The sequence below is a fragment of the Eschrichtius robustus genome, chromosome 3 (genome assembly GCF_028021215.1).
Source record: "Eschrichtius robustus isolate mEscRob2 chromosome 3, mEscRob2.pri, whole genome shotgun sequence".
Classification (NCBI taxonomy): domain Eukaryota; kingdom Metazoa; phylum Chordata; class Mammalia; order Artiodactyla; family Eschrichtiidae; genus Eschrichtius; species Eschrichtius robustus.
This window is the reverse complement of record NC_090826.1, coordinates 148,782,325-148,926,503: the sequence shown is the minus strand read 5'-3', so window position 1 is coordinate 148,926,503 and position 144,179 is coordinate 148,782,325. Positions and strand designations below refer to the sequence as shown.

The 144,179-nt window shown below is 39.2% G+C and overlaps 1 protein-coding gene and 1 pseudogene across 1 annotated transcript; both read left to right on the top strand.

Moving 5' to 3' along the window:
• The first annotated feature begins 54,466 nt into the window (after positions 1-54,466).
• Positions 54,467-143,238, top strand: PPP2R5A (protein phosphatase 2 regulatory subunit B'alpha). The gene is made up of 13 exons (XM_068541471.1): positions 54,467-55,362; positions 101,596-101,792; positions 104,763-104,864; positions 126,210-126,302; positions 129,742-129,872; positions 131,373-131,432; positions 132,361-132,469; positions 133,281-133,334; positions 138,464-138,514; positions 138,808-138,927; positions 139,016-139,143; positions 140,068-140,169; positions 142,016-143,238. The coding sequence occupies exons 1-13, from the start codon at positions 55,179-55,181 to the stop codon at positions 142,146-142,148; spliced, it is 1,464 nt and encodes a 487-aa protein (XP_068397572.1). The 5' UTR covers positions 54,467-55,178; the 3' UTR covers positions 142,149-143,238.
• On the top strand, positions 61,074-61,172 carry LOC137763137 (U6 spliceosomal RNA; annotated as a pseudogene).
• Positions 143,239-144,179: the final 941 nt, after the last annotated feature.

The window sequence follows — 144,179 nt, the reverse complement described above, 5'->3', positions numbered from 1 at the left end:
GGCTGACCCCCTTGGAGAGGCTCCTACGATCTTGGACTTGGTTCAGCCCACACTTGGTTAACAATAATTATGTCACACTGGCCTTTCCAGGCGGGCCTGAACGCATGTGTGTCTATCTCTCCAGTAATTAGTCCCCAACCTTGCCCTGACCTTAACTCCTGGCCATCCCTTGATTCGGAGCAGCTATGTGGATTTGCATCTTCATCTCACCAAGACTCAAGCCCAGCGTCTGAAGGATACAGGCAGGGGAGGCTGTGGGAGCCCACTGAAGGGAAGACTCCTTCCCGTCAACTAACAAATTCTTGGTCCCCTGCCTTTGAGGGGTAGTTTGTGGCAGGGTGACATGGGAGGGTAAGGCCGGGTCATACGGGTGGAGGGAGGATGGTGGGTAGAGACGCCAGCTGCTTTCCCATTGGCCCCTCCAGTCCTGAGGCCTTTTTTTTTTTTTTTTTCTGAGGCCTTTTTGATGCTATTCTACGGCAGCTCAGCGACACTGTCTAGTTTACCACCATCCTGGCTAAAGGCCTCCAGGCAATTGGACTCTTCTGTAGCTGGTGATAAAAAGTGGCAGGTGGGAGACAAGGGAGAGTTTTTCTGCATATCTTTCTGCTTCCCTAGATCTGCATTTTAGAATTTCTGAAATGGTGAGACTGAAAAACAATTCTCTGAAGTCACTTTGAAAGAAGCAATGTAAATGAACTTCCTCCCTAGGGCCACAGAGCCAAGGTAAGTTAGAAAGCTGCACGTCCTGTCTGTGAAGTATTATCAGGACAGCAGAGGACCAGACCCTGCAACGGTTACCCTAAGAAAGTTGGAGAGGGACTTCAGTGTGTAAATCTAGGGTTGCCTCGGAATCCTGTGGCCCTGGGAAGAGAGAACAGAGCCCAGCCTTGGGGGAGGCCAAGCAGCAGGACAGACAACAGGGAGGGTGCCAGGGCACAGAGCCAGGACCTTTTCTCCTATTAGCCATTTGCTTTCCTGCAACTTCCAAACGTTCAGCATTCATCCTCCAGAAACCCTAGGCTTCTGAATGGAGAACAAATGGAGCCAGTCTTTAGGCTAAATTTTTTCTACAATCTAAAAGATGTTAAAACAATTGATGTTGATGTCTTAGAGGACCGGTCGACAAATTAGTCAACAATATCTCCTAAACAAAACCAAAGGCTGGTGGGGGGAGGGAGGGAGTAAAAGATGTGACTTCCCGAAAGCATATTAGGGAGTGTGTGTGTGAGTGTGTGTGTGTGAGCGTGTGTGAATATGTGCGTGTGAGTGTGAGAGTGTCTGCGTGAGTGTGAGTGCATGTGAGTGTATGTGTGTGAGTGTGCATGTGGTTTCTGGTATGTAGAGGGAGAGAGAGTGTTCTGGATGGGCTCCATTGAGGATGTGACATTTGAGCCGAGTCTTGAAGCCTCAGTTTAGTCTGTGGACTCAGAGGAAGGAGGAATAGCATCCTAGGTGGGGGAACAGCTAGTGAGAAGGTGTTGTCAGGAGGCACAGATTAAAGACAGGGCGAGAATTCAGAGAAATCTGTGTGACTGGAACAAAGGTTACATGTTGGGTGTGGCAGCAATCAAGTCTGGGGAAAGGGGGCTGGAGAAGTCACAAAGGACTGTGCCAAATAGTGTGCATTTTTATCATGTAAGAATCAGGAGCCGACCACAACTTTTAAGCAGGAGAGGGGTGGCTTCATGCTGACCTTTACAAAGATCACTGGGAAAAGGGAGTCCCGGGTCTCAGAGAAGCCAGAGGAAGGGGACCGGTTCTGGGGGTGGGTGGGTGAGGCTTTTAAATGAGGAAATAGCAGCAGCTCATAAGATGCTCAGAGCTGTCTGGCGTGCAGGACGGATTAGAGGCAGGAGCATTCTCTGGGTCTAGGGAAACCTTTAGGGGGACATGCCCTGTGAAAGCTCTTTAACAAATACTTTCCCATTGCTCCATTTCTCCTCCCCCAGGAGCACCTTTCATTTGGGGATTGTTAAAATAGCTGTCATTTCTGTAGCTTTCTGAAGTTCAGGTGATGATTTCCCTTTTCTCTCAGTTGAAATGGATTCTGCTTCTCAGGAATCACCAGAGTTGACTTCAACTTTTTGTCTCCCGAGCGCTGCTTCAGGGTGTGTTGCCCCTGGCCTTTGGCAGAGGGAGGGTCTGTAACTGTCACAATGGTGTGAATTTTCTAGAAATATGTACTGAGATCAGCTGGCACAATTGCACTGCTTTAAGAAAATGAAACAAAACAAAAACCTTCCCAGGGCAGTCCCCAAATTCTGCACAAGGGAACCCTTTGCCTCACGGCATAAATGGTTAATCCTGAGTTACTCAGCACACCCTACTAGATGGAGGTTTTATGAGGTAGCTCTACCCTCACAGGAAAAGCTGGACCGTAAGAAAAGGGCACTGAAGGAAGTGACTTTTGTTCTAATGCCAAACCCCTGGGAGACTGGTGTTTGGAATGTTTACATCCTCCTGACTTTTTACATGATTTCTCCAACTCTTACATTTCGTACACCAAGAGCAAAATAGAACGTGACCCTGGTTTATTACACGGTGGGTCTGCCAGGCTGGCTCTGGAACTGTGGCTTTGCCATGTGCATGGGCTGGTTAGTCAGGAGATGGGAGCAGAGGGCAAGTAAGGTTGAGGTCATGGTTGAAATTCCTATAGAGGCCATTGGCTGGGCACGCCCCGCCCTTCGCTCTCTCTGGCCCAGGTCATAAGGGGGAAAGAGGGTAGGGATGGCAGCCCAGCCCCACTTTCTTAACCCTCATTGCGTGTCCTGAATGGTGGGTTCGTTAACAGGAACTTCAGACATAGTGAGACCTTGATTAAGAAACCCTGTGGGAAGAAAACACCATTTTATGTTTCAGCTGTGATTTTTTTCTTCCCCCCAGACTTCATTAGTGACGTGGAGCAGTGTTGACTCGAGCAACTTGTCTACTAAACAGAAAATACTTTGCTGCTCTGGACAGAAATACCTGCCTTACAGCTTCAGTTTGCCCCCAAAGTGTTGCAGGCATACAAGGTAAGGCCGTGCTTCCTCCCCACTTCCTGCTTCTCAGCCCTTTCTCCCACAGCGGTGGCCTCGCCTACCCTGGCAGCCCCTGGAGGCCTTTCTTCTCCCTATCAAAGCAGGAATGCTCAGAGTTGACTTCAACATTTTGTCTCCTGAGGGCTGCTTCAGAGCGTGCTGCCCCTGGTCTTTGGCCAAGGGAGGGTCTGTAGCTGTCACAGTGAATTTTCCGGACATATGTACTGAGATCAGCTGGCACAATTGTGACTCTTGTTTGTACTCATAGGTTGACAGATTGGCCTTCTTGGAAACGATTCAAGAGATGTCACCATCTCTTCAACTGAACGTTGTATTTCAACGTGTTTCCTGGGACGATAGTGGTTAAGACCCAGTGGCCTAGAAGCAGATCAAAGCCAGGTTGGGATCTGGCCCTGACAGTTACCAGCTCTGTGATGTGGGTTAAGTGCTTTCCCTCGCCAAACCTCAGTTTCCCCTCTCTGTGAAGGAAAACCCATAATGCAGTGTTGCTGTGAGGGCGCATGCTAACTCTCAGAATTTCCCGGCACCTGGTAAATGTTAGTTGTGATTACTGGTTGGCGAACTGACACACAAACAGCTTTATTCTACTAAGTCCTTAGTGTAACAGCTAGCAAGTGGAGAGAATTTTTTCAGTTGATTGTATTAGCAAAAGTTTCAAATGTATGGAAAAGCTGAAAGGATAGTACAATTGACCCTCGAATCCCTCTCCTTGATTCTACAGTTGCTTACATTTTGCTGTGTATATACATATATATGTATGTATTTTTTTTTCTGAAAGCTTTCAAAGTAAGATATAGACGTGACCCCTAAATACTCAAACATACCTCTCTTGAAAAATAAGGTTATTTTCCTACATATTCACAATAATCTTTATTATACTCAAGAAAATTAATAATAATTACCTGAATTAACTAATTCCTAATCCATACAAAAATTTTCAAAATGTCCCCCAATAAATCTTCTAATAGATTTTTTTCAAACAAGATCCAGTCAAAATTCTGACATTGAATTTAGTTGTCATGTCTCTTTGTTCTTTTCTTTTTTAATTTTTATTGGAATATAGTTAGTTGATTTACAATGTTGTGTTAGTTTCAGGTGTACAGAAAAATGAATCAATTATACATTTACATATATCCACTCTTTTTTTTTTTTTTTAAGATTATTTTCCCATATAGGCCATTACAGAGTATTGAGTAGAGTTCCCTGTGCTATATAGCAGATTCTTATTCATTCTTTTAAATCTAGAGCAGTAGAGAAATTTTGAGATCCACCTTGTTACTGAAAGGCTGCCAGGTGGAAATGGCCACGGCTTCCACTGAGGCCCCCTGGGTCTGGCACGTTGACTAACATGGGTCCTGAGATGTAATTGCATTGTTTGCTTTGTTGAACTTGTTGATTACTAGTTTTACTACTTGATAACTTGAGGTTAGGAACTCTTTTATCATCTTCATATTCCCACCACCCACACAGTACCTGACGCACAGATGGTCAATAAAAGTGGATGGAAGGAAAGGAGGCTGGGAGGGAAGGAGGAAGAAGAGGAGGGGAGTGGGAAGGAAGCAGGCCCCGGCGGGCCCCTACTTCCATGTCTGGTAGGCGCCTTGAGGGGGTGGGGGGGAAATTCTGCTCTCCTGGAGGCACCGGCCCTCCTTGGACTTGGGGAGGACGAATGTCTGCTGTGGCCTGTGCCTTCCTCCCTCTCACACTCTTTTTCCCCACTTCCGCCTCCCTTGCCTGAGCACTAGCTGGGCTCCCCTCAGACCCTTTGTTAACTTTAAGCTCTTCCTCTCCAGTGACACGATTAACACTTGACAGTATTTTTAAAAAGTAGTCTATAGTAGATTATCTTTTCCTACAACCACATTCATTTTTCCAACACCCTGGAAGGTAACTGCCACATGATTTCCACCTTCAGGAACAAAATTCCTGACACAAAGTGAATCCTGGGGAATATGCACTCTTTGTCAGGAAAGATGTCATGGTACCTACAAGGGGGCCTGATCTGCTGAAGGGAGAGGACACGTGGGTTGATTAGCCCCCAAGGCCAAGAGGAGCTGTCCTCCAAACACAACCAACACCGCTGGGCTCAGGCTTCAGGGTCAAACTATTACTTCCATTCAGTGTAGAGAGAATCGTGACTGAATTGGCTGGAATAGACCAAAGTTTGCAGAGTGAACTTTCTCATACCTCATACCTAATCCATCTCTAAACACCTCTAAAATTCTGAGGTGAACAATGGCAGAGAAGATATAGGGAATGAACATAAGAAACTCTAGATAATCTGCATGGTGGGCTGGCTAATTTCCATTCCAGGCTGACCTCTTGGGTCTGCTTCTCCGTCACCTCTCCTCGCTGAGCAGCTGGCTTCTAGTCAAAGTACACGAGGCCATTTAATTATTAATCTGAGCAAAACAGTATTAGGAAAGTTAAACTGTCGAGTGTGTGTCTATGTGTACACATGTGGATACTTTCTGGATTATCTGGCTGTTTTGTTTTGCTGTTTACCTTTCTGGGCCCCTGCTCCTCTCCATTGGTGGAGATACCTATAAGGTGATTATGACCAACAGTGAATTCTGAAGAGCTTTTTGGTCCCCCGCTCCTTGGATGTATGTGGAAATGCTTGTCAGCTGTAGAGGGCTCATGGACACAAGAAGTGACTGACCTTAACCTTTGATCGGACTGTGTATCTGTGATCAGGAAAAAGTTCAGTGTTTGTGTTTGATGATGGTTTTATGCCCTGCTGTCAGTAGAGAGTACTTTATAGGGCTTGCTGACGGCCCAGGGCTCCAAGAACTATCATGATTATTTAGCCAACAGTTTTAATGAATCTATATAAACTCACTCTATTTTTATATTAATAACAGGGATGGAGAAGTTGGAAGATTAAATATAGAGGAGAATGGGTTCACTGCTCAGGGCAACTGGGAAGTCTTTTACAGAATTAGACCCAGCCTATTCTCATTATTTCCTTCTTCCTATGGCTGTTATTCTTTCTTTTTCTTCCTTCCCTTCCTTCCTTCCTTCCTTCCTTCCTTCCTTCCTTCCTTCCTTCCTTCCTTCCTTCCTTCCTTCCCTCCCTCCCTCTTTCTTTCTTCCTTCAACATTTATTGCGTGCTTAGTATGTATTAGACACAGTGCTAAGTGCTGGGGATACAGAGATGAATAACACATGGCCCCAGCCCTCCTGGAACTTGGTTTAGTGGGGAGGCAGAGACACAGATCATTTCAATACAATGGGACAGGATAGAGGTAAGCTCAGTGGAAAGGTCCTAAATCCAGCTTGACTTGGGAGAGACGGCAGAAAGCTTCCTAGAAGAGAAAACTGGATGATTGATTAGGAGTGAGGATGGGGGAGAAGCAGGGCCCAGGGCCTTTACCTGGCAGGCCAAGCCATTCATGTTGTTCAGGAGCACTGGACAAAAGAATTGGGATGAAGGACTTTGGGGCTGTGGGTTTTCCATGGATGGATGACAACAGATTTTGATGTCACTGGGTATGGTTAGGACCACATGGGCAGGGTAGAAATGATGCCTCCTTCTACTCTGGGAAAGTACAGGTGACCCACCCATGAAGTACTGGATATGATCCAAGGTGCCTGCTCAGATAGCTGACCCCAGGGAATCCTGGCAGACATGAGAGCTAAAGTGAAGGGAAGATCACCGTTGAAGGCCAATGTTCAGGAGTGAAGAGTTGTGTAAGGGTAAGCGGGCAAGGTAGAGAGGTACGGATGAAGATCAGTGCTCACCAGGGCAGGACAATGAGGGTTGGAGAGGTGGAAGAGCACTCCTGGCCTCCTAACAAACAAGGCCTAACTTGTGCTGCGAGTTTTGCTGGGAGCTCAGGGCACAGGAGGAGTTCTTCTGGCCAGTAGTCAGGCAAGTGGCCACCGCAGTTCTTCTGGTCTCCAAGGGCAGAGCCCTATGTTGGCTGCTCCACAAGATACAGGAAGCAAGAGAGCTTTTATAATCTCAGAAACGTGAGAGGCAGTCAATTACAGGAAACTGAATTCTTGCTTCTTGGAGGTCTCAGCCTAAGAGTAGAAAGAGCACATATGAGCCAGAGAGCTATAAGTATCATGTCCAATAATATCAACTGCAGTGATATTAATACCACTGTTGTAGTCAGTGTTTCCTCTGTGGCAGAGTGTTTCATGTATATTTAATTTAACCTTCACACGATTATAGAATGATATATAATGATAGAAGGTATTATAATTCACTCATTTCATAGATGGGGAAACCCAAGTTTGGAGAGGTCATAGGTAGGGCATCATAGAATCACATTCGAACCCAGATCATTCTAATTCTCGAGCCCTGATCTCAACTGCGCTCCTTACTGTGAATAAATATTCCGTGCAGCCCATCCTTGACCTGACCACTGGACCACAGCCCATCAGAAATGGTGGGGTAGAGAGACCCTAGAGACTGGTGATCTGCATTTCTACAGCACTACTGGTTGTTATGAAGATGCATAATTTTTAAAAGTCCATTTCTTTAACTAATATAGTCTTAGTACATTAAAAAAAATTAGTATTCACCAAAAATATATGATTTAGGGGGGAAAATATGGATTAGAAAATGGGCTCTCTGAAGTCTATTACCTTGATAGTTATAGATTGTGTCCCCACAAGATTCATCTGTTGAAGTCCTAATCCCCAATATGATAGTATTTAAAGGTGGACCCTTTGTGGGGTAACTAGATTTAGAGGAGGTCATGAGGGTGGGCCTCCCATGATGGGATTATCACTCTCATAAGAAGAGGAAAGAGACACCAGAGCATTCTCTCTCCTTTCTCCCTTTCCTCTCCCACACCCCCGCACACCGTGTAAGGACACAGAGAGAAGGTGGCCATCTATAAGCTGGGAAGACAGACTCACCAAGAACTGAATATGCCCACACCTTGATCTTGGACTTCCCAGCCTCCAGAACTTTGAGAAAATAAACATCTGTTAAGTCACCCAGTCTATAGTATTTTGCTATAGCAGCCCAAACGGACCAAATCAGAGGTTGATATCAGCAGTTGGGTGGACACGCTCCCTGTGTGTGTGTCCATGAACTAGATCCTCTTAGAGGGTTGTTGGCTGTATCTTGAGACCCCTCACTCTCCGCATGACATTTGGGTGTTCTTTTTCTCATTGGTATTTATGAATAATTTATGCAAAAATGACTTTTCAAAACCTTCTAGGGAAAGTATGTGAGTTGCCTTATGATTCTTCAGCAGATGAGATGCCTGCCACCTGTAGCCCCCGATGAATGAACGGGGAGATGTGCAGGTGGTTCTCACCACTGAGGGGAGATCTGCACAAACCACTGGGCTGCCTGCCTGGCTCCTTGCTCTGGGTGTCTTTGATGGGCCTGAGGGAGGCACACCTCAAGTGTATTGCAGCTGCAGTCCCTCTGAACACACACCAGACTCCCAAGCTGTGTGGTCTCCCAGGAGTTTGCCACAGGGAGCGCAGCTGCGGTCCCCTTGAGGTGGTGGAGAAACGTGCCCTGTTAAAACAGATGAGTGGAGAGCTGTGGCTTGGGAGGGGAACAACAGCACGCCTCAGACTTCCTTAGCAGCCTGGTCCCCCCTCGCAGAGGGACCACACTGCTTCTCAACTGGGGTGGCCCATCAAATCCCCAAGTAGGAGGAACCTGCAAGGGTCATTCAGTCCAGCGCTTCTCAGTCTGTTAGGTACAAGTGTTTCATCTGGGAATTTTGTCAAAGGAGACATGCTTACTCAGTAGGTGGAGCGTGGGACCTCAGAGCCTGCATCTTTAACAAGCTCCCAGGTGAGGCTGATGCCGCTGGTCTGGGGACCACCCTCGGAAGAGCAAGGATTTACTCCTTTCCTCTGTGTCAAGGTAGGCTGAATTTCAGTGACCATCTCAGTCCAATAAGAATCTCTCCTGCTGCAGAGAAGGAAATTCTCTTGTTCAGCAGCTTTCTTACCTTGTAGAAGTTCTTACTTAGCAAGGCCAAATCCCTTTAGTCAAGTCCTTTGAGGCCCTTTTGCCAAGTTCTGCCCTCGGTGGAGATGGAGCTCCAAAGTAGCCCTCTCTTGTATCGTAATTCTTGGTTATTTAAAGGCTACTAAGTCAGGCCTATTTTTTTGTTTGTTTTTTTTTTAATCATTGTTCTCCCTGTAGTTTTTATTAATTAATTAATTTACTTATTTTTGGCTGTGTTGGGTCTTCGTTTCTGTGCGAGGGCTTTCTCTAGTTGCGGCGAGCGGGGGCCACTCTTCACCGCGGTGCGCGGGCCTCTCACTGTCTCGGCCTCTCCCGTTGCGGAGCACAGGCTCCAGACGCGCAGGCTCAGTAGTTGTGGCTCACGGGCCCAGTTGCTCCGCGGCATGTGGGGTCTTCCCGGGCCAGGGCTCGAACCCGTGTCCCCTGCATTGGCAGGCAGATTCTCAACCACTGCGCCACCAGGGAAGCCCGTCAGGCCTATTTTTAAAAGCACTGCTTCTCTCTCTGTTCTTAGGAGTGAAATTATTGGGGCACTTTTTGTGGTGGAATTGGTGTTTGGAAAAATTCATGTAGCTGCCCATCCAGCCAGAACGTCCTTACACACCTGAACGCTATCCACTCCCAGTTTTCTCTAATAAAGGGGATGGCCGATGTTCTGCAAGTCAAAGCCTGAAAGGAGAATAAAAATCTCCACTGAACGTTTAGCATCATCGCTACACTTATCAGAACCTGATGATAGTGCTGGTCGCAGGTAACAAGGACCTAGTTTGGGTTTCCTCTTTTCTCCCTGACTTTATATTTCCCCCAAGTTGAGAGACCTGGAAGGAAGCAAGGATTCAGCCATCCACCACGGCCAAGCAGAGGAGTGTGAATTACCCACAATGTGAGTGACAGTCAGTAGATTGTATTTTAAGTACCCAATAATCTGTGAATGGAGCCAAGCCACTGCCACCTCTGTTATAAGTCCCTCCGAACTCTGTTTTCTTTCTGCCCCAGAAAGGTCTGCCATCAACTTTTTGTACTTTTGTGTGCCTTTAAATCAATGTGTTTCCTCTCTTATGGGCACTTGTCTTTTTAAACCTTTTTCTGTGAGTAAGGAATGAGAAGATGTGTCCTTTGTGAAAGAGGCCAGTGGTCTCCTGGTGACAGGTTGTGTTATGTACCCACCTGGAATGGCAGAGTGGGGCTGCTGCAGACATTGGCTGTGATAAAGAAGCCACGCCCCTTACAGGTTCACTCTGATATCCACGGGGAGGGATGGACTCTTCCCGTAGAAAGTGAGGCTTCCAGGAGAGCCTGTGCAATTTGCAGGTTTCCAGAGCACAGGAGTACCCAGAAGTGTACTATTAACCTGACCCCACCCTCTGCAGAACATCCTTTGTCATTTCAAGGAGGTAAAATGAGACAACCAGAGGAGGGGAAGAGATGGAGACTTCTCCTGGTTTATTCTGACAGCCAGTGTGTAGGGGGCTCGGTGTGGGGAATATGACTCACCAGTCTTGGTCATGACTCTGGGCCCAGGATTCACAAGTGTTTCAAAATTAGCAATCAGCCTCGTACACCCACGTAGTAAGACACTTCCCACTGAAAACACTCAACAAATGGGTAAATACATGGAGAAATGGAAGGTTAAAAGAGCTGTAGATTATTATAGCTCTTTCGGTTAACCTGGAAAATCTTTCTGGAGAATATAGTCCTCTTTGTTTTACCATTTATTACCTATTCATTCATCCCTTCAAGAATTTTTTTTGCTGAACATCTTCCCTGTGCCCAGCACTGTTCTAGACCTGAGAGAGGCAGCAATAATAAGGCAGTCCTTCCTCGTGCGGAGTTCACAATTCAGTGGGGGACCCTTGGGCAAGTGATTTAAACTCTTACAGTTTCCTCATCTGTGAAATGGGGATAATAATGTACCTGACTCATTGGATTCACTGGGTAAGGTATATACAGCACTCATCAGAGTGCCTAACACTTAGCAGACATTTAACTAATGTTAGCTGTTAGCTCCTGCTAAGAAACAACTGGTGTGGGACTCAGATTATCAGTGTGCTGATATGCCTGTTGGTGCCATAGTCAAATCTCCCAACCCCCCCACCCGGGAGCTTAGCACCTCAGCAGTGCCACAGCTAGAAACAGCTCCAGCGGGGATGGGACCGCAGATGCTGAGTTCGGCATAAGCCTCCACTCCATTGGACAAACCTCACCCTGACTCACTTGATCTAAAAGGAGCTGGGTAATCAGTTAGGGCTTGATGGTCATGATAATAATGCTGATGATAAAGAATCTGTATAAAGGATAGCTCAAATGTATAGTCATTCATTTTATGAACTCGATTTTATAGTCATCATTCATTTCCTCTTTAGTATGGAGAGCCACTCAGTCAGACAGCTGCACAATGAAATAAAGTCTGGGAATGTCAAGGTGTGTCACAGGTCATAGTCCCATGCTGGAAAGGGGAAAGTCAGATTGTAAAACCAGTGTTGCCTGCCTTCAGCTGATAAACCCTGCTGCCTTCCAGGCCTGCAGTTTCTCTAGGCCTCAGTTTCTTCCCTGGGTGTCCTCCTTGGTGATGTTTCTGGACACCTGCAGGCACTGATAGTTTCTGGCTGGGGTGTAAAACTTCTTACAGGCATCTGTTAACACAATCTCATGGTATTATCTTTATGTGCATGTGAGTTTTTCAATAGATCCTATTTCTTTCTATATTCCTGGTGACCCTTCCAAGGTCTAGTTAGAAAAGGCAGAGTGGATCCCCTGCCTTCCCCAGTGAGGACCTAGCTGCTGGAGGTATGAGGAGGAGGTTGGCAGGCAAAGCCATTTTGAGAAGGCAGCTTCAGCGTCAGCTTCCATTGTATGATTCCAGGCAAGTCCTTGAAATAGCTCCACCACTAGCCAGCCACTGAGCCCCGTTAATAAGGGGCAAGTCTTCTTCCTCGGTCAAGGAAAAAAGGTTTAAACATACAATGAGAGGTAAGAGTTGCTTTAATTAGCCTTGACAAGGGACATTAGATCATCTCTAAGATTCCTTCCAGTTCTCCGATTCTGGAATCTGAACAATCTTAAGCTGAAGAGAGTTTGAAGTGGGTTTGAAAAATCCCAGTAGAGAGAGGAGAAAAGAAAAAATATTAGATGGCTTAGAAAGTGAGGAGGGAGAGTGAGAAAAGCTTTAAGATTTTTCCATTTGGAGATCTGGCTGCATTTAGAGTCATTTTTTCAGCTCTGCTGGGTTCACCTTTCTAAAAGGCATGCCACTTAGAGATTTAAATCAGCTCACCCATCTGGCTAATTGGTGTGGCTTGAAAGTGGCAAAAGAGCAGGTAATCCGAGGTCTGGCTCCTTTGCTGTGCCTGACACAACCTCCAGCAGACCCAATCTGCACATCCCTAATCTTGGTGATCCTGCAGTGGCCTCCTTTCCAAAGCCCACTGAACAACTCCCTGTCCTTTTCCACGGTCTTCTCTCTATATCATCGTGTCATGGAGTCAGATAGGCCTGGCCTGAATTCCACAGATAGTTAGTTATGTGACTTGAACTGAGCTTCAGTTTTCTTACCCATGAGATGGGACCACCTTAACCTATAAGCTATTACAGAGTTACTGTGAGAATCAAATGTGGACAAACATACACGATCACACTTAAAGGTTAATTGAAAAGCTTTTGAGTAGGAATTAGGTGTATGTCCAAGTGTGCCATTAGTAGCTGTGGGACCTTAAGCGAGTTACTTAACATCTCTGTGCCTCGGTTTCCCCATGTATAAGATGCAGATTATAACACTACCTACTCCATTGATTTGAGGTAATGATTAAATGAGTTGATATGTGTAAAATGCTTGGAACAGTAATTGGCAGGTGGCATGTGCTAACTGTTAATATCATTGTTATTATTATGCAACACACACAGCATAGTATCTGGCACAGAGTAATGCTAAAAAAGTACTAAATCCCTGTTCCCTGACACCTTTAGTACTAAACCTGCTGCCGGTCCTCCGGAACTCCTTCCTCTCTAGCTGTCCTGCTTAGCTGAGCTTCTCTCCACCTAATAGGAAGCTGGGGCTTCAGGAGCTGCTCAGCAATCAGGCGTTTGAGAACCATGTTTGGTGGCCCAGGTAAGTCAGCAGGTGTGTCCAAAGGAGACCAAAAGGGTGAGAAGGACCAACACATTTCACTGCCTTTGTTCCATTATTTGTCCAGGGCTCTAGCCTCAGGGACACTCCAGAAAGGGAAACCAGAGTGTGTGACTTGGAGTACCTCTCAGGAAGCAGGCAGGTGTGCTGCCTTCCTGGAGGGAGGAGTCCCCAAAACAGATTGTACCCTTGCATTTTGTCGGCTCTTGGCACAAGCCAAAGGAGGCTCTGGGTGAGCTTTGGTGGGGATGTTTTGCTAAGCCTGCAAACTGAATACACGGATTCAAGGGACTAGGATACGAGATTCTAGCCCCAAGAATCTGGCTCTGCACACAGCACTAGGCTTCCACTTGGCGGCAAGGGCTGCTGGCGCTGGGCCATCCAGGGAGAACCGCTTCGGGAAGGCTGCGGTGGGGGAGGGGGAGCTGGGCTGCTAGCCCACTGACCACTACACTCGTCCAAGCTGGCTGTTCTGGGGTTGCACAGAAAACGCTCTCTCAGGACTTCCCTGGTGGCGCAGTGGTTAAGAATCCACCTGCCAATTCAGGGGATATGGGTTCGAGCCCTGGTCCAGGAAGATCCCACGTGCTGCGGAGCAGCTAAGCCTGTGAGCCACAACTACTGAGCCCGCATGCCACAACTACTGAAGCCCGTGCACCACAACTACTGAAGCCCTGCGCCACAACTACTGAGCCCATGTGCCACAGCTACTGAAGCCCATGCACCGCAACTACTGAAGCCCGTGCACCACAACTACTGAGCCCACGTGCCACAGCTCCTGAAGCCTATGCGCCACAACTACTGAAGCCCGTGTGCCACAACTACTGAGCCCGTGTGCCACAAATACTGAAGCCCGTGCGCCACAACTACTGAAGCCCGTGCACCAAAACTACTGAGCCCATGTGCCACAGCTACTGAAGCCCGTGCGCCACAACTACTGAAGCCCGTGCACCACAACTACTGAAGCCCATGCACCTAGACCCCATGCTCTGCAACAAGAGAAGCCACCGCAATGAGAAGCCCTTGCACCGCAACAAAGAGTAGCCCCCACTCTCTGCAACTAGTGAAAGCCCGCACACAACAACGAAGACCCAACGCAGCCCTAAATAAATAAATAAATAAATTTACTTAAAAACAAAAGAAAATGCTCTCTCACCAATCAGCAGAAGCAATCATGGATCAGGCACTTACCGGGCAGGAGGCACCCTGGAGGGCTCAATGGAACCTGGGGCCTAGCCCGTGCCCTCAAGGAGGTCACGACTCTGGTGGAAGAAACAGAAGTACTTAAAAAGTAAATGAATAATAGCAGGATATCTGAAGCCATCAGCTTGTCCTTGCAGATATCAGTGACCTGTAAGACTCTTTAAATTCCTGAGATTCTAGGTAGAGCAAACGCTACTAGCAGAGGCATAATAATAATATCTGCTAGATACTGGGCACTCTTCTAAAGGCTTTTATATATTATGTCATTTAGTTTTCACAGTAGCCTTTTGTAGTGGGCCTTGTCGTCCTTATTTTCAGATGCAGAAACTCAGGAACAGGGAGGCTAAGAGATTAGCCTCAGATCACACAGGTAAGAAGTGACCCAGGATCCAAACCCAGGCCCTCTGGCTCCAGAGACCACGCCTTTACCCTCCGGGTTAAACTACCTGGAGCCAGGGAGGGTGAACCCGTGGACTCACGCAGGAAGGGATTCTTTTCTCTATCGGATTGTAGGGAACCCACTGGTTACAGTTAATGGGGTTAAACCCATGGAGCTATCACCCGGCCTGCCCCTCATAAAGAGGCCACTCAGGTGTAGTGCATTCAACACCCTGAGGAGGATCTACCTGCTCAACTAACTCAGTCACCACCCCAGGGCAGAGGTCTCCTGCCAGGTCCCATTTGGCCAGCCTCCAGATGGCTGCCTTTGTTGGGGAGGGGATACCAGTCCAATCAGTTGTGACCAGGATGGTGGGAGGTCATGTGGTACTGAGGAATCAAATGGTTCCCTGCAGCCTGAAAGAGCTTGACTAACACATGAACCACAAGGAAACGTGTGGATGCTCTGCTTCCCTAACCACACTGAATTGCTACTGGCTGCTCACTTACAAGTCTTTACAAAAAAAAAAAAAAAGATATATATATATATATATATACACACACACACACACACACACACACACACACACACACACATATATGCACAAAGTATATTTATAAGATTGTTTATAGTAATGCAAAATAATACTATCCAGCTATCCAGCCATAGGAGATTGATTAAATAAATTAAGGTGCATCCAAACAACAGATTAATATATAACTATTAAAATCATTGCTATACAAGCATATTTATTAACATAGAAAGATGTTTTCAGCGCGTTGCTAAATGTGAAGATCAACTTGAAAAACAAAACAGATATTCTGATCCTGTTTTCATAAGAAAAAAAAAGTACATGTGTGTATAGAAAAAAATCTCACTTATATACACAAAATATCAATAGATGCTATCTTTGATAGGAAGGATTACAGATTGTTTAATTTCTTTCCTTTTTGCTTATTTGTATTTACATTTTCTATAGTAGACATTTTTTTTTCACTAATAATTTCCATTTATTTAGAGTTTATTCTGTGCCAGGAAGCACCAGGCTAAGTTATTGACCCTATTTCACAGATACAGGGATAGTCTTGGAGAGTGTGAAGAATTTGCCCAAGATTAAGAGCTAGCAATTGGAGGAGCTGGGGTTTGAACTCAGACAAACTTCAGAGGTGATAGATTCACATGACAGAACATTAGGAAAAGCACACAAGCGTATTCAATGGAAATTCACCCTTTTCCCCAAGTTCCCCAGCCACATATTTCCCTCCTCCGAGACATCTGCTTTTGCCATGCTGTGGATCCTTCCAGAGAAATATTTATACCCCAACATGTATGTATCACAATTTATTGACTAATCCATACCACTGATTTGAAGTGTCACTTTTATGGTATAATAGGTTCTTATATGTATTTATATTACTCTTTTCAGAGCTGATAGTGACATTTATTTTTATGCAATAAACTTACTTTCAAAATCTAATGGTATGTTAGAAATAACCTTAATTTTGTAAAAAGAATCATCTCACCTTAAATATGAGAAAACAAAATGTCTGAATTTCTTCTTCTCTCTCCTCTTTGTCCCTCCTGCTTTTGGTGGAAAGCAAATAGCATTCATTGTGGAGAATGATTCTAGGCCAGTAGCTTACTTTTGAGTCATGGCGTATAAGAGCTGGAAGGGATTTTAGAGATTGTCTAGCCCAATTCCTTGTTTAGCAGATGAGGAAACTGGACCCAGAGGCTTAGCAGGTCTTCTAAGTGCTTGGTAGCAAAACCTTGGCTGGAATCCAGGTCCTTGGACTCCCACTTCAGGGCATTTTCTACACCATCATGACAGACCTTTCAATTTGCCCATTGATACATAAAGAGGATTGGAGTCATTTAGTGTGGAGGTGACAGCTCTAAGCATAGGACAGGCTTTTATGCTAATGATGGTCAGTCACTATTTTTCATCTCTACTGAGAAGCAAATATGGAAATTTGGGTTTACCTTACTGGAAATGTGATAGTGAGAGTTGACATCTTACACTCTTTTCTGGAAATCTCCTATCCGGAAAGTTTATATGTGGTCCCACATGAAGGCAGAGGCCAGCCCACAAGTCTCCTCCCCATAGTCCTTCCTCTTCTTCAGTAGTTGGGTCATAAATGCTGCTTGGGATATTTTCACTCTTCTTCCCACCATTTATCTTTCTGGGAAGTAGAGTAGTGATAGCAATTCAGTCAGCATACTATAAATATTGCTCTTAACCCTTTGTGAAACTAACTTTGAGAGGCGGCACTGATAACATTACTTTGTCAACTTTCCTAGGGAATTCTTGGCATTAGCGCAATCATATTAGTCAAGGCTTTTGGTTGCACACACCAGAAACCCCACTTGAACTAGTTTAGGCAAAAGAAGGAATACATTAGTTCATGGAATTCAAGGAAATTTGAGTATCCTAACTAAGCAAAGCTCAGGCAAGCATGGAGCCAGGCACAGGAGCCACTAGAACCAAAGACCTCAGGGCCAGGCCTTTGTCTCTGCCTCTTCTCTCTGGTTCTCTCTCATGGTTGCTTCATTCTCTTTCATGGTACAGGCTGACTCCACTTTCCATGGCCATATTTCCATCTGACAGTCTCCTTCGCCAGAGATGAACTTTCCTGATGATCTCTCCTTGTCCCAAGTTAAGAAATCCCATGAGAGGGCCAGTGTGGGTGAGCTACAACCAGGGTGCTGGGTCATATAAGAACATGACAATTCCAACACGAATACATTGTTTGTCTAAAAGGAAAAGCAGGTCCCAGAAGACTGGGAGGTATTTTATAGGACAAAGATATCCTTCACCCTCTCCTTAGAGATAATGAGTTTGAGGAGAAGAGACTGAAAAACTAGATGGTGAGTGAGAATCCTTAAGACGTCAAAATAAAACTCTGGGGAGTAGGATGTGCCTGACCAGGGACATCCTTTTTTACAATGATCCACAACCAGTGGAAAAAAACTGGAGTGAATCTTCCTGGACTAGGCTGCCACAGAGACACACCTGGGTATTTTAGGACTTGAGACAAGTTTCAAGACCTGTGCTCCCTGCCTCTTCCCAACCCGCTCTTCAGAGAACTAAACCACGGGGGTAACAATCCTGTAATTTTAACTGTATTTATAAATCCCTGATCCTTTACGTAGCGCTTGTTTCTACTCTGCGCTTAGTCTGAATGTTGCTATTTTCACAGAGGAAATCAGAGGAAAGAGGCTATAATTATAGGTCAAACACCAGCTCCGGAAGCAACGAAGGCAACAGAGAGCCTGTGGCTCCCTGCCGTCTTCCGGGTTGCACCCTGGACATCTCCCCCCCTCTTTCCTTGGGCCTAGGTCAGCTCTTCAAGTCTTTATCTCATATCTTTTCTCCCTTTTGTTTGTCACTCCAGCGTATCACGAGCCGAAAAGGGAAAGTTAGAACTAAAAGTCAATGAATTAAAACTGCACGATGCTTGGGCAGGCCTGTCTCTTGGAGATAATTCAAATGGAAAAGAAAAGAAAAAAAAAAAGCCACCATTTCAGGTCACTGGCCTTTTTAAACAGACCGCCAGCAATATTTACTCCTGAAATAGCACAGTCACATGAAATAAAACCGTGCTCGGTAAAGCCTGCAAAACAAAAGGACAGTTTACAGGCTGGCACGCTCACTGAGGGCCCTCTGTGTGCTGGCTGGATCAGGGCCTCTGCTTCCTGACTCTCCCGGCCACCTTCTGCCCAAGACCTGAGGGAGATCTGTAAGGGTCAAGGTCAGATTTCCTTGGAGACCCTCCTGGACTTTTTTCCCTTCAAAGAATTTGAAAAGGTAGCCAGAGAGTTGAGAGCAGGGTTGGATGTGGCAGATGTGGCCTCTACCACAGAACCAGTGCCCGGGGAGCCCAGGATGTGGCCATCACAGGGGCAACTGCTGGTGGCGCCCATCACCCTCCCTCATGGTCAACTCTGTTTCCTCCCTCTTCTTTACCCCCTACTTCTTTATCTGTTACCTACCCACCTTCCCTGTCTCATCCACTTTCCTCCATTTTCCCCTCACTCTTTCTTCTATTCCTCTTTTGCCTTCTCCCCCTACCTCTTAATTCTGCTGGGGCCCCTCATGGACCTTTATTGATTAGCCCTGCTGTGGCCTGGAAAGTCTAAACAGGCTTCCGGTGGCGGTTTATGAATGTGTGGTCACAGGCCAGGTCTGGGATCATGGTGAGACTCAGACCCTGCTGAGGACTCCAGGGGACCTTCTCAGCCTCATTCTAAGAAACTTTTCCTCTTAGTTGCCCAAGATTCCTTTTTAAAAAAGCCAAAAGCTATTTTTTAAAAAATTCTTTATATTTGTGAGTATGTTTTCTCAAACATACTCTAATCTAATGGATTAGATCCATTGATTTAATCTTTATACCTTGGGATGTGGGCAAAGCAGTTGACGAAACAGAAAAATAAAGCTGTTCGGTAACATGCCCCAGTCAGTCAGAGAGCTCTGTTCCCTGCTCCTTGGCCTTCTATGCTTCAAAAAAGACAAACTGGGACCCATTGCAGATACCAGAGAGGGGACCTTCCAGAATCCAGGGTGAGAAGTACAACATTGGCCTGAATCCCTGGCTTATCAAACTTGAACACTTTGTTGACCATCGACTTCGTCACCCGGAATTTCATGAAATCGATTTCCCTGAGTATCTAAGTTGCTTCCATCACATCAACAATCCAGAAGGTACCACCTTCATTTTCTTTTGCACACGCTAAAGTACATACAGTAAGTGGGAAAGAGCCAGAAACGGGTATAATGTGCTCCATTTTTTCAAGTGTTTTATGGTTGTAAAGACAATTACTTTTAAGACTCCAATGAAGTCTATCAGTCAATTAATCAATCAATCAATCTGGATCTGTCAACAAATACTGAGTCTCAGCATCATGCTACATGATAATACGTACTAGGTTCTGATATGTTTGTGGGAAAAGGAAACCTCCCGAAAGAGAGAGTAGCAGAACCTGTGTGCCTTCACTTCTAACAGTCAGCACCTGCGGCTCTATGTCAAAGGGCTGCTCTCAGACTGCAGGATGGCCTTTGCCTGGGGTCTCTGCAAGCTGAAGGGTCTGGACTGTACATACCAGGGGAGCAGCCCTCAACTGATGACTGACAGGGGCAGGGGACACACACGCCACTCTGAGGAGTGACACGCACCATCGCTCCCCTATGGGACGGAGCTCAAGTTCCCCTCTGTGGGCCCTCACTCATGGCTTCCACATTTCCCAAGTGCTACTTTCCCACACTGCTACTGGTTTTTCCTGGGCACATCCTAAAAAATGACTTTCACACCAATTCTTGTCTTAGGATTTGCTTGTTTTGTCTTGGGCGTCTTCCCACCCTGGTCTTTAGGGACAGAGTAAATGAGAGACATGTGGGGGAAGAAGACCAGGCCCTCCTTCAAGGGCCGGAGAGAGACATCATTACAAGCTGAAGGTGAGTGGGGCCTTCCTAAAGGCCCAGGGGACAGGGGCAGCTCTCAGGCAGGAAGGGAGACCATGTCCTCGCGTCTGCATAGGATATGGCTCCAGTTCTGAAAGAGGAGGACTGATGGGAACTGAATGTCATCTGATACCTTAAGGTTAGAGTTAGGGGTTTCCAATTCGAAGAAGCAGAAGACAGAACTGAGGCAGGGGAAGAGCATCCTCACAGGGGACAGAGGTAGCGGCTGTGAGGCACTTCTCCCAAGTGGCTTCTAGACAGCAGGCGTCTATGAGCACACTTGTGCCTGAGCACAAGGGAACCACCATCTGGGATGCCCAGAAAAACTGAGAAAAGGAACAAAGTACTGATACATACGACAACATGGATGAACCTTGACAACAGGCTAAGTAAAAGAAACCAGACACAAAAGGCTACATATTGTATGATTCCCTTGACATTAAATATCCAGAACAGGCAAATCCATAGAGACAAAGAGTAGATTAGTAATTGACAGGGGCCGGGGGAGAAGAGAATGAAAAGTGACTACTTACAGGGTTTCTTTTTCAGCAGTGACAGTGTTCCGGAATTAGGTAGTGGTGATGGTTGCAAAACCTTGTGAATATACTAAAAACCACTGAATTGTGCACTTTAAAATGGTAAATTTTGTGGTATGTAAATTATATCTCAATTTTTTAAAAAGGAAGGAAAGAATTGGGAAACTTTGGGGTGATAGAAGGTTGGCCCGAGGTCCTAATCCACCAGAGCTACAAGCTAAAAAAATTTTGGTTATTTACATTAATGCGCCTTCATCTGTTACCCGAATTGTTCGTCATTAGACTGCTGATGATTGGGATCACTGGTGTTACATAAGCATTGAGGGAGGTCCGGTCTTGCAGACTGTACAGGGTGTCTCCTCTGTGTCCCTTATGTAGTGGCTCTGCTCAGTTCCGTATCTCTGTGAACTTCTTCAATGCTTAGGATCTCCACTGCCCAAGATAGAAGTTGGGAGACTTTTTTCTAATTGTTTCCTGAGTGTCCATTTCATTTCCCTAACTGCAATGTAAAGTTTTTGAGGGTAGAGATTGTGTCTTTTTAGGGAATTAGGGATCCCCTCTTCTTTTCCTGCCCTAAACTGAGCACCCATACGTGGTCCTTGACCCAGTGACCTTCTCATGCTGACTCTAAACTGGATATAGACCTGAGGCCTGGCAACAAGGCCCACCCTGTGTGACTCTTTGACTCTGGACAGGGCTCCATTCTATTTGCTGTTAATCTCCAGATTCTTCTCCAAAGGTGTGGATGGTTCATGGGTCCAGAGATTTTCCTGATTTCTATCCTGATACTTGGCATCATTTGTTCCCTTCAGCGGGAAAGCGGGATTGATCTCTAGAGGTCATATGTCACCTGCTTCTTGGGTCACAATACATGCCAATGTGGAGTAGGAGGATTATGATATTTGATATTAAATTCTAGCAAAATTGAGGCCTAAGCAACGAAGCCAGTACAAAAGTCACTACAAGTTTTTTCTCTTTTTTTTAACTATTAGTATTTTTTATTGAAGTATAGTTGATTTTAAATGTGTGTTAATTTCTGCTGTACAGCAAAGTGACTCAGTTATACATATATATTCTTTTTTAATATTCTTTTCCATTATGGTTTATCATAGCATATTGAATATAGTTCCCTGTGCTATACAGTAGGACCTTTTTGTTTATCTATTCTATATATAAAAGCTTACAAGTGCTGCGGCCTTAGGAGTGTGGGCAATGTTCTCTATCTTGGTCAGAGTACACTCACTATGTAAAAATTATCAGGATTCTTGAGATCGTGCACTTCACTGAATGTATGATAACTTAATTTTTTAACTTACAAATAAATACTAAATAAGTCCTTAAAAAAAAAAAAAAAAGCTTACATCTGCTAACCCCAACCTCCCTCTCCATCAAATTTTCCCTCTCAGTGGAAGAAAACAGAAATTCCAATTAAAGTATAGAATTTATCTCCCTCCATCCAGCTCCTCCTGTATTTCCTAAACTTTCTGGAATAAAAATAAATCATTTCTGACAGCCGTTAGTTCCCTTCTGCTCTGGGAAGCCCGGTCAGGAAGGTAGTTATGTCCCAGCAGTCCTTTGTGTGCTGTGCTGTGCACTGCAGCCCTCTGCCTCTCACTCCTCCACCCGAGAAACAGACTAGTGCAGCTGGGCCTCCCCTCCAGGGCCTGCACTTCATAAGGGTCTCCAGACACGCAGGTTGGCTGTTTACTGGAAGGCTGGGATGAATAGGAATGCCGCTTCCTTGTTCCAGAGCTGGCAGACTGCCTGCCCCTCCTGCTGGCTGAGAGCCAGAAATGGCCTGAGGTCTACACGTTCTCTCTGCAGCCACATTCTCAGCATCCCTGCAGCTGGGGTGCGTCAGGACTCAGCGTTTCTGCCTCCCGAGGGAGTCTGTGTGTTTGTGTGCTTTATGTGTGTATTTGTGGGGTCTGTATATGTATATCATGGACTGGAGTATTTGTGTGTATGTATGGGTGTGTGTATTTTGGGAGTTGAGGTGCTAAGTGTATGTAAAAATCAATATTCATTGTGAAACAGTCTAACAATAAAGAAAAATATAAGTAAAAAACCATTCAATATCACCTTAGTGAACATTCTCCCGTGTATCTCTCTCTCTCCATACACACACACACACACACACATAGATGAAATTTTCCGTAAGTGGTAACCATATACTGGAAGGCCATTTTCTAAGCTAATGATAATAATTGTGAGTTACTGAGGGCTTGCTATGTACCAGGCACCACGCTGGTGCCTTAACATGGACTAATCTCATATAATCCTCATAACCATTCTATGAGGTCGGTACTATCAATATCCCCATTTTACAGATGAGTAGACTCAGCCATAAAGAGGGTCAATAAGATTAGCCTCCGGTTAGTGGCCTCACAGCTAGTAAGGGGGCAGAACCTGGATCTGGACTCATCTGATTCAGGAACTCTGCTCTTGACCATAGGGCCCAGCAACAGTAGGTAACACAAGCCAGCAAGGGAGTTCATTCATTCATTCATTCATTCATTCAACATTTACTGAGTGCCTAACATGGACTAAGTCATGGGGGTAAAAACATGAACAAGACACACATCTTTTTGAGACTCAAAGTCTTTTGAGGGAGACAGATGTGTAAATGAATCATTGCAACTCAGAGTAATGAGGCAGATTACAGAGAGAACAAAGGGGAAGCCATTAATACTATCTGGGGAAGTTATAGAGGTGACATTTTAATTATGTCTCAAAAAAAAAGAAAAAAGAGAAACTATTTGCAAGAGAGTTAAGGTGGGGGACAGATAAGGGGTAAGGCTATTTCAGGCTAAGCAAATAGCATGTGCAAAGGTAATGGAAATCTCAAGTCCACGGTGTGACTGCAGGTAGAGTGAGGAAAGGGGGCTTGCAGATGGGAATGCAAACTGTAGAGGGTGCTCCACCGAGGAGCTCCACCGAGGAGTTTGGCCTTCATTGTATAGGCAGAGGGGAGATACGGGGGCTGTTTGATCACGGTGGTGCTTTTTTGTTGTTTTTTTTTTTTAATTTTATTTATTTATTTATTTATGGCTATGTTGGGTCTTCGTTTCTGCGCAAGGGCTTTCTCTAGTTACGGCAAGCGGGGGCCGCTCTTCACTGCGGTGTGCGGGCCTCTCACTATCGCGGCCTCTCTTGTTGCGGAGCACAGGCTCCAGACGCGCAGGCTCAGTAACTGTGGCTCACGGGCCCAGTTGCTCCGCGGCATGTGGGATCTTCCCAGACCAGGGCTCGAACCCGTGTCCCCTGCGTTGGCAGGCGGACTCTCAACCACTGCGCCACCAGGGAAGCCCCCACGGTGGTGTTTTAAATGGACAGCTCGACAGTGTCCTGCAGGAAGGTTCAGAGTGCAGCGGGATGGGAAGCAGGGATGGTAGTTACGTGTTGAGGCAGAAAAGCAGTGGTTCTCAACACTGACTGTCCAGGAGTATCACCTGAAGACGGAGCCTGGAGCTCAAGAGAGAAGTCTGGGCTGGAGAGACCTTTGGGAGCTATGAACATATGGGTGGAAAGCTGAAGCTGTAGAAGTAGATGATGTTTTGATTCAGTTGGTCTGGCGTGGGGCTGGAATAACGTGAGGCTTTAAAATCTCCCCAGGTGATTCTAGTGTGCCCGCAAAGTTGGGATCACGTTAGTACAGGGTAGTGGTTTTGAACAGAGGCTCTTGGCTCCACCACTTACCAGCAAGCAGGGAGCCTTGTGCAAGTTACTTGATATCTTTAAGCCTTCAGAAATTTTCTCACCTGTAAAATGGTAACTACCTCATTAGCTTGGGGACTTCCCTGGTGGTTCAGTGGTTAAGACTCTACGATTTCATTGCAGGGGATGCGGGTTCGATCCTTGGTCAGGGAACTAAGATCCCACATACCGCGAGGTGCAGCCAATAAGTAAGTAAATAAATAAATAAATAACGACCTCATTAGCTTGAAATTAAATCAGATAAGGTATATAAGGGTTTGAGCACTGTTCCTGGCACATAGTAAGAATTCAATACCTAGTAGCTATTATTATACTGCAGTGATTCTTGCAATTGCAAGAGAATTGGAACTAAGCCAAAGGAAGGAGAGATTGCAAGAAGAATATGAATTATAAAGACATTTTAGGGGTAGAAAGATGGGGCTTGATGAGCAATTAGATAGAGGGTGGGTGAAGAAAAGAGAAGAATTGAAAAAAACTCCCTGATTTCAAGCTTGAACACCTCAAGGGATGGTGACGCCATCTCTGAGTTTGGGAACGAAAGAGGAACAAGAATAGAGTACAAGGCAAGGGGAAGGGATAAGCAAAGTGTTGGGATGGAGCCAACAAGCTGGATTAGACATGTTGAGTACGGTGCCTGTGGACCACGCTGTAGAGACACATCTGGCAGGAAGTTGGAGCTATGGTCTGAAGTCAAAAGAGAGGTCTGGGCTGGAGATGTTTTTTGGGAGCCATGAACATATGGGTGGAAAGTTGAGGTGAAAGAAGTAGATAATGTTTCTCAGGGAGAATATACGAGTGAGAAGAGATGAGGGCCAAGTCTAGAAATTCACACACCTGCATTTAAGGGGCAGGTGGTAGATAAGGTAGTCTGTCCCCCAAGAATGAGGTAGGGGGTAGAAAGAATAAAGTAACAGGAATTATCATAAGGAAAGCACTAAGAAATAGCTGGCTGCAGGGAAAGAAATAAGCCTGGAATGGAAAGAAGTCTGGTTGAGGGTACTGAGCAAAATAACAAAAGTATTTATTTGGTCACTTTGATTCTAGGATGCTCTTGAAAGACTTTCAAGTTCTCTCACTTTGCCCACTCCTTTCAAAGGCATCTTTTCCTTCCAAATCTGGATGGCAGACCCTGAAGCAGGAGCAGTGGCACAAAGCCTTAGCCACATCCTGCCTAGCGGCTGGCCTATGCGGGGCTGCTATGAATCACTATACAGGGCACAGCTGCAGGCACACATTTTGTACACGGAGAACGTTGCTTGAAGCTTTCAGGATCCAGCCTGGGGAAGGCCCCTGCGGCCCAGCACTCCTCTACAGCTTTCTGAGACTCACAGAACCTAGCTGACCCTTTCCTCTCTGTCTCTACCCTACAGTCAGGCCCTCCACTTCCCTCCCTCCACCAGGAAAATGTGTTTTCAAAGTAGCTCTTCCCCACGAAAGGTTTAGAGAACCAGCTCACTCACTGAGCCCAGAGAGAGACCTCAGAAGTGGGCAGTGCTGGAAATCAGGTCTGTGTAAACGGCCGGGCCACCAAGGACTGTGGGAAAACTTTCTGAAGCTCTTGTCTGATTTTAGTGGTTCTCAAAGTTTGGACCAGCAGCATCTTGTGGGAACTTGTTAACAATGTAGATTCTCAAGCCCCATCCCGGACCTACTGAGTTGGGAACTCTGGGCATGGAACCCCACAATGCCCTCCAGGTGGTTCTGATGCATGTTCAAGTTCGAGAGCCAGTACCCTGCATCATTAACAGAACTGGAAACACCAAGGTTAGGAATCTGTCTCTTTCCTCTGTACCTCTCTCCTTAGTACACAACACTGCAGACAGTAGAGCATAATAAATACTAATCAGCAAGTATTTATTGAGGATCTGTTATGTGAAAAACTCTTCATAACACTGAAGCCAAACACACCACACCACACACACACACACACACACACACACACACACACACACACACAGACTTTCTCTTTGGGAGCTCATACTTCCACTGCGAGGTAGTGGTACATACACATACAAAAGTTAGGTCAGAGACAGGGTAAGGCAAGGTGTAAGAATTGAAATGAGGGGGTTTAGATAATACCACAAGGAAGCAATTGGCCAAATCCAGAATGTGGGACATTCTACAGGACCCGGTTTGTTTATTTGTTTACTTAGGCAATGGCATGGGGGGAAAAGTGGAAAAATTGGGCTATTCTAGTTTAAAAGGAGTTTAAAAAGATCTCACAGTCATAACCAATGATGATGAGTAAGTGTGACCTTCTTTGGATCCTGATTAAAACACACCCAACTCTAAAAATGACTTTTTAAAGACAATTTGGGGAACTTGAATATAAACTGAGTAATAGATGATAAGAATTATTGTCCATTTTATTAGGTGTGATAATGGCATGCACAAAAATGTCCTTTTCCGAGATGCATGCTGAAGTATTTGTGTATAAATTCACACCATGTCTAGAATTTGATTTAAAATGGTCGACCTTCCCCACACAAACACACCAAAAAAACAAGGATAGATAAAATAAATATGGCAAAACTTGATGGCTGTTAAAGCTGGCTGATGAGTTCATGAGGGTTCTAGATGTGTTTGAAAGTTTTCATAATACAAGATTTTGCTTGTAAATTGTTTAATGAGTGGTATAGACCTGAATGGATGAGAAGTTCAGAGCTGGGTGCTACAGTAAAGATTAGAGCCCTTGGAGAAAGATTTGTGGTGGGGATGTTGCCAAGCACTTCCTTCCTCCTTGCCTCCCTCTCTCCCTTCCTAGGAGTTGGCATCTCCCACATAGCAGGTGGGGTATGGTATTAAAAGCAGCCCAACGGGAGCAGTGGGTGTCCTTTGGAGAGTGGGGAGATTGCTGGGGAAGTCGGCCGCCAGACTGCAGAGGAATGTGGGGAATGCCAGGCTGCATGTCTGGCTGGACTTTGTGCTATAGGCAGTGACGAGGCTTCTGTGCAGAAAATGTAGTGATAAAATCTGTGCTCTGGGTGGATTAATTTTGACATGCTGCACAGGATGTGAGCTGGGGAGGTCTGGTGGGGACTGTTACCGAGGTCCAGGCATAAAGAAGTGATAAGGGCTTGGACTGTACAGGAGTGACAGTGATGAGGGGCCAGTCGAATGACATTTCCAGATGAATCAAGGGACTTCCCTGGTGGTGCAGTGGATAAGACTCCGTGCTCCCAATGCAGGGGGGCTGGGTTCGATCCCTGGTCAGGGAACTAGATACTACATGCATGCCGCAACTAAGAGTTTGCATGCCACAACTAAGGAGCCGGCGAGCCTCAACTAAGGAGTCCGCCTGCCACAACTAAGACCCCACACAACCAAATAAATAAATATATAAATAAATTTTTTTTTTTAAAGATGCATCAAGAAGCAGCCAAGGGCTTCCCTGGTGGCACAGTGGTTAAGAATCCGCCTGCCAGTGCAGAGGACACGGGTTCGAGCCCTGGTCCGGGAAGATCCCACACGCCACAGAGCAACTAATCCTGTGCGTCACAACTACTGAGCCTGCGCTCTAGAGCTCTCGAGCCTCAACTACTGAGCCCATGTGCCACAACTGCTGAAGCCCGCGCACCTAGAGCCCGTGCTCCGCAACAAGAGAAGCCACCTTAATGAGAGGCCTGTGCACCGCAATGAAGAGTAGCCCCCGCTCGCCGCAACTAGAGAAAGCCCATGCGCAGCAACGAAGACCCAGAACAGCCAAAAATAAAATAAATAAAATAAATTTATAAAAAAAAGAAGCAGCCAGATCCGCTGGTGATTATTTAGGAAGCTAGCAGGTATGAGTCAAAGATTAACTTGAATGACTGGGTAAATGGTGGTGCTGTTTAATAGAAGTGAGGAAACCGGGCTGACTTTGGAGATGAGGATGAAAGTCTGATTTCAAATGTGCAAAATCTGAGGTGAGGATAGAATAACCGAGCTGAGATATATCAAACAATAGACTGTTCTAAACAACAGGCCGTTTCATGGGGAGGTGAGGAGACTGAGAGTCAAATAAATCACCTTGTTAAGTAAGTAAAGCCTGATGAAAGTTTGGAGACTAGAGTCTGAAAGAGAATATGGAAAAGTGAGTGGCTGAGCAGAGATAAGAAGTGAAACTATTGGGGAGAGTGGGTGGCAAGTGGGTGTGTCCAAGGTGCTGAAGAAACCTTGCTTTCGAAATCCTGCTCTCCTATGACCCTTGCTTCCTGTTTGAGATAGGAGGCCCTTCCTAGGGTTCCATCCGTCAGGCATGGCTCTAGTGGGGCATTCAGTCTGCATCTCAGTTGGATACTGATGGCTGAAGAAGGACACAGGGCATTAGGCTAGAAGCTCCTGGAGGGCAGGGACCCATTCTATTACTCCAGTCCCAAGCACCCAGGACACAGCATGCGATTTCTGGAGATGCCGCGGTAGCTGCTGGTGAGCTCCCAGGTCTCTGCCTCACAGAACTGGGGGACTGTTTGTCATGACTAATTACTGGGCTAACAAACAAGAAAAAAAAAAAGCCACACAGGGCAGGATTTCAAGACCAGAATTACTTCAGCTGCCTGTGGAAATAACACCAAGTTGTGCAACAAGACTTTTGGGGTGAAAAACACACATTTGATCTTGGTCTGACAGTCTGGCCATTTGTAAAACACAGCCCATTTTTCCTTTTTTGGAGTTGCAGATAGGACAGTGGTAAGACCCCCCCCTCCTGCTCCCTGGCCAAAAAAAAAATCAAAGAGAGAAAGACCCAATATTTTGTGACACTCCAGAAGCTTTATGTTGGGTTCTCTTTCTGATTCTTTGTTTCCAGAGAATGACACCAAGAAGCCAATAAGACACAAGGTGGATTGTCTTTTTTCTCAACCGCCTTCCTTCCTGCTAAAAAACTCTCTAGCCCATCCCCTCTTCCTTACCCCGCCCTCACCCCACCACAAACCCACTTCCTCCCCAGAGTCCTAGCCTGCCCACTAACACCCCATTTCTCCTCTGCCCCTGTGCTCCTCCTCCCACAGCTGCCAGCCCGGGGGTCACACCCAGGTAGCACGATCCTGGCCCAGATCCTTACCTCACTCAGCAGCCCTGGCCAGAGCTGGCACGGCCAAGATGGGTTACCTTGGGAGAAGGCAGGCAGCAGTGATTGGGGTTGTGGCCTAAGAGCACAGCCCATCTGGGCCCCGTCTTGCTATAATCATTTTAAATATGACTTCCTATTATTATTACTCTTAATATTCTTAATATATGAAGAAGAGCCACCATTGAGTGAGTACCTAACTACACGCCAAGCACCTTACAAGCCTTTTCTCACTTACTTAATCCCCCGGCAAACACATAAAGTAGGTGCTATCACCGTCCCCTTTTTATCCATTCATCTGTTGATGGAACTTAGGTTGCTTCCAGGTGTTGGCTATTGTAAATGGTGCTGCTATGAACGCTGGGGTGCATGTATCTTTTCAAATTAGAGCTTTTGTCTTTCCTGGTTATATGCCCAAGAGTGGGATTGCTGGATCATATGCTAACTCTATCACCATCCCCTTTTTAAACATAAGGAAATAAGATTCAGAGAGGTTAAGCAACTTGCCCAAGACTGGATAGCAGCCAAGTGGCCATGCTGGGATGCAGACTCAGATATGCCTAATTCCTGATCCCCTGCTTTTAAGCGTCATGACACGCTACCTGAAAGGCATTTAGCTCAACTTATTCCCACCCACTGAAGTGGGGAAGACCATTTCAAACAGGAATCTATTTTGGGGAGGAAGCTGGTCACCAGGGATCTGGGATCAGACTGCCCCAGAAGCCATAGGGACCTGTAAGTGGTCATCTGCAGGGAAGCTTGCTCTTTCTCAAGTTTGCAGTCACCGTGCTCCAGCTTTGCCAGACCTCTGGGCCCACATCCTACTTGGGCGAGTGGTAATAGGGCCAAGGTCACAAATCTGATTCCTTCGTGGGCTAGTTCACTTCCATCTATCCTGTGGCCACAGATGGTACTCTGAACTTGGGCCAGCATTTCTCAAGTGTGCACCACTGGATGAAATGAAAGTGGCTTAATATAATCCTCTATTTTAAAAAAATAAATCATAAAAGCATATGCCCTACAGATGGATGGTCAAAAGTTACAACCTTATATAAAGATAGTTTTCTATTTGCAATAGAGACCTCGCATCTCAGTGAATCCCAATCCCTGAAAGGCCAAGCTCCAAAATTTACTCCTTTTCCCCTAAAAGGTATACTAAGAAATTATAGAGGTGTTCTAACCCTGTTGAGATATCAAATTTTGTTTAATTGTTCTGAGCTTGTTGAGGTCATGACACACCACCTCCCGACATCCCTGAGACAGAAGTGAAATCTCTAGTGTTCACTAACTCGGCACAGATCTGGTACAGGGCTGGGTATACAGTGGAAATGAATAGCTACAGAGAAAGCCATACAAGTTGGCCTCTTGCAGCTATGGCTGGAGACTGTGGGGACTGTGCGTTGCCCAAAACAGGCTCCAGACTAGTGAAGGAGGTGAGCTCCACTGTGTACACAGCACCACAGTGGGCTTGGTGGAGAGCCGGGGCCATCTTCGGAACTTCGACCTGAGTAGAGGAGGCAAAAATAAACATGGAAACATGTACCCCAAAACATAGCGCACATAATGATGAGGGGCGCAGAGATGCGAAGGGAAAAGAACCAAGTGGGTTTAAAAAAGGAACAGATTTCCGAAAAGAGGGAGAGCAAGGAACTCGGGGTTGAAGAGTTCCAGCCTCGATGGAGAGAATAATGTGTCCCTGTATGTGTACACAGGGCCCAGGTCAGAGAGGGCTTCTGGAGCTCAAGGCTTATGCCCAGGGGAGCACTGGAGATGAAGCCAGCTGTATTCTGTGGCACCATGCCAATGCCAGCTGGTGGGCATGGTTTTACCCCCAATCTATACCTAATTAATTAGTTCATCAATACTTATTGAGCTTCAGTAAGTGACTGGCATTGTGCAAGACACCAGAAATATAATCATGGTTAATACATAGTCTTACCTTGTAAGAGCTTATGGTCCATAAGTCTAGTTAGGGAGACAGTAAAGCAAAGAGATGATTACAGTATCTTGTAATAGAGACAATGATAGAGATATGCCTGGGTGCTCAGAGATAACAGAGGAGAGAGACCAAGCTCAGGGGGGTGTCAAGGATGGTGGCACCTGAGTTATCTTAAAGAAAAAATAGAAAATGGAAGCGACGAGGGTGGGAAAGGGCATTCTGAGAGAGAGTTCAGCATGAGCAATGCTATTGAAAGGAGAGAGCGCGTGGGGAATTAGAAGTATTTAGGTGTGACAGGGAGTGTTGGGAAATGAATTTGAAGATACAGGCAGGACTAAATGTCAAACCAAGTGTGCAATGGTAAGCATCTTGGGATGAAAGATTTTAAGGAGGGAAATAATGGTGTTAGATTTAATACTTCAGCAGTCGATAGTCATGGAGCTAGAGTGAGAAGGTAGAAGAGTTTTATGGAGAAAAACTACAGCACCTCTGGGAATTCCCTGGTGGTCCACTGGTTAGGACTCTGCGCTTCCAATGCAGGGGACACAGGGTTCAATCCCTTGTCCGGGAACTAAGAACCCACATGCTGCACAGCATGGCCAAACAAAATAAAACAAAACTACAGTGCTTCTCCTGAATGCCCACCGGCTCTCCCAACACCCTTACTTCCCCCTCAACATTTCTCTTTTCCTTTTCCCCCTGTACTATTCAGTGCACACACCAAGAATGTTGGGAGGGTGTCCTGATTCTACTCCACTAAGGAACACAAGCAGGCTTGGTGTCGAGCTTACAGGCCTCCACGTGAATGTCTAGAATTCATTCCAAGGTGCCCTTCAAAGGTACCCAGGAGACTGAGAAGCAATTTGCTAGGAAGATGCCTTCCAAAGTCTTACAGATATCTCTTACTTGCTGCTCCAAAATCCCAGGGAAAAGACAGGCTCTAGGAGACAGCATGTTCATGATATTTTTGATATTAGTTCAGAACAATCTGAGAATAGGTAGCGTAGGTAGATGGATGGATGGATAGATAGATAGATAGATAGATAGATAGATAGATAGATAGATAGATAGATAGACAGACAGATAGAGAGACAGACAGACAGACAGATAGATAGGCAGGAAAGCAAATCCTACTTTCGGTACCACAATCATATCCTGCTACCACTTTCCCTTTTCAACAGCTACCCTCTCTGTTGTAAGAACTTTAACCTATTTACATCTAATTATTTTTCCTCTAAAATGGTTAAAATGCCCATTTGATTTCTAAGACAAAGTGGGTGTTGGGGGCACGGGCTAGCTTTTTAAATGGGCCTATTTCTTTCAAAACAGGAAGTAGCACTGGCCAAGTTCATTAAAAATCAGCATCGGAGAACACTTACTAAATGCTTAATTATGTAATCAGATTTTCCCTTGGGGGTTGGAATAAAGTTAGAAAGAAAGAGAGAGAAAGAGACTGGCTGTACCTGGGTGGGCGAAAAAGAGAGCATGAGCAAGTGACTGAGACAGCTGCATCCCTCTCCACGCATGCTGGCCTCTGTTAGTCCCATGGCCTTGAGCTTGGGGGCCAAGGTAACCAGTCTTGAGATGTCGTATTTCCCCAAATCCAGTGATTAGGGACTCTTCCCTGGCGAGGGTCAACCCCCTTCCAGGAATGATTGTCACTGGGGCATCATGCCCAATGACAACAGTCTAACTTTAGAATAATAGAATTTTGAGGACGGAAAGCACCCCTGTATTTTGCGAACCCATGTGAGTTGGTACCCAAACTCATGCTGAAGTTAGTGATAAGGCCTGAATCATGCCTATCCTGTCTTCCACCATGTTGCCTCCCGTTCTCCTTGCCAATTCACCATCACCTTGGAGCCACAAAAATGCAAAACAAACTGGAACCTTGTGTTGAGAGCTAAGCCCATGAGTCAGAGTTGAACAACAGCTTTTTTCTCTCCACATTAGCTGTGTTTTTCCTCCACTGTAGCCCAAACAAGAATCAACCATGCCAACCATTAATGTCATTAGAACGACATTGGTTCATTCAATGGTAATAGAGTGCCTGTTATGGAGCAGGCACTGTTTGGATTCTGCAATGACCCAGCTAGTAAGTTGTCTTCTCCTAATTGAGTATCCAGGGGAATTTGTGAGTGAAGAAGGCACCTGACATTCACTTTCAGGTGGTCTGCAAAGACTAAGGTGGAGGGAAGGATTTCCAAACAGCTTAACTACCAGGGTGTAGTGAAGGCTCCCAGGGCAAGAGGAAGGAATTTCTGGGAATAAGCTGTCTGAGATCAGCAAAATAACTGATTGGTGAAAAATATATAGTTTTTAAAATTAAAAATTCAGAGGATGGGATAATCTTTACATCTGAAATAACTGAAAAGTGAATTAGTAAATTATATTTTGGTAACAAGTAATTTGCCCAGAAGCCAGAAGGAGGAGAAAAAAAATTAAAACTTGTGAAAGACCATTTAAGAATCAGGGCGGATGGTTTGAGAGTCTCCAACTTTAGAGGCTTATGGAGATGTGGAACCTCTTATTAGAGATTCCAAAAAGAAGGCTGGATCAACTAAAGAGCAGTATTTGTACATAAATATACAAAAGTTTTCTTTCCATTATCAAAGAAAAATGAAAATCCTCAGTTGAAAGTGCTCTGTAAGTATTCAGGAGCATAAATACAAATAAATCCCACACCTGGACAAATTTTAGTAAAACTGAAAAATATGACTTTCAAAAGCCAGTAGAGACAAATGGTAGCTTAGCCTAAAAAGAAGTGACTATCAGACTCAGAGTAGATTTCTTATCAGAAACAAAAGTTAGTAGAAGACCCTGGGAAAACACCTTTAAAATGATGAGGAAAGATAATTGTTAATATAGAATTTTATTCCCAGATAAACTACCATGCAACTATGAGGGCAAAATAATTATATTATAAAACATACATTAGGAATGTTTAACATTTACAAGCAGTCACTAAAAGAACTAATAAAGGATTTATTCCAGCAAGAGGAAATGTGAATTCAGAGGAAAGGCATGGGGCAAAGGAAACAAAGCATTTGTGTTTCTTGTCAATGAAAAACAAGTGACATTGCTGTAGTGGTTAAGCTGTACCACTTTCAAAAATGCCAAATGCCCTTGAGTTCAGTAATCTTAATATTTCATCTCATACTCCCTACTTTAATATACTGTTTTTAATTTCACTAAAGGAGAAAATTCTATTTTCAAGTACAGAGACCAAAACATTTTTTGGCAAGAACATGCTTATAGAAATTTTAAATGACCAGAATAAATCAATTATATATAGACACAGTGTACCAAGGATACAAAAACACTCTTCAAAAAAATAGTTATAAAACATCAGGGTTGGGGGGAGAAGGTAAAGGAAATACAACCATCAAAAAACTGAGAATGGGGAGAACTGTTGTATCCCGGACCCTGCTCTGTCACAAAACCAAGATCACTTCAACTGCTTAACCTACAAAATAAAGGATTGAGGGACATCAACATTCTTGATCCTTGACCAAAGGAGTTGTTAATCTAAAAGATCATTAAGGTATCTTTTTGCTCTATTATTTAGCAAAAATTATATAGCAGCCACAAGTATAACATCTTAGCCTTGTAATATATATGAATTAAAGTTTTAACTGTTCCAAAAAAAAAAAAAAACAAAACTGATTGGAATGAGACCTTGTGTCACTTTCTAAAATTGGACGTGGCTAAAAATAGCTGTTGGAGGGACTTGAGAAAGAAGGAGCTTTACCTTGAGTTCTAGGAATGTCCTGCAGGGTGGGTTTCCATTTAGCTTCCTGACCTCTGCTCTGTACTTAGCTACCACCTCTGCCCTCCTCACTCCCACACCACTTCTGTTCTGCCTTTTCATGCTTATCTCAAACTTTTGCTTAAAACTTCCTCTCTCCAGTGATGCTCTTTGTTCTTTGTAGAGGATGCTTGAGTCTCCTGAGTCCAAACTCAAAAAAAGTTTCCCCCTAATTTTTTCAAATGTTCCCACTTGTTGACCAAATATTTTTTGAGCAACTATCATGTGCTGTTGGGGAATTCACAAATTATTAAACATTCACCCTGCATGATTAGTTTAAACAATACAAAGTAATATATGATTCAATGCCAAATACACACAATGGGTGGGGGGTATTTCAGGAATTTAGAGGAGAGAGAGAGATCATACTGGAGCTGGAGTCCACACTGAAGGCTTCATAGAAAAGCAGGCCTTCAGTCTAGATGGTAAGAGGGTGGAACTAGGGAGGTTCAAAGTAAAGCAAGCTTAGGGAACAAATACTCGCAGGAGGAATTTCATGGTAAAGAATAATAAAAATATGGGACTTCCCTGGTGGTCCAGTGGCTAAGACTCCGCACTCCCAACGCAGGGGGCCCGGGTTTTATCCCTGGTCAGGGAACTAGATCCCACATGCTGCAACTAAAGAGTTAGCATGCCGCAGACAGGAATAAAGACACAGACGTAGAGAATGGACTTGAGGACAGGACACGGGGAGGGGGAATGGTAAGCTGGGACGGAGTGAGAGAGTGGCATGGACTTATATACACTACCAAGTGTAAAATAGAAAGCTAGTAGGAAGCAGCCGCATAGCACAGGGAGATCAGCTTGGAGCTTTGTGACCACCTAGAGGGGTGGGAGGGAGACACAAGAGGGAGGAAATATGGGGATATATGTATATGTTTAGTTGATTCACTCTGTTATAAAGCAGAAACTAACCCATCATTGTAAAGCAATTATACTCCAATAAAGATGTTAAAAAAATAATAAAAAAATAAAGACTTAGCATGCTGCAACTGAAGACCCCGCATGCTGCGATGAAAATCCCACGTGCCGCAGCTAAGACCCAGCTCAGCCAAATAAACAAATAAATAAATATTTTTTAAAAATAATAAAAATAATGTTTAACAACTAAAGAGTACTTTATGGTTTGCAACTTCTTTCATGCACACACTATTGAATTTAAGAGTGGTGAGCTGATACAACAAGGTCCTACTGTATAGCACAGGGAACTACATCCAATCGCCTGGGATAAACCATAATGGAAAAGAATATTTAAAAAAGAATGTAGGGACTTCCCTGGTGGCGCAGTGGTTAAGAATCTGCCTGCCCATGCAGGGGACACGGGTTCGAGCCCTGGTCCGGGAAGATCCCACATGCCGCGGAGCAACTAAGCCCGTGCGCCACAACTACTGAGCCTGCGCTGTAGAGCCCACGAGCCACAACTACTGAGCCCACATGCCACAACTACTGAAGCCCGTGCGCCTAGAGCCTGTGCTCCACAACAAGAGAAGCCACCGCAACGAGAAGCCTGCGCACCGCAATAAAGAGTAGCCTCCGCTCGCCGCAACTAGAGAAAGCCTGCGCGCAGCAACCAAGACCCAATGCAGCAAAAATAAATAAATAAATAAACTTATTAAAAAAATTAAAAAGAATGTATATATGTGTAGAAAAAAAATCTAAAAAAGAGTGGATTTATGTATATGTATAACTGATTCATTTTGCTGTACACCCAAAACTAACACAACATTGTAAATAAACTCTACTCCAATTAAAAAGAAAAAAAAAGAAACCTAAAAAAATAAAAAAGAGTGGTGAGCTGAGCCACATTATGAAACTTCTGAACAAAAGCTAAGACATGGAAGATGCAGCAAGCTTGTGGTTGGGCAACCACCTCCTGTCAAATAATTCTGCGTACCTTATCTCATTTAATTCAGGAACTAAACTTGTGAGGTAGATGTTGTTATCACTATTTTGCAAATGAGTAAATTAATGGTTAAGAAACTTCTCAAGGTCACATAGTTAATAAAACAACAATAGCTATTACACATGGTAATTACTATGTGTCAGATACTATTTAAGAATTCTTATAACAACTCTATGAGGTAGAAACTATTGTTATCCCCATTCTTCAGATGGGAAAAACTGAAGAATGGAGATGTTAAGCAACTTGCCCAAGATATACAACTAAGAAGTGTCAGAGACTAGACTTGAATTTAGGCTATCTGGGTGTAGAGCCCAGTCTCTGAAGCCTCTACTCTAGAGCAGAGCTGCCAATAGAAATATGAAAGACACAAATGTGAGCCACATATGTAATTTTTTTTTTTGGCCGTGCTGCACGGCTTGCAGGATCTTAGTTCCCTGAACAGGGACTGAACCAGGGCCCCTGCAGTGAAAGTACTGAGTCCCAACCACTGGACCACCGGGGAATTCCCTACATATGTAATTTTAAATGTTCTAGTAACCACATTAAAAAAGTAAAAAGAAACAGGTAAAATTAATTTTAATAACACATTTTTAAACCAAATGTCTCAAACTATTATCATTCCAATATGTAATCAATTTAAAAATTATTATATATTTCACATTTTTATGTGAAATCTTCTAAATCCAGTGGGTTTTTTTTTAACTTAGAGCACATTTCAATTCAAATGTTAAATTTTCATCAGAAATATTTATTCTGTAATTATATTTCATAAAATTTATAGTTAAAAAATTAGAGTTGCATACCCAAATTATTCCTAACTTACTGAACAGTTTTCCAATGATTGAATTGAGTTCCAAACACCACTCTTTTAATATTTGCATCTGTATTGTCAGACTTGGTTTCTTTATTTTAGAAGAAATGATCTGACATCGAAGCAAATCCTATCAGTTTCAATTTTTATCTAAGTTGAGTAATTCACTAACTCTTCTGTCAACCCAGTATTATTAACATTAAGTTCAAAGAAGTATTGCATAAATTGAAAAGCAACTATGAATTCATTGAAATTAATAGTGTTCTTCATATTTTTATTTTTGTTTTTACAGCTAATTTACATAATGCTCTTGATTACAATGAAACTCTTCTGTATATTAATTCATGTTTGAAAAATGTGTTAAATTGTTATTATTGATTATTACTATGAAAAATTTCAATTTCAACATAAACTCTTGTACTTTCTAGCTAGATCACAAATACATTTTTCCTTTCCTTGGAACTTCAAATTTAGCTCATTCATATGCAGTATGATATCAGTGAGAAAACATAAATCACACTGCTATCTTTTTGTCTTTGATTATTGAATATTTGGCAAGTATTCCTTCCATTTCAAGAAAATCTTTAATTCAAATTAACAGTATAATCAATCTTTGTAAAGGTCCTCCACTACTCAACCAAAGAGCATTGGAAAAGAACATGATCACTACATTCATTTTCTTCTATTTCTCTCTACAATTCTATAAGCTGATGATTCATAGCGTAACATACACAGAAAATTTTTTTTTTTAATTAATTAATTTATTTATTTATTTTTGGCTGTGTTGGGTCTTCTTTTCTGTGTGAGGGCTTTCTCTAGTTGCGGCAAGCGGGGGCCACTCTTCATCGCGGTGCGCGGGCCTCTCACTGTCGCGGCCTCTCTTGTTGCGGAGCACAGGCTCCAGACGCGCAGGCTCAGTAGTTGTGGCTCACGGGCCTAGTTGCTCCGCGGCATGTGGTATCTTCCCAGACCAGGGCTCGAACCCATGTTGCCTGCATTGGCAGGCAGATTCTCAACCACTGCGCCACCAGGGAAGCCCAACACAGAAAAATTTTAACAACTATATCCATGGCACTGTTCAGAAAACTGAACACAAATATCTTCATATGTATCATATAGGAGGAATGAAGCAATAGAAGAAAGATCTGTTTTTTGCTTTAAAATTTCAATAAATCCAGACTTCCAACATAGTTGGAGAACTTTTCACTGTAATGGAAACTACATTTTTCATATCTGGCTGAAGCCTTTCTTCGACAGTTGTAAAAGACTCAACGGTATCTATACCAATGAGTTCAGTTTTTAGGCTGCAAAATAAGGCTTTTTTTTTCATGAGTTTGAAAATCTTTTGAGATAAAACATATCCAAAGTATTAACCATGCAATATCTCATATCACGATTACTCTAAAGCGAAGAAAGCCCTTGCAATTTTTCAAAACTTGAATCAATTGAATTTTTATACAGTTAGAAAGATTTTGTATTCAACAAGCAATTATTTAGTACTTTAATTGAATAGCTTTCACTTTTTGTAAAGAATATCTTTTCAAGTTTTTTTCTTATATGAAAACAAAATTTTCAAAACTAAAATAATAATTTATTTTATTATCTCTCCATCTAAAAATAGTTTTAATTTCTGTGCAAGAATCCAACTCATCTTATAGCTGGCCAAAATTATAAGCTCAGATTCTGCTAAAAATTGTTTTTAAAATGTTTGTTGGACGTTTAATTTTAATTTCAAGCAACTAATATTAATTCTCTTTGGTCTGTTAAGAGGAAACAGTTTATCAAATTCACTATGTATTTGCTGAAAATATGTCTTAATATTGTCCACTTTATTATCTTTAAAATTATTTTTTGCAAAACAAGCAGCTTTTTCATTTGCTTGGCTGCAGCAAATTGCAGTTGCCATTCATTTCAAAATCTGCAACATACCTTCTTCCAGTCTCTTTTTTCTTTACTATTTTAGTCGGAGTACTTACTAGCTTTTGCATCTCTACTCAGTTGTGTGTCAGTAGTATGCCATCATTTTAAACATTAAAAATTTCCCATACTTATTTTTTAAATTAGAAACAATTTATTATTTCATAAATAAAATTAAAATAAGTATTTCAATTTCAATACTACTCATGATTTACATAGATATTACTGTAACTTCCACTATCTGCATAAAATAATCAAATAAACATAATCTTACCTTACAAAGATCATTCAACCCAGTCAATCCATTGAAACCAACTAGATCAGAGATATGTTTATGTGTGTAACTAGGCACACACCCGACACATACACTATAACAATATTTTCCACAATGTACTTAATAGGAAAATGATTTACAGTGCCTCAGGTTTTAAATTAAAATTAAGTAAAATTAAAAATTCAGTTCCTCAGTCACGCTAGCTACATTTCAAGAGCCCAATAGCCACAGGTAACTAGTGGCTACTATATTGGACAACACAGCTCTAGGCTATCTCTCAGCAGCAGAATCAGACCTATGATTCAAACCCTAATTTGAAATCCAGTATGCCTTTATTAACCCCTTCTTGCCTCTGAAGCCAGGAGCTCTTGGCTGCAAGGAGACATCCTGTGGCCTCTCAAGTTCAAGGTCTATAAACATGGGTTAAGAGAGCCAGCATAAGTTTTGAACAACCAGGACTACAGGCATGTAAGAGGCTGAGGGAACAGGTGTGGGTCTACTTAGAAGCAAAAGGAGGCAAATGAAGCATAAAGCACTTCTAATGGTCCTCGTTCAGAGACTCACAGAGAACTGGGCTCAATAAAAGCAAGATAAAGTAGGGAATAACATGAAGCCCTACGCATAGGAAGCTTTGGGAAGCTGAGGGCCAAACTCACATCTGTTTAATGGTGAGGAGGCATGATCCATCCCTGTGGCAATCTAACATAAGTGCTACTCGGGTACCAATTTCACTAAAGATGTCTGGCAGAGGAGTGACGAGATTCTTGGGTTTAAGGAAGCCACTCTGGAAGCAGTGAACTTCAGGATAGACTGGATAGGGAAAAGAATGGAGCTTCAGGGAATTCCCTGGGGGTCCAGTGGTTAGGACTCTGTTCTTTCACTGCTGAGAGCAGGGGTTTGATTTCTGGTCAAGGAACGGGGATGCTGCAAGCCGTGTGGCCAAAAAAAAAAGAAAGAAAAATAAATTTTTTTTAAGAAAAAATTTTAAAAATAAAGAAAAAAAATTGTTTAAAGAAAGAAAAAATTTTTTTTTAAAAAAAGGAGCTTCAAGCCCAGTTCTGAGATGATTGTCGTCGAGAAGTAAGGTATGCGGACAAGGAGACTAAAAAAATTTTAAAGTGAAGAAAGTTGGAGATGCCACTCCACCCTTTTTTATTCTCAAGAGTTCCTCTTCTTACCCTGCAATATGTCTGCATCTTTGGTATTTGAGTTCTCCAGAGGGCCCACCTCTTCTCCTTTAATATGTTTCTGTGTTTGTGTCTCCTAGGCTGGTTTCTACTTTCCCACATCACAATTTGTACAGTTTCCTCCAATTTACAGATCTTTCCTTCTCCTCCCTGGACTAAGCCTTCAGGTACTGGTCCATTCAGAAAATCACTCGTTATTGAAAAAATTCAGAATGCATTTTCTATCTCAATTGATTTTTACCCTTCTTGGGGTTTGTTCAATTTCTTGAATGTATGGGTTTGCGATTTTTATCAATTTTGGAAAATGTGCTGCCATTATTTCTTCAAATATTGCTCCTGCTCTCCCCACCCTCCTTTGGGATTACAATTACACTGTTTTACAGCATTTGATATTTTCTCAGGGGTCACCAAGGGTTCCAGGTTTCTTCTTCTCTGTAGTACGGATAGTTTCTGCTGCTATATTTTCAAGTCTATGATCTTTTCTTCTGCATCGTTTGAGCTGCTGTTGAGTCCATTTGGTAAATTTTTCATTTCAGATATTGTACTTTTCAGCTCTAGAAGTTCCATGGGGTTCTTTCTTATAGTTTACATTTCACTCCTCATTATTTTCATGTTTTCCTTTAAATTACTGAGCACATTACAGCTCTTTTACAGTTTTTGTCACCTAATTGCATAACCTCAGTTTGATCTTTTTTAAGCTTTGTTAGGGAAGATCTAACCTTTACTTTAGGGCTAGTTTAGCCCTACTACATAGGCATGCTCCCTCTAGGGTCTCTGCTAAAAGCCAAAAGAGTTCAACAAGGTCTCTCCATTCTGCCTGGTTGGAACTTGAGTGTTTCCCAGCTCAGCTCAGGAAGTTGTTTAACTTTTAGCAATCTAAGAGTTCTCTTTCCTGAGTCTCATAGAGTTATACCTTATGCAGCTTAGTATTCAGCTTAAGACTCAAGGGGACTCAACATTTCATTCTCTGTATACCTCCCTCTTCTCTGGTGCTCTGCCTCAAAAATTACCACCACCTCAGCCTGCCCAAACTCTGATCTTTTTGCCCTCATTTTAGCAAGACTGTTTTGTCTACTCGGATCCCCCCTTCTTGTGATCTGGAAAGTGCCTCTAAGCAGAAAGCTAGGAATATTGTACATATCACTTCATTTGTTTCTCTTCTCCCAGGAATCACAATCCTGCACTGTGTGTGTGTTGTATGATGAAAGCAATTATTTCACGCATTTTTGCCCAAACTTCTTGTTTACTGTGACAGGGGAAATCCAGTTTCAGTTAATTTTCATGTCTGGAAGTGCAAGTCTCTTCATCATGATTTCTTTTTGCACTGCTAAAATTGCTCTTGCTTAAGTCAATAAAAATATTTTTCTGTACAAGTCAAACTGTCTTCTAACTTTCCTCCCTGATGCCACTGACAGCCTATTACTTCCTTTCTCCCCAGGGATCTAAGGAATTGCATTTCCCTTGTTTTTGTTTTAGCAACCCATCTGTTCTTCTAGTTTTTACTCTGCTGGTGCTACATCAGTGTCACTTTTCCTGTGGGTGGACATCGTCTAGAGTGGTGCTTGAGGCTCTTTTTCTTCCATCTAGCTCCTTTTGGGGGATCCTTACTCTGGTGCATGAAGGTTGGCAGTCTGTCTGCTGGCTGGATCTGACGCATGTTGCAAAGGATTCTCTCCATGTCTGGATTTCCCCTTTCATAAGTGCCCAAGTATCAGCTCAATCTCACCATTTTCAAAACACAGAGACCCTACTTTGTTCACTCTGAAATTAAAAAATACATATATATAAATATATTATTTACTATGTACATACTGTATAGAGAATAATATAAACACCCACCAACCCAACATCCAGCAAAAAGAATGTATAGATAAAGCATTACAGATATAGGTATAACCCTCACTGTACCCCTCCCAATTGTGTTCCCATTCCTATCCTCCTTCCAGGAAGTAAGAAGCTTCTGATTTTGATGTTTTTAACTCTCATGAATATAATGCTATTTATTATTTAGGAATATAGATAGATATATAGATACATAAATAGATATGGCATGAGTGTATATATATATAACTACATATATACTCTCTCTATACCCCTAAACAATAGCATTTTACATGTCTTTAAGCTCTACTCATTCATTCAGGGTTATAGCTTTTCTGAGCTGCAGTGTTTGGGCACAGTAGAAAAAACAGACACTCAACAGAACTCTATTTACCAGAGGCTAAGAGGTCTCCTAGTAGAGTGGTTACCTTAAGGGACAAAGGAGCCAGTACAATTGCTTGACCCAATACACAGCCTTGGTCATCTTGGGGGAGGGGCAATTCTGGCTACAGCAAGGGTTTGCCATTTGGTTTTATTTCTTGAACTCATGGCAGAATTCTGGGGAGAAAAAAGGGTTACAAGGAAGAACTAACAGCACAACTACTACTGATGCTACCACCGCCGCAAGTACCATCACCAGATCTGTCCCACATGCCTAGTATTAGTCAGGCACTGTGGTAAGTGTTTTTCAAAGAATTATCTCTAATTCCCCAAACATCCTCAAAGTAAGTTTTTTTGTCCTTGTTTTACAGATGAAGAAACTCAGGCTAGAAAGACCTTAACCATCCTGAACACAGACAGACCCTCATCCCAAGCTTTAATGAGCGTCTTCATTCGGAGAGTGCACAGACACGTTAGACTCAACATGGTCAAAATTTCTCTCTACCTGTAGCCTCCTTCCCCTTTATTCCCTGAGTTAATAGCTGGAGGAGTAATCCTCTTACATCCAGGTTTGATCAATCACTGCCTGCTCCTAAGTCTTCAATAGCTTCTCACCCTGCCATTCAAAGTACTCTACACTAGGCCCCCAACCTATGTTCCAGCTTTATCTCCTGTTACTCTATACTCCAGCCAGACTAAACTAGCTGCTGTTCTCAAATATGCCACACGTTTCAGCAACTTTGCTTATGCTTCCCTTTACTAGAATGTTCTCCCCCTTCCCTCTACATATCTACCCACTGAAATTCTGTGCATTTTTCAAGGTCAGTTTTAAATGTCCTGCTCCTCGCTGTCATCTGTCCTTCACCTCCCCCCCAGGATGTTATTTTTCCTCCTTTAATTCTAGTTGCATATTGTCTGTACATCCCTTGTCATGACTGATTCTCTGTGCATTGGACCTTTCTTCCCCATGAAAGTGTAAACTCCAAAGAGGCAAAAGCTATGTCTCCCTCATCTTTGTTTCCCTAGCACCTTGTAGCCCATAGAAGGAAACAGTAAATCATTGAATTGATGGAGTTCTTCTCTCTGAAGAAGACCAGTACTCAAAGAATTCATGTTGAAATATGGAGTCCAACATGTGCAAGGACTGGAATTGCATCCTCACAAGGTTATGGTCATTCTCCAGTCCTATCCCACACCCTTGACCCTCAGTAAGCTGAAGTACAATCACTAATTCAGTGTGAGGGAGTGGGACTGAGCTCCTTAGGGCAAGAAGAGGTCTTAGCCAGTCAAGAGGCTGGAGAAGCTGGAAACCTTACACAGGCTTTGCTTCAAGCTGGAAAGAGATCCTCAGTTGGTAGATAGATTTCTTCTTCCTCTGTAAAGGTATCATAAAGAGATTTTGTCACAGTTTTGTGATTAGAATGGTGGTTAGGAATTAAGGACAGTGTGTGTGTGTGTGTGTGTGTGTGTGTGTGTCTGTGTGTGTGAGAGATGGTGTGTCCAGAGGAGTCACTGAGCCCTATTTGTGAATAGCAAGGGCTGCCTCATTCCTGATCCCTGACCCTCTGCCACAGCAGGTACAAGTGGCTGGGCCCTGCTTCTCTCCTGTGCAGTCCTACTGCGCGTTTGGCACTGGAGACCGCCGAGACACATGACAGGCTACACATCTTTTGCCCATTTGTTTCTGTCATGATTTTTTTCTCCTTAAAGAGGAAAAAAGAGGCTTGTGTTGTTTGTGTAATTTCCTTCTTTGCTCTGGCCTACTCCAGGCTGTCAGCCCAGTCTAGTCTTCATCTTTCCCCAAATTAATATACAACATGTCATCACCTCTTTTTAAAAATAAAGATCCAGCTCTCCGCCTCAATGACCTTAAAGAACTATTAACTCGATGTGTCTAACCTCAGAGTCACCTTTGCTTCCCCTTTCCTTCCTTCCTCTGACACTCCTTTCGTCTCCCTCCCACAGAAAAAAACTGGCTTAGCTTTCAAACCTTTGGTTAAAGGCCCCCAGTTCATGTGGTCAGCCAGTTCAAAACCTTGGCACCCTTTGTAATTCTTCCCTTTGACTTGCCACCCCCCATTCATCAAATCTCTCGGGTGTTTCCTTTGGAATGTCTTTCATATCTATTCCCAGGGCCATTTTTAGTTTAAGCCAGTGATCATCAAGGAATGGGGGATGGGGATAGGGGGGTGGGGGGTCTGGATTGTCACTTGGGAATTTTTTCAAATACCGTATAGCTTAGAAAAGCTCCACAGGTGCTGACACACACTGCTCAGCACCACTCAGTCAAGTCCTTCTCCTGGACACCTGTCCTCACCTCCAGCTAATCTTGCTGGCTTCCACTTTCCCCACCCAGTACTCTTAAAACACTGCTTTCCACGTGACATCTTCCATTCAAACGTGCTTTGGCGTCTCCCCACTGACCTCAGCATAAAGTCCAAACTTACAGACACTCCATAATCTGATACCATCTTCTTTGTCTGCTGCTACCTCAAAGTTTTCATACCAAACTCCCTTCAGCTTCCTGACATATCCCCTTCTCTCAGGGCTCTGTACCTTAAACATCTCCTTCCTGCTTCTTGGAATAAATTCCCCTTTCTGGGTTTTCCTGACTAACTCCTTTTTTTAAATTTATTTATTTATTTATTTTTGGCTGCATTGGGTCTTTGTTGCTGCATAGGGGTTTTCTCTAGTTGCAGCGAACGGGGGCTACTCTTCACTGCAGTGTGCGGGCTTCTCATTGCGGTGGCTTCTCTTGTTGTGGAGCACAGGCTCTAGGCGCACAGGCTTCAGTAGTTGTAGCACGCAGGCTCAGTAGTTGTGGCTCACGGGCTCTAGAGCGTAGGCTCAGTAGTTGTGGCGCACAGGCTTAGTTGCTCCGTGGCATGTGGGATCTTCCCGGACCAGGGCTTGAACCCATGTCCCCTGCATTGGCAGGCGGATTCTTAACCACTGCGCCACCGGGGAAGTCCTGACTAACTCCTTATGTTCTTCAATTCTCAAATCTAGAACCTCTTCCTCCAGAAGGACTATCTTGCTCCCCACCCCATAGATTCTGCATTCTTCCTCTGTGCTTACCTTTGACACAGCACTTATTATACTGTCTATGGTGGTTTGTGGGTTTTTTGTTTTTATGTTTTCATTTTACTTTCCTTTCTAGACTCTCTGAGGGAAAAACCTGTTGTTGTTGTTTTTTTTTCTATCCCCAGAACCTAGAGCAGAAAATAGCCTATAATAAGCATTGAATGTTTGTTGAATGACTGAATGAATGCACCTTTTCCAGCTTTCTCTCCCACTACCCCTCTAGAAATCACCTTCTCTAGGAAAGACATCTAACATCCCCTGTACATGCCTGTACTTCCCCACCCGTGTGTCTTCACACCCTTCCTTCACTGACCGGTGGGCGGCAATATCAAGTAGTGGGGGAGGAGGAGGTGGGCATAATAAGCTGGACACTTTGCGCTGGAGAGATGTGTAGTAAGTAGCTGGATGGTGCTCTCCCCTAACACGTCTACTTTTCTTTACTTAGTTAATTATTCCCAAGCCTCTGGATCCAGCTAAAATCCCATGTCTTCCACCTCAGCATGAGCGTCACCTGTGAACTCCCTTGGACTTTGTTGTCTTGGCTCTCATCAAATACTGTCCTGAATGAGAAGTTATCTTTTTTTTTTTTTTAACATCTTTATTTAAGTATAATTGCTTTACAATTGTGTGTTAGTTTCTGCTTTATAACAAAGTGAATCAGTTATACATATACATATGTTCCCATATCTCTTCCCTCTTGCATCTCCCTCCCTCCCACCCTCCCTATGAGAAGTTATCTTTCCCTGGGCTTATGCCTCATCTCTTCCCCAAGAGCTCATGCTCCCTGAGGGTCAAGACCACAAAGTTTAGCCACGGGCCGTGTTCATAACAGGCCTCATAAATTGGTGATGGTGCTTGTTTGGTCCATAGCATGACCAACCCTCCTGGTTTGTCCATACATGTGTGCAATAATACCATGTTTCCTCTGGTGCATATTCCCTGCTTTGTTTCCATAGTTGAATTTTAATTGATGTGAGCTCTCCCCACTGATGGTGAGCTCCATGCAGGCAGCCTTGTGTCATTCATGGCTATTCGTCAATCACCTGGAATGAACCAGGCATGTTATAGGAGATTAATGAATATTTTTGGAGTGAATGAATAGGAAACATTGGGCACCATTATATCTCTTGATAATCTCATTTTCCTTCTAGGTAACAGGACTTCAGAGCTCTACATATACAAAAATTTTAAAGTACTGGGCATCTTATGGCAGTGACAGTGCAATCCATTCAATTTCATTTTTGGTGAATGTCTTTGTACAGAGTGAATAAAGAGAGCTTGAACTTTCACTGATTTTTACAAGAGAAGAATAGAGGACCCCAGACATGCTAGAATACAAACAATTGCTCCTGGACATGACAGAAGTCACTGGGACCAAACTCCCAGGGGAATAGAGAGGAATGTCGCACAGATGAGAGGGACTTTAATAGAGAATCTTGTTTGATCTCTTTTTGCCAGATTCATTATATGAATAATGCTTAGTACACAGTAGGTGTTAAATTTATGGTGATGATTATATATACACACCCAGAGACACACACAGTTTTTTTTTAAAAAACTGTATCCTCTGGTATAGAAGTCAAAGCTTAGGACCTGAAAACACTGGAGAATTTCCAGTTCAATAATTCCTGAAAATCCCGTAGTACTACTAGTATTGCTTCTTCAAAGCATAAACACCTCCTGATATTGAAGATACAAGGTCAATTTCTTAGATTTTCAAATTGATTATTTTCTGCAAGTTTGAGCCAAAATAACAAGCCAATAAGAGAGAACATATTGCTGGCATGCAGCCGCTAGGTATTTTAAGACAGGGACTGCTTCAAAGCTTACTACATGCTTCCTCCAGGCAGATGAAAGAGGAAGACCACTTATTGGTTTCTATAAAATCTGCATATGAGTGGAACATTAAGGAGCCATACAGTATTTTTGTAATCCCTGCTCCTCAATAAATACCCAGAGAGCAGTCCTGTGTTGAATTTAATCTTTGCTTTTTCTTTGCCCATTCACCTCCAGGTCAAATTCTGACACAAGGTGTGGCAAAATATATTCTTCTGTTGCAGTGGAATTTTTTTTTTTTGGTGACATATTGTGTGAAATAAGTAAATTCATTGACTGAGATACGGAAATCTTTTTTTTTTGGCCACGCGTCTTGCAGGATCTCAGTTCCCCAACCAGGAATTGAACCCGGGCCATGGCAGACCACCAGGGAATTCCCTGGAAATCTTTTTAGTGATGAAGAAATGTGGGAAATTAGTTTCTTGAATGGCAAGTATTCTTTTCTGTTGTTGTTCTTATCCATATGAAAACTTCATTTTGTTTCAAGGCTCACTTCAAGCATTACTTGTTCTGTTAAATTTTCTCTGACTCTCTCTTCACAAACCATATTTGCTCTTCTTTCCACTATGTTTACACAACACCGTAGGGAACATAGGGTATAGTCTTTGATTTGTTATGCTGTCCGTCCTCACTAAATTGTAAGGTCCATGCTTTATTTATCTCTTCATTCCTAGCGTCTGGCATATTGACTGGCACATAGAAGGCACTTGAGAAATACTTGCAGCGTTGAATTAAAGAGTGGAGGGTTTGCCAGTATCAGTCTTTTAAATCCCACTCTGCAAGGACAAGAGGATATGGCATGAACTGAGCCCCTTCAAACTATATCCTGGTTCCTCATCTAGTATACAGGTAGGATTGGGCACACCAGGGGTTATTGAACATTTATGATTGCAGCCCACTTAAGATGGGGCAAAAGATCTCACAGCTGTGGAAAAAGGATTCAGAGATAATCATAAAGTATAAGTGTACCAGCATGTGTTGGGGGGATTAATAATACCTCTGTTGTACCAATAACTCACATTCAATCCTTCTGCAAGTCCTATGTAATCCTCCTCTAAAAAAAGTCTCCAATCTAACCATCTCTACCACCACTGACCTAGTCTAAGTTCTTGATTGACCAAGACAATAGCCTGTATAATAGCCAGCAACAAACTGATTTAATAATGACAAGCTTAACTGAAAGCAATTAATAATTAAAAGCAAAAATGGCAGCAATTGAAAACCATGACTACGGATCTTGTGCTGTTAACAAAGGACCCTTCCTGAAAATTGCAGGAATTCCAATCATCTCAGTGTGTACTTGTGCTTGAACAGTGGCCAGAAAGACAACACAGAATTAGAGTCTTTGAAAAAAATCTAGAAAAGCGCTGAGTTTAGTTTATGAACCAAGTGCCGATAAGCTTTGACAACTTGCATAGTAAGTTATTGGTCAGAAGATCTCATTGTACATAGAAACAAAAGTCTCCTGTAAGATATGAAAAAAAAAAAGACTTTCCAATTTGGATCAGTTTGAAGGAGGACCTTCTTGGTCTACCTGGGGTCAGGTACCAACTTAACCTGATTAGCATCTAAGGTCTCTTCAACTTTCATATTTTGTTGATGCATAGCATGTATATATAAATATCTGTTACATGATGAATTAATGAATAAAATAATGAATGAATGAATAGGTATGAATAAACCTGTAAGAACTCTGGAAGGTTCACCGATGGATAGAGCAGTGGTTTTCAAACTTCTTCAGGTGGTGAAATAACTATAAATCATGTAGCTTTTGATGGAACATCTAAAAATGTGAATTTATTAAATCTTAAGAGAGTAAACCTATTCTATCTCTGGAAGCACATATAAGAATCTGATAGCATTGATTCCCTCCCAGGAGGGGACCTGGATTTGGGGAGACAGAAATGGGAGTGAGGGGCTTCCCTGGTGGCGCAGTGGTTGAGAATCTGCCTGCCGATGCAGGGGACATGGGTTCAAGCCCTGGTCTGGGAAGATCCCACATGCCGCGGAGCAACTAGGCCCGTGAGCCACAACTGCTGAGCCTGCGTGTCTGGAGTCTGTGCTCCGTAACAAGAGAGGCCACGATAGTGAGAGGCCCGCGCACTGCGATGAAGAGTGGCCCCTGCTTGCCGCAACTGGAGAAAGCCCTCGCACAGAAACGAAGACCCAACACAGCCAATAAATAAATAAATAAATAAATAAAAATTAAAAAAAAAAAAAAAAAGAAATGGGAGTGAGACTTTTCCTGTTACCCTTTCATTCTTTCTGAATTTTACATAATTTGAATGTATTTAAATAAAAAGGAGTGACATATTAAAAATTAAAATTTTTATGATAACTCAGATACTATCTTGATTTAGATTCCAGTATAGTAAAGCAATAGAAAAGAATCAAACTTTTAAGAAAGATGTAAGGAAGAAATTTTATTTTATTTTATTTTTGTAAATTTGGAAAAGACCACTATTATTTGATTCTGCAGATAAAACACATTTGTTTGGTGTTCTGTTGGAGCACAGTTTGGGTATTATGGCTCTTAAGGAAAGAGAACGTTCACAGCCAAAACTTTGCTTGGACATGCTTTAGAGAATTTCACAGTGATTTGAAAAGAATACTCTCCCTGATGCACTCTTCAAAAAAAATATTTCTTCTATTATTCTTGAAATTTAAAGCATAAATAATATGCTCAGCCATCAGAGGTGCTGGAATTTTTTTTTTCCCCCTCGGATGCACTCTTTAAACCATTAAAAGACTGTGATTTTGCTTTGTGGATATTGTTGTCTCATGAATTATTTTCCCCAGCAAGCTAGGTATTGTGAATAAAAGAATGAGAACACTAAGCATACTTATGCTTATGGACTAAGGAATTCAAGTCATGTGGGGATAAAGTAAACCAAAGAATTTGCAGTGATGAAGACTTGACCTCTGAATCACATATGGGTCTTCACATATGGGAAAAGGCAGGAGCTATACAGCATGGAATCATCCTTGACACTCTTCCTGTGTCAGAGTTACATACAGATCAGCACTGACATTGCAGTTTTCTGTTAGATGATTATTAGTGAACAAATCTCTATTTAGGACCCAGATACCTTATTTACTTAAGATAGTGCATGGAAAATAAATGTTCAATAAATACATATGTCTATAAAATTATCATGTGCAAAATATTCACTTTCCCAAGTGCTTTGTTTTATGTATCATATTTAAAACTCATGTCAACGTTGTAAAGAAGGCTGGTTACTTATTTTTTTTCTGATAAACAAATGTGGAAACTAAGACTCTGAGAGGGTGAGTGACTTGACAGGCCCAAACTATTGTAAGGCCTTTTGATTCTTTGACTATTGTATTTTCCATCTCCCCCAAAATGTTTGGTGACTTCAACCTGGAATGCCATCCTTCTCTCTTCTTAGGTTCTGACTCACTCTTTATTTAAAATTTTTCTCAAAAATTCTTCTCCAAGAGGCTGTTTCAGAAAGCCCTGACAGTTTTGCTGGTTCCAAGCCTCTGAATAATTTGTTTCTAGTATCTATTTTCTATCTATTCTATTTGGTCTCTATTTTCCATTATTTATTATCTATCATATTCCAGTATGAATTTTAGCTTTATTGGTGTGCTTTCTGTTATTTATTTCCCCTTCTTATCCTATGTAAATGCTCTTTATTATAAATAGTACTACCCTTGACTTTTAGACATTTATAATCTATTCTAAATAAAATCCAGCTGACTAGATAATAGTAGTTTCAAAACTTTTGTGTGCATAAGAATGACCTAGGGAGCTTATTAAAAGTAGATTTCTCAGTGTTTTTCCCATAGGTTCTGATTCTGTGTGTCTGGGGTCAGGTCCAGGAATCTGCATTTTAAATAAGCACCTCAGAGGATTTTGATACAGGTGATCCAATGATCATGCTTTCAGAAACCTTGTTCTTGAGAACTAAAAATTAGACTGTTACATACTGCATATCTATCCTTTGTTCAGTAAAAGATACAGAAGTATAAAATAACTGAGTTCTTGCTCTCTTAGTGTTTACAGACTTCCAGGGGAGAAAGAGCAGAGCGCCTGCCATCTCTGACATTATATGATGACAGACCCTGTGAGTGTTATAGATAATAAATGCTATAGGAATATAAAGAAGAAAGGCATCACTTTTGGCCAGATTATCATGAATGGCTTCATAAAAGATAGGGGTTGAGCTAGGGTTAGAAAAAACAGTTAGGTCTCAACAAGATGGGGAAAAAAGTGGATTATTTCAAGATGTTGGAGCTGAGGGTCAAGGAAGCACTATACTTTTAGGGTATCAGTATGTAGAATGATGTGTCTAAATTGAAAAAAGAGTTTGTGTAGGGACATGGCACGATTTATGCCTGGAAAGACAGCCACGAGTTAGACTGAGAAGAGCCTGGAATTGGGACTTTATTCTGTAGGTACTGGATGGTTCTTCACACGTGCCAATAAGATAAATGTGGCATTTAAAAAGACTGATCTGGCAGTGAGTTTGAAAGCCCTGAACTATATTTGGTGGTTGGTTGTGCAAATTGTAAGGAAGGCTTGGTTTGAACGTTTGTGAAGGTAGATTCAACACAATCTGAAACTTGATTTGATGAGGAAGGTGTCAAAGACGCTGCTGAGTTTTGAACCTCCTTGACTAGGAGGCTTGTGTACGATTTCATCACTCAGTGAATCTAAGGAAGGAAATATTTTAAAGTAGTGTTTGGTTTTAGATCTGGAATCCAACTTCCTACCCAAAGTTGGCATCTTCGGTACATATGCATCAGATAGTTTTGCTTAAATATATGGCAACTATTTTAATTTTGTCGAAAGGAAAAGGTCTGGGGCTCGTGGGAGAGAAATGGAGATTGGGGTCCGCCAAGCCGCAGAGAAGACAGACTGTTCAGCTCACTTATTTTTATTAAGCATCATTATACAGAAAGTGCCACACAAAAAAACTAAGATGACCAGCAGTCCTGTCCTTAAAAAGTTTAAAATCTGGATGGACTCTACAGGAGATCCCAGTAAGAGTAAATGGCAAGCCCTCAAATCCACAAACCACAGATCAGCCAATTTGGACTCTTCCTGCTGGAGCAGCTGAAGGCCTCCGGCTGAAGAAGAGTGAAAATTAGGATACTAAATTGGGAATGAGAAATCTTTTCCTGCAGGGTGTGGATTTGGGAAACTCTTTTCAGTAGTGGACGCCAGACTGCCCAAACTCGCACTAGAACAGCTCTCAAGAACTCCAGCGCTAAAGCCACCAGAGCTATAAATTTATCCCGTAACTTCCAAGTGCGCGGCTTTGGGCAGGCGAGGCTCCAAGGCCCGCCCACAGAGGCCAGCACCTCGCTCTGATTGGACAAGTTCATTTCCTCGCCTTCCTCCGCGGGACTACTTCAGCCATCAATCACACTGCTTGTTCCACCCCTACCAGGCCTTTGCTCCACCCCCTTTCAGTGACGTAACACCTGACGCTCTTTCGCGCCCCAGCCCTCAAGCTCTCCACCAGTCGCTTCAGTTCCTCATTGGCCAGTAGAGAGGGGAGGGAAGAATGGGCGCATTCTATTTTGTTCTCTAAACTCCCTCCTCTAGTTTCCCGGTCTTCTCATAGGCTGTCAGGAGCGCAATTATAGCCTGGAGCTGTCGCGCAGGCGTGCAAAGCTGCTCGCTGGTGGAGGGGCACCTCCCCTCATTCCTTAGAGAATTAGTTACCCTGTTGTGACGTGAGAGTGGCACTCCGCTTGTCATCCTCACTAACGATTGGCTGTGGCAGAGGTCCGTCATACAACCACGCCCCATTCCTCTGCCTAACCTCCCAGTTTGATAGCCCTTGCAGAAGGCCAAGCTTCACCCCGTTGCTGCCGCTTAGCCGTGCGATTGGCTGAGGGAGCTGGCATGCTTTCCCACCCCCTACTCCTTCCCGGGCCTCCGAGAGGCTGGCGGGACCCCGCGGAAGTTGTCAGTCAATCTCCTCCCTCCCCATCCCCCGCGCGGTCCCTCCCCCTGGCCGCGCGCCCTAGCGCGCGCGCGCACACGCACTCACACTCCCCCCTTGCCTCTACCCAGCACCTTCTCAAGTTGTAGCGGTCGCCCGCCAGGGGTTCTCTGTGGGCTGCGGAAGGGCGCGTGGGGGAGGGGGTTCGGACTGCTCGGCGCTTCGACGAGCGAGTGTGTGTGCGCGCCCAGGGCCGGGGCGGCGGTTCACCGCCCCGGGAGATGAGGGGTCGGCGCTGACAGGGAAGAGCGGACACCGCGGCGGTGGCGACAGCGGCTCGGAGGGGACCCGCGATGGCAGCGCCTCGGGAGGAGGCTCCAGGCAGGGCGGGCTGCGCTAGCTGCGGCCACTGAGGTGCTGGCGGGCCGGCCGGCTGGCGACCCGGGCTGCAGGGACGAGAGGCGCGTTCGACGTCCGCACCCCAGCGTCCTCGCCTCAGTTGTCTATAAACTTCGGGCTCCCGTCCACCCGCCCTCCGAACTCGGAGTCAACAACTTCTTCACCCCCCCGTCTACCCCCGCCCTCGCCTCCGTCGCCCCGGGAGCTCGCCGCGCGTCGGGGACCAGGAACCTACGGCACTGAGATGTGGCCGTGAGGCGTCGGTGGGCGGCGAGGAGAAGCTCGGCGGCGCCCGGGAGCGGGAGGGCAGTGCGGCCGGGGGAACGGGGCGGAGGGGCGCGAGCTCTCGGCGCCTCTCCCCCGCCTTCTCCTCCTGCCGCTGCCCGTTCCGTGCAAGCAGCAGCCGGAGCTGCCAAGCGCCAGGGCCGTGGTGATGTCGTCGTCGTCGCCGCCGCTGGCGGGGGCTGCCAGCGCCGCCATCTCGGCCTCGGAGAAAGTGGACGGCTTCACCCGGAAATCGGTGCGCAAGGCGCAGAGGCAGAAGCGCTCGCAGGGCTCGTCGCAGTTCCGCAGCCAGGGCAACCAGCCGGAGCTGCACCCCTTGCCCCAGCTCAAAGGTAACCTCCGAGGGCGCAGCCCGGGGAGGAACGCGGAGGCTCCCCTCCACGCCGCCAGTCATTTCTTCATTTCTTTCTGGGGGTTCCTTCTGCCCAGCTGGGGCTCGGAGTGTGTGAGTCGCGTTCCCATGCTTCCTTGGCGTCCTCCCACTCCCTTTGATTCAAACAGGTTTGCTGTTAAGAGCCTTGCTTCTTTTCTCACTTCTGGGTTCACCTCAACTCTTCCGGTCTTGGAGGAGGTCAGCACCCCTCCCCACCTGCGCGCTCGCTTACCTGCCCTTGCTACTGGAACTCTCCTCTTGCGGCCCGAGGGGTAGAGTTCTTCACTCTTCTTCCCCGAGCCTTGCCCTTCCCCATCTTGCTTTAACAACCTGTCTTACGTTCCGACCTTCCCTTTCTGAGACCTGCCTCTTTTCGGCCACTCTTAGCCAATCCTTTACTTTTCCAATTATAAAGCGTCTGTACGCACTCTCTTCCTAACTTTCCTTCCCATTGATGGTTCCTAAGAGCCTTACAGACCAGGAATCCTAATGCAAACACCGGTTAAGAGTTACCTGGCCTTTAGATTTATTTATAAAGAAAAAGCCTAAAAAATCTGACTAGTGTAGTGTCTTACTTACTGGGTCATTAGATTTAAATGTTACCTTTAGCCCAAAGAATAGAAAGACTTAAAATACTTGATCGTCTTAGAAGATACACACGGTAAACTTGGAGAGGTGTTAAGGAGTAGATAGTGTCGCTTTGCAATGGAATGGGAACTTAGTTCGCCAAGCAGTGATTCCAGGGACTTTGTAGGTTTGTACAGTAATTCAGATTGGTATCCGTGTCAGTGCCTTGCAGGAGAACTTGGCACTCCTTTTGGCGCACTCCTTTTTCCCACTAGGTTTAGAGGATTAAAAAAAGAAAGAAAGAAAGAAATTGGTTCCTGGTGTTCTAGTTTATTCTTTGTGGATTACTACCTTTTAATTTTATAATTTTAATGTCTTTGCTTTTTATGAGATAGGCATCATCATGGAACAAGATGATAATGGTCCTAAACATTCGAAATTTTTTTTCGACAAAAGAAACCTGATAGAAATTTAGATCATCTGTTTTGCAAGGCCAGGAAATGAAAAGTTCATACTGAAATAGATAAATGTTCAGCAGGTTTTTCTATCAGTTTGAAAAAGCTCCAGCATCTCCTTTAAGGCCAGTCTGGTTCTGATTTGTCTTTGGGCCTATGAATCCAGCCTTAGTTTGGCTAAGAGTCTAAAGAAAACCCCAGATCAAATCACAGTTGACCTGCAATAGCTCTGGAACCCCATTCAGATCCTACACTGCCCTGCCTCTTGGGGTGCTTCTAAATTAAAGACATCCCACAGCCAGGATCAAACTGACTTTTGAAAGAAGGTTTTATTTAAGATGTGTAGCCTGTGGTATTGCATTTATCATTTGCTATTTAGTATACAAAAATTGTGAAAATTTACATAGCATAGTCAACGGTAGACCACAATGATAGTCATTGTCAAGACTAATTTTTGAGTGATGTCATAGCTATAAAAGAATATCATCTTACCTATTAGGACACTGAACTACTATTCATGAATTTAAAATTTTAAACTTAACTAAAACATAGATATTTTTACCTTTTTATTTTTTTTCATTAAATTGACAAATTATTTTTGCAGTTTGAAGGTTTGGTGCTAGTGTTTTTCTTTCATGTTTCTTTAATTTTCTTTTTAGTAAGATGTTCCTTATATTGTTTTTTTAATATAATATTTACTTATATTTAATAAAAATAATTGAATATTAAACATATGGTTGCTTCAAGCCAGGAGATGCAACTTTAATATATTTTGTTTTTAAAAGCCTAGTAAAAATATGCAGAGTCAGTATTCATCCAGGTTTCATGGTGTATTGTTCAACAAGTTGAAGGTGCCATTGAATGTTTTATTTATAGTATTTTGCTCACTAGTAGAGAAAAAAATAAAATTGGAACTTTAGTTTTATTCTGTATGTTTTACATGAAAATATAGTATTCTTTATAAGGAAAGTTACGTATTCAGGATAAATTTATGTAAATTTAATTGAGGAATAAGATTCTTACTTAGATTACCCACTAGGAAAAACTACTTTTACTCCAGATGCCAAAATGCTTGAAAAGTGGTTTTTTAAAAATTCAGTTGCTTCACTTGGTACTTTGGCAGTGTCTTTGATACCACAACGTTGAGTGCTTTTTCTGTCAGTAGTAGTTTTTTCCATTTGTGGCCTTAACAAAAACCAGTGGAAAGCCGTGTAATACATGTATGAAAGAGAATTTTTCTTCCTGCTCTGAAATATAATCTTGCTGTGGAGTGATTCAATGTCTGTGACCATCCAAAATCTTTTAAGTGTTTATGCCAACTTGCTTATGTTACACTTTGTCCACATGAATCTAAACTGGAAAGGTGCCGGTTATTTTCCTTAAAGCATGCTATGGGTAAAGATTAACAAAATAATCCCATTTTTTAATCTATAAGAAGTTTATTCATGTGAAATAATTTAGTAAGTGGGTTGCAGGATTTTAATGGTGAAAATGTTCAGAGAAAATTCTGTTTTATTACAGAAAGTATTTAAAAAACAAGCCTTGTTAAAAGGATGTTTTAAAAATGAGAAACTTATGTGGGTCATCAAACTTAACTGCCTTATATTTTATAGCTTAAAAAAACTTTTTTTCCAAAATACTTGAAATTTCTTATGTTCATTCTGTAAGTTCCTCTGAGAACTAGGTATTAGAAAATAAAGGTAGGAACATTCTGTCAGTCATTTTTTTCTGTATTTAAATTTACATTAGTATAATACTTAATTTTTCTACCTTAAACTTTTCCTCTGGTAACCAACAGTTAGGAGACTTTTAACTTTAAAAAAAAAAATCAGTTAATTGGAAGCTTGTCAGTCTGTTTAACCTTTTTTGTGTAAGTCTCTAGAAGGATTGGTTTGGTAAAATAGTGGATGCCATACAGTTATATAACATTTAGCATTTACAAATTATTTTACACTTTTCTTTAGATTTTTAAATTATAAAAACAGTATTGCTCATAATAAGTGAAATAGTCCAAAGTTGTATAACATCTAATCCCCGATATCCCTTGCTTTTTCACACCTAAGGTAATATTGTGACAATCCATAGCCCAATGTATTTTTACAAAAATTATATTTCATTGTGTTATCCCACCAACTCTGTGCAAGACCAATATCATTCCCAGATGAGAAAGCTGAGGCTTAAACAGCTTAGTTTCAGGCCTGTGATTACTTATCTGGATGGTGTTGCACCTGACACTGGTACCCAGGTTAAATGATTTCAGTATTTTTGCTGTTATCCTGCTTTATGAAATTTGAGCAGTATGATAGAGTTGGGTCATTGGGGTCAGCCCTGGGTCAAAGGTAAAATTTTAATCTTTCTGAGTTGCTTTCCTTATCTGTAAAATGGGGATAATACCTTCTATCTCCCCAGGATTTGGGGGATTAAGTGAAATAACGTAATTAGTGCCTAAAAATAGGCAAAGAATGTTAGTTCCCATTCTCTTTGATATTTGAAAATCCAGATCAAAGATATTTTCTAAATGAAGGATTCACATAAATAGTAAACTTTGCTAGTGTACTTAATGTATAATTTGTTTATAATCAGTTTTCACATATGATTTATGTGAAATGAGGTGAAGCTGTAACATCAGCATAAGTGTGGATGTGGAAATAGGGTAGACTGACTATTTAAAATATTGAAAGTTGTAGTTAGAAGTTTTTTATCAAGCAGAGAAATTGAATTAACCAGTAGAATTGTATAGATGTGCATTTCTTATGGGAGACAGCCAGTAAATGGCAAAGAACAGAATGAAACTGGCTTTGAGATTGAAGTCCCCTTCAGATGAGGTAAAGAACTTACCAAGGTTCCTCAGTTTCTTTGTTGGTGTATTCTTAGAAGCTGGGTCCCACTGGAGGTATTTAGTCCAGTAACAGTAGTGCTCATTTGAAGTGCTTTGCTTACCTATAGGGAAAAAAAAATTTTTGTTTTTCTTGATGTATGTGGTCTTTTAGGGTATCCGGAACAAGAACAATGACACGATTTGAAATTTCATAACTAACTTAACTTTTCTGTGCTGGTGAGGGACACTACTGACTCAACTTCTAAGGTTTATAGATTTCTTTCAAAATTAATTTCATTCCGTCTAAACCCAAAACCCGTTTTAGTAATTGGGGTGGCAATAAAGGAGAGTTGAAATTCATCTGAATATGTTAAAAATGTTTGTTTACAAAGGGATATAACATTTTACCTATTTTAGGACTGTCTTCTGGAAGTAATATTATATTTCTTCTGGTAGACTTATTTTTAAATTTTTAAAAACTTTTTAAGGATATACTTCTAGAGAAATTAATATAGTGTCTGTTGCTGGCCTTCACATGAAGGAAAAACTTCCATTTAAGTCTAATTTAACATCTTCAGAATTCCTATTTAGGGTCAGATTTCTTTTTCCCCCAATGTTATTACCTCCTCTGATTCTTAATTGAATTTTGAATCCTTTTATGAAGTGCCTGTAAAGTGAGAATCCAGTAAAATGTATTTAAGTAAAATAGTGTGATCACTGGGATAGAGTACCATCCTGTAAATAGTACACTTAAACTGTCTTCCTGTATCATTGATGAGTCACAGTTGCTTTGGGCTAGTTGTTTAACCCCTTTGACCTTCAGTTTAATCATTTTTACTTGTAAGAATAATATTTTCCCTTGATAAAATCACAAAAATGAATTAGTCTTTGATGAGGTATTGCCTCTCTTTGGATGACAAAGACAGGTTTATCAACAAAAATCATACATTTGGGAAATAATAGATTTTTGTGTGTTTTTAAAATTTTAACTTTTTAAATTGTAAAAAGCTGGGGATATAAACTAGCTTATTTTTATTTTATGTGTTTAGCAGTGTTCTCAACCCTGGCTGTGCACTTAGAGAGTTTTAAAAAACATCAGTGCCTGGGTCCTACCCTCAAGTGATTCTAAATAAATTGGTCTAAGGTAGGATGCAGGCATTTGTATTTTTGAAAGCTCCCAGGATGATTCTGATATGCAGCCAGGGTTGAGAATCACTGGTTTGGCATTATCTGTCTATTGATTTAATTCATTAATTGAGACTTTGTCCTTTTCTCTGGATACTCGCGGCTCATTACCCAGCCTGTTAACATTTCCTGCCCTCACTTCACCTCGTGCTATTTACTTTTCACTCTCTTAACTTTGCTGCCCCCTATGGCTAATCAGCTACTTTCCTGAAGGGGGATAGTGCTCTTGGATTCTGGAATTTTAGGTGTGACGAGTTGATGCTATTAGATTTTGCTGTAGTTATCGTAATTAAAACTCAGCTATTATCCTTTGATACAAGATGGTCAAGTTTTTTTTTGTTTTTTGTTTTTCTCTGTGATTTTCGGAGCTGTGGCTGAGCTGTCAAGTAAAAGTGAGAACATATGATAGCAGTTTGCCTAGGTTTAATCCCATCATTCAGGGTAGCATGATAATCCCAACCAATTTGGAATGTAAAGCTGATATTTGCTATATGTTCACAGCATTGTTCTGCCTCTTGAAGATTTAGAACTAATATTACTAGTGTATATGTTGACTATTAGGTGTTGAACAGATGAGATATGTTGATCATAACTGTTTTTGGTCATGCCTTGTTTATTTAGCATCAAGTAATGTTTTTCTTGTGGTTGCTTTGGCAGCACATATACTAAAACTGAAACTATTGAAGATTAGCATGATTCCTGCACAAGGATGACACACAGATTTGTGAAGTATTCCAGATTTTTGCAGAATAGACAGGGCATTTTAGAAAGAAAAAAAAAGAAAAAGAAATGTTTTTTGTCAGTGTTTTTACGTCTATCATCTTAATCTTGACCACAGTTTTTTACTGAAGGTAGGGCAGCAAGGACCTGGGGCCGCTTATATTCCATAACTCTCTTTTGTCTTTGGCCTTTCTGCTAACCAGTTTGAATGATACCTGTATTTGTTGATTTGTTGTGCTGAGTCAGTGTCAGTTATGTAGTGATGTTCTCCCTCCAGAATGAGATGGTAAAATTTTTGTGAAAGCAGAAGTCATCTGTGTTTTCATATCCTATTATAGTACCAAATACAGTGTTCTGTGCATAACAAGTGTGGTCATATAGGCGGAGTCACTGTTTTGATTAAGAAATTACCTGTTGGCCCTCCCTCTACACACATCCCCCGTTATTGATTATGCTTCCTTCAGTGGTGTTCTGTGCTATCTACCAGCAGATTGGTTCTCTTCTGTTTTGTGTTTTGTTTTAATATATTTGTGCCTAAATCTGATTCAAAGTTATGAATTTTGGGTTTTTAATACCATGATAATAAATAGTAAATGTAGGTTTGAAACAAAGGATTGTTTGCTGCTGTATTTGTGCTTTGCCAGTGACTGGTTTAAGTGACGTGTAACATTATTGATAGATTTATTTCTAGGAAAGGTATTGTGTAAGGTCTGTGTGGAAAAGTAATACTGGGTTGACTTCCAGATGTCGACAACTGTATATAAATATTGGGTAAACTGAAATAACTAGTTTCCAGTAATTTCTAAATTTGAGGTTCAATCTTTATTTATAAGGATGTCCTTGAAGGAGATGAAAGGAACAGATTTTAAATATATAATTACTTTCAGTGCATTATTATGTAATAGGGAACCTAAATGCTTTACTGAAAGAGTTTTACATGACAGGCTAGGTTTATGTGAAATAAGCTCTGCTTGTCTGGGCAGGATATTCACTAATGAGCAGTTTCAAACCACTTTTTATATATATCTTTTTGAACTTTTCCTTGAAGGAATTTGTTTATGTGGGTTTTTCGTGTAATGGTGAATTTTAGAAATCCTGCAATTTTGATCAGATATCTTAAAGAAATCTATTAGGATTTTTTTTTTGTAGTTTGCCAAATATGATAGGTTCACATTATAAAATTCAGAGAACCTATTTCTAACTTGGATACTGAAGGCAAGGGATTTCTTGGGAACTCACTCCTCCTACTGGAATGGCGATGCTAATTGCATTTACTGTAACCTTATTGTGATGTTATATCTAGTTGAGCCTTCCAGTGCTGAATGGGACCTCAGAAGTCATTCTGGTTTAGCTTTCATTGGGAATGAGTTTCACTCTTGTTCTAAATAAATAGCTGTCTTGTCATTTCATCAGAAAAGCTTTCTTTAAGGTAGGGAGAAGAAGTACAGGGTTTTTAAGCTCTTAGATACTCTCTCAGATTTTGCTTAGTGAGGAAACTGCATAAACAATAGTTAAAAAGATGTTAGGTGTATGAAACTAGAATTTTTTAATGACTGGGCTTAACTTGTAGTACAGGATAATAAAATATTAAATGTAGCTTCAAAAATGATACATTTTCTCTTTTTAATGGGATTTGCCTTTGAGTCACACTCATTGATAACGGATATTCTAGAATTATAGCTGTTACCAGAAGATGATGATTATTTGAACTCATAGTTAATCCTGTGCCTCTAAATTGATAAAGTCAAAAGGATGAGACAGTTTTTGTCATAAGCTCTGAATTTTGGTTTAGCAAAACTGGGTGTTTTTTTAAAACATAATTTTCCAAACAGACTTTTCTAAAGATAAACATCTGTTGAAGTCATAAGTAAAATAAAATATAATTTCTATAGTAAAATAAAATATAATTTCAAATTTTCTATATATTTGCTTTTTTTTTTTAACTTGTACTACCGTTCTTCTTATAATTAGCCAGAGGAAAAAGATTTTGTTTGCCTGCTGTGAAACTAGATACATACTTTGCTTTCAAAATCTAGTACAGAAATATTTTCCTCTTTGATGTTCATAGTGCTTAAATTTTAGGTGAACCATTGTAGAGATTAAAACTTTACTCAGTAAAGTGAATAAAAGGATGAATGCTTTTTCTTTCGAAATTAAATGTCTTTAGGGGCTTAGAGTCTGGTGGGGTAAATATAGACATGTAAGCCGGTGGTTTCAATTAGAGACAAGTGCTGTGATAAGAGTAAGCAGTGAAAGCCTAGGCGAGTGTGTGAGGGACCCAACTCAGTTTTGGTATGTGAGGAGAGAGATCAGGGAAAGCTTCCTGGAGAAGGTGACTGGTAAGCTGAGACCTGAAAGGCCAGAGGTGTTAGATCAAGACACATGGGTTCTAAGAGGTCCACCTAAAGGACAGTATGGGCAACCCCAGAGGTAGGTGAGCATAGCATATGTTGGGAACTGCCAGCAATATATGTGGCCGTGATAAAGAATATTATAATAGGGAACTGGCTAGAGAAGAGACTGGAGCAACAATTAGTGTCTAGGTAACAGCCTTGATGCCATGTCCTGCACTTATTCCTGACAGTTGTGTGAAGAGTGTATTGGGAGATGAGAGTGAAGAATACTCGTTAATGCTGGTGCAGTAATCCAGGCAAGAGATGATGGTGGCCTTATCTAAGTGGGGATAGGTGGTATCACAGGGGGACTTGGTGAGAGGGAAAAATCAATGATGATACAGTTCTAACTTGTGCAACTAGATGTATGGTAGCAATTTACTGAAAGGGAAAAAGAGTGGAAGATCTGATGTGGGAGAAGATAATGGTTCTACATGTGGGACAGGTTGAAGTGCCTGTGGAAATGAAGAGTCTAGTAGGAAATTAGATATTTGGGTCTGGAGCTAAGTAGAAAAATCTGTGCTAAAAATAAAAATTTAGGAGCTTTAAATTAAAGGTGGCATTTGAAGAGATGCAACTGCTTACTGAAAATGTATATAGAATGAGAAGAGGGCAAGGAATACCATCATTAGATGATGATCAAAGAAGAAGGAGCAACAGCTTGAGTGGAAGACAGGAGAGAGTAGAGACAAGGCGGTCAAGGGAAGAAAATATGTTTTTAATTGGGAGTGGGGTGGGGCTAGTAACAGTGAGAAGAGCTGCTAACAAGTCAAATAAGAATGGAAATGTTTCCATGGGTTTGGAGGTCTTCAGGCAACATTTGTGACTCTAGAGGGGTTTCAGAGGATTGATAGACTTGAAACCAGACTTCTCTAAGGAGAAGTGAGGAGTGAATGGAAATTGGGAAAGCCAAGTCAGTAAGTATGGACATCTCTTTCAGGAAGCTTGACAATTAAAAAAAAAAAAAAAAGTATCACTAGCTGCTGGGTGGAGAATGGATTGTAGCAGAACAAGATTTTTAGAAGGAGGATCAGTTAGGAGGTTGTTTTAATAGGCTAGATGAGGCATGATATGGCTGGGGCTAGGGTGGTAGCAGTAAAGATGGAGAGAAAGAGATGTATTCACAATATAACTAAGCTAGGACTTGTTGATGAATTGTTTGGGGGAGATGGACAGGCAAAGGTAGGAGCCAAAGATGTTTCCCAGGTGTTTTAGCTCGGACAGCTGAGTTGCATAGGTCTACCAGCACTGAGAAGGAATACATTAGAAAAAGAACCAGATAAAGAGGGAAAATCCAGAGTTATATTTTAGAGATTTTAAGTTTGAGATGTCTTTTGGAAACCTAGGTATAAACAGCAAATAGACTTCTGGATGTGTGAATCACAGAGTGCCCATTGGTAATTTCTATGATTTCTACACATTCATTAAAAGATTTTCAACGTTGTTTATTAGAAAATGTTCAGAGTTTGGGATGCTGGCCACTTGGTCTTTTGGGCAAAATGGGATTATATGTTCCCCATTCAGTGGAATGTCTGTGTATAAGACATTGCGCAATGGCAAGATGTTCTTGGTATATGTGTGAGGTAGATTACAAAATTTGTTGGGACAGGTTCATGAGTAGGGTTAGTTACTTAATTGGCTGTTTATATAATTGGCCTTTATAAGTTAAGTGCTCCAGGACCTGAGATCCATTATCTTCCTTCCCAGAATTAAGGCAGTCAGTACTTGGTTTAATATTTATTGAATGAAATAATGAAGCAAACGCTATTAAATTGATTTAAAGAAAAACACCGTTTTGTATCATGCAGTAATTCACAATTTTATAATGATTTATAATTGAGTAATAGTTTACATACAAACTTAGTTAAATACAAATTTAGCATTTTGTTGATGAAGAAACCAAAACAGGTAGGTTATATTCTTGCACAAGTCATTTATAGCTTCATCTTCTCAATTGATTCGTCCTCTGTAATATGAAACCAAGATATGTATTGTCTGCACTAAAGCAAAATCAGCGTGTTATTTTCTAACAGCACAAAGGAGAAATATTTGTAGTTGAGAGCCTTACAGGAGAGATAGTGATTTCTTTTAGGTCGTGGGCAGGTAGGCCAGTACTGAAAGTAGGTTTTTCTAAGACCCTGTAAAGCAGAGGATCTTTATTTTTTAAATTCTTCTGGTATAAAAATGCTTCATTGATCTTTGCAGGTCTCCCTTTTAGCACAATTCTTCCCTTTTTAAAGTAATGTAAAGTTTTTCTGAAGAAGAAATTGGAGAACAGTTGTTTTATGAATGAGTACTGAGAAACAAGATGAAATGAACTTTTAATCACTCAGCACATTTGTGTCAGAGCTAGATTTATAATTTGGAGTCTCTACTCACTTAAAGTTATAATGATATGTAATAATGATATGTAATTAGCAGCTTTGAGGAATTATGGAATTATTATGGAATGTCAAGACTGATTAGATTCTACTTATTTTTGCTTCTCTGTTCTCCTATACACAAGCTATGTACACACAGTTTTTGAAAACTTTTTTTTTTTTATACTATGATCACATTAACATAGCACTGTCTTTCTGATCATTATTTCCCAATTCAAGGGAGGAAAATAAATTGGGGCAAGATAACTGAGACTTGGATATAAAAGTCAATTGGGCCAATTCATCTATCACTTTGCTGATTTTGTTCTCCTGAAAACTGAGAAAAACTGAAATTAGACAATGTGTCATCTCTCTAAGTAGTTTTCTGCATACATTTGTGACTAAATTTGAATCCAAAGTGGAAATAAAGTAGCAAATGTAACAATGAAATGCTTTTAAGGTGCATTTAATTTTCACAGTCGTATTTCCTTCATAGGAAATTTCTATCATTCATGTAGGAGAGGTAAAAATAACACAGGTTTTACTTCGCTACCAGATAACCAGGCACTGATTTTGGTATTTCATATATTTTGATAATTCTGTTTTTAATTTGAACCACCTGTATAAGCTTACACATAATCATATTTTGATATTTTGAGAACTTTTTTTTAAAAAAAGATCTAGAAAAGTAGTTTCTCCTGTGGAATAGGAATGACTATTTTAGGATACAGTACTTGCTGTGAGTCATGAGTGAGTCTCAGTTTTCATGGTTTTCTAAAATAAAGTCATTTAAAGACTATGCAGTGAGAAATGTCATATTCTTAACTACCCTATTTCTTGTATAATGGCTTTATTATTTTTGTAAAAATTTACAGACTCACTCTTAAAAACAAGTGAATAGAAAGTAAAAATCCCCAGGCAGAGGAAACTTCTAAAATTTTGAACATCTTCCTATATTTTCCCATTAGTGAGATCATATAATGTATGTTGTTCTATAACCCATTACTTTTACTTTAATAGAATACTATAAATAGCATGTTTCTGAAAGAAAAAAATTAAAATCTATTTAGAATTGTTTCTGATTAAACTTTTTATTTTTGGAAATACTGAATCAAATCATTTTAAACCTTGATTATGAAAATTCCTTATGTTAAAAGAAGAGGAAATAACTTCTAAGAGTACTGGTGTTTAATTTTAGGGAGATTATACATGGATCTCCTAGAAAATCTGATTAGAGGAATCCATCATCTTCTCAGAAAATATCATATACAATATTTTGTATATAATTTCAGGGTCCTTGGATTTGCAGCACCACCGCCATGCTGAAGCCCGTCTCTGGTCAGATGGAGGAGGGAAGTGGGTGGGGTGTTTTGTGGCCCTTAGGCCCTGCTCTAGAGACTTGAACCACCTTGTTAAAGTAGGTAATCCTTTTCCTAACACAGCAGCAGGTGTTTCTTAGGAGTTGCAGGTAGAGTTAGCTGCCAGATGGAACCTCATGACAGCTATGGAAACCATCTATAAAGGTCTGTTTTAACACTTCTTGTTCCCCAAGGGTCCCAAATGAAACAAAGATGCTTCTAAAAACCTTTATTTAATGAACAGATTTTATATTCAAATTGAATTAAACAGATGACACAATATTCCATTTATTCTTCTAGGAAACTGTTTTTCAGTATTCTGCTTCTCAAGGTTCTACATTCCAAGAAATCTATATAACATGCCCCACTAGCTCATCTTCATTTCTTGTTCTTATCTTTAAAGTGGTTTTGATAACAAAAGGTAACATAATTTTTTGAAATAAAAATTGAGCAGTAGATTTTAACCCTTTTGTAGTGTAGTAGTTGTGAATGTATTTGCATTTGAATGGTAATTGAGTAAAGCATGTAAATATTTATGCTTTTTAAAGTTTTAGATAGTATTCTAGGGGTTTTCTTAAAATGGTATACATTTGTATATTAGAATGCATTATCAAACTGGTAGGGTTCATGTATTCAAATTCCTAAGATGTGATATCTACAATTTTTCCTACCATTTTCAATTTTAATGAAATCATAGACCCTTACTTAAGTCATATTTAGTTACAGTGCTGTGAATCATTTGTTAATAAACGTTTCCATTGTTACTTTATAAAAGCTTGATCCTCTAAAGTTTCAAATAAAAGCCGATTTTAGACTCTTAGTTATTAATGTTCTAGGGGTATTGCCAAAAAAAGCTGCATGTCCTACATTCTGTGCCAGTTTCTTAAATTAGAATCTTGGATTGCATCCTCAGCGTGTCACTGTAGTGGTATTGCTGGGTTGCTATGATACGGTGCTTGTTCTGTAATTTGTAGCACGAATCTTATATGAGAGCCTACTTTAGGTTTCAAATATGTGAGCAACAGTAATTGGGAATATGTTATCTTTTTTCTTTAAGGAAAATTATACCTATAAAACTGTTATTTCTGTTACAAGTTATGATACCTAGTACTTCAAACTATTCTTAGATGTAAAATAGAGGATTAACAATGAACAACTTGAAATAATTTGGTTATCTCTAAGAAGTTTAGTTTATCACATTGACTTTTTTTTTTAAATTTATTTATTTATTTATGGCTGTGTTGGGTCTTCGTTTCTGTGCGAGGGCTTTCTCTAGTTGTGGCAAACGGGGGCCAGTCTTCATCATGGTGCGCGGGCCCCTCACTATTGTGGCCTCTCTTGCCGCGGAGCACAGGCTCCAGACGCGCAGGCTCAGTAATTGTGGCTCACGGGCCCAGTTGCCCCGCGGCACGTGGGATCCTCCCAGACCAGGGCTCGAACCCGTGTCCCCTGCATTGGCAGGCAGATTCTCAACCACTGCGCCACCAGGGAAGCCCTATCACATTGACTTTTATGAAAATGGACAAGAAGTGGAAGACTTTATGATAATGAATATTTTAAAATTTTAGTGTTCTTGATATTTGAGGTCTTGAGAGAAACGAATATAGACTAGATTTTCTGGTAAGATTCATTTGAGACAGTACCAGCAAAACTATATTATGAGGGAAAACTCCAAATTATCTTACTGTACTGAATTTAATATTTTTTTATTCAATGAACTGTTCTTAAAACCAATACTACATAGCCATGTTAATAAACTATTATTATCTCTTTTTAAAAAAATTTTATTGAAGTACAGTTGATTTACAATGTTGTGTTAATTTCCGCTGTACAGCAAAGTGATTCAGTTATACATATATATATTCTTTTTCATATTCTTTTCCATTATGGTTTTTTTTTTTAACATCTTTATTGCAGTATAATTGCTTTACACTGGTGTGTTAGTTTCTGCTTTATAACAAAGTGAATCAGTTATACATATACATATGTCCCCATATCTCTTCCCTCTTGCATCTCCCTCCCTCCCACCCTCCCTATCCCACTCCTCTAGGTGGTCACAAAGCACTGAGCTCATCTCCCTGTGCTAGGCAGCTGCTTCCCACTAGCTATCTATTTGACGTTTGGCAGTGTATATATGTCCATGCCACTCTCTCACTTTGTCCCAGCTTACCCTTCCCCCTCCCCGTATCCTCAAGTCCATACTCTAGTAGGTCTGCATCTTTATTCCCATCTTGCCCCTAGGTTCTTCATGACCTTTTTTTTTTAGATTCCATATATATATCTTAGCATACGGTATTTGTTTTTCTCTTTCTGACTTACTTCACTCTGTATGACAGTCTCTAGGTCCATCCACCTCACTACAAATAACTCAGTTTCATTCCTTTTTATGGCTGATTAATATTCCATTGTATATATGTGCCACATCTTCTTTATCCATTCATCTGTTGATGGACACTTCGGTTGCTTCAATATCCTGGCTATTGTAAATAGAGCTGCAATGAACATTTTGGTACATGACTCTTTTTGAATTATGGTTTTCTCAAGGTATATGCCCAGTAGTGGGATTGCTGGGTCATATGGTAGTTCTATTTTTAGTTTTTTAAGGAACGTCCATACTGTTCTCCATAGTGGCTGTATCAATATACATTCTCACCAACAGTGCAAGAGGGTTCCCTTTTCTCCACAACCTCTCCAGCATTTATTATTTGTAGATTTTTTGATGATGGCCATTCTGACCGGTGTGAGATGATATCTCATTGTAGTTTTGATTTGCATTTCTCTAATGATTAATGATGTTGAGCATTTTTTCATGTGTCTGTTGGCAATCTGTATATCTTCTTTAGAGAAATGTCTATTTAGGTCTTCTTCCCATTTTTGGATTGGGTTGTTTGTCTTTTTAATGTTGAGCTGCATGAGCTGCTTGTAAATTTTGGAGATTAATCCTTTGTCGGTTGCTTCATTTGCAAATATTTTCTCCCATTCTGAAGGTTGTCTTTTGGTCTTGTTTATGGTTTTCTTTGCTGTGCAAAAGCTTTTAAGTTTCATTAGGTCCCATTTGTTTATTTTTGTTTTTATTTCCATTTCTCTAGGAGGTGGGTCAAAAAGGATCTTGCTGTGATTTATGTCATAGAGTGTTCTGCCTATGTTTTCCTCTAAGAGTTGGATGATGTCTGGCCTTACATTTAGGTCTTTAATCCATTTTGAGTTTATTTTTGTGTATGGTGTTAGGGAGTGTTCTAATTTCATTCTTTTACATGTAGCTGTCCCGTTTTCCCAGCACCATTTACTGAAGAGGCTGTCTTTTCTCCACTGTATATTCTTGCCTCCGTTATCAAAGATAAGGGGACCATATGTGTGTGGGTTTATCTCTGGGCTTTCTATCCTGTTCCATTGATCTATATGTCTGTTTTTGTGCCACTAACATACTGTCTTGATTACTGTAGCTTTGTAGTATAGTCTGAAGCCAGGGAGCCTGATTCCTCCAGCTCCATTTTTCTTTCTCAAGATTGCTTTGGCTATTCGGGGTCTTTTGTGTTTCCATACAAATTGTGAAATTTTTTGTTCTAGTTCTGTGAAAAATGCCAGTGGTAGTTCGATAGGGATTGCATTGAATCTGTAGATTGCTTTGGGTAGTAGAGTCATTTTCACAATGTTGATTCTTCCAATCCAAGAACATGCTATATCTCTCCATCTATTTGTATCATCTTTAATTTCTTTCATCAGTGTCCTATAATTTTCTGCATGCAGGTCTTTTGTCTCCTTAGGTAGGTTTATTCCTAGATATTTTATTCTTTTTGTTGCAGTGGTAAATGGGAGTGTTTTCTTAATTTCATTTTCAGATTTTTCATCATTAGTGTATAGGAATGCAAGAGATTTCTGTGCATTAATTTTGTATCCTGCTACTTTACCAAATTCATTGATTAGTTCTAGTAGTTTTCTGGTAGCATGTTTAGGATTCTCTATGTATAGTATCATGTCATCTGCAAACAGTGACAGCTTTACTTCTTCTTTTCCGATTTGGATTCCTTTTATTTCTTTTTCTTCTCTGATTGCTGTGGCTAACACTTCCAAAACTATGTTGAATAATAGTGGTGAGAGTGGGCAACCTTGTCTTGTTCCTGATCTTAGTGGAAATGGTTTCAGTTTTTCACCATTGAGGACAATGTTGGCTGTGGGTTTGTCATATATGGCCTTTATTATGTTGAGGAAAGTTCCCTCTATGCCTACTTTCTGGAGGGTTTTTATCATAAATGGGTGTTGAATTTTGTCGAAAGCTTTCTCTGCATCTATTGAGATGATCATATGGTTTTTCTCCTTCAATTTGTTAATACGATGTATCACGTTGATTGATTTGCGTATATTGAAGAATCCTTGCATTCCTGGGATAAACCCCACTTGATCATGGCGTATGATCCTTTTAATGTGCTGTTGGATTCTGTTTGCTTGTATTTTGTTGAGGATTTTTGCATCTATGTTCATCAGTGATATTGGCCTGTAGTTTTCTTTGTGACATCTTTGTCTGGTTTTGGTATCAGGGTGATGGTGGCCTCGTAGAATGAGTTTGGGAGTGTTCCTCCCTCTGCAATATTTTGGAAGAGTTTGAGAAGGATAGGTGTTAGCTCTTCTCTAAATGTTTGATAGAATTCGCCTGTGAAGCCATCTGGTCCTGGGCTTTTGTTTGTTGGAAGATTTTTAATCACAGTTTCAATTTCATTACTTGTGATTGGTCTGTTCATATTTTCTATTTCTTCCTGGTTCAGTCTCGGAAGGTTGTGCATTTCTAAGAATTTGTCCATTTCTTCCAGGTTGTCCATTTTATTGGCATACAGTTGCTTGTAGTAATCTCTCATGATCGTTTGTATTTCTGCAGTGTCAGTTGTTACTTCTCCTTTTTCATTTCTAATTCTATTGATTTGAGTCTTCTCCCTTTTTTTCTTGATAAGTCTGGCTAATGTTTTATCAATTTTGTTTATGTTCTCAAAGAATCAGCTTTTACTTTTATTGATCTTTGCTATTGTTTCCTTCATTTCTTTTTTTAAATAATTTTTATTTATTTATTTATTTTTGGCTGTGTTGGGTCTTCGTTGCTGCCTGCGGGCTTTCTCTAGTTGCGGCGAGCGGGGGCTACTCTTCGTTGTGGTGCGTGGGCTTCTCATTGCAGTGGCTTCTCTCATTGTGGAGCACGGGCTCTAGGCGCGTGGGCTTCAGTAGTTGCGGCACGCGGGCTCAGTAGTTGTGGCTCACGGGCTCTAGAGCACAGGCTCAGTAGTTGTTGCACACGAGCTTAGTTGCTCTGCGGCATGCGGGATCTTCCCGGACCAGGGATCGAACCCGTGTCCCCTGCACTGGCAGGCGGATTCTCAACCACTGCGCCACCGGGGAAGCCCTTTCCTTCATTTCTTTTTCATTTATTTCTGATCTGATCTTTATGATTTCTTTCCTTCTGCTAACTTTGGGGGTTTTTTGTTCTTCTTTCTCTAATTGCTTTCAGTGCAAGGTTAGGTCGTTTATTTGAGATGTTTCTTGTTTCTTAAGGTAGGATTGTATAGCTGTAAACTTCCTTCTTAGAACTGCTTTTGCTGCATCCCATAGGTTTTGGGTCGTCGTGTTTTCATTGTCATTTGTTTCTAGGTATTTTTTGATTTCCCCTTTGATTTCTTCAGTGATCTCTTGGTTATTAAGTAGTGTGTTGTTTAGCCTCCATGTGTTTGTATTTCTTACAGATTTTTTCCTTAATTTATATCTTAGTTTCATAGCGTTGTGGTCAGAAAAGATACTTGATATGATATCAGTTTTCTTAAATTTACCAAGGCTTGATATGTGACCCAAGATATGATGTATCCTGGAGAATGTTCCATGAGCACTTGAGAAGAATGTGTATTCTGCTGTTTTTGGATGGAATGTCCTATAAATATCAATTAAATCCAACTTGTTTAACGTAACATTTAAAGCTTGTGTTTCCTTATTTATTTTCATTTTGGATGATCTGTCCATTGGTGAAAGTGGGGTGTTAAAGTACCCTACTATGGTTGTGTTACTGTCGATTTCCCCTTTTATGGCTGTTAGTATTTGCCTTATGTATTGAGGTGGTCCTATGTTGGGTGCATAAATATTTACAGTTGTTATATCTTCTTCTTGGATTGAGCCCTTGATCATTATGTAGTGTCCTTCTTTGTCTCTTGTAATAGTCTTTATTTTAAAGTCTATTTTGTCTGATATGAGAATTGCTACTCCAGCTTTCTTTTGATTTCCATTTGCATGGAATATCTTTTTACGTCCCCTCACTTTCAGTCTGTATGTGTCCCTAGGTCTGAAGTGGGTCTCTTGTAGACAGCATATATACAGGTCTTGTTTTTGTATCCATTCAGCCAATCTGTGTCTTTTGGTTGGAGCATTTAATCCATTTACATTTAAGGTAAATATCGATATGTATGTTCCTATTACCATTTTCTTAGTTGTTTTGGGTTTCTTATTGTAGGTCTTTTCCTTCTCTTGTTTTTCCTGCCTAGAGAAGTTCCTTTAGCATTTGTTGTAAAGCTGGTTTGGTGGTGCTGAATTCTCTTAGCTTTTGCTTGTTTGTAAAGATTTTAATTTCTCTGTCAAATCTGAATGAGATCCTCGCTGGGTAGAGTAATCTTGCTTGTAGGTTTTTCTCCTTCATCACTTTAAGTATGTCCTGCCATTCCCTTCTGGCTTGCAGAGTTTCTGCTGAAAGATCGGCTGTTAACCTTATGGGGATTCCCTTGTGTGTTATTTGTTGTTTTTTCTTTGCTGCTTTTAATATTTGTTCTTTGTATTTAATTTTTGATAGTTTGATTAATATGTGTCTTGGCGTGTTTCTTTTTAGATTTATCCTGTATGGGAGTCTCTGTGCTTCCTGGACTTGATTAACTATTTCCTTTCCCGTATTAGGGAAGTTTTCAACTATAATCTCTTCAAATAGTTTCTCAGTCCCTTTCTTTTTCTCTTGTTCTTCTGGGACCCCTGTAATTCGAATGTTGGTGCATTTAATGTTGTCCCAGAGGTCTTTGAGACTGTCCTCAATTCTTTTCATTCTTTTTTCTTTATTCTGCTCTGCAGAAGTTATTTCCACTATTTTATCTTCCAGGTCACTTATCCTTTCTTCTGCCTCAGTTATTCTGCTATTGATCCCTTCTAGAGAATTTTTAATTTCATTTATTGTGTTGTTCATCACTGTTTGTTTGCTCTTTAGTTCTTCTAGGTCCTTGTTAAACGTTTCTTGTATTTTCTCCATTCTATTTCCAAGATTTTGGATCATCTTTACTATCATTATTTTGAATCCTTTTTCAGGTAGACTGCCTGTTTCCTCTTCATTTATTAGGTCTGGTGGGTTTTTGCCTTGCTCCTTCATCTGCTGTGTGTTTCTCTGTCTTGTCATTTTGCTTAACTTACTGTGTTTGGGGTCTCCTTTTTGCAGGCTGCAGGTTCATAGTTCCCGTTGTTTTTGGTGTCTGTCCCCAGTGGCTAAGGTTGGTTCAGTGGGTTGTGTAGGCTTCCTGGTGGAGGGGACTAGTGCCTGTGTTCTGGTGGATGAGGCTGGATCTTGTCTTTCTGGTGGGCAGGTCCACATCTGGTGGTGTGCTTTGGGGTGTCTGTGGCCTTATGATTTTAGGCAGCCTCTGTGCTAATGGATAGGGTTTTGTTCCTGTCTTGCTAGTTGTTTGGCATAGGGTGTCCAGCACTGTAGCTTGCTGGTTTTGAGTGGAGCTGGGTCTTGGTGTTGAGATGGAGATCTCTAGCAGATTTTCACCGTTGATATTACGTGGAGCTGGGAAGTCTCTTGTGGACCAGTGTCCTAAACTTGGCTCTCCCACCTCAGTGGCACAGCCCTGACGCCTGGCTGGAGCACCAAGAGCCTGTCCTCCACACGGCTCAGAATAAAAGGGAGAAAAAGAAAGAAAGAAAGAAAGAAGATAAAATAAGATAAAATAAAATAAAGTAAAATAATTATTAAGAAAAAAATTTTTTAAGTAATAAAAAAAATGGACAGAACCCTAGGACAAATGGTAAAAGCAAAGCTATACAGACGGAATCACACACAGAAGCATACACATACACACTCAGAAAAAGAAAAAAAGGGGAAAAAATATATATATCGTTGCTCCCAAAGTCCACCTCCTCAATTTGGGATGATTCGTTGTCTATTCAGGTATTCCACAGATGCAGGGTACATCACGTTGATTGTGGAGATTTAATCCACTGCTTCTGAGGCTGCTGGGAGAGATTTCCCTTTCTCTTCTTTGTTTGCACAGCTCCCAGGGTTCAGCTTTGCATTTGGACCCACCTCTGTGTGTAGGTCGCCTGAGGGCGTCTGTTCCCGCTCAGACAGGACGGGGTTAAAGGAGCAGCTGATTCGGGGGCTCTGGCTCACTCAGGCCAGGGGGAGGGAGCAGTACGGATGCGGGGTGAGCCTGCGGCGGCAGAGACCAGCGTAACATTGCACCAGCCTGAGGCGCGCCGTGCGTTCTCCCGGGGAAATTGTCCCTGGATCACGGGACCCTGGCAGTGGTGGACTGCACAGGCTCCCGGCAGGGGAGGTGTGGAGAGTGACCTGTGCTTGCACACAGGCTACTTGGTGGCGGCAGCAGCAGCCTTAGTGTCTCACGCCCGTCTCTGGGGTCCGTGCTGATAGCCACAGCTCGCGCCCGTCTCTGGAGCTCCTTTAGGCAGTGCTCTTAATCCCCTCTCCTCGCACACCAAGAAACAAAGAGGCAAGAAAAAGTTTCTTGCCGCTTCAGCACCTCCAGACTTTTTCTCCGACTCCCTCCCAGCCAGCTGTAGCGCAGTAGCCCCCTTCAGGCTGTGTTCACGCAGCCAACCCCAGTCCTCTCCCTGGGATCCAACCTCCGAAGCCCGAGCCTCAGCTCCCAGCCTCTGCTCGCCCCGGTGGGTGAGCAGACAAGCCTCTCGGGCTGGTGAGTGCTGGTCGGCACCGCTCCTGTGTGCGGGAATCTCTCTGCTGTGCCCTCCGCACTCCTGTTGCTGTGCTCTCCTCCATGGCTCTGAAGCTTCCCCCCTCCACCACCCGCAGTCTCTGCCCATGAAGGGGCTTCCTAGTGTGTGGAAACCTTTCCTCCTTCACAGCTCCCTCCCCGAGGTGCAAGTCCCGTCCGTGTTCTTTTGTCTCTGTTTTTTCTTTTTTCTTTTGCCCTACCCAGGTATGTAGGGAGTTTCTTGCCTTTTGGGAAGTCTGAGGTCTTCTGCCAGCGTTCAGTGGGTGTTCTGTAGGAGTTGTTCCACATGTAGATGTATTTCTGATGTATATGTGGGGAGGAAGGTGATCTCCGTGTCTTACTCTTCCGCCATCTTGAAGCTCTCCTCCTCCATTATGGTTTATCACAGGATATTGACTATAGTTCCCTGTGCTGTACAGTAGGACTTTGTTGTTTATCCATCCTATATATAATAGTTTGCATCTGCTAATCCCAAACTCTCAATCCTTCCCTCCCCAATTCGTCCCTCCCTCTTGGCAAATACAAGGCTGTTCTCTATGTCTGTGAGTCTATTTCTGTTTTGTAGATATGTTCATTTGTGTCATATTTTAGATTCCACATACAAGTGATATCATATGGTATTTGTCTTTCTCTTTCTGACATACTTTGCTTAGTATGATAATCTCTAGGTCCATCCATGTTGCTGCAAATGGCATTATTTCATTCTTTTTTTATGGCTGAGTAATATTCCATTGTATTATATATATATATATACATATACATATATATATATATATATATATATATATATATACACATGTCTATATATATATGTATATATATATATATAAAACACATCTTTTTTATCCACTCATCTGTTAGTGGAGATTCAGGTTGTTTCCATGTCTTGGCTATTGTAAATAGTGCTTCTCTGAACATAAGGGTGCATGTATCTTTTCCAGTTATAGTTATGTCCAGGAGTGGGATTGCTGGATCATATGGCATTTCTAGTTTTTTGAGGAGCCTCCATACTGTTTTCCATAGTGGCTTCACCAATTTACATTCCCAACAGTGTAAGAGGGTTCCCTTTTCTCCACACCTTCTCCAACATTTATTATTTGTAGACTTTTTAATGATGACCATTCTGACCAGTGTGAGGTGGTACCTCACTGTAGTTTTGATTTGCATTTCTCTAAAAATTAGCGATGTGCCTTTCGGCCATCTGTATGTTGTCTTTGGAGAAATGTCTAGGTGTTCTGCCCATTTTTCAACTGGGTTGCTTATTTTTTTTGCTATTGAATTGTAGGATCTGTTTGTTTATTTTGGAAAGTAAGCCCTTGTCAGTTGCGTCATTTGCTAATATTTTTTCCCAGTCCGTAGGTTGTCTTTTTGTTTTGTTTATGGTTTCCTTTGCTGTGCAAAAGCTTATAAGCTCGATTAGGTCCCATTTGTTTATTTTTGCTTTTATTTCTATTGCCTTGGGAGACTGACCTAAGAAAACATTGATATGATTTATGTCAGAGACTGTTTTGCCTGTGTTATTATTCTCTCTTATGTGATGGGTTTTGAATTTTCATTTACATGTTCCATGAAAATTTCTAATTTAGTATTATAAATTAGTATAGGCAACATAAAGACAAAAACAAGGGTATTCTAAGCATCCATTGTATATATTATACATTTATGGTGGAATGAAGTTTATGTTATTTTTACGTGTATTTGATCTTTAAGCTACAATTGATCTTTAAACTTTTACTCTCTTTCAATAATGTCTTAGGTATTTGATATGAAAGTATTTTAGAGACCAGGACTGGACTAAATTTTTTAAACACCTTTATTTAGATATAATTTATGTACCATACAATTCACCATTTAAAGTATACAATTCAGTGGCTTTTGGTATATTCACAGATATGTGCTACCATCACTACAGTCAATTTTAGAACATTTTCATCATCTCAAAAAGAAATGCCATACTCTTTAACTATTACCCCCACTATCCCCTCATCCCTCCCATCTCTACCCTAAGCAATCACTAACCTACATTCTGTTTCTATAGATTTCCCTAATCTAGACATTTTACTATAATGGAAGCCTATAATTTATGGTCTTTTGTGACTGCTTCTTTCCACTTAGCATAATGTTTTCAAAGCTTGTCGTGTTGTAGCACATATCATTACCACATTCCTTTTATGACCAATTAATACTCCATAGAATGGCTTTAACATCACATTTTATTTGTCCATTCATCAGTGGATGAACATTTGTGTTTTTTCCTCTTTTGGTTATTATGAATAATGCTGTTATAAATATTTGTGTACAAGTTTTTGGATAGACATATGTTTTCATTTCTCTAGGGTATACCTACACCTAGGAGTGGAATTGCTAGGTCATGTGGTAATTCTGTGTTTAATCACTTCATAAACTGCCTCACGGTTTTCTACTGCGGCCCCACCATTTTACATTCTCACCAGCAGTGTATGAGGGTTCTGATCTTTCACATCATCACCAACACTGTTATTCTGACTTTTTGATTATAACCATCCAAATGGATATGAAGTGATATCTCTGTGGTTATGATTTACATTTCTCTAATGATTATTGATGTCAAATATCTTTTAATGTGCTTATTGGCCATTTGTTATACCTTCCTTGGAAAAATAGCACTTCAGATCCTTTACCCAATTTTTTTTTTAATAAATTTATTTATTTATTTTTGGCTGTGTTGGGTCTTTGTTGCAGTGTGCAGGCTTCTCATTGCGGTGGCTTCTCTTGTTGTGGAGCACGGGCTCTAGGCGCACGGGCTTCAGTAGTTGTGACACATGGGCTCAGTAGTTGTGGCTCGCGGGCTCCAGAGCGCAGGCTCAGCAGTTATGGTGCACAGGCTTAGCTGCTCCACAGCATATGGGATCTTCCCAGACCAGGGCTTGAACCCGTGTCCCCTGCATTGGCAGGCAGATTCTTAACCACTGTGCCACCAGGGAAGCCCCTTTGCCCAATTTTTAATTGAATTGTATGTCTTTTTATCATTGAGTTGTAAGAATTCTTTATATATTCTTGATATAAGTCCCTTTGTCTTTTCACTTTCTTGCTGGTGTCCTTAGAAGCACAGATGTTTTTAATTTTGATGAAAAGTCCAAGTTATCTTTTTTTTTCCCTTACTGCTTTTGGTGTCATATCTAAGAATCCTTTCTAAATCCAAGGTTATGAAGATCTACCCTTATGTTTTCTTTTAAGAATTTAATGGTTTTAGTTCTCACATTTAGGTCTTTGACCCATTTTGAGTTAATTTTTGTATGGAATGTGATGTAAAGGTTAAAATTTACTCTTCTGTGTGTGTCCCAGCACTATTTGTTGAAAATACTAAATGTTTTTCTCATTGAATGGTCTTGGTTCCTTTGTTGAAAATAAGTTGGCACATGATTTTATTTCTGGACTCTTAATGCTATCCCATAGATCTGTCTATCTATCTGTCTATCTTAATCAGCACCACACTGTATTGATTACTGTTGCTTTGCAGTGTGTTTTGAAATGGGGAAGTATGAGTCTTTCTACTTTATTCTTTTTATGTTTTGTATCTTGCCTTCCCAACCTGCCTCTAAACTCCTGAAGGCAGTAAATCGTCTCTAACTTTCAGAATTAACCCCAAAGGATTGGTTTTCAAGATTGTTTTGGATATTCTTGGTCACTTGCAATTGCAAGGGTTAGGTTATTGACTTGTGATCTTTATTCTTTCTTGTATAGGCATTTACAGCCATATTTGTCCCTCTAAATACTGCTTAAGCTACATCCCATAGGTTTTGTGTCTTCATTTGTATTTGTCTCAAAGTATGTTATGATTTTCCTTTTGATTTCTTCTTTAATCGACTAGTTATTTAGTAGTGTGTTGTTTAATTTTCTCTTATTTTTGAATTCCCCAAATATTCTTTCTGTTTTATTGAGTTAGAATTTTATTCCATTGTGGTCAGAGAACATGCTTTGTATTATTTCTGTGTTTTTAGATGTTTTGAGGTTTGTTTTATGACCTGGTATATGGACGGTTCTGGAGAATGTTTCATGTTCACTTGAGAATATATATTCTGCTGTGATAGGGTGAAGTGTTCTATAGTAAATAAAAATTCTGTAGTGTTCTTTAGAAGTCTGTTAAGTCTAGTTGGTTTATAGTGTTGAACAAGTCTTCTGTTTCCTGTCGATTTTCTGCTTCAATGTTCTATCCATTATTGAAAGTGAGATATTGGATTTCCCTGGTGGTGCAGTGGTTAAGAATCTGCCTGCCAATGCAGGGGACATGAGTTCGATCCCTGGTCTGGGAAGATCCCACATGCCTCAGAGCAACTAAGCCCATGCGCTGCAACTACTGAGCCTGCACTCCAGAGCCCGTGAGCCACAACTATTGAGCCTGCGTGCCGCAACTACTGAAGCCCGTGCATCTAGAGCCCATGCTCTGCAACAAGAGAAGCCACCACAATGAGAAGTCCATGCACCGCAAGGAAGAGTAGCCTCTGCTCGCCACAACTAGAGAAAGCCTGCACGCAACAACGAAGACCCAATGTAGCCAAAAGAAAAAAAAGTGAGATATTGAAGTCTCCAACTATTATTGAGTTGTCAGTTTTTTCTTCATGTGTTTTGGCACTGTGTTAGTAGGTGCAAATATCTTTATAATAGTTTCATCTTACTGATGAATTGACCATTTTATCATTATAAAATGGCCCTCTTTGTTTCCAGTAAATTTTTTTGTTTGCATTAAAGTCTGTTTATCTGATATTAGTATAGCCACTCCAGCTTTCTTGTGATTGTTTGCATGATATATCACTTTACATCCTTTTACTTTCAATCTGTTTATATGTTTGAAGCTAAAGTATATCTTTTGGAGACAGCATATAGTTAGGTCATTTTTTAAAAAATCCAGTCTGAATCTCTGCCTTTTGATTGGATTGCTTAATCCATTCGTATTTAATGTTATTGATATGGTTGGATTTATGTCTGCCATTTTATTTTTTGTTTTGTATATATGTCATGTCTTTTTTGTTCTTTATTTTCTCTTTACTGCTTTCTTTAATATTAAGTTTATATTTTCTAATTTAGCATTTGTTTGTTTAATTTTTTTTCACTGTATCTTTTTTAGTTTATTTTTAGTGATTGCTCTTGGACTTACCATATGCATATTAATTTATTGGAATCAACTTCAGATTTATATTAATTTAGTTCCAGTGAGATAATAGAATCATTACTCCTATATTCCTCTATTTCCTTTTTTCCTTTTTGTGGCATTATTGTTATACAGTTACATTTATTGATGTTACAAACCCAATCATACATTGTTATAATTATTGTTTTACCGTAAGTAGTTATTTCTTTAGCCCAGTACAGTTTTGCTCCCACCCACCTCCTTTGTACTGTTACTGGCAAATATATTAGGTATCTATATGTTAATGACCCAGCAATACATTGTATACATATTATTTTATACAATTTAAAAAATCAGTTAAGAGAGAAAAAAAATGCATTTATACTGCTTTTTATAATTATATAATTACCTTTACTGTTGCTCTTTTTTTGTGTGTGTGTGTGTGAATTTGAATTACTTTCTGTAGTCATTTGCTTTCAGCCTGAAGAAATTCCTTTAAGGAAGGTTGGCTAGTGATAAATTCTCTCATTTTTTTGTTTATCTGGGAATGTCTTTATTTTGCCTTCATTTTTTAAAGAGAGCTTTGCAGGATTTTTGGTTGATGGCTTTTTTCTTTGAGCAGTTTGAATATGTTATTCTGCTGTTTTCTGGCCTTTACTGTTTCTGCTGAGAAGTCAGCTGTTAATCTTATCCCTGTACAATCTATTTGTTTTTCTTTTGCTGCTTTCAAGATTTTTTCCTGGTCTTTAACTTTCAGCATTTTTACTATGATATGTGTATTTGTGGATCTCCTTGAATTTTTCCTTCTTGGAGTTTGTTAAGCTTCCTCAATGTGTACGTTAGTGTTATTCAGTAAATTTGGGAAGTTTTCAGTCATTATTTCTTCAAATTTTTAAAATTTTGCTCCTTTCTCTCCTCTCCTTACGGTACTCCCATTATGTGCATTTGTCAAACCTGATGATGTCCCAAGAAGCTCTATTCATTTTTCTTCATCTCTTTTTTTTCCTCTCTGTTCTTCTCATTTCCTAATTTCTATCATTCTATCTTCAAAGTTCTGTAATTCTTTCTTCTGACAGTCATGTCTACTGTTGAGTCCCTCTGGTGAATTTTCTATTTTGTTATTATACTTTTCGATGCAGAATTTCCGTTTGTTTCCCTCTCTCTCTCTGTTAATTCTGTCTCTTAATTGGTATCCTCTATTTGATTTGACATTGTCACATCTTCTCTATTTCTTTAACCATGGTTTCCTTTATTTCTTTGAACATATTTACAATAGCTGCTTTGAAGTCATTTTCTGTTAAATCCAACATCTAATTGCTCTCACAGGCAGTTTCTGTTGCCTTTTTTTTTCTTAGTGTATAGGTCATACTTTCCTGTTTCTTTGCACATCTTGTAATTTTTTTGTTGTAAACTGGACATTTTAGACAACATGGTCTAGCAACCCTGGGTACTGGTCCTACCCTTTGGGGCCTATTACTGTTGTTTGTTTGTTTGTTTAGTGACTGGGTGATGTTTTCCTCCACCACAGCATTAAGCCTCTGGTGTTCCTCAGCGAGGCAGCTTTGGGTATGCCCATAGTCCCCCTGAGATAACAGTAGTTGTGACAGAGCTCTCTTTGTCTTCTCCTGACCACAGCCCCAACTTTAAATTCCAGTGACTTTCAGCTAATTGCTTACTTGTTTTCAACAATGCCGTGGAGCATACTTGTTCTACAGAGCAATCCAATCAAATTTGGGCTCCTTTGAAGGAATATTTCCTGACATCAGTGTTTGATATTTGTTCTGACACCAAGAGGGCTCCTCCAAGCTGTTCCTTTCCCTGGTGTTGACCTGCAAACTAGCCAGCCTAGAGTTTAGCCTTATATCCTCATTGAATCTGCAAATCTCTCCATTACCTTTTACCACAACCTCCATTGTTTTGAGGGGTTAAGCTTGAATTTAAGCTTGAACTTTCCCATGCTCTGTTGAAAATGAAGTCTTTGGAAAGAGACATGGCTTGCTTCCCCACCTACCCCCCTGCCCCAGGCAAAATCTCTGAGCCAGGGCTCTGGAGCTGGGGGTGGGGAAAATGACAGGCTTCTCTCTGAGGGACAACACACTTTAGGAGCTGAACGTGAGGTGGAGAGGGGGCAGTAGCCTGAGATCTTGGCTTTTCCTCTTCCAGTATGGAACCATAGCATTACAGGCCAAGACTAAGGTAATCGGGGTTCCAGTATTCTCAGTGAGTGGTTCTGCACCAAAAATAGAGTCTCTGTCCCAGAAATACAGGTTAGGCAGAAGAAGGGAGCCCCTCTTTTTGACTACACTGGCCTGGAAATTGGCCTCAGCAACAGGTAGCTGTGGGCAGAATGAGAAATGCCAACATTCTGCTCCACATCTGAAGAAAGCTGTCTGACTGGGAGCTGGAGGTAGAGGGAGGTTTGTGTTCTTTTTTTTTTTTTTTTTTTTTTAATTTATTTATTTTTTACTTTTATTTTTGGCTGCGTTGGGTCTTCGTTGCTGTGCGCGGGCTTTCATTGGTTGTGGCAAGCGGGGCTACTCTTCGTTGCGGTGCGCAGGCTTCTCATTGCGGTGGCTTCTCTTGTGGCAGAGCAGGGGCTCTAGGTGCGTAGGCTTCAGTAGTTGTGGCATGCAGGCTCAGTAGTTGTGGCTCACGGGCTCTAGAGTGCAGGCTTAATAGTTATGGCGCACGGGCTTAGTTGCTCCACGGCATATGGGATCTTCCCGGGCCAGGGCTCAGACCTGTGTCCCCCGCATTGGCAGGTGGATTCTTAACCACTGCACCAACAGGGAAGCCTCTAGCCTTGTGTTCTTGACTGCACCTCTCTGGAGTGGAGTTTCTGCCTACTGAGCTGGGAGGAGGCTGTCTTGGTTCAGATACCAAGACTGGCTTTTCTTACCAAATTTTCATAGATATTCTTGGATAGATGTTTCCTCATTTACTTTTTTGCCTTAGGACCATTTCCAGAGGCTTTTAAAGGTTGTTTTAAAAATGATTTTCATCCGCTTCACTGGAGAGCAGGTCTGTGGAGCTCTTAACCTTGTCTTGCTAAAAGTTGATCTCCCTGTGGACTAAAAATTTAGCTTCTTTTATAGTAAAAATTAGTACTTTACAATTATCTAGGATTTCATAGCTTACAGGTATGTAATAATGCCAGTAAATTTGAAAACTTAGAGGAATTGGGAAAATCCCTTAATAAACAGCTTTCTCAAACTGACACAAGAAGAAACAAAAGTCTGAATAAGTCATATCTATTTAATTGAATCCTCATTAAAAACCCTGTCAAGGACATTATAAAAAAAGGTAATTACAGACCAATATCCCTTATGAGCATAGATGGAAAAATCTTATACAAAAGTATAGCAAATTGAATTTAGCAACATATAAATAGGATGATACATCATGATCATGTGGGATTTATGCCAGGAATCCAAGGCTGGTTTACATTAAAAAATGATTTGCTGAATAAATACAATAAAAGAGAAAAATCATATCATTACTTCAATATAAATAGAAAAGTAGAAAATTCCTTTTCTGTATAGTTACCTTCTCTCTAGTACTTTTCCATACAAATTCCAGCCACCTCAGTAGCCCTGATCTACACTGTCTATTTAGCTCAGTAAGGCTGCTGGCTATTTTGAAGCTATATTGCTTCTCCCTATGCTGCAATCTGGAAAGTGTTAACAGGTAGAACTGGTGCAATTATGGGACTCACTCTGTTTTCCTTCTCTCAGGAATCGAAGTCCCATACTGCCTGATTTTCAACATCTGAAAACAATTATTTCATATATTTTGTCCAGTTTTCAGTAGTTTACTATAGGAAGATTAATCTGCCAGAAGCAGAAGTCTTACCCACACTTCTTGTCATCCTTATGCAATGGGTATGAAGTGATGTATGGCATTTCATACATAAATTCATATATATAGTTTATATAATACATATTTACATTTTTCTCCTTACCAGTGTGGTTAAATGTCTTTTCATATGTTTATTGGTCAGTTGTGTTTTATGTGCCCTTCTATAGGTTTATTTGCCTTTTTCTTACTGATTTATATATATTTTTTGTGTGCATTGTGGATACCATCCAGAGTTGGTTATAAAATGCTTAAATGTTTTATAATTTTCCTATTCACATTTAGTTTTTTAGTTCTCTTAGAATTAATTTTTATAAATGATGTGGAGGGAATCTAATTTTTTTATATGAATAGACAGTGGTCCTTGCATAATTTATTTTAAAATTCCCCACTGACTTTTTTAAACACCAACTCTATTATATATTAACCTCCTATGTATGTACTCTGGCATGTTTCCAGGTGCCTTATTCCACCCCCCCCGCCATGGTCTTTTTGTCTATTCCTGCACAATACCATTTAATTTTGTTTTTTTAAAAATAATTTTATATATTTTATTTCTTGGCTGCATTGGGTCTTAGTTGTGGCATGCGGGCTCAGTAGTTGTGGCTCACAGGCTCCAGAGCGCAGGCTCAGTAGTTGTGGTGCACGGGCTTAGTTGCTCCACAGCATGTGGGATCTTCCCGGACCAGGGCTTGAACCCATGTCTCCTGCATTGGCAGGCGGATTCTTAACAACTGTGCCACCAGGGAAGCCCCCACCATTTAGTTTTAATTACTATATGTGGTAAGATGACTGTTCCCTTCTTCATCTTAAAAATCGTCTCGGCTATTCTTGGCTCTTTATTTTTCCAGATGAATTTTAAGAGCAAGTCTTCAAGTTCCAACAAAACACCCTGTTGCGATCCAAACTTTATTCCCTGTATAGAATCATTGGGGAAGATGTTGAATATTCTCATCCATGGGTACAATGTATGTTATTTACATCTTCAGTATATTTCTTAAAAGTTTTATAATTTTTTTCATAAAAGTCATGTTTGTCCTTTGCTAGACCTCTCAAATTACTTGCCCCTGGAACCCAGTCACCATATTATGAGGAAGCTCAGGCCACGTGGAGACGTCACATGTGGGGGTTCTGGCACTAGCTGCAACTAGTCCTTCAGCCAAAGGCCAGAATCAACTGCAAGACATATGAATGACTGAGTCCTCACATGAGTCTAGTCCCTAGCTTTCTAGTTTTCTAGCTGAGTCCTTAGACATCATGGAGCAGAGATAAGCTGTCTCTGCTGTGTCCTGTCTGAATCTCTGACCCAAAGAAATCGTGATAGATAGTATAATAGTTGTTGTTTTAAACCACTAAAGTTTGGGATAATTTATTATTAAGCAATAGAAAATTAATATACCAGACATCATTCTGATTATGGATTGGTTTCTCCTGTAGGTCTGCCTAAGGTCTAATTATATTCTAATATAATTAGAATATTTTAATATAGTACATGGAATAATTTCTCATCCTAAATTAATAAATTGGCATTTATTACTGTGTCATGAGCTTGGCTAATTTATATTTGTATTGTGTATAAGAAGAAATCATGTATTTGCATGTATAAGGCAGAGGAACAAATTCAGACATTGCAAATTCATCATGAACACCATGGGAAACATACCCATGTGGTTGAGAATGACAGTTTTCATGTTCCATGATATTTCTGTAGTCAGATACAGTTGTACAATGTTAAAAAACCTGAACTTGTCTTAAATACCTCTTGATTTGGTGGTACAGTCTCTCTAAATAGGTTTCATAAACTGACACCAGAGAGTACAGTGTAAAACTTCCTTATATTTTTCTAAAGACTCTAATTTACTTCAAAAAAATTCTTACGGAGTTTTCTAATAGCAAAGGAGGCAGTGTGATCAGGTAGGCTATGTACTCAACTACATAGGTATTATTTTTCTCAAATAGTTTATTTGTGAACCTTGAGGTCTCTCATGACTCCAAGATATTTCCAGGAAGAATCCACCTTGGAAGTCACGTAGCCTCACTTTTATGACCCAGACTTGGAAGTCATGTAGCAGCACTTCTGCAATACTCAGTCTGTTCCCTAGAAGCAAGTCACTTTAGTCCAGCCCACATTCACAGGAGAAGTAGACTCCACCTTTTGAAGAGAGGAGTGTCAAAATAATTTGTGGACTAATGTTAGAACTACTACACTTGATAAGCATGGAATTAGAAGAAGGGAAGTTTTATAAATATTTAATGGTATTAGGCTTAACATAAGCTGATTCTCTGTCTCACAACAGAGGATATAGTCGTGTTTAATGGTCCTGGTAGACTTAAAATCCTTTGGCTAAAGCTTTTTACTCATTGGGTAGTGTTTGGATGGGCATTGTCTTTATTTGCTTCTGCAGAGAATGAAGAATAATGATGGGAGAGTGCATCCCAACCAGTGCATGTGCAAATAGGCCATTTGGGGAACTTCAAGTACCAGTATAAATGGAACATGGGATGTAAAGGGGGGAATGATGGGAAACGAAGTTGGAAGGGTAGTGCCCCTCACTTTCTCCTCCTCTCCTTTTACCCTCAGCTTTTGTCATCTTTACATTTTTAAGGCTATAACATTTTCTGTAGCCATAATTAAGTTTTCTGTAAATTGTAAGTTAATTCTAAAAGTTGAAAGCCAGTGAACAAGGTTTATATTGTGTGACGGTATAGGCTTCAGAGCTGCATAATGTAATTATATTTCTTTTCTTATATAGTTTTTTTAGTATTTCCTGGAGTTTCTAATTGTCTTTTTTTTGCACCTTTAACATACTCTCAGTTATTTCCTCCAAATCTCCATGTGATAAGATATCCTAATGATTCTGCTTTAGAGACCACTCTCATGGGGCCTTCTTTCCTCCTGCTCTAAACTGATCCACTTGTTCTCTAGGCCTGTTTTCTTGAATTTCCCTAATTCCTGGATTCCATTCCTTTCTCTTTCTCCCTATTGCTACATCATGCCCTCAGAATTTCCTACGAAAGGATGTGAGGGTGCTAAGTTTTCCAAGTATTTGTATGTCTGAAAATGCCCTTTTTGAACCCGTATACTCCATTGATACTTGGCTAGTTACAGAGTCCTAGATTGGCCTAAGAATTCTAGTGACAGAGCCGCATTATATTCTGGCATCACTCTTGCTGATAAGAAGTCTGATGGAGATCTGCCTCTGGTTCTTTTTTGAGTGACTTTTTAATTTGAAAGCTTTTAGTCTTTTTTCCTGGGCATCTGAAATTTCGGTGTTAACTAAATTATCCCTTTGTTTAGGTTTTTTTTTCCCCTGTTGATTTAGTTTTTTTCATGTTACAGGCTTTCCTCGAATATCTGGTGATCCTTTATAATCTATTGATATGTATGAGCGAACAAAAAAAAATCACTTCAGAAGTTGGATGGGATTTGTTGACGGTCTAGTTTTGTTTAGAGTAATCGGGCAGGGAACTAGTTAAAAGCTAGAATGTATGAATATTTCTCTGGGACTATTCAGTTTCTTTAGGGAAGAACTTTCCAGGTTTTGTTTTTGTTTTTTTGTGTTTTGGGTTTTCTTTTTGTTTTTGTTTTTGCCTGGAGCATGAATGCTTCACTGTCTTTTGGAGTGGGGTAGTAAACTGCATAGTGCATACAGATTTATGTCATCCCCCCTATTTTCAGTTCACGTCTTAATCCGTCTTCTATTTCATCTGGTATTTCTAATCTGTAGTTCTGTAGGAACCTCACCTGTAATCCCTTTTCTCTTTATTCTAGGATGTGAGTTCCTCTCTTTTGGTTTTGTCACTTACCACTTCATGTACTTCGAATTTTCCAGAAATTTGATTGTCTTTTGCCTGGGGGACCATTCTTCTATTCTCTTTGATATTGTGGATTTATCCCTCTCCTTCCCTCCCTCCCTCCCTCCCTCCCTCCCTCCTTCTCTCTCTCTCTCTCTCTCTCTCTCTTTCTCTCTCTCTCTCTTTCTCCCTCTCTTTTTTCTGGTCTAATCTTTTAGAGCAGGGGTCCCCAACCCTGGGCCTCAGACGAGTAATGGTCTGTGGAACCGGGCTGCCCAACAGGAGGTGAGCGGCAGGCGAGCAAAACTCCCCATCTCCCGCATGACTGCCTGAACCATCCTTACCTTACCCCCAAACCCTCCACACCCCCCGGTCCTTGGAAAAATTACTTACCGTGAAACCAGTTGCCAAAAAGGTTGGGGACTTCTGTTTTAGAGTAAAGGGAAGGAAATAAACAAATTTGCCATTTTTAAGTATATGCATTGTGATCTCTAAGTGGGTAAAGATATAGAAGATAGTTATTAAAGGAACAGTTGATATTTCAAAGACAGTAGTCTTATATAATACTTGTTCTCCTTGCATTCTAGGTGATTTGAATCCCAGTTTTATTACAGATATTCTTTGTGATCTTGGGCATGCTATGTAGTGTGGGATCTTATAGTACTTTACATATTGTAGAGCAGTGGTTTTCAGGGTTTTTTTTGACTGAAAACTATAACAAACACATTTTACTTTACAACTCAGTTCTCATATAATGTTTCATAAAATAACACTCTTACATGCAATATGCTGATATTTTATATTTATTTTTAAGTTCTGGTTGTGACCCACTAAAGTTATCTTATTCTACCCACTAATGCATTGCAACCCACACTTTGAAACACAGTTCTCTAGAGCAGTATTTTTTAAAGTGTGAGCCAGATACATCTTCAAACTGAGTATTGAAAAAACTTAAGAATTTAGAGATAAGTAGGAAAAATCTAGCTGGGTTTTTGTGAGTTTTAAAAGTTGTGTTAATAATTCTCCAAAGATGAAATGCCTCACTTCCCTAGAATTATCTTGATTCTCTCTCTGCCTAAGGCCATGGATTTCAACAGTGGTGAGAATTCTTGAGTCGGATCAAGTTTCAGTCATAATAATAAAATAGAAGACAGTTAAGATAAGTTTTTAAAGAATTCATCTTGAGAGGGCAGACAGCAGAAGCAAGAAGAGCTACAGTCCTGCAGCCTGTGGAACAAAAACCACATTCACAGAAATATAGACAAGATGAAAAGGCAGAGGTCTATGTACCAGATGAAGGAACAAGATAAAACCCCAGAAAAACTAAAGTGGACATAGGCAGCCTTCCAGAAAAAGAATTCAGAATAATGATAGTGAAAGAATGGAGGCAAAGATCGAGAAGCTGCAAGAAATGTTTAACAAACACCTAGAATAATTAAAGAACAAACAAACGGAGATGAACAATACAATAACTGAAATGAAAAATACACTAGAAGGAATCAATAGCAGAATAACTGAGGCAGAAGAACGGATAAGTGACCTGGAAGACACAATGGTGGAATTCACTGCCACAGAACAGAATAAAGAAAAAAGAATGAAAAGAAATGAAGACAGCCTAAGAGACCTCTGGGACAACATTAAATGCAAACATTCGCATTGTAGGGGTCCCAGAAGGAGAAGAGAGAGAGAGGACCTGAGAAAATATTTGAAGAGATTATAGTCGAAAACTTCCCTAACATGGGAAAGGAAATAGCCATCCAAGTCCAGGAAGTGCAGAGACTACCAGGCAGGACAAACCCAAGGAGAAACGCACTGAGACACATAGTAATCAAATTGACAAAAATTAAAGGCAAAGAAAAATCATTGAAAGCAACAAGGGAAAAAACGACAAATAACATACAAGGGAATTCCCATAAGGTTAAGAGCTGATTTCTCAGCAGAAACTCTACAAGCCAGAAGGGAGTGGCATGATATATTTAAAGTGATGAAAGGGAAGGGATTTAAAGGGATGAAAGGGAAACTACAGCCAAGATTACTCTACCCAGCAAGGATCTCATTCAGAATCAACAAAGAAATCAAAAGCTTTACAGACAAGCAAAAGCTGAGAGAATTCAGCACCATCAAACCAGCTCTACAACAAATGCTAAAGGAACTTCTTTAAGTGGGAAACACAATAGAAGAAAAAGACCTACAAAAACAAACCCATAACAATTAAGAAAATGGTAGTAGTAACATACATATCGATAATTACCTTAAACGTGAATGGATTAAATGCTCCAACCAAAAGACACAGGTTCGCTGGATGGATACAAAAACAAGACCGATCTATATGCTGTCTACAAGAGACCCACTTCAGACCTAGGGACGCATACAGACTGAAAGTGAGGGGATGGAAAAAGATATTCCATGCAAATGGAAATCAAAAGAAAGCTGGAGTAGCAATACTCATATCAGATAAAATAGACTTTAAAATAAAGAATGTTACAAGAGACAAAGGAGGACACTACATAATGATCAAGGGATCAATCCAAGAAGAAGATATAACAATTATAAATGTATATGAACCCAACATAGGAGCACCTCAATACATAAGGCAACTGGTAACAGCTATAAAAGAGGAAATCGACAGTAACACAATAATAGTGGGGGACTTTAACACCTCACTTACACCAATGGACAGATCATCCAAACAGAAAATTAATAAGGAAATAGAAGCTTTAAGTGACACAATACACCAGATAGATTTAATTGATATTTATAGGACATTCCATCCAAAAACAGCAGATTACACGTTCTTCTCAAGTGCGCACGGAACATTCTCCAGGATAGATCACATCTGGGGTCACAAAACAAGTCTCAGTAAATTTAAGAAAATTGAAATCATATCAAGCATCTTTTCTGGTCTGACCACAACGCTATAAGAAATCAATTACAGAGAAAAAAGCATAAAAAGCACAAACACATGGAGACTAAACAATATGTTACTAAATAACCAAGAGATCACTGAAGAAATCAAAGAGGAAATCAAAAAATACCTAGAGACAAATGACAACGAAAACACGATGATCCAAAACTTATGGGATGTAGCAAAAAGCAGTTTTAAGAGGGAAGTTTATAGCAATACAAGCCTACCTCAAGAAATAGGAAAAATCTCAAATAAACAATCTAACCTTACACCTAAAGGAACTAAAGAAAGAACAACAGACAAAACCCAAAGTTAGTAGAAGGAAAGAAATCATAAAGATCAGAGCAGAAATGAATGAAATAGAAACAAAGAAAACAGTAGCAAAGATCAATAAAACTAAAAGCTGGTTCTTTGAGAAGATAAACAAAATTGATAAACCGTTAGCCAGACTCATCAAGAAAAAGAGGGAGAGGACTCAATAAAATTAGAAATGAAACAGAGAAGTTACAACAGACACAGCAGAAATACAAAGCATCCTAAGAGACTACTACAAGCAACTCTGTGCCAATAAAATGGACAACCTGGAAGAAATGGACAAATTCTTAGAAAGGTATAACCTTCCAAGACTGAACCAGGAAGAAACAGAAAATATGAACAGACCAATCACAAGTAATGAAATTGAAACTGTGATTAAAAATCTTCCAACAAACAAAAGTCCAGGACCAGATGGCTTCACAGGTGAATTCTATCAAACATTTAGAGAAGAGCTAACACCCGTCCTTCTCAAACTCTTCCAAAAAACTGCAGAGGAAGGAACACTCCCAAACTCATTCTATGAGGCCACCATCACCCTGATACCAAAACCAGACAAAGATATTACAAAAAAAGAAAATTACAGACCAGTATCACTGATGAATATGGATGTAAAAATCCTCTACAAAATACTAGCAAACAGAATCCAACAACGCATTAAAAGGATCATACAGCATGATCAAGTGGGATTTATCCCAGGGATGCAAGGATTCTTCAGTATATGCCAATCAATCAATGTGATACACCATATTAACAAATTGAAGAATAAAAACCACATGATCATCTCAATAGATGCAGAAAAAGCTTTTGACAGAATTCAACACCCATTTATGATAAAAACTCTCCAGAAAGTGGGCATAGAGGGACCCTACCTCAACATAATAAAGGCCATATATGACAAACCCACAGCAAACATCATTCTAAATGGTGAAAAACTGAAAGCATTTCCTCCAAGATCAGGACCAAGACAAGGATGGCCACTCTCATCACTATTATTCAACATAGTTTTGGAAGTCCTAGCCACGGCAATCACAGAAGAGAAAGAAATAAAATGAATGCAATTTGGAAAAGAAGAAGTAAAACTGTCACTGTTTGCAGACGACATGATACTATACATAGAGAATCCTAAAGATGCCACCAGAAAACTACTAGAGCTAATCAATGAACTTGGTAAAGTTGCAGGATACAAAATTAATGCACAGAAATCTCTTGCATTCCTATACACTAATGATGAAAAATCTGAAAGAGAAACTAAGGAAACACTCCCATTTACCACTGCAACAAAAAGAATAAAATACCTAGGAATATACCTACCTAGGGAGACAAAAGACCTGTATGCAGAAAACTATAAGACACTGATAAAAGAAATTAAAGATGATACAAACAGATGGAGAGATATACCATGTTCTTGGATTGAAAGAATCAATATTTTGAAAATGACTATACTACCCAAAGCAATCTACAGATCCAATGCAATCCCTATCAAATTACCAATGGCATTTTTTACAGAACTGGAACAAAAACTCTTAAAATTTGTATGGAGACACAAAAGACCCCGAATAGCCAAAGCAGTCTTGAGGGGAAAAAACGGAGCTGGAGGAATCAGACTCCCTGACTTCAGGCTGTACTACAAAGTTACAGTAATCAAGACAATATGGTACTGGCACAAAAACAGAAATGTAGATCAATGGAACAGGTTAGAAAGCCCAGAGATAAACCCACGCACCTATGGTCAACTAATCTATGACAAAGGAGGCAAGGATATACAGTGGAGAAAAGACAGTCTCTTCATTAAGTGGTGCTAGGAAAACTGGACAGCTACATGGAAAAGAATGAAATTAGAACAGTCCCTAACACCATACACACAAAAAAACTCAAAATGGACTAGAGACCTAAATGTAAGACCGGACACTATAAAACTCTTAGAGGAAAACATAGGAAGAACACTCTTTGACATAAATCACAGCAAGATCTTTTTTGATCCACCTGCTAGAGTAATGGAAATAAAAATAAACAAATGGGACCTAATGAAACTTAAAAGCTTTTGCAAAGCAAAGGAAACTACAAACAAGACAAAAAGAGAACCGTCAGAATGGGAGAAAATATTTGCAAACGAATCAACGGACAAAGGATTAATCTCTAAAATATATAAACAGCTCATGCAGCTCAATATTAAAGAAACAAACAACCCAATCCAAAAATGGGCAAAAGACCTAAATAGACATTTCTCCAAAGAAGACATACAGATGGGCAAGGAGCACATGAAAAGCTGCTCAACATCACTAATTATTAGAGAAATGCAAGTCAAAACTACAATGAGGTATCACCTCACACCAGTTAGAATGGGCATCATCAGAAAATCTACAAACAACAAATGCTGGAGAGGGTGTGGAGAAAAGAGAACCCTCTTGCACTGTTGGTGGGAATGTAAATTGATACAGCCCCTGTGAAGAACAGTATGGAGGTTCCTTAAAAAACTAAAAATAGACTTACCATATGACCCAGCAATCCCACTACGGGCATATACCCACAGAAGACCATAATTCAAAAAGACACATGCACCCCAATGTTCATTGCAGCACTATTTACAATTGCCAGGTCATGGAAGCAACCTAAATGCCCATCAACAGACAAATGGATAAAGAAGATGTGGTACATGTATACAATGGAATATTACTCAGCCATAAAGAGTAATGAAATTGGGTCATTTGTAGAGACGTGGATGGATTTAGAGACTGTCATACAGAGTGAAATAAGTCAGGAAGAGAAAAACAAATATTGTATATTAACACATATATGTGGAATCTAGAAAAATGGTACAGATGAGCTGGTTTGCAGGGCAGAAATTGAGACACAGATGTAGAGAACAAACGTATGAACACCTAGGGGGGAAAGTGGCATGGGGGGTGGTGGTGGTGGGATGAACTGGGAGATTGGGATTGACATGTATACACTAATATGTATAAAATGGATAACTAATAAGAACCTGCTGTATAAAAAAAAATTCATCTTCCAATCAGATTTAAACTATTAGGTGTTTTGCAAGACATATCTGTATTTTAGATAATTCCTTGATTGTGTAGTTTTTCTTGCATCTTTAATACTTTACATGAAGAGCTTTTTATATTGGGGATTTAATAATATTTTTCAGAAGAGCACTTTTAGTAAATCCTTAGCTCTGATACTGTTATTGAAGAGATGCATATAAACATGAATATAATATATTGGTGTTTCAGGTCTGTTACATTATATTCTTAAGTTGTGATTAAGGGTCTTTGAAGCAACATAAAGACTTAAGACATTTAAGATTGTTGAATATGCTATATTATGATCATAAATGGTGGTCTGAATTGCTCCCAGATCAATACTTAGGGTGAGGTCAAGATATGCTAATAGGTTTATGTATAGGACTGGGTTTTTCTCTTTGCTTATTTATTTATGTTTATTTTAATATTTATTTATTTATTTGGTTGCTTGGGGTCTTAGTTGTGGCTTGCGGCTCCTCAGTTACCACACATGGGCTCCTTAGTTGCGGCAGGCAGGCTCCTTAGTTGTGACATGTGAACTCTTAGTTGTGGCATGCATGTGGGACCTAGTTCCCTGACCAGGGATCGAACCAGGGCCCCCTGCATTGGGAGTGCAGAGTCTTATCCACTGCGCTACCAGGGAAGTCCCTCTCTTTATTTAAATGGATGTCACTAGGATCTTAAATGCTCATCCCTTATTTGCTCACGATTCATATACACATTTTGGAAGAAATTAATATTTATTTGAAATAGGTACAGTGTCATCTTTCCAAGAAGACCTGATTTAAACTGCTCCAACAAAAATTTGGGGTCTCTTGTAATTAATTTCAGAGTGACTAGCAAATACTGTGTTGTACTTGGGGCATGTTGCAAAACAATTACATCGTCAGCATCCACCATTCCAGTTGCTATATGATGTAGCACTGTAAGGTTTTCTGAATTTTTCCTGTGAATTAGTATGCTTCCAGGGGTATTGTTATTTTTGAACCTCTAAGTGGAATTCTGGTGGATAACATCAGTTAATATTGCAGGGAGAATCCCAGGTGAGGAAGTTATCACTATAGGAATCAGAATGGACGTTATTATCTACATTGAGAATGGCAAATGGATAATCAACATAAACCTAGTAAAAATAGCCAAGTAAAAACAGCATGTGACCTAACTGCCTAAAAGTAAGGCATTGCCATACTCAAACACCACTGAGTATGACAGACTTCATTTGCAAGCATGCTTGTAATGGGGAAGCTGAAGTATAAAGTGGTCAGTGTAGATACTGTCAGCGCTTTTTACATTTAGTGAACAGAATTTTTTTTTTTTTTTTTGGCTGCGTTGGGTCTTCATCACTGCGCACGGGCTTTCTCTAGTTGTGGCAAGCGAGGGCTGCTCTTCGTTGCAGTGTGCAAGCTTCTCTTGTTGCGGAGCACGGGCTCTAGGCGCGCAGGCTTCAGTAGTTGCAGCACGCAGGCTCAGTAATTGCAGCACACGGGTTCTAGGGTGCGTGGGCTTCAGTAGTTGTGGCGCGCAGGCTCAGTAGTTGTGGTGCACGGGCTTAGTTGCTCCACGGCATGTGGGATCTTCCCGGGCCAGGGATCGAATCCGTGTCTCCTGCTTTGGCAGGCAGATTCTTAACCACTCCACCACCAGGGAAGTCCCTAGTGAACAGAATTATTACCTATTCTTTTCCTCACAAAGCATTTATTATTCATATTTATGAAATATAGCCAGGATGTAGTCTGATCTTTTTTCAGTTTAGTGAAATATATTTTTTGCTTTTTGTCTTTTTTTCTTATAAGAAAATTCTGAAAATTGATGTCTCAGGAAGGTGCCTAAGAGTTGGGATTATATTAAACATCTACAAGTGCAAAATATTTTATAATTTTTTAATGATGAAAACAATGATCTCATCTTTTCTTACTAGGGTAACCATTATAAAAATGTTTTTGATCTATATGAAAAGGTTGTTTGTCTTGAACCTAGAAGTAGGCCAGCCAACAGTAGACGACAGGAGCGTTCTTTTCTCTCACGTAACCTTTTACAGTCTGATCACCTCTTCCACTGCTGTTTTACCTTAGTTGCCAAGAAACTCAACACAAAGTGATTAAATGTAGCAGTCAAATACCTTGTAATATCTATAGCTTTCGTGCTTTTAATTAATCCAGATTTTATTTTTAATTGTTCTCCTTATATTTAATCTGGTAAGTGCTCTCAAATTCTTTTTGACTCTAGGTTATATAGAGAATAGATTGTGTGTATATATATATGTGTGTATGTGTGTATATATATACATATATATATATATATATATATATGGTAAACAACCATACCTTTTACATTTGTTTATCGCCTGATAGCATTATTTTTTAATGTTTTGTATCTTGCCTTCCCAACCTGCTTCTAAGCTCTTGAAGGCAGGAAATCATCTCTAACTTTCAAAACTAACCTTAAAGGACTGTTTTGAAAGTTAAATAAATAGACATAGGAAACAGAGTTGTATTTGGCATGAAGGGAGCGCTAATGTTAGCAGCATTATGTTTTATTATGTAGCACAGTAGACTGTTCAATAGAACATGTATTACTTACAGGAGGGGTTAGGTAGGAAAAGATTTTTCTATTCCCTAATACCTAAAAATAATTGAGGTTTGGGCATTTCTATTTCAACTCAGAGCCAAAGGAGTTGAAATGTTAACTGCTTTCTAAATATATCTAATGTTTGGGAAAATCCAGATGTGACCTGTTCCATCCAAATATTAGGTAATGCTGGGATATAATTCTGGAGGAGAAAGCAACTTCAAAGAAATCTTTAGGCTAAGTAGCGGATTACTGAATGGAGAAGCTATGAAAAACATTAATTTCTTCCGAAGGAGACTCAAGAGTTAGGTGCCCAGAAAGAGAAACTTCCTAAAAAAAACAAAGAAAAAAAAGAAAAAGAAACTTCCTTTTTATATGTAACATGTTCCTGAATCTACTGTTTGTCAGTCTTGAAAATCATTTTGTGTCTTCTAACATGTTAGCTGTAGGCTACTAGCCTGTGGTGTAAGAGAAAAATGCCTTCCATTTGTATCTACTTTGACATATATGCACTCACCTTCATGATCATTATCTCATTTAATCCATTTAAATCAACCATCAAGGTAGGGTATTGATAAAAATGGTCATTGTTATAAATTCTTAAGCATAGACATGATGTAATAATTCACTATTTATGCCAGCTTTGATATACAGCCTCTTTTCTTTGTTCTATAGCCTATTTTAATTGAGTGCATAATCTTATTCTTCAAATTCAGAGTTTCTTCTAGCATCAAATACACATTTGTTGGCTCCTTATATACCCTATGCTAGAAGTAAAAGAGATAAAAAGGAAAGCCTGCTCAGTGAATGATCCTTGCCCTTGAGGAACCTGAATTCTTTTGATGAGTGCTAAAAGAAATATTCATTAAATACAGGCCCCAAGTTAATGCATGCTCAAGTGTATGATTGAGATTGTATTATAGATGTCCAGAGAAGGGAGGGATCAGTTCATCCTGACCTACCTAAGGGAAGTTTGGTGGAGAATGTGAGATTTCAGTTTATTCTTAAAGGGTGAGTAGGATTTGGAAACATAGGGCAGGAATCTGGTAAGGTATTTCAGGTAGGGAAGAGTCTGAACAAAGATACGGCCTTTGGAGAACAGAGAGAGGAGTGATTTCACATAGAGAAGGTGGTTTGGAGGAGGAAGGAGAGAATAGCGCTGGCTTTCTATGGTGATCTCTAATTGAACTGGGATATTGTATGAGTTTGTATTTTTTTAGCATAAGGAAAAAAAGCTTAAAAATATTTTAAAACTCTCTTAAACTGAGTTACCTTCTAAAGGTATGGCACCTATTTCCCCAAACCATCATTATAATGGAATTTAACTATATATAAAGATATGTATTATAATAAAGAGACAGTATAAAGCTATACAATAAGGATATAGATATATTTATAAATAGATAAAGATATTACTGAGTAATGGAGAGAACTATGGGGATTTCTTGTACAGTGTGAGTTGAGAAGGATTCTTATGGCCCAAATTATCACCCACTTCTTTAATGTATAATACATACCCAATCTAATAAGTTTAGCCTGATTAGGAAGCTTACAAAAAGGACAGGTGTCCATCTTCTAGTTTTTCAAGCCAAGTATTTGTATTAAGCAGACGTCTATTTAGTAATTGAAATAAACTAAATACCAATCTTAAGTGGATACCTTTTTAACTTTAAGGGAGAAAACCCCAAGAGAATTTAAGAAAAAGGCCATTTAAGATACACTAACTTCTCAGGGAATGAGCAGATTCTACTTAGAATAACTGATGGTCATTTTGGGATGAAGTAGCGTAGTGAATTATGACTGGTAAGATTATATGCAGTATGTATGTCGGATGGTGCTTCACTCTCACCTGCAATAGAATGAGGTTTAATAAACTTCTGGGTAAAGATAACTGTTTAACAAATTACTTGGTATTGAAAGTAGTTACAAATTTAATGGTCTTTTTTTAAAAGGATACATAAAAAGGTGCCCACAAAATAACAGTTCAAATAAAGGTGTTCTTGAATCAAAAACTTTATGGAAGTGATCATCAAAAATGTCATGTACTCTGTCAATATTACATGAACTCTGATGCCAGTCTTAGGATTGTAGACCTTGGCTTTCATGTAGCAGAGAGCCATTATTGATTTTGGAACATAGAGTGTTATGCAAACTCTTTGTAAGTGTGGCACTACCACAGAAGAAGCTTCTGCTGGCATAGCCATAAATGGGTTGCAGCAAATTCAAAATTTTTTTAGAATCTTTATATTTTTACTTCAAAAGTCATGTGAATTTTGTCGTTCTTTATAATATATCTATGTTTTTTGGTAAATATTATGTTTTAAGTTATTGAACAAAATTGACTGATCAAAAGGATATGCTGTATTTGTCTTCTTTGTGTGAGTGGGCTTAGGATATCTGACCTGCTATATTTTAGCAGTACCTTATCTAGCTCAGCTTTTTAAGGACAGCACTTGAATATAGCTGCAAAGTAATTTCACTTGGCTTCCTGCCCCAGAGGAATGAAAAAGCATGGGTATCCTTGGTTAGGTTATCATCTTTATGAAGATTTCTACCTCTGTCTTTATATAAAGCAGGCATTGGTTTTGAATGAAGGAATACTGTTGTATATACTATGAGCTCAGTGTCAGTATTGGAATACATGATTTTTAAAAATTTAATCTCAGTAGTTCAAGAAACAAATAATTGAGCTGAATAACTGAAGGTCCTTGTTTATAGATTTGAAATTCAGAAGTGAAATTTCATTACTTTTTGAATGTTGCAAACAAAAAGATTTAATACATTTGTTAGAATCAAATGATTATAATGTGCCCATATTTTTGTACTCAGTAGAAGATAAAACAATAAACATTTACTGAATGCATGTTGTGTGTCAGGTACTGTGCTAGATAATGAGAGGGCGGAGGGAGAGGAAGAGAGAGAGAAAGAAAGGGAGAACACTTGTTTCCTGTCTTTGGGGGCCTCGTAATCTAGGAGTATAATACATGTAAAATGTAACTGCCATATAGCACAGTAAATACTGCAATAGAGATAGCACCTAAGATACATTTGGGTAAATGTGGATTAACCAACCAATTTAGCTTCAGTGCCATAGAGAAAGCTTCTGATAGTGGAATATGCTTATGCTGAAACTTATTAATAAATGGGGAGAGTTCTCAGGGTGGAAATGTGGGAAAAGGGCATTCCAGGCAGAGGAAACAGTGTAAAATCTTCAGGAAATTGCAGAGAGCATGGTTTAACCAAAGTGAAGGTGCATGCTAGATAGTGTTGAGAGATGACTCTTGGCCGTAGGCAGCTTCATTTTGTATACAATCCTAAGGAGTTTGAACGTCATTCTGTAATTTTTGGAGGATCATTGAAAAGTATTGAGTATGATCAGAATGATTCTCATTTTAGCAAGATTTTAGCTTTTGAAGTAGTTTAGAGAATAAATCAGGAATCGCAGGTTATGGCCCCAGGCAAGAGGAGCAGTTAGGATGTCATTGCTGTAGTCTAAATGATGAATGTGAGGGCCATTAAAGCGGCAGAGGGAATGACAAGAAAAGGATAGATTCCAGATAAGTTAAAGAAACGGAATCAGTGACATTTAATGATTGATTGTGGGTAGTGAGAGAGGAGGAAGATAGAAATTCATGTCTGGCGTGAATAATGGGATTAGATGGGTAAATTTCTCACTAGAGTTTTGAGAGAAGTTTTACTTTATGTATGTGAATAGCTTCTACAAAATTGGTAAACATATGAAGGTAACTTCTGAGTAGGTCATTTCTAAATTTCTCTTTATTTTTATTTACAGATGCCACTTCAAATGAACAACAAGAGCTTTTCTGTCAGAAGCTGCAGCAGTGTTGCATACTGTTTGATTTCATGGACTCTGTTTCAGACTTGAAGAGCAAAGAAATTAAAAGAGCAACATTGAATGAACTGGTTGAGTATGTTTCAACTAATCGTGGTGTAATTGTTGAATCAGCGTATTCTGATATAGTAAAAATGGTAAGCCTCTAGACTTAAGTTCCTCAGATTTATATAAATTCAAGTAAGATCTGAGGTATAATTATGATTTAATGAGACTGATTTTTAATAAATATACAATAATTAATGTGCTCAAAAGAATGTTTTTTTAAAATAGTCCATTTGAAAGATTATCCATCCATTCCAAAGATGGTGTCATTGCTTTATAATAGTTTGGGAATTCAATAGCCACAATGGCTGGTAGCTACCACATTGGATAGTGCAGATCTAGAGCTTAGGAGAAAGATATAAGCTCAAGATCATACAGATAGATAGATAATTAATGTGCAGCTGAATAGTTGTGGGGAAAGAACATCTAAAGGGGGAAGAAAAGACCAAGGAAAAACTGTGGGGCTCTCAGCATCTCAGCAGTGGATAAGGGAGTCAGGTCTAAAACAAATCTTATTTAGGACATTTTGATATCATATATGTAGATTCTATAACACAATTTTAATCAAAACGTGGGACCTTTAAGAAGTTAAATGATGTAAACAAAAATTTGAAATATCTGATGTGAAAAGTATTGAAGTAAGGTTGTTTAGGATACTGTTTATTAATTATTTAACCATATTCTCCATCAAACTGTAGAAATTTGTTTCGGACTTGCGGTTTTTGTATTTTGGGGCATAACAAAATACAAAAAATTCATTTGGAATAATTAGAGTCACTGAGTACACAATTTAAGCTTAAATGTTGGTTATAGAAGGTTATAGCAAGTATAATCTAAGCTATAAACTATACAAGTTAGTTGCCTTAATTTCTTTCCCTGTGCCTAATATATGTTCTGGGGGAAGAGCAAAATGTGTAGGAAAGTTAAATTTGACCCTAATATACTAGTTGAGTTTTCTTTCATCATATTGTACTAGAAGACCAATTAAAAGGACTTAAGACATTTTGGTTAGTTTTTTTCTTTTTAAAAAAGAAAATAAAAGCCTTAAGATTTTTTTTAAAGATTAGCTCTAGAGAGAACATTAATCAAAATGAAATTAGCTTCCTCAATTCCACAGATAATTAAAAGCGACAGTTTGAGAATATAAGTATTGATTATTGATAGACTTTGTATTTTGTTCTTTGTTTTGTGTTTGTCATTTAAAAATGTTCAGGGGGAAAATGCAGTATTTCCACTTTACTGATTTCAAATGGTTTGTATTTAGGAATTTTGAAAATCCTAGGGAAGATATTTTTATCTCTCTAAAGTTGTTGCCTCAGATATGAAAGTACTCAAATATTTGAGTCAAATTATTTTGTAATTTTCTATTTACTAATAAATTCTGAGATTTAATTTCTTTTCCCAAGTAAAAAGATGTGTGTGTTTTGTCCTTTTTTTTTTTTTTTTTTAACTTCTGGGTACTTAATTTCTAGACAAGAAGCCAACTCACCCACTTAGTTCTTTAAAGCTCTTCTGTGTATTTGCTGTATACAGTTAATTTTATTGGTGGCTACAAGGTTTAACTTTTTCTTTTCCTACCAACAATAATAAGTATGATTTCAAAGGCAAATTATGCCCTCCTGTGGGACATATTTCCTTTTCAAGTTCTATCTATGACTTTCTGCCACTCTGTGAAATTGATATTTATCAAACTATTTATTGGCTCTGCCCGCATATGCTGGCTTTGAGTTCTAGCAAATCAAATTCTGGATTATAACTTTCTAAGTCTTATGGTTATAGTAATTGACTGTTAGCAGTTATTTGGATTACCATAGATGCTACTTCATAAGAATGGTTGGGAATTTGCTTGCACCACCAAACAACGCTCGTCTCATCCTCTGTTCTCCAAATAATTTATCTTAAATGACCAGCCCCTCAAAATTAGGGCCTTACATGTTTACTAAACCATTTGATCTGTCAGTCTGTTCATCATTCTTCAACGAATTTTGAGTTGGGCTCACAATCCATCCTTTGCTAGAGAAAAAGGATATGTAGTTTACTTTGGTACTAAGACAGACAATGTGAAAGATGAAGTTATAACCTAAAATGAAGACTCTGAAATGAAGAGTCTCAAAGCATATCCTTATTTCAGAGAGGTTAATATTTTTTTAAAAAAATGCTCAGAGTTAATGAAGTACAGTAAATTAAGTCATCATGGGGTATTATAACTATGTCTGTAATGGCAGTGAATAACTATGTCTGTAATGACAGTGAAAGTATTCTACCCCCATCCTCCTCTTCTTTAGTGTGGTGTGTATGTGTAAGAGATATTTTACCAAACTCTTGGGTTATAAGTAAGTAAATGGCTGGATTAGAATATGGGGGGAGTTGTGGAAAGATGAAAAGAATCAAGTTAGGGATAGGGAGAGTTAGGAACTTTATGCTCCCCCCACCCAGTTCCCTCCTCTTTTTTTTTTTTTTTTTTTAAAAGCAAAACTTGGAAAGAAAAACTTGTGATTTAAGGAAGAGGAATCTAGAGGTAATCTGTACGAAGTTTGATGTCTATAGAAGTCAGAATTATGGGACAGAGAAAAGAGAGAAACAAATGGCTGTCTTCATATCTTGAAGAGATTTATAGGTTTTGAACTAAGCTTACAGCCACAACTTAACCTTTTTCTTAAATAAAGTTATCTTAAAAATATTTAGGGCTTCCCTGGTGGCGCAGTGGTTGAGAATCTGCCTGCTAATGCAGGGGACACGGGTTCGAGCCCTGGTCTGGGAAGATCCCACATGCCGCGGAGCAACTAGGCCCGTGAGCCACAACTACTGAGCCTGCGCGTCTGGAGCCTGTGCTCCGCAACAAGAGAGGCCGCGACAGTGAAAGGCCCGCACACCGCAATGAAGAGCGGCCCCCACTTGCCACAACTAGAGAAAGCCCTCGCACAGAAATGAAGACCCAACACAGCCATAAATAAATAAATTAAAAAAAAAATTTCATTTTGCATTTTTAAATTCAATTAAGCAACAAAAACTTATGTTTATGTTTATTTAGAACATGAATCTAAATTTATTTTTCTTTACAGATCAGTGCTAACATCTTCCGAACTCTTCCTCCAAGTGATAATCCAGATTTTGATCCGGAAGAGGATGAGCCCACACTTGAGGCCTCTTGGCCTCACATACAAGTATGGAACATAACTTTGTATTGACAATTTTTACATTTATGATATTCTGCTGAAATCACAGAACTCTGTTTTAGACCTGAGTGTCTATTTAAAGTACTTGACTTTTAATATGTTTTCTTAACATTTTCTTTTCTCAAAATATTGCTTTTCACTTTTTTTATTGTGGTAAAATACACTTAACATTTACCATTTAAACCATTTTAAAGTGTATTCCGTAGCATTAAGTGCATTTTTAATGCTATGCAACCATCACTACTATCTAGTTCCATAACCTTTTCATCACCCCAAATGGAAACCCCCTTGTCATTAATAGTCACTTCCCATTCTCCCACCCCCACAGCCCCTGGCAGCTTTTCATCCACATTCTGTCTCTATGGATTTGCTTGTCCTGGATATTTAATATAAATGGAGTCATATAATATGTGGCCTTTTGTGTTTGGGTTCTTTCACTTAACATAATATTTTCAGGGTTTATCAATATTGTAACATGTATCAATATGTCATTCCTTTTAATGGCCGAATAATATTCCATTGTATGGACATACCACATTTTGTTTATCCAGTTATCAGTAGATGGACATTTGGGTGGTTTCTGCCTTTTGGGTGTTGTGATTAGAGCTGTTAAGAATGTTACACATTCATGTACAAGTTTTTGTTTAACATCTGTTTCCCATAGGTTTTGATATGTTGTGTTTTTGTTTTCATTCATTTCAAAATATTTTCTGATATCCTCTGTGATTTATTTGGCCCATTAGTTATTTAGGAATGTGTTTAATTTCTACATACTTGTGACTCCCAGATTTCTTTCTGTTATTGATTTATAATTTTATTCCATTGCGGTTGTAGAATATACTTTGAAGTTTTCAATCCTTTTAAATTTATTGAGGCTTTTTTTTATGGCCTAGCATATGGTTTATCATGGAGAATGTTTCATGTGTACTTGAGAAGACCGCGTATACTGTTGTTGTTGGGTGGAGTGTTGTGTTGAAATCTCTTAAATCTAGTTGGTTTTTTAAGTCTTCTGTTTCTTTGTTGATCTGTCTAGTTCTATCCATTATTGAAAGTGAGATATTGAAGTCTCCAACTATTGTTGTTGAATTGTCTATTTCTCTCTTCAGTTCTGTCAGTTTTTGCTTCAGGAATTTTGGGGGCCCTATTGTTAGCTGCGTATGTTTATAATTGTTTTATCTTCCTCTTGGATATGTCCCTTATCATTATAACTCTAATAACATTTTTTGTGTTAAAGTTCATTTTTTCTGATATTTACTGTCTAACTGCCACTGTCTAACTCTCTTTTGGTTACTGTTTGCATGATATGTCTTTTCCATACATTTACTTCTTATCTGTTTGTTTCTTTGAATCTCAGTTGTGTTTCTTGGGAATTCCCTGGTGGTCCAGTGGTTAGGACTCTCCACTTGCACTGCTGCAGGCCTGGGTTCAGTCCCTGGTCAGGGAACTAAGATCCTGCAAGCTGCACAGCATGGCAAATAAATAAATAAATAAATAAATCGTGTTTCTTGTAAGCAGCATGTAGTTGGAACCCCCTTTTTTTTTTTTAATCAATTTTGACAGTCTCTGCCTTTTGAGCAGTGTTTAATCCATTTACATTTAATGTAATTACTGATAAGGTAGGATTTATGTCTTCCATTTTGCTGTTTTATGTCTTATATCTTTTTTGTTCCTCTGTTCCTCCATTATTACCTTTTGTATTAAATAGGTATTTTCTAGTGTACCATTTTAATTCCCTTGTTTAACTATATTTTTTTGAGTTACTTTCTTAGTAGTTACCCTAGGGATTACAATTAGCATCTTAAAACGATCTAGTTTGGTTGAATGCTAACTTAATTAGCTAACTTTGGTCCAGTATACCTCCATTCCCTCCCCCTTCCTTTGTGGTATTACTGTCATACAAATTAGATCTTTATGCAGACATAAAATAGCATCTTATTGCACTTCACTTTATTGCCCTTTGCAGATATTGCATTTTTTACAAATTGAAGGTTTGTGGCAATCCTGTGTTGAACAAGTCTGTCAGAACCATTTTCCAACAGCATTTGCTTACTTCATGTCTCAGTGTCACATTTTGATAATTTTTGGAATATTTCAAACTTTTACATTGTTATATTTTTTATGGTGATCTTTGATGTTATTATTGCAAAAAGATTACAACTTCCTGAAGACTCAGATGATGGTTAGCATTTTTTAACAAAGTATTTTTTAATTAAGGTATGTACACTGTTTTTTTAAACATATTGCTATTGCATACTTAAGAGACTATAGTGTACACATAACTTTTATTTGCATTGGGAAACTAAAAAAAAAAAATGTGACTTGCTTTAGTGCAATATTCGCTTTCTTATGGTGGTCTGGAACCAAACCTGCAATATCTCCAAGGTATGCTTATACATTGTACACCCATCAACACAGTTTTGTAATTATTGCTTTATGTGGTTGTCTTGTAAAGCAGGAGAACAAAAGAGTTATAAATAAAAGTACATTTATACTGTCTTTTATATTTACCTATGTAGTTACCTTTACCTCTTTATTTCTTCCTATGGAATCAAGTTATATATGGTGTCCTTTCATTTAAGCCTGAAGGATTCCTTTTAGTATTTCCTGTAAGGTGCGTCTGTTGATCTGGGAATCTCTTAATTTTCCCTTCATTTTTGAAGGGGAGTTTTGCTGGATATAGACTTCTTGGCTAACTGCCTTTTTGCTTCAACACTTTGAAGGTGTCATCCTATTAGTCCTCTGGTGTCCATGGTTTTTTTGTGACAAGTCAGTTATTAATCTTATTTAGGATCTGATGTATGTGATAAGTTATTTATTACTTACTGCTTTGAAAATTTTCTTTGTCTTTAACTTTCTGTCTGTTTGATTATGATGTCTCTAGATACGCATCTCTTTGACTATTCTAGTTGGACTTCAGTGAGCTCCACTTAATAGTTCATTGTATAAATTAATACTTTTCATCAAATTTGGTTGTTTTTAGCTATTTCTTCAAATATTTTTCTTCCTCTTTCTCCTTTCCTTCTGAGACTCCCATTATGTGTATCCTGGTATGATTGATGGTATCCCACAGGTCTCTGAAGCTCTGTTCATTTTGTGTTCAATCTTTCTTTCTACACCTCAAACTAGATAATCTCTATTGACCTTTCTTCTGCCAGCTCAAACTGTTTTTCATTGTTTTTTGTGAGATAGCAAATTTACTGAAGTCCTCACTCTACCATTGCAAAAATCCATCTCTGTAGCACATCTTTTTAGTTGAGACTGAGGGAGGGATAGTCTTCCTGCCCTAATGCCATTGTGTGACAACTCACTCCTCATAATTATTGGAAAATTGGTAATAAAAATTTATTATATAGATTGGTTCAAGATGGCGGAGTAGAAGGACTTGGTCTCACTCCCTCTTGCAAGAGCAATGGAATCAAAACTAACTGCTGAACACTCATCGACAGGAAGACACTGGAACTCACCAAAAAAGATACCCCACATCCAAAGACAAAGGAGAAGCCACAATGAGACAGTAGGAGGGGCACAATCACAATAAAATCAAATCCCATAACTGCTGGGTGGGTGACTCACAAACTGGAGAACACTTATACCACAGGAGTCCAACCACTGGAGTGAAGGTTCTGAGCCCCACGTCAGGCTTCCCAACCTGAGGGTCCGGCAATGGGAGGAGGAATTCCTAGAGAATCAGACTTTGAAGGCTAGAGGGATTTCATTGCAGGACTTCGACAAGACTGGGAGAAACAGAGACTCCACTCTTGGAGGGCACACACAAAATAGTGTGTGCATTGGGACCCAGGGGAAGGAGCAGTGACCCCATAGGAGACTGAACCAGACCTACCTGCTAGTGTTGGAGGGTCTCCTGCAGAGGCAGGAGGTGGCTGTGTCTCACCGTGAGGACAAGGACACTGGCAGCAGAAGTTCTCGGAAGTACTCCTTGGCGTGAGCCCTCCCAGAGTCTGCCATTAGCCCCACCAAAGAGCCCAGGTAGGCTCCAGTGTTGGGGCTTCTCAGGCCAAACAACCGACAAGAAGGGAACCCAACCCCACCCATCAGCAGACAAGGGAATTAAAGTTTTACTGAGCTCTGCCCACCAGAGCAACAGCCAGCTCTACCCACCACCAGTCCCTCCCTTCAGGGAACTTGCACAAGCCTCTTAGATAGCCTCATCCACCAGAGGGCAGAAAGCAGAAGCAAGAAGAACTACAGTCCTGCAGCCTGTGGAACAAAATCCACATTCACAGAAAGATAGACAAGATGAAAAGGCAGAGGGCTATGTACCAGATGAAGGAACAACATAAAACCCCAGAAAAACAACTAAAATGGAGATAAGCAACCTTCGAGAAAAAGAATTCAGAATGAGAGTGAAAGAATGGAGGCAAAGATCGAGAAGATGCAAGAAATGTTTAACAAAGACCTAGAAGAATTGAAGAACAAACACCTAGAAGAATTAAAAAACAAACGGAGATGAACAATACAATAACTGAAATGAAAAAATACACTAGAAGGAATCAGTAGCAGAATAACTGAGGCAGAAGAATGGATAAGTGACGTGGAAGACAGAATGGTGGAGTTCACTGCCACAGAACAGAATAAAGAAAAAAGAATGAAAAGAAATGAAGACAGCCTAAGAGACCTCTGGGACAACATTAAAAGCAACAACATTCGCATTATAGGGGTCCCAGAAGGAGAAGAGAGAGAGAAAGGACCTGAGAAAATATTTGAAGAGATTATAGTCGAAAACTTCCCTAACACGGGAAAGGAAATAGCCACCCAAGTCCAGGAAGTGCAGAGACTACCAGGCAGGACAAACCCAAGGAGAAACGCGCTGAGACACATAGTAATCAAATTGACAAAAATCAAAGGCAAAGAAAAATCATTGAAAGCAACAAGAGAAAAAACGACAAATAACATACAAGGGAACTCCCTTAAGGTTAAGAGTTGATTTCTCAGCAGAAACTCTACAAGCCAGAAGGGAGTGGCATGACATATTTAAAGTGATGAAAGGGAAGGGATTTAAAGGGATGAAAGGGAACCTACAGCCAAGATTACTCTACCCAGCAAGGATCTCATTCAGAATCAACGGAGAAATCAAAAGCTTTACAGACAAGCAAAAGCTGAGAGAATTCAGCACCATCAAACCAGCTCTACAACAAATGCTAAAGGAACTTCTTTAAGTGGGAAACACAATAGAAGAAAAAGACCTACAGAAACAAACCCATAACAATTAAGAAAGAAAATGGTAGTAGTAACATACATATCGATAATTACCTTAAACGTGAATGGATTAAATGCTCCAACCAAAAGACACAGGTTCGCTGAATGGATGCAAAAACAAGACCGATCTATATGCTGTCTACAAGAGACCCACTTCAGACCTAGGGACACATACAGACTGAAAGTGAGGGGATGGAAAAAGATATTCCATGCAAATGCAAATCAAAAGAAAGCTGGAGTAGCTATACTCATATCAGATAAAATAGACTTTAAAATAAGAATGTTATAAGAGACAAGGAAGGACACTACATAATGATCAAGGGATCAATCCAAGAAGAAGATATAACAATTATAAATGTATATGAACCCAACATAGGAGCACCTCAATACATAAGGCAACTGGTAACAGCTATAAAAGAGGAAATCGACAGTAACACAGTAATAGTGGGGGACTTTAACACCTCATTTACACCAATGCACAGATCATCCAAAATGAAAATAAATAAGGAAACAGAAGCTTTAAATGACACAATAGACCAGATAGGTTTAATTGATATTTATAGGACATTCCATCCAAAAACAGCAGATTACACGTTCTTCTCAAGTGCACACGGAACGTTCTCCAGGATAGATCACATCTTGGGTCATAAATCAAGCCTCATTAAATTTAAGAAAATTGAAATCATATCAAGCATCTTTTCTGACCACAACGCTATGAGATTAGAAATGAATTACAGGGAAAAAAACGTAAAAAACACAAACACATGGAGGCTAAACAATACGTTACTAAATAACCAAGACATCACTGAAGAAATCAAAGAGGAAATCAAAAAGTACCTAGAGACAAATGATAATGAAAACACGACGACCCAAAACCTATGGGATGCAGCAAAAGCAGTTCTAAGAGGGGAGTTTATAGCAATACAAGCCTACCTAAAGACACAAGAAAAATCTCAAGTAAACAATCTAACCTTACACCTAAAGAAACTAGAGAAGGAAGAACAAACAAAACCCAAAGTTAGCAGAAGGAAAGAAATCATAAAGATCAGAGTGGAAATAAATGAAATAGAAACAAAAAAAAACAATAGCAAAGATCAATAAAACTAAAAGCTGGTTCTTTGAGAAGATAAACAAAATTGATAAGCCATTAGCCAGACTCATCAAGAAAAAGAGGGAGAGGACTCAAATCAATAAAATTAGAAATGAAAAAGGAGAAGTTACAACAGACACAGCAGAAATACAAAGCATCCTGAGAGACTACTACAAGCAACTCTATGCCAATAAAATGGACAACCTGGAAGAAATGGACAAATTCTTAGAAAGGTATAACCTTCCAAGACTAAACTAGGAAGAAATAGAAAATATGAACAGACCAGTTACAAGTAATGAAATTGAAACTGTGATTAAAAATCTTCCAACAAACAAAAGTCCAGGACCAGATGGCTTCACAGGTGAATTCTATCAAACATTTAGAGAAGAGCTAACACCCATCCTTCTCAAACTCTTCCCAAAAATTGCAGAGCAAAGAACACTCCCAAACTCATTCTATGAGGCCACCATCACCCTGATACCAAAACCAGACAAAGATACTACAAAAAAAGAAAATTACAGGCCAATATCACTGATGAATATAGATGCAAAAATCCTCAACAAAATACTTGCGAACAGAATCCAACAACACATTAAAAGGATCATACACCACGATCAAGTAGGATTTATCCCAAGGATGCAAGGATTCTTCAATATATGCAAATCAATCAATGTGATACACCATATTAACAAATTGAAGAATAAAAACCATATGATCATCTCAATAGATGCAGAAAAAGCTTTTGACAAAATTCGACACCCATTTATGATAAAAACTCTCCAGAAAGTAGGCATAGAGGGAACCTACCTCAACATAATAAAGGCCATATATGACAAACCCACAGCAAACATCATTCTCTACGGTGAAAAATTGAAAGCATTTCCTCTAAGATCAGGAACGAGACAAGGATGTCCACCCTCACCACTATTATTCAACATAGTTTTGGAAGTCCTAGCCATGGCAATCAGAGTAGAAAAAGAAATAAAATGAATGAAAATTGGAAAAGAAGAAGTAAAACTGTCACTGTTTGCAGATGACATGATACTATACATAGAGAATCCTAGAAATGCCACCAGAAAACTACTAGAGATAATTAATGAATTTGGCAAAGTTGCAGGATACAAAATTAATGCACAGAAATCTTTTGCATTCCTATACACTAATGATGAAAAATCTGAAAGAGGAGTTATGGAAACACTCCCATTTACCATTGCAACAAAAAGAATAAAATACCTAGGAATAAACCTACCTAGGGAGACAAAAGACCTGTATGCAGAAAACTATAAGACACTGATGAAAGAAATTAAAGATGATACCAACAGATGGAGAGATATACCATGTTCTTGGATTGGAAGAATCAATATTGTGAAAATGACTATACTACCCAAAGCAATCTACAGATTCAATGCAATCCCTATCAAATTACCAATGGCATTTTTTACAGAGCTAGAACAAATCATCTTAAAATTTGTATGGAGACACAAAAGACCCCGAATAGCCAAAGCAGTCTTGAGGGAAAAAAACAGAGCTGGAGGAATCAGACTCCCTGACTTCAGACTATACTACAAAGCTACAGTAATCAAGACAATATGGTACTGGCACAGAAACAGAAACATAGATCAATGGAACAAGATAGAAAGCCCAGAGATTAACCCACGCACCTATGGTCAACTAATCTATGACAAAGGAGGCAAAGATATACAATCGAGAAAAGACAGTCTCTTCAATAAGTGGTGCTGGGAAAACTGGACAGCTACATGTAAAAGAATGAAATTAGAATACTCCCTAACACCATACACAAAAACAAACTCAAAGTGGATTAGAGACCTAAATGTAAGACCGGACACTATAAAACCCTTAGAGGAAAACATAGGAAGAACACTCTTTGAATAAATCACAGCAAGATCTTTTTTGATCCACCTCCTAGAGTAATGGAAATAAAAACAAAAATAAACAAATGGGACCTAATGAAACTTAAAAGCTTTTGCACAGTAAAGGAAACCATAAACAAGACGAAAAGACAATCCTCAGAATGGGCGAAAATATTTGCAAATGAATCAATGGACGAAGGATTAATCTCCAAAATATATAAACAGCTCATTCAGCTCAATATTAAAGAAACAAATAACCCAATCCAAAAATGAGCAGAAGACCTAAATAGACATTTCTCCAAAGAAGACATACAGACAGCCACGAAGCACATGAAAAGATGCTCAACATCACTAATTATTAGAGAAATGCAAGTCAAAACTACAGTGAGGTATCACCTCACACCAGTTAGAATGGGCATCATCAGAAAATCTGCAAACAACAAATGCTGGAGAGGGTGTGGAGAAAAGGGAGCCCTCTTGCACTGTTGGTGAGAATGTAAATTGATACAGCCACTATGGAGAACAGTATGGAGGTTCCTTAAAAAACTAAAAATAGAATTACCATATGACCCAGCAATCCCACTACTGGGCATATACCCAGAGAAAACCGTAATTCAAAAAGACACATGCACCCCAATGTTCATTGCAGCACTATTTACAATAGCCAGGTCATGGAAGCAACCTAAATGCCCATCGACAGACGAATGGATAAAGAAGATGTGGTACATATATACAATGGAGTATTACTCAGCCATAAAAATGAACGAAATTGAGTCATTTGTTGAGACGTGGATGGATCTAGAGACTGTCATACAGAGTGAAGTAAGTCAGAAAGAGGAAAACAAATATCGTATATTAACGCATGTATGTGGAACCTAGAAAAATGGTACAGATGAACCGGGTTGCAGGGCAGAAGCTGAGACACAGATGTAGGGAACAAACATATGGACACCAAGGGGGGAAAACTGCGGTGGGATGGGGATAGTGGTGTGCTGAATTGGGCGATTGGGATTGACGTGTATACAGTGATGTGTATAAAATTGATGACTGATTAAAAAAATAAAAAAAGCAGGATTGCAAAAAAAAAAAAAAAGCTCTACTCTGGATATACATGTTTATAGTTAAAAATCTTTCTAGTAACTAAATTTTGGTATACAGTTTTTAAATTTGGCTGTCAGATGGTCTGTTAAATGCGAAGTGAACTGATTGATAGGATTTGTCAGTAGCTACATCATTATTTAGTCGTAAAGAGTGGAATGTTAAAGCTGTTCTGATGAATGAAATTATAGAGAGTGTAGCACTGATGAAGTTTTCTCAATGAAAATTTCTTTCCTTGTTGTTAATATACCTTGAATCATGTCACCTGGAATTTTTTTTTTTTTTTACTAAAAGTTTACATTTTACATTTAGCTTATCAGGTCTTTGATGCTAGAAATTAATTTGCCAGGATGAAAAATAAACATTAAATTTAGTTAATGAGGGGAATAATCTCAAGTAATTTCAGACCTTTCAAATTTTTGTTTGTTCAACCTTTTTGTGAATTTTCTAAAAAGGTGCTAATTTACAATTTCTTTTTACTTTTTTTTCACACTGTAATGGAAATACTAATGAACAATGGAATAAATGGTATAAAGAAACACAGAAGAAAAGAACAAAAGAAAGGCCATTTTAGCACTGGGGATAGTGGATTGGCCATATCTTTTAATTTACTGAGTATTATATGATCATTACTGATGTAAAACAGCTATAAGTTATTTTTAAATTTTCTTTCCTAAGTATTATTGCTTTGTATTTATTGAAGACCAACAAGACAGTAATTTTCTATATACCTACTTCTAGATAATTAGGCATGACTGCTATACTAGCCTGGAATACAGGCAGGTTATGTAGTATTTTTATTTTCTTTTATCAACTATCTTCTTTTTTGGCACAGATAATTAAGATGTAATTATGTAGGATACTGAATAGAACGCAGACCTTTTTAGGATAACTTGATTTGAGGAACCAGAGGCTCTTCTTTATGATCTGTATTAAGTAGAAATTTAAAGTGGGGACATATATATTTTATAATGTACACCTTCACATCCAAATAGCTCTTGACCAGATGCTATATTTTAAATATTTGCATGTTCTAAGAATCAAAAATTATAGGGACTGTGACTTAATGCACCAACACTTAGGCACAGAAATAGAAAAGGAACATCTTTTATCCTTATTTTAAGGTTGAGAAACATTTTCATTACTTTGACCTTTTTAATTGTAAATAGTTATTTGTTATTAATTATCTTTTTAATTATTATGGTTAAAAGAGCAGCGGAAAAATAGGCTGATCATATTTAAGCTATTCAAGGTTTGTGTAGAATATATCCTATTTTTAAAAGGAGAAAAAAAAAAAACCCAGATTCTTATAGAACTAAGATTTTGTAAGTGTTTGCTATGTCCCAGGCAGTGTTTAGGCACTTAATATCATCACTGAATTTAGTATATGTTAATTCTTATATAAATTCTTTCAAATATTAAATCAATTTTTAAAGCCCCATTTAAATTAGCTTCCTCTTAATGGAGGTTGGAAAACATTCAGTCAGCATACTCCTGGAAAAAGAGCCTTTGTGTATTTGTAAATCATTAAAGTTGCTTTTAAGTCTCCCTTTCTAAGCCAAACATTTCTAGTTCCTTTAGCTTTTTGTATAGGTCTTATTTTCAAATACATTAATGATCTATGCTGTTTTGTGGTATACCTTCTAAAATCTTTTATTGGTAAAGACCAGAATTTTATATATTTTATTTTAACTACCTTAGGAATGGCACAGTCAGTACTGAATAGAATGCTAAGATTATCCTTCTTTCCTTACACTTTTTAGTTATCTTTCATCTTTTAGGGTATTTTTTGGATTACAGGAATAGGAGGACCTTGAACATACGTGAAGATTGCCATTTTATTAGAGAAATAAGCCCATTGCTGAAAGTATCTATTGTCCCTTTGCAGCACTGTTTGTTAGGTTCTTGGAGCAAATTATTTTTTCATGTGGAAGAACATAGAGAAACTTTAATACAGAAATACAGTTTCTCAACTATGATTTTCATTCATTCAGCAAATATTTATTGGGCATCTGTTGTGTTTCAGGCATTATTCTAAATATTGGGGGTAAAGCATTGAAGTAATAAGCAAACTGTCTTACACTCTAGGGGAAAAGAATAAATAATACTATGTCAGGGTGTGATAAATACAAGAAAAAAAGTAATGCAGGATAAAGGGTATAGAGACAGTGACAGTGGGGGCGGGGTACAGTTTTATAAGCATAGTCTTAGTTGTGCCATATTGAAGATTTTTAGCTCTGTAGGTCACTCGTGTTTTTCTACCTCTGTTTGGGATTACTCAACATGTATTTAACCTTTTGTCATCATCTCTTCAGTGGTGCTAAGTTGGTTGCATAAAAACTTTTCGCTGCTCATCTTGACTGGTCACTTAATTAATGTTCACTGTGTCAGGTAAGTGATGCAGATGAAAACTGTACAGGAAATGATATGTCATATCTGTGATAGGTGCAGGTTTCAACTGTATATGTGATTTAGAGGATTCATTTTGATCTGGAGCTTGATGTCATGTAAGTCTCCCAAAAGACGTGCTATTACTGTTAAAACTAATAAGGCTGGTGTACATCTTAAGAGGTAGAATATACAGGTGAATGCATGCCATGCTTGACTCAGGGCTAACTTGGCCCCTCCTTACCACAGCTTTTAACTTGGAATCTACATAGAGAGTCTCTGATTTCATACCCACCAGCCCCTACACTACACCATCTTCTTCTTGAGACATCTACCTTTCTTATAAAAGCCCTCCTCTTTCTTCTCGATTTGTCCAAAATCACACCTAATGCAGGGCTCAAGTTTTATGTCCTCCTTAAAACTTTCCTGTTGACCTTATTCCACAATGATATAGCCCTTTTCTAAATGTCTCCTAAACTCATAGTTTCTGACATATAGTTTTTGTGTATATACCATTTTATATGTTTTTATTTTTGTTTTACCTCCCCAGTACGTGAATGAGCTTTTTGGAGCTTACCTGCTATCTGTTCACGCTAAACATAGTTAAAGGAAAATTTGTTTCTTCTACCCTCAACATTTCTGACACCAAATATATAGATTTTCCGCACCAAGAAATTCTCCAGCTCTCTGTGAACATCACCTGGGTGTCCTACAATTTATTCATTCTGACACTAACTACCCAGAGTTAGCAAGGACCCCAGGGGTTAAGGGCTCAGTCCAACAAGACTGGGGTCTTGCCATCACTGCAGATGGCCGTCGAGAGTCTGGGCCTCCCATACTTCTGACTAACTGACTATAAATCTGGGGTTACCATGACCCACTCTTCTGGTTCAGTAATTTGTTATAACAGCTCACAGAACTCAGGGAAACACTTTACTTACTGTTACCAGTTTATTATAAAGGATATAACTCAGGAACAGCCAAATAGAAGAGATGCATAGGGTAAGGTGTGGAGAAGGGGCTTGGATTTTCCATGAAGCACCCTCCCAGCACTTTGATGTGTTCACCGACCCAGAAGTTCTTCAAACCCCTTTGTTCAGGATGTTTCTGATGGTTGTATCACGTAGGCATGATAAATTAAATAATTGGCCATTGGTGATTAAACTCAATCTTCTTCTCCTCTTCCTGGAGGATGGGGCTTGGGCTGAAAGTTCCAACCCTCTGATACTGTGGTTGGTTCCTCTGATAACCAGCCTTCATCCTCCAGAGTCACCTCATTAGCATAAACTTATAACCATAAACTGTGGTTAAAACGGGCTTATTATGAATAACAAAAGATCTTCTTCTCACTCTTTATTGCCTAGGAAATTCCACGGGTTTAGGAGCCCTCTGCCAATAACCAGGGATGAAGACCAAATATATATTTCTAATTTTATCACAATATCACAGTAGCCCAGTATTAGAGATGAAAATAGGCACTGAGCAGGTTGTGCCAGTGAAACTGCATAGCAGTTTGTGAGAATGTACTAACACTTCACAGGACTCTGATAATTTTTGTGTATCTTTTTGCATGTGTTACCCCAAAGCAAAATTATCTATGTAGTTGGTTGATTAGAAAATTATTTATAAATAAAAAATTGATATCAACTTCTATTTTTTCTTGTTATATCCTTTTTTTTAAGGGTAAATTTTTTTTTATACAGCAGGTCCTTATTAGTTATCAATTTTATACACATCAGTGTATACATGTCAATCCCAATTGCCTAATTCATCACACCACCACCACCACCCCCCCACCACTTTCCCCCCTTGGTGTCCATACGCTTGTTCTCTACATCTGTGTCTCAATTTCTGCCCTGCAGACCAGCTCATCTGTACCATTTTTCTAGGTTCCACATATATGCGTTAATATACGATATTTGTTTTTCTCTTTTTGACTTACTTCACTCTGTGTGACAGTCTCTGGATCCATCCATGTCTCTACATATGACCCAATTTCGTTCCTTTTTATGGCTGAGTAATAGTCCATTGTATATATGTACCACATCTTCTTTATCCATTCGTCTCTCGAAGGGCATTTAGGTTGCTTCCATGACCTGGTTATTGTAAATAGTGCTGCAATGAACATTGGGGTGCATGTGTCTCTTTGAATTATGGTTTCCTCTGGGTATATGCCCAGTAGTGGGATTGCTGGGTCATATGGTAATTCTGTTTTTAGTTTTTTAAGGAACCTCCATACTGTTCTCCATAGTGGCTGTATCAATTTACATTCCCACCAACAGTGCAAGAGGGTTCCCTTTTCTTCACACCCTCTCCAGCATTTGTTGTTTGTAGATTTTCTGATGATGCCCATTGTAACCGGTGTGAGGTGACACCTCACTGTAGTTTTGATTTGCATTTCTCTAATAATTAGTGATGTTGAGCATCTTTTCATGTGCTTCTTGCCCATCTGTATGTCTTCTTTGGAGAAATGTCTATTTAGGTCTTCTGCCCATTTTTGGATTGGGTTGTTTGTTTTTTTAATATTGAGCTGCATGAGCTGTTTATATATGTTGGAGATTAATCTTTTGTCCGTTGATTCGTTTGCAAATATTTTCTCCCATTCTGAGGATTGTCTTTTCGTCTTGTTTATGGTTTCCTTTGCTGTGCAAAAGCTTTGAAGTTTCATTAGGTCCCATTTGTTTATTTTGGTTTTTATTTCCATTGCTCTAAGAGGTGGATCAAAAAAGATCTTGCTGTAATTTATGTCAAAGAGTGTTCTTCCTATGTTTTCCTCTAAGAGTTTTATAGTGTCCGGTCTTACATTTAGGTCTCTAATCCATTTTGAGTTTATTTTTGTGTACAGTGTTAGGTAGTGTTCTAATTTCATTCTTTTACATGTAGCTGTCCAGTTTTCCCAGCACCACTTATTGAAGAGACTGTCTTTTCTCGATTGTATATCTTTGCCTCCTTTGTCATAGATTAGTTGACCATAGGTGCGTGGGTTTATCTCTGGGCTTTCTATCTTGTTCCATTGATCTATGTTTCTGTTTTTGTGCCAGTACCATATTGTCTTGATTACTGTAGCTTTGTAGTATAGTCTGAAGTCAGGGAGTCTGATTCCTCCAGCTCCGTTTTTTTCCCTCAAGACTGCTTTGGCTATTTCGAGTCTTTTGTGTCTCCATACAAATTTTAAGATGATTTGTTATAGTTCCATAAAAAATGCCATTGGTAATTTGATGGGGACTGCACTGAATCGGTAGATTGCTTTGGGTAGTATAATCATTTTCACGATATTGATTCTTCCAATCCAAGAACATGGTATATCTCTCCATCTGTTGGTATCATGTTTAATTTCTTTCATCAGTGTCTTATAGTTTTCTGCATACAGGTCTTTTGTCTCCCTAGGTATTTTATTCTTTCTGTTGCAGTGGTAAATGGGAGTGTTTCCTTAATTTCTCTTTCAGATTTTTCATCGGTAGTGTATAGGAATGCAAGAGATTTCTGTGCATTAATTTTGTATCCTGCAACTTTACCAAATTCATTGATTAGCTCTAGTAGTTTTCTGGTGGCATCTTTAGGATTCTCAATGCATAGTATCATGTCATCTGCAAACAGTGACAGTTTTACTTCTTCTTTTCCAATTTGTATTCCTTTTATTTCTTTTTCTTCTCTGATTGCCGTGGCTAGGACTTCCAAAACTCTGTTGAATAATAGTGGTGAGGGTGGACATCCTTGTCTTGTTCCTGATCTTAGAGGGAATGCTTTCAGTTTTTCACCATTGAGAATGATGTTTGCTGTGGGTTTGTCGTATATGGCCTTTATTATGTTGGGGTAGGTTCCCTCCATGCCCCCTTTCTAGGAGAGTTTTAATCATAAATGGGTGTTGAATTTTGTCAAAAGCTTTTTCTGCATCTATTGACATGATCATATGGTTTTTGTTTTTTTTTAAATTTATTTATTTATTTATTTATGGCTCTGTTGGGTCTTCATCTCTGTGCAAGGGCCCTCTCCAGTTGCGGCAAGCGGGGGCCACTCTTCATCATGGTGCATGGGCCTCTCACCATCGCGGCCTCTCCTGTTGCGGAGCACAGGCTCCAGACGCGCAGGCTCAGTAATTGTGGCTCACGGGCCCAGTTGCTCCACGGCACACGGGATCCTCCCAGACCAGGGCTTGAACCCGTGTGCCCTGCATTGGCAGGCAGATTCTCAACCACTGCGCCACCAGGGAAGCCCGATCATATGGGTTTTATTCTTCAATTTGTTAATATGGTTTATCACATTGATTGATTTACATATATAGAAGACTCCTTGCATCCCTGGGATAAATCCCACTTGATCATGGTGTATGATCCTTTTAATGTGTTGTTGGATTCTGTTTGCTAGTATTTTGTTGAGGATTTTTGCATCTATATTCATCAGTGATATTGGTCTGTAATTTTCTTTTTTTGTAGTATCTTTGTCTGGTTTTGGTATCAGGGTGATGGTGGCCTCATAGAATGAGTTTGGGAGTGTTCCTTCCTCCGCAATTTTTTGGAAGAGTTTGAGATGGGTATTAGCTCTTTTCTAAATGTTTGATAGAATTCACCTGTGAAGCCATCTCGTCTTGGACTTGTGTTTGTTGGAAGATTTTTTTTTATTTATTTTTTTAATTAATTAATTAATTTAATTTTGGCTGTGTTGGGTCTTCGTTTCTGGGCGAGGGCTTTCTCTAGCTGTGGCAAGCGGGGGTCACTCTTCATCACGGTGTGCGGGCCTCTCACCATCGCGGCCTCTTTTGTTGTGGAGCACAGCCTCCAGACACACAGGCTCAGTAGTTGTGGCTCACGGGCCGAGTTGCTGCGCGGCATGTGGGATCTTCCCAGACCAGGGCTCGAACCCGTGTCCCCTGCATTGGCAGGCTGATTCTCAACCACTGCGCCACCAGGGAAGCCCTGTTGGAAGATTTTTAATCACAGTTTCAATTTCATTACTTGTGGCTGGTCTGTTCATATTTTCTATTTCTTCCTAGTTCAGTCTTGGAAGGTTATACCTTTCTAAGAATTTGTCCATTTCTTCCAGGTTGTCCATTTTATTGGCATAGAGTTGCTTGTAGTAGTCTCTTAGGATGCTTTGTATTTCTGCGGTGTCTGTTGTAACTTCTCCTTTTTCATTTCTAATTTTGTTGATTTGAGTCCTCTCCCTCTTGATGAGTCTGGCTAATGGTTTATCAATTTTGTTTATCTTCTCAAAGAACCAGGTTTTAGTTTTATTGATCCTTGCTATTGTTTTCTTTGTTTCTATTTCATTTATTTTTGCTCTGATCTTTATGATTTCTTTCCTTCTGCTAACTTTGGGTTTTGTTTGTTCTTCTTTGTCTAGTTCCTTTAGGTGTAAGGTTAGATTGTTTATTTGAGATTCTTCTTGTTTCTTGAGGCTTGAATAGCTATAAACTTCCCTCTTAGAACTGCTTTTGCTGCATCCCATAGGTTTTGGATCGTCGTGTTTTCATTGTCATTTGTTTCTAGATTTTTTTTGATTTCCTCTTTTTCCTCTTTGATTTCTTCAGTGATCTCTTGGTTATTTAGTAACATATTGTTTAGCCTCCATGTGTTTGTGTTTTTTACGTTTTTTTCCCTGTCATTCATTTCTAAGCTCATAGCGTTGTGGTCAGAAAAGATGCTTGGTATGATTTCAGTTTTCTTAAATTTACTGTGGCTTGATTTGTGACCCAAGATGTGATCTGTCCTGGAGAATGTTCCGTGCACGCTTGAGAAGAAAGTGTAATCTGTTGTTTCTGGATGGAATGTCCTATAAATATCAATTAAATCTATCTGGTCTATTGTGTCATTTAATGCTTCTGTTTCCTTATTTATTTTCATTTTGGATGATCTGTCCATTGGTGTAAATGAGGTGTTAAAGTCCCCCACTATTATTGTGTTACTGTTGATTTCCTCTTTTATAGCTGTTAGCAGTTGCCTTATGTATTGAGGTGCTTCTATGTTGGGTGCATATATATTTACAATTGTTATATCTTCTTCTTGGATTGATCCCTTGATCATTATGTAGTGTCCTTCCTTGTCTCTTGTAACATTCTTTATTTTAAAGTCTATTTTATCTGATATGAGTATTGCTACTCCAGCTTTCTTTTGATTTCCATTTGCATGGAATACCTTTTTCCATCCCCTCACTTTCAGTCTGTATGTATCCCTAGGTCTGAAGTGGGTCTCTTGTAGACAGCATATAGATGGGTCTTGTTTTTGTATCCATTCAGCAAGCCTGTGTTTTTTGGTTGGAGCATTTAATCCATTCACGTTTAAGGTAATTATCGATATGTATGTTCCTATGACCATTTTCTTAATTGTTTTGTGTTTGTTTTTGTAGGTCCTTTTCTTCTCTTGTGTTTCCCACTTAGAGAAGTTCCTTTAGCATTTGTTGTAGAGCTGGTTTGGTGGTGCTGAATTCTCTTAGCTTTTGCTTGTCTGTAAAGCTTTTGATTTCTCCATCGAATCTGAATGAGATCCTTGCCGGGTAGAGTAATCTTGGTTGTAGGTCTTCCCTTTCATCACTTTATGTATATCATGCCACTCCCTTCTGGCTTGTAGAGTTTCTGCTGAGAAATCAGCTGTTAACCTTACGGGGGTTCCCTTGTATGTTGTCGTTTTTCCCTTGGTGCTTTCAATAATTTTTCTTTGTCTTTAATTTTTGCCAATTTGACTACTATGTGTCTCGGCGTGTTTCTCCTTGGGTTTATCCTGTACGGGACTCTCTGCGCTTCCTGGACTTGGGTGGCTATTTCCTTTCCCATGTTAGGGAAATTTTCGACTATAATCTCTTCAAATATTTTCTCGGGTCCTTTCTCTCTCTCTCTTCTCCTTCTGGGACCCTTATAATGCAAATGTTGTTGCGTTTAATGTTGTCCCAGAGGTCTCTTAGGCTGTCTTCATTTCTTCTCATTCTTTTTTCTTTATTCTGTTCTGCAGCAATGAATTCCACCAGTCTGTCTTCCAGGTCACTTATCCGTTCTTCTGCCTCAGTTATTCTGCTATTGATCCCTTCCAGTGTATTTTTCATTTCAGTTATTGTATTGTTCCTCTCTGTTTGTTTGTTCTTTAATTCTTCTAGGTCTTTGTTAATCATTTCTTGCATCTTCTCAATCTTTGCCTCCATTCTTTTTCCGAGGTCCTGGATCATCTTCACTATCATTATTCTGAATTCTTTTTCTGGAAGGTTGCCTATCTCCACTTCATTTAATTGTTTTTCTGGGGTTTTATCTTGTTCCTTCATCTGGTACATAGCCCTCTGCCTTTTCATCTTGCCTATCTTTCTGTGAATGTGGTTTTTGTTCCAGAGGCTGCAGGATTGTAGTTTTTCTTGCTTCTGCTGTCTGCCCTCTGGTGGATGAGGCTATCTAAGAGGCTTGTGCAAGTTCCCTGATGGGAGGGACTGGTCCTGGGTAGAATGGTAAATTTTTTTTAATTTTATTTATTTTTGACTGTGTTGGGTCTTCGTTGCTGCGCACGGGGTTTCTCTAGTTGCAGCAAGCAGGGGCTACTCTTCGTTGCAGTGCACGCGTTTCTCATTGTGGTGACTTTTCTTGTTTCGGAGCATGGGGGCTCTAGGTGCATGGGCTTCAGTAGTTGTGGTGCGCCGGCTCAGTAGTTGTGGTTCGCGGGCTCTAAAGCAGAGGCTCGGTAGTTGTGGCTCGTGGGCTTAGTTGCTCCACGGCATGTGGGACCTTCCTGGACTAGGGCTTGAGGTCGTGTCCCCTGTATTGGCAGGCGGATTCTTAACCACTGTGCCACCAGGGAAGCCCTCTTTATATTCTTAATTCATACTTAACATTAAATATTAAGTTAGATAATAATTAGACCAGATAAGCATCACTTTTTTTGCACAGTTGGGCAAAGATGAATCAAACAAAACAATATTTACTCAGATCCCAAAACTGTTGTTAGCCTTAGCATATTATTGAACTCACTGCAGTAAAAATTTGCTATTCTGTGGTGAATGATAGAGCTCAGATCTGGTAATGCTTTTTGTATGTTGTGAGGTCTGTAAATTCAGTGTAGCAGTTTTCCCCGCCTCCCTTCTATATTGTGGCCTAACTGGCTACCTAAATGTTTATTGAATGACTATTTTTACTTTGGAATCTAATCCTCCTTTTTTGTTCTTAGGGTGCCAGCTTGATATGTTGTTTAATAGCTAGTAAATTAAGGCACATTTTGTGCTAGACTCCTGCCTTTTATAGCTATTAGGTTACCATAGAAAAAAACTTTAGTGTTTTTGCCTTTCTCCTTGAAAGGTAGATGTAGGTGTGATGTAGGTAAGTTGAACTAAACATTACTTTTAATTCTGATTCGTGGTAGAAAGCGAATATTTTGCTATTACAATAGTCCCCCTTTATCCACGGTTTTGCTTTCTGCAGTTTGTTACCTGGGGTCAACCGCAGTTCGAAAATATTAAGTGGAAAATTACAGAAGTAAACAATTCATAAGCTTTAAATTGTGTGCCATTCTGAGTAGCATGTTGAAATCTCCCACCGAGATGCGAATCATATCTTTGTCCAGCATATCCAGCCCATTAGTAACTTAGGAGCTATCTCTGTTATCGAGTCAACTGCTATGGTATTGCAGTTCTTGCGTTCAAGTAACCCTTATATTTTACTGAGTAACAGCCCCAAAGTGCGAGAGTAGTGATGCTGGCAGTTTAGACATGCCAAAGAGAAGCTGTAAAGTGCTTCCTTTAAGCAAAAGGCGAAATTTCTCAACTTAATAAGGAAAGAAAAAAAGCATATGCTGAGGTTGCTAAGATCTATGGTAAGAATGAATCTTCTATCTGTGAAATTCTGAGGAAGGAAAAAAAATCGTGCTAGTTTTGCTGTCACACCTCAGACTGTAAAAGTTATGGCCACAGTGCTTAGTTAAGATGGAAAATTCATTAAATTTGTGGTTAGAAGATATGAACAGAAAATAGGGTTTGGTGCCATTTGAGGTTTCAGTCATCCAGTGGGGGATCTTGGAACTTAGTTAGCTCCCATGGTTAAGCGGGGAATACTGTATTTTTAAGATGTTTGGCACTTTTTAGTTGAAGGCTCGTTAGGACTTCTAGTTTATTCACTGTGGTGCATAGACATTTCTTCCTGAGCCCTGTACTTATATGACTTGGTTCATTACTTCCCAAGTGTGGATTAGATATCCTGGTTTCGATTTAATTTTTTCCCACTGTAGTTTTATAGAAAAACTTGAAGTTTTTCTCATTTTTTAAATTGGTATTGATACACTGCTCCTTATAATTCAGTTTACTCTTACCTGGAGGTTTCTGATCCTGCATTTAAGGAACTCTGGAGATTAAGCTGAGGTAGGTTAGTGATCCACTGGAGAAGGGTTCCCGGTGAGTATGGAGTGCAAGATAGTCTTCTAAATTAAATATTTTATAGACATCGTCTTTGTTTTCTGGCTCCTGTAAGTTAATATTTTCAATGAATGATGCAACGCAATAAATAAATCCCAAAATCTACAAGCTGAGGAGACCAAACTGTGCATATATATTTAGTTTTTTAAAAACTGTTACCAACTCATGACATTTTTTAATGAGATCTGAAATATCCTAACTAAGTTGGTAAGGGAGGTGTGTTTTTGGTATGAAGTAAGGACTTAGGATAAAATTTTATAGGCATCATCTTAGCTTTTATTTCACTTTGTCTTGTAGTTGGTGTATGAATTCTTCTTAAGGTTTTTGGAGAGCCCTGATTTCCAGCCTAGCATTGCAAAGCGATACATTGATCAGAAGTTTGTACAACAGGTAAGGAATTCTTCTGTCTTAAATTTTTATATTCATCTTAGCAATGATTTATTAACTTGTGATTAAAATAGTCTTTCAAAACTTTAAGGATTTCTGTTTAACAGCACTTAATATTCTTGCCAGGCAATGAGAATAAAAGTAAGTAGCTTTGAGAATACAAGAGTATTTTTGAATCAAGGGTGGCCTTCTAGTGAAGTCAATCAAATTATCCTATCCAATCCTAAATCCTCATAGTTGTTTTATAAAGACCAGAAAAGCAAGCCTTTCTGGAATATCTAACTTAGAATATTTGCTATAACTAGGGGGGAAATTTTTTTTAAAATCTTTAAATCTTTGAGCTTGAACTTGACATATGGTTCTAAGCACTGTGACTTTGAAATGACAGAGGGTGGAAAAAACAGAAGTGGAATTATTGTTAGAAGTTTGGGCTTTATGCATTCCTTTCCTATCATCAAGTGTCACTTACCTTTCCTTTTTTTTTTTTTCCCCTCTTCCCATCTTAGGCATTCTAGCCACCCAGTTCCTAAACCACAGATAAAATGGGATCTTTAAGAAGAAAAGGAGATAGAGTTAAACATATGTGATACCTTCTTTCTTTTTATAAGTTGATTATTAGTTGGTTTTTTTGGAACCTAAATACTCAAAATGAGTTTCTCAGAATGTGTTTATTTTTATTTTCAAAATCTTTTCAACAATTTAAAGGCCTCTTTTTAACTATGTGGACTTTGCTGGCCCTAGACAAAATTGTGAAGTAGACCAAACCTCTCTGGGTCCATTTTCTCTTTTGAAATACTTATCTGTAAGTTAGGCCTCATTAGGCATTCTCCTCTTCTAAAGTAATTAGCATTTTAAAGAAAGGTAGGAGATGGGTAGAAGGGTAGTAATGAAGTGCTGAGGCCAGGATTAAAGATCATTACAAGGACGTTTGCTACCCTCTTCCCACCATTGTGTGTCCCCTAGGATAAAGATTATACAAGCATGAGTTCCACATATTTGGAGTTCATTTTTGGTCATTACCTGTAACTACCATATAAAGTATTTTGACTAGTAGCTGTGAAGTATTGATAAATGAAGAACATTGTCAAGAATATGTCCTTCAGCCAGCCATTCAAGTAGTTCTTCGTAAACTATGAAGAAATATTAGGTGTGTGTTAACAGTAAAATGTTAATTTCATTTCAATAACAAGTTAAAAGCACTCAGATTAAATGGAGCTCTGTTATTTTGGTGATTGCAAATGAATGCATATTTATTTCCTTCTGTAGCTCTTGTGTGCTACAGAAGGAATACAGTGTATTAAGGAACTTTAGTAATGCCATGTTAAATTGTATTCAAGATAATAGCAGGTTGAGTGGAACAATTGCCTTAGGGCTTCCTCACTCTGGAGCTTGAGGTGTTTTGGCTGCTGGATTATTCAGTGGATTTGAGGGGGAACAAGAAGAAAACTGGTAGGGTAGGACCCATTTTCTACGTTCTACTCTAAGTGCCTGAATTATCTGAGAAGCCAAGGCCCAATAATTTGTTTCTAGCAGTTTATATCACTGTGATTTCACAGATCAGTGCTCTGAGGTATTCTTAGTGTGTTGCTTCAATAAATATTACTATGAGAATTCTCAGCTTTTGTATTTTGGAATTATTTGATTAGGTGGTAAGTTTAAGACTTAGAAGTACAGGAGAAAAATCTAAAGTATAAATTTGGACATTCATTATTTCAAGAGAAGAAAACAAGTGTGTAGTTCCAGGTTATGTTCAAATCATAGGATTTCAGAAGAAGGAAGCTAAGAATTATTGAGTGCTTTTTATGTGCCAGGCTCTGTCCTTATATGCTTTTATATAAAGAGCTAGACCATATCCAAATTCACAGAGCTAGAAAATGGCACAATCAGGATTTGATTATATTTGATTATATATAAATAGATTGTAAATTTGATTATATAAAATAGATTTATTTAGATTGTAATATTTCAAAATAACTTATTTAAATAGATTTGACACTTAGCTAACAACTCTTCTCTACTGTTTTACGTTGACCCTGAGGATCAACTTGTATTACATTATGTTTGTTCTTGAATTAGACATAGCGACCTTAACAATTAAGGGTTCCTTTCATTAATTTCAAAGCATATCTTCCAAGTAAACCCAACATCAGAACTTGGATTTGAGTGTCTTAAGTGAATAGTTTAGCTATTTTAATTAGAATAATTTTTAAGTGACTTAATTAAGTATATTAACATAAATTCTCATACTCTATGGATATTTTTTGCTGGAGCCGCATGCAGTACTTAATAATCTAGCAAACAACAAATGCAAACTATAAACCAGACACTTTAGGGTTATATAAATGTGACTAAAGTCATCACTACTCTCAAAGAATACCCACTCTTGTAGAAGAGATACACATGTAAACAATTACATATAATTCAAGACAGAATGGAAAAAGAACTTAAGGTTCAGAGCATGCCATCGTGACTGTAATTATCAATCCCAAAGTACAGAACATAAAATTCCTTGACAACTTCATAGGTAATTGTATTCTATAAAGAGAGGTTATTGTATATTTTTTCCTAAGAAAATCCAGTGTTTCATTTAAAATACAGTAATACTTTTTTTTGACTGAAGAATTTCAGTTTCTTTACCGTTTTAAAATGGAAGTTTGAGCTTTTGACTTTAAATTTTTCAAAGATCTGTTTGTCCTGCCTTTCCTGAAGCATTGTGTAGAGGCCTAGGAAAATGCTGATTTGGCCACTTTGAACTGGTTTAAAACTTTTCAGCCATTTGGTAAGCTGACTTTAAATAAAAGTCTGTAGTCTCATCTTTTATTTCAGTGTTATTTCATGAATGATTTTCACTCTGTTAGCATATATCTACCAATATTTTACCTATTAACTAAATATTAATTTTTGAGCTGATTGCATGGTGACTTGAATGTTTTTAGTGTAAGATCACAAAAAAAAAGAAGCCTTAGTTTTTATAAATTTTCCTAGTAAACTAGAAATACGCATTTGTGCATGTGTATTTTTTAAACTTCATTTATTTAACAATTTGCGATCTACAAGCTTAAGATTCTGTATGTAGTTTTGACATACTATCAAAAAGCATTAAAAAACTCTCACATTTCAACACTTTAAAATTATGAGCCATGTTTAGTAGTCAGGAGTAGGTCAGCATTTTAAAATGAGTGGCAAGGCCAAAAAACAATATTCCACTTCTTGAAGTGTTTATATTATTTATTGTGTGTCATTTTTCAAAATAAAATAAAAAAAATACTCCCTAAGCTTTTCTTTAGCTTCATTATTTAGCAAGAATAAAGTCAATCTGACGAGGCAGAATCTTTTTAAAACTTTTAAAGCTTTTGTGGATTATCTTAAAATCAAAATTAGAATAGAGTGAAGTTTTAGCTCGATTATTTTTAAAAAGTAATTTCTCAGATTTTTTTTAAAGCTCCTGGAGCTTTTTGATAGTGAAGATCCCAGAGAACGCGACTTCCTGAAGACCGTTCTGCATCGTATTTATGGGAAATTTCTTGGATTAAGAGCATTCATCAGAAAACAAATTAACAACATTTTCCTCAGGTAAATTGGTTGTATATTCGTATACAGCACTTTTTTTTCCCTTCCACATTTTCTTTTTATTCCAGTTCTTTTAGGTTATTTTTTTTTAATAAATTTATTTGTTTTATTTATTTATTTTTTGGCTGTGTTGGGTCTTCGTTGCTGCATGCAGGCTTTCTCTAGTTGGGGCAAGCAGGGGCTACTCTTTCGCTGTGGTGCGCGGGCTTCTCATTGCGGTGGCTCTCCTGGTTGCGGAGCATGGGCTCTAGGTGCGCGGGCTTCAGTAGTTGTGGTGCGCGGGCTCAGTAGCTGTGGCTCGCAGGCACTAGAGCGCAGGCTCAGTAGTTGTGGCGCACGGGCTTAGTTGCTCCGCGGTATGTGGGATCTTCCCGGACCAGGGCTCGAACCTGTGTCCCCTGCACTGGCAGGTGGATTCTTAACCACTGCACCACGAGGGAAGCCCCGTTAGGTTAATTTTTAAAGTCTGAAACTTAGAAACTTAACTGATAGTATTTGAGTCATTTTTAGCCTGTTTTGTGGATATCATTTGATTGCATCTAACTTTTTCTTGTAATTTCTCATCTAAGTGGATAGTAGTAATGAAGACAGTTTTTAATAGATAATACCAGTGTTATTGATGTTTAAAACTTATTGAGAGGAGAGTTTGTCTGGTTATCTATTTGAGCACTTGTTTAAAAAATTTTGTATAAATACTATTTAAATCAGTAGCTCTTGGCAGTATTTTCATTCGATTTTCTGACAAAGCTAATTAAATTTATCTTTTGACTACTTTATCAATGAAATCTATTGAGTAGTTGCTTCAGATTAGGAGATTTTGCTTTAATACCCAAATTTCACGTTTGGTTTGTTTGTTTGAGTTGACGATGTGGCAAAATTAGGCTAGCATTTTCACACTGTAACAGTCAGAGATGAGAAATATTGCCTCCTCTAGAGAGAACATCTTTGTCCAGCTCTCTGTCGTTCTCTGTGGGGCCCCGCCCATCATTTATGGTATCTTCCCTGCCTATCCTGTCATCATTTGTGTCTATGACTCCCTACTTTAAAGGCGACCCTAATCTTAGAAAGCTAGTCAGCCTATGTAGTTTAGGCTTAGAGAAATTCTGAATAAAAGTGGCTTTATTACATGAGTCCTTTTCTCTTAGAGTTACCTATGAGTAGAGGTTTCCTATTTTTAAAAGTATTTCTTTGAGAAGACCCATCTTTCTTATAAATATTAAAGTAAAATAAAATATTCCAGACTAAATTATACTGTTATCTTAATATATAGCAAATTTTAGCAAAAGTATATGTGGTTTAATAGGAACTAGACCTTCTTTTATAAGATTGCTAAGAAGTAACTGATTGGGGGCAAAATAGCTTACAAAGAATTCATTCCTAAAGTGTGCTTGAACATTTCTTATATTTGCCCCTTAGATTTCTTTGTACCTTCCTACATCTTTCTCTCAGTTTAATTTTCTGGTGTTTGATTTTTCTTTATATCAATCTTTATTTTAAATTTAGGTTTATATATGAAACAGAGCATTTCAATGGTGTTGCTGAACTCCTTGAAATATTAGGAAGGTAGGTCAGTTTTTTGTTCTTTTTAAGAATTAAGTAACTTTGAATGCTTTATGTATTAAAATAGCTGGGATTGGAGAAATTATTTCATATTTTAGAGTTTGAATATATAGTATAAGGCATAGTTTCTCAACTGAATTCTTATTATAGCTTTTTAGGGGGTCAGCATATTAAAATAGTGCCATGCAAGACATCTGTTTCAGAATAGACTTGTGCTTTTGAAGCTGTGGCATATTTTATGCCTGATCTTGCCAGACTGCCTCAGAAACCTATAGGATCTGATTGGGAAGAGATGAAATAAGTTACAGTGATTCTTTGATGAAGTTGTAGGAATTCTTGTTCAGATGTTGATAGATCATTCCTATACATCTGTTCTTTTTAGAAAAATCTACAGCCTTTGATTTTAGTTTATATGAACATTTTTGCCTTCCTTATTCACCACATAGCAGTATTAACATGAGAGAAGTTTAGACCCTCTATTTATGTTTAGAGAATGGTTTTTGTCTCCTCTGTTAATATTTAGAGAATGATTATGGAGAGAACTACTTCTTAATTTCAGATCTTTCAATAAAGTAAGAGAAACTACCCATTTACTTTAGAATATATTGAACATTCTAACAATATTGTGATATTGACTCTCCTGTGCTTTAGAGAAGAAAAATAAAGGCATGAATAAGTGATAGGCTTTATAGAAAACGTAAAGTTGTTTACTGGGACATTAAATTGGCAGTCCTCATTTTCTTTTGGGATCACTGAATGACTTAAAGTAGCAGACTTCATAGTGATAGTCTGCCTAACGTAGTTTGCAGATGAGTAAGTCATTCAACACCAGGACTGAAACAGAGCAGTTCCTAGGTACTTGGGGATGTAATAACTTTTAGAAATAAAGTAGTAACTACGTAACCCTTCCCCTGCCTTTTTTTCCCTCCAGTATTATCAATGGCTTTGCATTGCCACTGAAAGCAGAACATAAACAATTTCTAATGAAGGTTCTTATTCCTATGCATACTGCAAAAGGATTAGCTTTGTTTCATGCTCAGGTAAGTTGCAGGAGATTTCAGGTGAAATGAATGTTGTTTCAAAGACTGATATAAAGGCAGAGAAACTGAGAAATATTGAGGTGGCAATTTTAAGTATATTTAAGCAATTTGCTTTTGTAGGTTGCCCAAAGCAAATTTTTACTATATCATAATTTTTAAAGCATTATGATATTTAGTGTTCTTAAATAAGCTGAATGAACTGTAAGTATAGATATAGGAAAGATCAAGTTCTTTTCTGGTCCAGGCCCTAACCTAATTCACTGTGTGACTTTGATAAATCCCACATATCTGCAGAATGTTCCATCTAGCCTCAATGACCTAGTTAGAGAATGGTTTTAGTTTCCTCTATTAATACTCAAAGAATAATATCATATCAGCATAGGCATACATGTTAGAAACATGCTGAAAAACTAAAATGTTAGCTCTAGTCTTATTTCAGTCAACTTTATTTATCTGTGTATGTATCTATTAATTTAGTGGGCTATAGTTACACTTCTGATTTGTAAGACAAAGACAGTTGCTTTTAATTCCCCAAAGAACTGGTCTGCCACCTAAATGATATCGAAAGATTGATATGTCCAACTACATTTTCTTTAATATTTCAGTTAACTTAATATTCAGAAGTTACTACTGAAAAAAGGACATCTTTTTTGAAGTAGAAGTTACTTGCACAATTATGAGTATATTCATTTTTATATATTGCGATAAAGTTTGTCAAAATGAGGTAGTTTTGTTAGCTAAATATAAAAATCCTGCATTACTAAATGTTATTTCATTCAGTAATATTTATAAACTGTCCCTTGTATTTTAGCTAGCCTACTGTGTTGTACAGTTCCTGGAGAAAGATACAACACTAACAGAACCTGTAAGTGTTTTACTTATTTTTATGTTTTTGGTCTACATTGTAGCATTTTATTTTAGCTTTCTTTATTCCCCTATAGAGTTACCAAACAGTAGTAGTAATATATTTTAAACTAAAATCATTTAGAAGAAGGAAAGTGAGGTTAATCTATATTCAGAGAACAAGACTGGGATGGGAAGCTCTCATGAGTTATGTCTTGAGTAACTTAAATGTAGATTAAAATTAATATATAGTAGTTAAGATGTATGAGGACAGGATCAAATGGCTACAGTAAAATTTTATATACATGGTACCTTCAGTGATAATCTTTTTAATCTTCATTCACCTTTTGAAATTAAAACATACTGTAAGGGTCCCAAAACTATTCCCTTGAGTTTTGTTTTTTCTTTAGAAATAGAATTTCCCCTCTTATTAACGGTAAACCACATGATAGGGATTGAAAACATTTCCTTGCCTTTGGTGATTAAGATATAATCTTGGAATAAAGATTGTTTACTTTATGAATCAACATAGCAATTCAGTCTTTGAATTCTGCTGCTTACTAATTGTCTGTAATACAAAGATTCAGGAGAGAATAAAAAAGTTATGAAAATTGAAGATTCAAGAAAAACAAAAGATAAGTTTAGGGAAAAACAGAAAAGGATAAAAACATAGAAAACAACATTTTAACCTTGGTGAAGTATTTTGAGAGAGTGTTTTCTAAGTATCCTAAATCTAAATATTTAAACTAAGAGTTCTTGAAGAATAGCAAGGGGTTTGAAGGATTTAAATTGTATGATTTTCTTTATATTAGAGTTTTCTGAGGCTAGGGGCACTTGAAAAAAATTATGTACTTAGTGTTCTCCCTTTGACTTGAGCTTTGTCTGTGTAAAGGAATGAAAGATATTTTTCCATTCCCTGATGTTTAGAGTTTTAGACTTTTAGACTTGCAGTTCTTTCTGGAAACAGCTAAAAACAGTTTTTAAAGACAAATAGGAGAATTAGAAGCCCAGTATTTACATGAAACCACATAAACCTTTAAAGTGAAGTAAAACTTAATGCAAATCCATGATAACTCTCATTAGAATTGAGACAAAGAAAACCCATAACATGGTTCATGCTTGGTGAATAATAAACAGATATAAATATAATTAAGTTAATATGGAGTGGACCGGGGAGACAGCTGATTTCTTTTTATAGAGTAAAAGGTTAGGGAGAGGGATGAGGGCCGGACATTTGGCTTAGGTGAGTTGGGTTAATAGAAATAGGAGCAGCATGAGGAGGTAAAATGTCCAAGTTGACAAAGGAAAATATTTTTCAATTCATAAAGATCTGTAGATACAGAGATCTTGTAATTTCTACTACAGGCCATTCTAGCACCAAAATTAAGGCCATAGTACTTGGGTTTGAGCCCTAATACTCATTTTCTAGGAGCCTGGCATTCATATCAAAGCTTCCTACAAATTGTAAATAAGTCAGAGCCTTAGGTAGTTTATTACATTCTTTATGTCCCTAGATCTTCTATTGAAATTACTTTATTTTCCAAAATGGAAATGACTTTATTGTTATTTCCATTTATGAAAGTAATGTGTTAATTTGGTTCACACAAAAGACAAAACACACAAAACACACAAGACAAAATCATAAAGCATAATGTGGAGGAAGTTCCTTAAAATCTGATCCCCTAAAGATAACCATATAAATTGGTGAATATATTTCTATAAATTTTTTTCTGTACATATATTTATGTATAGGTTAAACAGTGGGACAGTGCTGACTAGGTTTTTTCACTTGTCAATATAATGTGGATATCTTTCCATATTAATCTGCTTCATTTTTTCACTGGTCACATCAAATTCCATTATATGGATTATTGTAACATATTTAATCAATCCTCAATTCATGGACACTTGAGTTATTGGAGTTTTCATTGTTATAAGCATGTTGCTGGGTGTGGGGATGTTTTAGGGTGTTGGAATTATTCTGTGTCCTGTCTGTAATGTTGGTTACAAAAAAAAAAAATCTATGTATGTATAAAAAATCCTGAGAACTGTACACCAAAAAAAGAAAAAATTTTACTGTATGTAAAATTTTTAAAAAACCAAATTACTAAGGGGGCAAAGTGGCAGGGGGCGGTGGTGGTGGGATGACTTGGGAGATTGGGATTGACATGTATACACTAATATGTATAAAATGGATAACTAATAAGAACCTGCTGTATAAAAATTAAATAAAATAAAATTCAAAAAAAAAACCAAATTACTGAAATTAAAACCATATTGCTGGGTCAAAGAGTACAGTGTGTGAAGGTGCCTATTTTCCCTTATCAGCCAGTGCTGAATATTGTTTTAAATTTTTGCTAGTCTAATAGGTATGAAATATTTTAATTGGCTTTTTAAAATTATTACAGCCATCCTTTTATATGGTTATTAGTCATTTATATTTCTGTGTCCTTTGCCTACTTTTAAGCCTTTGCCTATTATATTTTGCAAATTTTTTTTATCCATTTGGAGTTTTCCTTTTAACTTTGAGTATACTGTTTTTAATATTTGCCTTTTTAAAGAACTAAAAATTTTTTATGTAGTGGAATCTATTCATCATTATGGCTTCTGGCCTTGATGTCATGCTAAGTAAAATCCTTCTACCCTTTGAGATTATAAAAACACTCTCTAGTATCATACTCTAGTTATTTTATGGATTTAGTTTTTACGTGTAAAAACTTTATTCCATCTATAATAGTTTCCTAGGGCTGCCATGACGAATTACCACAACCTTGGTGGCTTAAAATAACAGAAATTTATTCTCTCACAGTTCTGAAGGCCAGAAGTCCAAAATCAAGGTGTCGGCAGGGCTGCACTCCCTCCAGATGCTCTAGGGGAGATTCCGTTCCTTGCCTCTTCCAGTTTCTGGTGTCTCCAGGTGTTCTTGGCTTGTGGCTGCATCGCTCCAATATCACATTGCTGCCTCCTCTTCGGTCTCTCCTCTGTGTTATCTCTTACAAGGATACTTGTCATTGGATTTAGGGCCCATCCAGATAACCCAGGATGCTTTCATTTTGAGATCCTTAACTTAATTATATCTGTACAGACCCATTTTCCAAATAAGTCACATTCATAGATTTCAGAGATTAGGACATGAACATATCTGTTTGGGGGCCACCATTCAACCCACTACACCATTTGAAATTGAAATTTTTGTGTGACACGGGTAAGGAATTGTTTTAGTTTTCTATTGCTGCATAACAAATTATCACAAAATTTCGTGCCTTAAAACAACAAACATTTATTATTGCATAGTTTCTGTGAATCAGGAATCCAGGCATGACTTAGCTGTGTCCTCTGCCTCAGGGTCTCTCACAAGGCTGCAGTCAGGGTGTTGGCCAGGTATGGGGTTGCAAATAAAGTCTCAGATAAGGAAGGATCTGCTTCTGAGTTCACGTGACTGTTGTTAGCATTTGGTTCTTCAGATGCTGTTGGCCAGCAGCCACCCTCAATTCCTTGGTACTTGGGCCTTTCCAACATAGCAGCTTGCTTTATCAAAACTTGCAAGATGAGAAGGCCCTAGAGAGTCTGCTCATAAGATGGAAGTCACAATCTTTTGTAAATTTCTCATGGAAGTGACATTCTGTCCCTTTTGCCACATTCTGTTGGTTAGAGGCAAGTCAGTAGGCCAGTCCACACTTCAGGGAAGGGCTCAACTACACAAGAGTGTGAATTCAGGAAGTAAGGATCATAGGAGATCATTTCAGGAGTCTGCCTACCAAAGGAGCTACATTTTTTTTCTAACTGGTGAGCCACCAGTTCAAGTACCACCAATTAATTGACTAATTCAGCTGTTTCCCAGGAACTGAAATGCCACCTTTGTCATATATTAAAACCTCATATATACTCAAGTCTGTCTAGATATTCCTCTGTGTCATATATCTTCTCTGTCAGTTTCCATGCTACTACCTTATTGTTTTAATTATTTTTCTCTGATTATTGTAACTGATACTTTGTTTTAAAAGGTATTGATTTTTACATATTTATCTTTTATCTGACCACATATTGAATTTTCCTACTCATTCTAGTAATTTTTCATCTTTTAATATTTAAGCGGTATATAATTATCATACACTTAGACAAATAAGTATAATTCTGATATCCCTTTTCAACATTATTCATCAGATTCTTATCTTACTGGATTGGCTCCAGGACAGTGTTCTTCCCCAGTTTTAATTTGGATGAGTGTTCTTCATTACTAGACAAGACCAATAACTAAATTTACTTAAAAGGCTGTCAGAGATTTATTTCCACAAAAGCACCAGGCCCAAATGGTTTTACTGTCAATTTCCAAGAGACCATTATATAAGTTGATTGCTGATGGTTTCTGATAAATTCTTAGTTCTAGCTTACTAAATTGTTATCAGAATATATAATCAATCAAAAAATCAAATAACTGTTCGAAATCTTTTGAGATGATCATACAGTTTTTTTTTCCCCCTTTTAACCTATAACTATAATGAGTTGAACCATCCTGGAATTTCTGGAATAAGTTATTGGGTAGGTAGCAGTATTCTGTTAATATACTGTTATATTCGGTTTAATACGGATTTTTGCAACTATGTTTACTTAAATTCACGATCGCTTGTTTTGTTGTATTTGGGTTATCAAGACTGTGCCAGCCATGAAATAAATTGGGAAGCTTTCTGGCTTTTTTGGGTGCTTCATAATGGTTTAAATAACAGGAACTATCTGTTCCTTAATTTCTCCCTAAAATAACCTCCCTTCCTCACCCCACCAAGTCATTATCTCGTACTTTATTTTCTTAGTAGGAAGTAGCACTTACTACTGTTAAAATTATTTTATTTATAAGTTTAATTGCTAACTTATGTTGGTCTTCCTGCTTCATGAAAATCAGGGACCTCCTTCTGTCTTATTCATCAGTGTGTCCCTGGCACCTAGAACAGTATCTGGTACAAAGGCACTCAATAAGTATCTGTTGAATTGGTAGAAGTCTAAAGCTGAGCAGAGTAAGGGTATATACATAGTTATTGAATACTATTGTTCTCCTTCAGAATGAATATTGATATTATCGCAATTATTTAAAATTTCCTGAGATTAACCAGCTTCTTTGCTTAATTCATGCTAAATAAACTTTTCCCTTTTTTGCAGGTGATCAGAGGATTGCTGAAATTTTGGCCAAAAACATGCAGTCAGAAAGAGGTGCGTTTCATTCAACAAAAACAGTGCATTTTATTAGAACTTCTCAATCTCAGGGCTATAAACCATGCTTCTTTGGCCTAGGTGTATCATCACTGCTACCAAGCGGGAGATGTTCTATGGGGATTAGAGAGACTTGGTAGAATATCTGTACATCATAGTAAATTGCGTATACTATCAAGATTTTTTTCATCCAGTGTTTAATTTGTAGGTTAACCTTCTCATTTGTGTTTTCTATATTAACATCATGTAATTTGTCATATTATGTTTCTTAAAAGAAAATTTTTTTAACCTAGGTGATGTTTTTAGGAGAAATTGAAGAAATCTTAGATGTCATTGAACCAACACAATTCAAAAAAATTGAAGAGCCCCTTTTTAAGCAGATATCCAAGTGTGTATCCAGTTCTCATTTTCAGGTATGATGTTTTCAGTGAAGCCATTTTTATTTTATACTATTACTTCTTTTCTCTTTTAGTTTTGACATTTCTAAATGTCTTTTTTTAGGTTGCAGAAAGGGCACTGTACTTCTGGAACAATGAATATATTCTTAGTTTGATTGAGGAGAATATTGATAAAATTCTGCCAATTATGTTTGGCAGTTTGTACAAAATCTCCAAAGAACACTGGAATCCGTAAGTGTCTTTTATGTTGATTGTGTTATTTTTGTGTTTTTGTTTTTTTGACCTCTTTGTCATTTGATCTCATTACTCATACATAGGAAACCTGTACAGATTTGGAATTGATCCCAAGGTTAACATCCCATAGTTTTATTCTATTCTGCACTGAGTTTTATGAAGTTGTATGTGTGTCTGTATGTTCTGGGTTTTTTTGTTGTTTGGTGTTTTTTTTTTTTTTGAGCAGAGAAAGGTTTATTGCAGGGCCAAGCAAGGAGAATGGGTGGCTCATGCTCAAAAACCCTGAACTCCTGTATGTTCTTAATTTCAATTTAGAATTGCAAATCTAGGGACTGTCTGGTGTGACATTCTGTACCAGTGTGTGGTTAAGCCCTGTTGGGGAGACCAACCCAGCACCTGCAGAGGCTGTTCAGGCGACTGTGTGCTGCCAGTATCCAGCCTCACCTCCAGAGCTGGCCTAGCCCAGGGAGAAGCTTCAGTGCTCAAGGTCACATCAGTGATGTTTAGATTGCATGCATTCTAAATTCTGTAACATCCTTATCCTGTTTTTTACTTTTCTTCTTAACAAGTTACAGTCATTGGATCTTTTTCAACTTCTTTTAATGCTGTTACTCAGGGTTTGTGATAGTAGACTCTAGAGCAGACAGGAAGCTGACCATAACATTTTTAGGGTTTAATCTAAGCATGATACAGTGGGAAGGACTGTATCATGGAAGGAGTTTTGGAATCAGACCGACCATCTCTACTACCATTGGCTGTGTGACTTTGAGCAAATTACTAAACTTCTTGAACTTCAGTTTGTCAGCTCTAAAATGGATTGACTGAGTCAGCTAGCATCTAACCCATTTCAGAGATGATAGTGTTACATTTCCCATCTGTTAGTAGCATCAGTAACCCAGCACTGGCTTGTTTTCATTTTAGGACCATTGTAGCACTGGTGTACAATGTGCTGAAAACCCTCATGGAGATGAATGGCAAGCTTTTTGATGATCTTACTAGTTCATACAAAGCTGAAAGACAAAGGTATTTGACATTTTTATTTATAGACTTATCTGTACATTTTAGATTAGTTGAATGTGATTCAGTCCAATAAGGTATTCTAAGTTAAAATTATGTTTAAGAAGCCAATTGCTGCAGTAGGATGAATTGGGAGATTGGGATTGACATATATACACTAACGTGTATAAAATAGATAACTAATAAGAACCTGCTGTATAAAATAAATAAATAAATAAAATTCAAAAAAGAAAAAAGCCAATTACATTTAGCATTACAATTTGAATGTCTCTAATAACTACTCTAAAGTCATTTCCAGGTAAACTCCTAATGGTTAGATTATGATTTTAACGTGGATCATAAATTCTGTTTATCTCATTCTGAGCCTTAGACTTTATCAGTATGATAACATCTGCATTGTGAAATACAATTTATGCTGAATTTTAAATACTATTTTACATAATTATTTTTACATTTATGAGAATTGCTTTTGTCCACATGGCCTTCCATAGTGAGCTTATTCTTCAACTGTCCTTGCACAATAATTTGATAGTTTTTAAGCTTCACATTTTAACAAAGTGGTATTTTAAAGTCAGTATAGTTCCCTTTTGGGAAGAGGAAACTCACATAAGGATATGTCTGTGGTTGAGTACTATTATTGGTATTTTGTTCCTTGCAGTATATATTTTAGTGAATAAATGGCCGCACACATTAGCATTTAGGAACTTGGCTTAGTGATTACCTCTTTTTGAAAATTTCATAAATTACTACAAAATAATCTAAAAATCACTTCCTTCTCATATATTTATTTCAGTTCCAATAACTGCTGTACCTGAGCCCATTTATTTCTAATAAGTGTATTAACTATTCTGTTTGGAAAAGCTGATCTATTTTGACTATAAGTTCCTAGTCCTGGTTTTCTGGTGGCAAGTAGAGAAAGGATCTGTCTTCTTCAAGGCCATCCTAGTCCATCAATAACTAACTGAATGCATTATTTCTTTTAAACAGCACCTTGCAGGCAGGAATAGAAATTAGGTACATAGTTTGAGTCCCAGGAAGCAATGGGAAGAAGGAAAAATGACTAGGATCATATGAAACTTATATTTGAAAAATGCATATTTCACATAACTAAGAGTGATCATTATATCTTACTGGCTGCGTAAATCAGCACTTTTGTCCCCTTAAAGCATATGTAACTGCAGAACGTAAGTCCATGGTTTTTTCACATGTTCATATAGCCCTTCAGAATAGTTTGGTCCAAGTTATTCAGAAATGTTCTCTTTAGAACTGAAATTTAAGTAGTTGAAGCAACATATTTTGAGTTTTGCTTTCTTAGAGAGGTTATTCAAACTTTAAAGTCTCCTTCTGACATGCAGGAGACAAGAGATAGTAAGACACAGACTGGTTGGCAGCTAGCGATGTGGAGCCAAAGGATATGGCTTCCACCTGGAAACGGCTCCAGGCTGACTCATGGCCAGCCCTTCAGTCTGTCGGCAAAAACCCACTGCAAGGTGTTTACGTGACTAAGTACGTTGCCAACCGTAAAGCACAGATGCCACAGTCGTGGTGGTGGTGGTGGTGATAAAATGCAGGGAGGGAAGGCGAACGATAACTTTCGGTACAGGAGCCATACGGACGTGGTGTTACACTCAGGAGATGAAGATGAGTAACGCAGTGCTCTAGGTAATGTAAAGTCTCAAATGCTTTAGTGGAGGGATTTAAGTGAAATGTGAGTGAACACAGTCTGTTCTCCAGCCAGCTGCCAAACAGCATGTGAATGAACACAGTCTGTTCTCCAGCCAGCTGCCAAACAGCATGTTTCTTCAAGCTCTGAAATAAGTTTCTAACTACAAAAGTCTTGCTTTATTTACAGGGAGAAAAAGAAGGAATTGGAACGTGAAGAATTATGGAAAAAATTGGAGGAGCTAAAGCTAAAGAAAGCTCTAGAAAAGCAGAACAGTGCTTACAACATGCACAGTATTCTCAGCAATACAACTGATGAATAAAAAAAAGCCTTCCACCTCCGCTGGATAGGCGGTTTTGTACACTTTTTTGAAATATGTAAAAATTATGAAACAAACCTCATCAGTATAATATAATTAAAAGGCCAATTTTTTTTTCTGGCAACTGTAAATGAAAAAAAATATATGGACTAAACATAGCTCTGTGCTATATCATGGCCATAGTATATTGTAACCTTTGTCTAATCATTGATTTGTGTCACTCTTCTGAAGTTTCACAGAAATGAATGAACTTTATCATCTATGATATGAGTGAAATAATTATGGGAGTGGTAAGAATCATGACTTGAATTCTGTTTTTGGTTGTGTTGCACATAGATATAGTAGTCTGCTCTGTATATTTTTCCCTTTGATAATGTGCTTTTCACATTGCTGCAGACCTTAGTTATATCCTAGGAAAAAGACTTTCCTAAAATAAAACTAAGGTGTAATTCTTATCCTTCCCTTCATCTCTCCCAGAAATATGACGGAGGGAATTACTTGCCCTAAGCCTTCCTTCATAGAGATATTACTGTACTCTGGAATTTGAGCAGAAACTTAAATTTCCAGGCTTTTTAAAGCACAAATTATAAATAAAAGCTGGGAAAGTAAACCAGATTCTTCAGATCGATCCTTATGAACATCCCCCTTCATCTGCAACTCCCCAGAGCGCTGAGCACAGATTAGTGGGGGCAGTGCCGTGAACACTCAGCCTGCCTCTCAGTTCATTCCTCCTCTTCCTCCCAAAGGCTGAAGGCAGGGCCTTTCCAGTCCTCACAACCTGCCCTTCTCTAGTACCTCCTGATGCAGGGATGGAGGCTTTGAGTCCCACGGTGTGGTGATGCAGAGCGCTCATTGTCACTGCCTGGCTTTATGTAAAGGAAATGCAGTAGGCTTCCTCTGTAGGGTTCTGAAAAAGCTGACTATAGAGAAGTCGTATATGTTTCTACTTGGTCAAGTATTTTCTCACATTTTGTTATCAGAGTACCATTCCAATCTCTTAACTTGCAGTTGTGTGGAAAACTGTTTTGTAATGAAAGATCTTTATTGGGGGATTGAGCAGCATTTAATAAATCTATGTTTGTATTTTGCCTTACGTCGACTTTGCTTTTTTCAGCACTAAGGTTAGGCGCTCGGAAGAAGCCTGCCCCCCTTCATTCATACATATATACATACATACGTATGTACATACATACGTGTATATAGAGAAAATTTTAAGGCAAATTGCAGGTTGTACACCAGTTAAAGAATAGGAAGATTGTGTGCCAGAGTCGAGTGTTCTAGCCATTTATCAAAGTATATCTGTTGTATAGAATTGTCACATAAAATTCTAAGTTCTAGGATATCCTTCCATCTTCCTTCATGTCCCTTTATGTTTGGAGGATGGGTTTAACTTACCTTAAATGTGGGTACATATGTACATAGTTTTAATTGAAATAGACCCATGGGATTTCCCTGGTGGTCCAGTGCTTAGGACTCCATGCTTTCACTGCCAAGGGCCCGGGTTCAATCCCTGGTTGGGGAACTAAGATCCACATGCTGTGCGGTGCAGCCAAAATAAAACAAAATAATAAAATGAAATAGACCTAGGAGGATAAATCTCAAAATCTATAATAAGTAATAATAGCTAGCACTGTTTTTTTTAATGGGGGCAGGGAGATGATTGTTGTTGTTACAAAGTTTTCAGCTACTGGTGTCTGCTTCTACTCTTTCACATCCATGAAGAACAACTCTAGCACACTATTCCTGGGTCACTGTGAAAGCACCTCGTTCTGCTTGCTGTGAAACCAGGAGAAACTCTTCCTTTCGGGACGTGGCTCATATTTTACGATGCTCTCAAATGGCCACCACCTCAGCCGTCCAGGCCCGGTGCTCTTGCCAGATGCTGTACACTCACCTAAGGCCAGCCGGGATTCCTGACAGCTGGGGGCAGCACACGGGGAAGGAAAGGGCGACCCTGCTACAGAACACAGCAAAAGGCAAGCCCCAGCCTCCCCAGAAGAGACGGTTGGGTCTAAATGTCTATTTTGTGGACGG

Bases quoted from the DNA above. Each gene is read 5' to 3' on its own strand.
- PPP2R5A (XM_068541471.1), top strand. From the start codon at position 55,179: ATGTCGTCGTCGTCGCCGCCGCTGGCGGGGGCTGCCAGCGCCGCCATC. The intron at 126,303-129,741 runs GTAAGGAATTCT...TTTTTTTTAAAG, and splicing joins ATCAGAAGTTTGTACAACAG to CTCCTGGAGCTTTTTGATAG. The intron at 133,335-138,463 runs GTAAGTGTTTTA...CCTTTTTTGCAG, and splicing joins ATACAACACTAACAGAACCT to GTGATCAGAGGATTGCTGAA.